Genomic DNA, 130,659 nt, shown 5'->3' with positions numbered 1-130,659 from the left:
GACAACTGTGTTGATATATTAGAAAATCTTGAACCCCCAGATTCTCCTGTACCCTCTGGACCTGCACAAGTGACCCACTTGTTCCTGCTTAAAGATGGCACTCCGATGCATGACTGAACCTTGCCACACACCTTGCTTTAAGCCAATGCAAAGTCCTTTGAGTTGCAAGACAACATGCATACTCCTCAAGGAGATGTTCTCCACTTCCCTTCGGGCCTCCAGACCAACAACGAGGGCTACATCACAACATCACCCAACTGTGCTGGGCCCACTGAGGGAGGGAAGGGATTATAGCAAGAAGGAGCTACAGGACCTATACGTATACGCATATATACCAATACGTGCTGGCAGGGGCTGGGAGAATACATAAGGTACTAGATTCTGAGCATACTGGATCTAGGGGAGTGGGACATAGAGTTGGTTGGGGGACAGTTTATCAATATGGCAGCACTCTTCTGCAATGCAGATTTAGTGAAGTTAATGTGGCCCTTAGAAGCTTAGAGAAAGTGAAGTAAAAATGCCAGAATTGCTATGGCAAATGGTAGAAGAAGGATCAAAATCTTCAGAGATGCAGGCCTACTACAGTGGGTATTCTTTGTAAGACGGGGAAACCCACCATATGTTTGAGGCCATGGAGGACACACTGATGATCAGATCAATAAGAAAGGCAATGGTGAGAAGGTGCCAGACTGTCTTCTGCAAACTGGGGCTGCTGGTGGGAGATCCTGTTGCAGAACTGGGCTCTCTGACGGTAGGGGGAGATGAGAAGATCCCTAAACGGTAGAAGCCCGGTGGCGCTTAAATGCCAGAAGTAAAGCAGGGGCAATTTATCCTAAAGAGCAGCAAGGCTGAAGTGGCAGCCAAGGGGGCCTGACCTGAGAGCTATTAAAACAGTGACTTGCGCGTGATATCCCTGGGGTAAGACAAACAGGTAGTCAACAGGGGTCTTGCTCAATCCATGCAACCAAAAAAAAAAAAAAAAAAATCAAGAAGGCGTGATTAGGAGATTGAAAGCAGCCAACACAATGAAAAGCTAAACTCTTTTTCAATTTCCAGACCTGAGCCAGTTCTCAGACCCAGAGCCCACTGATCAAAGGAGAGGCTGAATCCCCAGGAGCAAGGCCCAACACCATGGCAGGTATAAATGGCAATGATTCCTTCGGTCTGCCCCCACACACTAAGGGCTATTTACCTAGGTGACCAGGAAAAGGGTAGTGTCCAGGCAGTTTGAGGACACAGGGTCCAAGTTGATACTGAAAACTGGAAACCTGAGACCCCATTGTGGCCCTCCGTTAGAGTAGGGGTGAGTGGGACCAGGTAGTGAATGGTCCTGGCCCAGGTCCAGCTCACACTTGGCCCCTGAGGTCCACACACTCACCCAGTGGTCATCGTCCTGGTCCCCACGGGTACAATTTGAAACGGACATACGCTAGGCTTGGCAGAAACCTTATTTTCATTCACTGGCCTGCAGAGCGAGAGGTGTCATAGCAGGGAAGGCCAGTGCGACCCTCACACTATTCCGCCACCAGATCCAAGATCGTCCCTCAATAAGTACACACCCACCCTGGGGGTGAGCAGCAGTGATTCACGCCTCCCTTACAGACCACAGGAGCAGGTTGCTGGTCTCCAACACGCCCCAACTTAGTCTGTCATTCTGGTCGCACAGGGACCCTGGAGGATGACGAAAGACTGCGGTAATCAGCTCTACAGAGTAGTGTGCTCAATTGCAGCCGCCGCGGCGTGTCTACTAGGGGCCACCCCAGCTGCGTAGCCCCAATCTCCGCCTGCCTCCTCACGTGGCGTTCTCCCTGTCTGTGTCTGTCTTCACACGGCCATCTTACAAGGCCCCCAGCCCTATTAGATCAGGGGCTTGCCCTATTCCAGCACGACCTCATCTTAACTAACCGCATCTGCAATGGCCCTATTTCCAAATAAGGTCACGTTCTGAGGTACTGGGGGTTAGAACTTGTAGATATAAATTTGGGGGGGGGGGCACAATTTAACCCCTAATGCTCAGCAAGGGTTGCATGACCACTCTTTCTCTGAAACCCCCTGGTAAAAAAGAACAGAAAGGAATTGTGTTTGGGGTGAAATGAGGTGTCAGAATGACGGGAAATCTAAAGCTGTTTCAGACACATCCGGATGGTAGTTTATTGGGGATCTGTAGAAAAGAAGGGCTCAAGCATGTTATTAGACACAAATTAGCCATTAAAACTGTTGGACGATTACAAGACACCTGCTAAAAAGGCATATTTTCAGAAGACATTATCGTCTAAATAAGTACCAGTGACTAGCACCGTACTTGAGCTTGTGGAAATAAAATATTTGATTTCAATGTTAGTTAAATCCAGAGGCGTGTAATCTGCATAGCAAAGAAATGTGTTCATTAGAATTTCCATCTGTGCTCTTCCTTCAACATCCACTTATGTCATGGAGATTTGCCCAGGGAACATTGACCTAGGAGTACATTTAGTATGATAATAGCTAACATTTATCAAGTGCTGATTTTGTACTGGCAGTTTCTAAAGAATTTTATCTGTGTGTTAATCCTCACAATAACTCTGTTATTGCCATTTTACAGATGAAGAAATTGAGGTACAGAAAGATTACACAGCTAGGAAGTGGCAGCATGAACAAAAGGAAAAAATAGAATGATTGGACTTCCTCAAAATTAAAACATTTTGTGCATCAAAGGACATTATCCAGAAAGTGAAGACAACATATGGAATGGGAGAAAATATTTTCAAATCATATATCTGATAAGGGGCTCATATCCAGAATATATAAAGAACCCTTACAGCCCAACCCAAAAAAGACAAGCCAATTTTTAAAATGGGCAAAGGACTTGAATAGACATTTCTCCAAAAAAGATATATAAATGGCCAAAGCATATGAAAAGACGCTCGATGTTATTAGTCATTAGGGAAATGCAAAGCAAAACTTCAATCAGCTACCACTTAACATTCACTGGGACGGCAATAATCCAAAAACCAGACAATTAAAGCTGTTGGTGAGGATGTGAAGAATTCTCTTTCACATTGCTGATGGGAATATAAAGTGGTGAAGCCACTGCACAGTTTTGGTACCTCAAAAAGTTAAACATAGAATTTCCATATGACCCAGCAACTTCACTCCTAGGTATATTCCCAAAAGAATAGAAAACAGGTATTCAAATCCTTGTATAGGGATTATCATAGCAGCACAATTCACAGTAATCTAAAGGTAGAAACAACCCAAATGTCCATCGACAGATGAACGGGTAAACACTTTGTGCTATATACATACAATCGAATATCATTCAGTCATAAAAAAGGAATGAAGTCCTGATACATGTTACCACATGGATGAACCATAAAACCACTGTACTAAATGAAAGAAGCCAGTCACAAAAGGGCACACACATACTGTATGATTTCATTTATATGAAGGATCTAGAATCGGCCAATCTATAGAAGCAGAAATCCATTGGGGGTTTCCCAGGGATAAGGGTAGAGGGGAATGGGCAGTAGCTGCTTAAAGGGCACAGGATTTTATTTGGGGGAGATTAAAAGGTCTTGGAACTGAACAGATGTAGTGATTTCACAATACTGTGAATGTAGTAAATGCCACTGGATTGTTCCATTTTACATGGTTGATGTTATATTATGTGAATTTCACCTCAATTAAGAAAAAGTTTTATTCTGCAAGCAATGGACATAGCAAAATGGTTTACAAGGGGAGAATGCCCCAACTTCTCACATTTATTGAGATTATTCTGGCTCGTTTGTGGAGAGTGGATGGTTGGTAATGGAGGAATGGCAAGAGTAGAAGAGACACTTAGGAGGCTACTACAATCACCCAGGTGACAGAAAATGGTGGCTTTGACTTTGGAGCCAAGGATGAAGCCATGGGAGGAAGAATCAACACAATTGTGTCGGGTGACAGAGGCGGCAAAGATGACTCCTGTTTTGAGGATGACAAACTAACCGTGCACCCTTTCATTCATTTACAAAGTGCAAGAGAAGAGCGGGATTGGGTGGGAGCTGTATGGTTAGGCTTAAGGCTGAGAGTCCAGTGGGACATTTGAGGGGAGGTGCCAATTAGGAAGCTGCACATACAGACTTGAAAGTTGTCAACCCTGATGGCTACTGAAGCCACGAGTGAGGATGAGACTGCTTAGGGAAAGGGTGTAGACTAAGAAGGAAAGAAGGCTTACAAGACAGTTCCAGGAACTACACATTTTAAGGTTAAATAGACTAGGAGGAGCAGGCAGAGGATACTAAGATGCACACACACACACACACACACACACACACACACACACACACAAATAGCAGAGAGGCAGGAGAGCCCAATTGGGGAGTCAAAGGAAGAGAATGTTTTGAGAAGAGTGAAGTGGGCAGTTGTGTTGAGCGCTTCTGAGAAGTGAAGTGTCCACTGCATTTAGAAACACTGGGTAATTGTCAACCTTTCCACGGAAGGGTGGGGTGAAAGCCAGAGTCATTAAGTGGAAGTGTGGGAGCTGCTATTTCTTCAGTCTCTTGACTTCCAGTTCACTGCAGGCTTGTCCTAGATTCTGTCCTCTAACTTGTTACTCTTCATACCTCATTTCTTCCCTGGGTGGCTTTCTCCACATCTCACCCTCTTCTTAACAGATAGCAGACCCTCCTCCCAGATTGGACATGGATGCTAAGGGCAATTTTGTCTCTGGCCCAAGGGCTTGGTTGCCCAGGGAGCACAGTCAATTTTATCTTCCCCTCCTTAGTGCTAGGGCAAAGAGCACCATTCACACAAAGCCCCCATCAATAGTGTGCTAGTAAATGTTTCACAGCCAGCTTTCTGCCGGAGGGGGGCCTGATCTGTAGTATTGGCCAACTTCGGTGGTGTAAAGACTCCCAACACAGCAAGTTTCAAGCTACTCTGAGGTCACTGAACTTGGAGAAAGAAAGAAATGCACGGAATCAGCAATTAAGGGCTGGCACAAAATGGCTCCAGCACACTGCTGCCTCTCTTCCTACCTTCAAGCTTCTGCCTGGAAACTGGTTGTCTTTTTCTTTCTAATCCACTTCCTCCAGAATTTATCAGTTTGGCCTAAGAAGAATGCTTGGCACAAAGGAGCTACTCAATAAGTATTTGTTGAATGAATGAAAGAATGAATGAGCCAGGTGTGGTGGCTCATGCCTGTAATCCCAGGACTTCGGGAGGCTGAGGTGGGAGGATCACTTGAGGCCAGGAGTTTGAGCCCAGCCTGGGCAACACAGTGAGACCCAATCTCTAAAAAAATAAATTAAGAAATTAGGTGGGCACAGTGGTGGTGCATGCCTATAGTCCCAGCTACATGGGAGGCTGAGGCAGGAGGATCACTTGAGCCCAGGAGTTCAAGGATGCAGTGAGATATGATCTAGCCCCTGCACTCCAGCCTGGGTGACAGAGCAAGATCTTATGTAAAAAAAAAAAAAAAAGGTAAAATCATTGTTTCTTGCTTTACTAACCATGTGTGTACAGCAGGGGGCAAATGGTACTCGCTGAAAAAAAAAATAGTTTATTGAAAGGTACTCTAGGCATAGAAAGGGCCCTAAACTTGAAGTCAGAAAACTGAGGTTCAAGACCTGGTTCTGTCCCATATTTATCTCACTTAGGGATGTCCCTTAGTGGCTCTGGACTTCTTTTGGGTCATCTGTAAAATGAGGCTAATAAGAACCTGCGTCACACATAGGGTTGTTGCGAGGATCACATAAAATAATATAAAGTAAAAATTCTATGGTGTATCACTGCACAGCAGCATCAGAAATCCATAAAAGCTGTGAATCAGTTTGTAAGGACATTCATCAGAAAGCAAAGTTAATAAACATAACTACAGACTCAGTGTAGCGACCACAGGCAGTGAGTCAGACAGATGTGGGTTTGAAAATAGTCTCCACCATTTATTGGCTCTGTGACCTGAGGAAACCACATCAGTGAAATGGAGATAATAATACCTACTTCAGAGGGGTTTTTTGGTAAGAATTACAATTAGATAGTATATCAGTCAAAGTAGGCTATTAATAGATTATGTCACAGTCACAAATAGCCCTTAAATCTCAGTGACTTCAAACAACAAAGGTTTATTGTTTATTTCCCCACTCATAACACATGTTCACTGTGGTCACTGCAGGTCACCTTTGGTGGGGGACGGATCTACCCTGCATTATTCCAGGATCCGGGTGGACACAGCACCCACAATCTGGAACCTTCCAGCTCCCTAGGTTGAGGAGAAAAGCCCTCTGGCAGGTCAGATACCAGCATGGAAGTGACACACATCATTGCCGTATACAGCTCACTGGCCAAAATTAGTCACGTAACCCCACTTAACTGAACGTTGGCCAAGAACTACAGTCTTGCCTCATGCCTGGAAGATTGACAGCCAGAAATGTTGGGTGGACAGCACAATGCCTACCCCAAATGGCACACATGCTAACCCTTGGCACAAACCACCTACTCAAATGTTGCCCCCTGCCCCCGCCTTCTAGGTACGGAGGAATACATGAATTCAGCCAGTATGTCTGAAATTTATTTGATCAGCATATATAAGTAACTACTTAAAGTCCCTTTGCAGTTTTGTAAACATACAGAAGGGAGTTTAAAAATGGACCCCAGGGTTCCTTTAGAAAAAGAAATATATGTAATATATATATATTTTAATTTTAAATTTTTAAATTTTTCCTTTTTTTTCCCAATGCTAACATTTTGCACAAGAAAAAGAAATATATTTTATTTAACATAATGCTAATGAAAAAAAAAGCCATTTTGTTGTGGAAAATAGCCCCAGGGCCTTGGTGGCTGAGCTGAGAAAATGTGTTGAGCTAAACTACTGTACATATTAAAGAAAAAAAAAAGCATTCAAGTCTCTCGTGGCAGCCTAGGAAGCGTTCTAGAATAGAGATTCTGATGTTTAATTTGAAATAATTTGCCGTGGTATACAGCAATGTAACTCCACCCCCAAATCTTCAACAAAAACCTGCTATGAATTGAGTTAAGTCATGTTTGTTATTGGGGGAGTTACGGCAAAGTGTTTGTTGGGTTAATTCAGGGCAAAAAGAAGAGAAAGCTTCAAGCAAGATCAAAAATCTAGCCAAAACTATTGTGAGAAACATAAAGCCCTGGGAACCCTCCATTATTCTGTGGGAAAATGCTGAGTGTCCCAGCCCAGCATATGAGATATTTTTATTTCAATATTAAAGGAAAAAGTGACCCCACTCAAGTGAAGGAAATGGGATTTTTCTAGGCTGCTGCTGCTTTAAAAAAAAAATAGTATAGACCTGCAGGATGTAGATGGTTAGCATTTTTAAAATTACAATTGAAGCTGATTTCTTTGAGCAATGTCAGCTTCTTATTAAGCAAAATTCAGCACATAAAGTATGGTACCATACTGTAGCAAGTCAGGCATACGCCTCCCTGTCTCCCGGGCTGGCTGGGGCGGGAGCCAGTTCAGCCTGTGCGCTTTGATCCCCGGCTCCCCTCTGTCCTCCTGGAGAAGTTACTCAGTAACCCAAGGCCCCTCCAGGGCGTCCAAGCCAACAAGATGAAAGCGGGTTGATTTACCTCTACATGCCTCCTGTCAAACAGAAAATTACATTTTTTGAAATCCAAGTGGAACTTAGGGTCATAGCAAGCTTACGTGTGAAGAATGTGGGTGGTTTGGGTTGTTTATGGAACAAAACTGGGTTCTGTGAAGAGGCTGCAGTGAAATAAAGATTGATGGAGCTCTTCCTGACGTGGGTTTTATTTGGGGGCGGGGGTGGTGTCACTGAAAGTTTTTGTCACATGTCAGCTGTTAAAAACGTTTACCTGTGAAGAATTAAGAGGCTTTATTGAGAGTTAAAGGAGGCTTGTTAGTGGGAAATTCACCCCACAGACGCACGGCCAGAGGAGCCCAGTGGTTGGAAGTGGCTGCCCTTACTTCCTGGCCACAGCACCTTAGCCTCTTTAAGTATTTTTTCTTTGTTTTACTTTCAATAAGGAGGGCATTTTAGGCTTTTGAAAAAATTCTATATAATCCTTAAAGAAAAAAAAAATATTATCAATGGCCAAGAAAGTCTATCAGGGAGGAAATAAAATGGAGAGGAAAACAACCATAGGCTTCCTCATCAACTCTGGACAGGCAAGAAACATGGCAGTGCCAGGATGGGCCTTCTCCCTACCCATCTTCCACCTCAGGACGGAGAGAGGCAGCGACTGCCTCCAGCCCAGGGCAGGACGCTGTGGCCCTGAGGGAGAGCAGCTGTGGGCACAGCACCTGAGTGATGCTGCACATCCCTCCCACCCAGCCGCTCCCGTACCTAGGAGTGACTTGCAGGACACAGGTTGTCTGTTAGTCTGCTCACTAAATGCCAGAAGTTGGGCGAGTTCCTCAAATCCCCATGGGCCTCCGTTTCCTCAGCTATAAGACAGGCTGACAGAAACAGCCCCTAATCCCTTACCTAAGACGCCTGGGGCCAGATGAGTCTGGGAGTTTAGGGTTTTTCAGATCTGAGAAACCAAGAAGGTGCCCATGAGTATCTGCTCCACATGTTACGTGATACCCCCACGGCGGGGTCTGGAGCAGTACCCCACAACCAAATACACCGTGAGAGACACTGACGGCCTGAGAAGCTTCTACAGAGGAACTTGCATGTCCTTGTCCTCCACAGCTCTTCTTCCCACCCACTCCAACACACGACCTTAGCCCTCATCTCTCCTCCTCACTCCTCTTAATGAGATCCGAGTTGCCCAAACCATGACTGCTGACGGGCACGAAGAATTCCTTCCTCTGCCAAGAGCGACCCTCACCAACTATTCCTGAAACTTGCTGAGTTAGGGATGACCCCCCTGAAAAGGCCCTATTAAAGAAAAACCCTCCCTCCTTCCTCAAGATATTTGAGAACACTCTTTTCGGGGACTTCTCATGCTTGGCATTCTAGAATACAGGCTTACACTAGTGGTGCTCTGGTTCTTTTCTTCCACAACATTCATAATTCTCCAGTGAAACACAGGAGGACTCACAGTACATAGGATGCCTAAAAACCATAAAAGCCTCACTGAGGTAAGGTTTGCTGCCCATTGGCTTATGAAAACTTCCCATTTTCAGAGCTCTTTGGATTCTGGAAATGAGAATATGAGATTGAGGACCTGTAGCACTATCTTATAGGGTTGGTGTGACAATTAAATGAGTTAGTACCCAAAAGTATTAGAATAGGCCGGGCGCGGTGGCTCACGCCTGTAATCCTAGCTCTTGGGAGGCCGAGGCGGGCGGATTGCTCGAGGTCAGGAGTTCGAAACCAGCCTGAGCAAGAGTGAGACCCCGTCTCTACTATAAATAGAAAGAAATTAATTGGCCAACTAATATATATATATATACAAAAAATTAGCCAGGCATGGTGGCGAATGCCTATAGTCCCAGCTACATGGGAGGCTGAGGCAGGAGGATTGCTTGAGCCAGGAGTTTGAGGTTGCTGTGAGCTAGGCTGACGCCACGGCACTCACTCTAGCCTGGGCAATAAAGTGAGACTCTGTCTCAAAAAAAAAAAAAAAGTATTAGAATAGTGCTGGGCACACAAAAGCTTAATAAATATTTGCCACGGTGATCATGCTGAGAAGGTTATATAACTAATGAGCTATGACATTGGGCGCTCAGACCCACAGGTACACAGAGTGACGACAGCTTATGATGACACCATCAGAGAGGGCATCCTCTCATCTCTGCACCCTGAGACGATGGCAGGTGTGGGGAGCGAGGCCCCAGCCACACCTGCAACCTGAATGAAGCTGCCCATTCCCAGTGGAAACCCTGTACATCCTCTGCGGCTCCAAACAAAGGCTCTGAGTGCAGCCTGTCCATAGGGGGCTCTGGTTTCTCACTTATGAAATTACTTACTTTTGCACACAGCAGTTGTAACAGGACTGACCCCATAACCTGAAGTACAGTCTGGAATTCTTCGGTTTCTTATTGAAAGTAGGAGGGTACAAAGATGGAGAGAATATTGTTCTTTTGATAGCAGTATAGGGGTGGAGAGTGATATGCTCTTTGATTGTACTCCACGTTACACAAACTGTAGAAGTAAACATAGCCAAAAGACATCTTAAATATGACCCATGAGTTAATCACCCATGTATTCATTAAACAGTCAGGCACTGTTCAATGCCCTGGGGATTTGGGGACAAACAAAACAGGCAAGGTCCTTCTCCCATGGAGATTCCATTTTAGTGAAGGGGTGGACAAATAACTAAGAAATATAATTGTAGTGAGTGGAAGGAAGAAAATAAAACAGCATAATGGAAGGGGGAGTGGCTAGAAGTGAGCATTTTCCATGGGGTAGTCAGGGAGGGGCTCTGTGTAGTGATCTCCAACAGTTGAGAAGGTTGGGAAGAAGCTGGCTTGTGAAGAGCTCAGAGAAGAAAGTTCTTGATGGAAAGATGAGCAAGTGTAAAGTCCCTGAGATGTTTGGGAGCAGCTGGGAGATATGTGTGGCTGGAGCTGGTGACCGAGTGGAGGAGGTGTGGGTGGGGAGACAGGCAGGGGCCGGCTCAGCCGGTGGGACGCCCCCAACCGCCATGTGTGGATAATAAGCGTAAGGAGTAGCCACTGGTGGATTTAAGCAAAGAAATGTGATCTCACTTATCATTATTTAAGGAAGATAAGAATTATTTTTATAGTGCGTTCTGATCTAAGATTGTTTACACACCCTTAATGGAATTTACAAGGCACAGCTTTTTCTTAATTCATCCTAGCTACTATACCTGGTATTCTAGTAGTCACCCAGGCCACTAGCAGTTCCTTGAGTCACAGCCTTCGAAATTAAATCATCTCCTGGTATGAAAACCTGTGACTTTTAGACATAATGAACATGGTGTAGTATGTATGGCCTTTTTTATTATGCAAGGACTCCTTACGTCAAATATATATTTATCAAACCCTGGTTTAAGTGATGATGCACATGGGAACATGAAGTTAGAGGTAGAGGTAGTCTATACAAGCCACATATCTTGACAATTCAACTCTGTCAGTACTTAGCTTTTATTTTCCTTCTCGCTTTTAGGAAACACTATTAACAGCCACATAGTAACACTTCCTATCCCCTGACACCTCCCTGTGTCATGCATCCACTTTTTTGATAGAAGATTTTGACACTGAGCCTAAGCCTGGAGGAGGCTGTAGACCAGCAACAAGGGGAACGTAAAGGTCAGCCACTCTCAACTCAGTCCAGGGGCTGCCAGTCTAAGCCCTCTGACCAAAGCCAACTTCTCACTCACCTCCAACACGTCACTACCTATTGGGCTAATGGTTTCCCTTTTTTTCCAATGAAAGCTTTACCTATATAGGCAGCTTCCGTTCGCCTGGGAGACAAAATGAGTCACATTACCAGTAACTCTGTGTTTATGCCCCTCATCTCCACTCATGACGGAGGGACCTTGAGCTCCCCTCCTACCACTGTGAGTGTCTCACAGATGAGCTCAACCTCCACTGCCTGCTGGGGCCACCTCTGCCCACACAGCTGCATGGGGGCCCTTCTTCTGTTGTCAGGGCCTTGAGTTGAGCCACTTTTCAGGGGCTGCCATTGCACCAGACACAGCAGATCTGTGTGCTGGCCCACAACCACCAGGCACCAAAGCTGGGCCTCGCTATTGCCAGACACTACTGCTGACATATGCACTTTCAGTTCTTGTGGTTGAGGGTTCTTTTTAGCCTCTCCTTCCTCTTCCATCATGTTCCACTTCTAGACTGAAGGCATGAGAACAGAGGAGGTTAGAAAACTGGACTAGAGATAAATACATTACTAAGTTGTAGATGTTCTTCTGTCTTCATATGCCCCCTCCTCTCTGAATACTAGAGCAAGGTAACAGTGCCAATCCCCTATGTCTGCCTTCCTTGCTTCCTGGCATCATGCCCTGTATTAATTCCCTCACCTTCAGTGACAGGATGTCATTCTGAGATTATGAAAATGTTTTAAGAAGACTGCAGTAGAGTCTTGACATGACTGCCATTCTAGCCAACAGCTTGGCTGCAACTATCAGGAAAGAGCTTAAGCCTGAGCCACTTAGCTAATACACACCTAGATGCTTTTTTTATTATTATTATTTTAGTGTATTATGGGGGTACAAGTGTTAAGGTTACATATATTGCCCATGCCCCCCCTCCCCACCCCCTTCCAGTAAGAGTTTCAAGCATGTCCATCCCCCAAACGTTGCACATCTTACTCGTTGTGGTTGTATGTACCCATCCCCTCCTCCCCCCCCCATCCTGACACCCAATAAATGTTATTCCTATATGTCCACTTAGGTGTTGATCTGTTAATACCAATTTGCTGGTGAGTACATGTGGTGCTTGTTTTTCCATTCTTGAGATACTTCACTTAGTAGAATGGGTTCCAGCTGTATCCAGGAATATACAAGAGGTGCTATATCACCATTGTTTCTTAAAGCTGAGTAGTACTCCATGGCATACATATACCACATTTTATTAATCCACTCATGAATTGATGGGCACTTGGGTTGTTTCCACAGCTTTGCAATTGTGAATTGTGCTGCTATAAACATTCGAGTGCAGGTGTCTTTTTCATACAGGTGACTTTTGATCTCTTGGGTAGATGCCCAGTAATGGAATTGCTGGATCAAATGGTAGATCTACTTGTATCGCTTTGAGGTATCCCTGTATTGCTTTCCACAGACGTTGAACTAGCTTGCAATCCCACTAGCAGTGTAGGAATGTTCCTCTCTCTCTGCATCCACTCTAGCATTTATTGTTTGGGGACTTTTTGATAAAGGCCATTCTCACTGGAGTTAAGTGATATCTCATTGTGGTTTTGATTTGCATTTCCCTGATGATTAGAGATGTTGAACATTTTTTCATATGTTTGTTGGCCATTCTTCTGTCTTCTTTTGAGAAGTTTCTGTTCATGTCCTTGGCCCATTTTTTGATAGGGTTGTTTGATTTTTTTCTGGCTGATTTTCCTGAGTTCTAAATAGATTCTAGTTATCAGCCCTTTATCAGATGCGTAGCTTGCAAAAATTTTCTCCATTCTTAAAAAAAAAAAAAAAAAAAAAAAAAAAAACTTGCTACATTACTTCTGCCATAAAAAAAAAAATTTTCTCCATTCTGTGGGTTGTCTGTTTGCTCTCTTGACAGTTTCTTTGGCTGTATAGAAGCTTTTTAATTTGATTGGGTCCCATTTGTTTATTTTTGTTGCTGTTGTAATTGCCTTTGGGGTCTTCTTCATAAATTCTTTGCCTAGGCCAATGTCTAGAAGAGTATTTCCAACATTTTCCTCTAGAATTCTAATAGTTTCACACCTAATGTTCAAGTCTGTTACCCAGCATGAGTTGATTTTTGTGAGAACACACCTAGATTCTTGACCCAAAGAAATGGTGAAATAGTACATGTTTGTTGCTTAAACCACTAGGTTTGGGGGTAAGTTGTTAAGGAGCAACGCAAACATACACACAAAAAAGTATACAAATCAAGTGTAAAGCTCAAAGATTGTTCTTCTAAGATGAACACAACCTGTACAAACACTGCCTAGCTCAAGAAATGAACATTGCCAAGAGCCCAAAGCTTCCTTCATGTTCCCTTCCAGTCATTGCCCCCCAAAAGGAACTGTTATTTTCATGTTTATCACATTAGAATGACTCATCTCCTTTTGATTTTATATAAGCAGAGTCATATGTGTGTTGTGTCTGGCTTCTCTTGCTCAACATTACATTTGTGTGATTCATCCATGTTGCTTCATGTAGCAGCATTCATGGCTGTAATATTCTGCCGTATGAATATGCCACAATTTTTTTTTCATTCTACTATTGATGGACATTTGGGGGCTATTACAGATAACACTGCTATGAACATTTTTATACACATCTTTTGGTCAGTATATATAAGTATTTCAGCTGGGTATACACTAAGGGGTGGAATTTCTGGGTCACAGGTTTAACAGACACTGCCAGTCAGTTTCCACCATGGCTGAACCAGCTCACATTTTCACCAGGAGTATATGAAGGTTCCCACTGTTCCACACTCTCCACCAACACCTGGGTTTTAGCTATTCTGGTGGCTACATAGTCATATCACACTGTGATTTTAATTTGCATCTTACAAATGATCATAATGTTGACCACCTCCCAATAAACCATACACACTCCAGAACTCCTTATGGGAAGGGGCTTTGTCAGTCCTGCACTGCAGGTTGACTTCTCTGCCCAATCCTGTTTCCACCCCTTTTCTTTCACAGGTGTTTATGTACAGATAAGATCCTTGACTTATGATGGGGTTATATCCCAATAAACCTATCATAATTTGAAAATAGCTAATCATAAGTTGAAAATAAGTCAAAAATACACTTAATATAGCCTACCTTAAATGTGCTCAGAATATTTACATTAGTCTACAGTTGGGAAAAACCACCCAACATAAAGCCTATTTTATAATAAAGTAGCTTATATCTCATGTAATTTATTAAATATGAAAGTGAAAAACAGAATGGGTGTATAGGTACTTGAAGTATAGTTTCTAATGAACGCATATTGCTTTTGCACCATGATAAAATTGAACCATTGTAAGTCAGAGACCATCCATATTTTGCAGTCCAAACTCTATGTTAGTGTCTGCTTCTGAAGAATCCAACCTGTAACAAATTTTCTGTTCATACCAGGGTTCCTACAACCGTCTTATTGTCATTCATAGCATTTTTAACCTATGAACTTTTGTCAATGTACACATTTGTTTTTCATGACACTGGAAGGTAGCAAAATCAATCTAAGTCCTATAAATAGTATTATTTGACAAGTTTGTTAAAATTTTGTTTTAAAGCTTTAAGTTATATTTTGTTTACACGTTTCTTAGTAATATTATAGTATGTTTGATATTTATAGGGCAAGTTCCCCCTGACTGTTTTTCTTTTATAAAAATTTCTTGGCTATTCTTATGCAATGACAATTCCAAATAAATTTCAAAATGAGCTCATCAATTTCCATTAAAAAATTCTGTAGGGATTTTGGTTGGAATTCACAAAAATAGTAGACTAACTTGGGGAATAGATGTCTCTATAAAATTCTATCTTATTATCCCAAAATAAGGCATGTCCTTATTTATGTTCTTCCTTTGTTCCTTTTGTGAACTATATCTTTTTCATTATATTTTCTCATACTTTATTGCTAGTGTATAGGAAAGCTACTGGTTTTTATGTTTATCTGCATCTAGCCACCTTATGGAATTCTCTTATTTAGTCTTTAAGTCTAACAGTCTTTCAATTAATTCACTTAAATTTTCTAGTCGTATCATAAGTATATATTAATAAAACAGCTTTTTTCTACTTTTCAGATATTTGTACTTCTTTTTCTGATTTTATTCTGTAGTATGATCTTTCTAATATATGCATTTCTATGGCTTCCCAAAGTCAAAATCTCTTCTCAGCAAGACACCCTACCCAGCTGAACATGCCCCTCTTCCCTGACTGGTTCTCCACACTCTCTTCAACCTACAGCTGCTTTTCCCAACACAGTATGTCTCCTTGCCTATGTCCCTTCTATTTCCTCTGTGTAAAACTCCTCCTCCATCAAAAATTACCTGTGGGATACAATGTATACTATTCTGGTGATGTGTGCACTAAAAGCCCTTATTTCACTGCTTTACAATTTATCCATGTACCAAAAACTACTTGTATCCCCTAAATCTATTGAAATTAAAAAAAAAATAATAAAGAGAAAAAAACCCAAAATTCTTCCCCTCTTTCTCTCTCTCTCCCACCCTCTCATTGTCTGCCAAACTTCTACATAATTCTTCAGGTTTCAACTCAAGAATTACATCTGATATGCAGCTGTACTTCGAGGCAGGCCTCTGTTCCTTCTTCCATGCACTCTTGCCATGTATGGCCTGCCACACTGTACTAATGACATTTAATTATAATTTTTCTGTTTGCATATTGGTGAATTAATTAGACAGAAATTTTCCTTAAGGGCAGAGACAATGCCTATTAATATTTTGTTTCTCAGCATGTATCATACTCCCCAGGGCTTGGTCAACACTCAGCGCACACTGGTTAAATGTATAAATTTAACGCACAAATGCATAAGTAATGGAAATGTTGGCATCTCTCCTTCATAGGCAAAGTGGAGAGATATTTTGTCATAGGCACTCTTTCATTTGTGTTTTTAAAATTACTATGGTGATGATGGGAAAGGCTGGCCTTGTTTTAGTGCAAATTCTAATTTAAACATTTTCTTCTGACCCACAGATAACTTTATTTGCCTGTTTAATATTACTTGCACATTGAAATACTGGGAAGACTACTTTTCTAAAGCTTAGCTAATGTGGTTTTGATTAAACAAATCTAATCCAAAAGATATCGATAGGTCTTTTAAACTTAACAAATACTATTAAACATTTGGAAAACACGTCTTCTAGATTAAGAATTGTTCCCTAAATGCCTGGAAAATAATTTTTAGCCAAATGTAAACGTACATAAAACTCAGGGTAGTCAACAAAAGAGCAGGTTTTCATTACTACTTTTTAAATTTTGGGAACATTTGATTAAAGTAAAGGGAGATGAGAAAAACTATAGAGGAAAAGACATCTGCTTAATGAAAAATTATATATACATATACACACATACATACATATGTATGTATTTTTCTCCCTCAAAGCTGGAGTGGGCTATGAAAATGTCCTCAATAGTTGCTTGGGGAAGAATTCCCAGACATTTTATAAAGTTATTTTTTCAGGATGCTTTTCCCCCCACAGAGGCCACAATGAAAAGTATTCAGTCTCAAAAAGAGATTGAAAGAAGCAATCTATAGATTTTTAGAATAAAATATAGGAACAGAAATAGAACACAAGTTGACAATTATTAATATGTAGGTAACAATTACTGAGTATTTACTATGTTCCAGGCATTATGCTGGATATGTTAAATGCATGATCTCATTTACTTCCCATGAAAATGCAATGAGGTAGGAGCTATTATTATTTTGCTCCACTTTAATGATGAGGAAAGTGTGGTTCAGTACCATCCTATCTAAGGTCATGCTTAAGTGGCCGACTCTGAAGCTAGCTCTCTTCCCCCCCCCCCCACTTTACTAGCCATCTACTATTTGAAGCATGTATACCATACAAAGCAGAAGGTTTTTATTATTTAAAGACTAAAGCCTGAGCAATTGCGGACAGCCTGAGGACCCTCTGCACTTGGTACAACTGTTCTGGTGCAATTCATTTTGTCAACAACATGTAATGGGTGTCTGCTAGATGCCTGGCACTGTGCTTGATGCTGGGATGCAGAAATGACAAAGCCACTACTCCTGACCTAGAAGGAACTACAGCTGGTGGCAACCTAGACAAATAAACAAGGGCAATACCATGTGAAAGCAGGAGCCTGCAGGGTGGGCTCTTCACCAGGATTGAATTCACACATAAGGAGAAGAGAATTATTTCACGATGGCCCTGTGAGAGATACAGGTCAGTGCAGGCTGTTCAAATAGAAACACAGGTCAGGATGAGAAGCAATGGAATCTGGAATGATTACCTGAGCCGCTGCTGGCTAAGAGCTTCCCTAATATCCCTATGAGGACGGTTTGATAAGAAAAAGCTGACATGCCCCATTCTTATGCTTAAGTATCTCGATTCAGTTATCTTCACTTCCTGTTGTTGATTTTATACAGCTCTATGTGCAAAGAATTTCACCAGATATTATTCATTAAGTCAGGAAGTCATTCAATAAATATTTATTAAGTGCCCATTCTGTGCACTGGGGATGTGGAGGTGGGCAAGATGGACAACATTCCTGCTCTCCTGGAACTTCCCTTTTAGCAAGAGAGACAATTAACAAGCAGCTAAATAAATAAACACTGTTATTTACAGAGTATAATTATTGCTGTGAAAGAAATAAACAGGGTTGTCTGATGAAGAGTAATTGGGGAAGGCCTCTTAGGAAGGGTGGTCTAGGAGGCACCTGCAAAGAGTGACAGATGGGTGAGATCCGGATGGGAGTGAGGCAGTCATGCCAGCAGCAGAGAGAAGAGGAGCATATTGGGCACAGGGGACAGCAAGTGCAAAGACAGACACTGTGGTGGGCTGCTTAAAGCTAGAGGGTTTGTAGACCTCATTCTCATGCTCCGATGTGTGAGACCAAGTTCTAGGCGCCTGTTTTGTAATGTAAAGGAGCCTATTGTTATTTTGTATGCCAACAATAAAAGGTGTGGCAATGAATAAAAAAATACTTTTTTCATTCTCTTGCTAGAAAATTTGTATTCTGAAACTTACAAAAGGCTTATATTTTGCATGGTAATGGAAAAATACAATGTAGAGCTAGAGGAGGCATCAATAGCATCTAATCTAACTCCTCATTTTAGATAAGAAAATTGAGGCCCAAAAGTGAGATAAAAGTCCCATGATAACATGATGTGATAGTGGCAGTCCTGAGATTAGAACTCCGGTTTGAAATTATGTGTGTCCTTTCCTGAACAGGTTAAGGATGAAATATTTAATATTTGTAACTGGCAGGGACCCAAAGTATTTGTGTTAAGTATTTGTTTTGAAAGTGACGAACCTATTTTTCCATCTAGCTTGAAGCTCTTCCAAATTCAGTTGTTAAAAAGCAAACTAACTTTGATTCAGAGCTGTTCACGTGCCTCTTAACCTGAAGGTGGAAGTGTGTGTGACATCGTTTGGCCACCAGAGGGAACTGAAGACTCCTATTCTGAGAAGATGATCTTGTTTCTATTATCTAACCCACGTTCTCACAGGGGAGCCCGAGAAGTTGGCTGGATACGAGGAGGCTGGGTTTTACACATGCAGCAGAGGCGGACTTCGGCTCACACAGCTGTTGCCTACACCTGCTCACATGACTGTCCCAAAGCAGTTGAGTGAAATTATCTCACCTCTGTTAAGCAATGTAGCTCAGAGCACCAGGTGTCCGCCAGAGCCAGATTTACAAGTTGACAACTCCTGTACAACCACCACTGTGCAATCTTCATAGCAACAATTAAAGTGAGAATTTGAGGCCAAGCCAAAAAGATCTCGCTCGGAAAAGATGTGACCAAAGCTTAAAATTATAAAGAATGTAGGCCAGGCAGGTGCCACGAGTTTATTTACCGGTTCCCAGGATAGCAGCATGAGGGAGCACTCCTTAAAGAGATCTTAGAAGAAGCAAAAGAAATGCCCATTACATGAGGCAGGGAAGGTCAGCGAAGGCAATAAATTCATGAAACCACTGACCTCAGGTCTGATGACTTAACAGGTCCTGGACCTTCAAGCTCGAATTCGTGCATGGTATACTGCTAGCAGACTAATGACCTCTTAGTGTCTGAGAGACTCCTGGGGTAGTCAGTTTATAAGGTCTTGAGCTTTGGGACTCCTGCCAAACTTCACTATTGGGAAACTTGCTGCTCTCTGGTGCCGAGTGAGTCCAACAGAAAAGAGGCGCATAAATTGAAAATGCAGCATTTCCTCTCAGATGCTAGATATCCATATCCAAAGGTATTAAAAGAAGGGGGTTGTGTGTGCGTGTAAAGAAGTTGGTCTTTTCCTGGCAGTATGACTTAGGCAAGTTGCTTAAATTTCTTCAGCCCTGCGTTTTCCATCTGTCAAAACGAAATAAACATCCCATTTAGGACATATCAACAATGCTTGAAGGGGAGGGGCGGAGCGATTAGAAGGCGGGTAAACAAATCGCGTCGCCCACTGGTTGTCCGACAGCAGAGGGCCCGCCCCCTCCACCCTGCTTAGCTCTGATTGGCCCTCCCGGCAGGGGCGGGACCGGGCGCGCAGGGCTAACCCCGCGCCCCGCAGGTCGCCGGGCCGGGACTCCAGCTGAGACGCCGCCATGGCCGCGCGCGCCCGCGGGTCCGTGCGCGCCTTGCTCGCCGCGCTGCTGGCGCCGGCGCTATTGTCGCTGCTCGTGTCGCCCGCGCGGGGTCGCGGCGGCCGGGGTCACGGGGACTGGGACCCGGTCAGGGTGCCGCCGCTGCCGCCCCGCGAGGACGCGGCGCGCGTGGCCCGCTTCGTGACGAACCTCTGCGACTGGGGCGTGCTGGCCACCGTGTCCTCGCTGGAGGCGGTGCGCGGCCAGCCCTTCGCCGACGTCCTGTCCCTCAGCGACGGGCCCCCCGGCGCGGGCAGCGGCGAGCCCTACTTCTACCTGAGCCCGCTGCAGCTCACCGCGAACAACCTGCAGGTGAGCGGGAAGGCCGCGCGGCTTCCGGCCCCGGTGGCCGTGTGGGCACCGCGGCGCTCGCGGCCCTGCGGCCCGGCCACGGGCGGGGCGGCCGGAGAGTGGACCTGTCGATTCTGACCAAAATTCTGTCCGGGAAGTAGAGTGTGGCTCCTAGAGATAAGAATTTGAACCCGGCTCGAACGACTGCCTCTTCTGTCCCTCGCTGGCACGGTGGGCATCGCAGCATCCCGAAGGTTGGGCAACTGAGTACCAGGAATTCCGCATACGCCTCGCCACTGGGCGACGCTCTTGGGGTGAATTAATCGCTAGTGCCGGTAGGACTTCTCATCCCCGAGTCGTCCAGAGTCGGTCTGGGGCGCACTGTCTCCATTAACCAAGTTCTTGTTGTTAAAGGTTTTGCAGAGTATAGAAATGGTTGGGTCATTAAGCACTTTGCATACCTGACTTTGGAATTTCCCTTTCTTACCCTCCCTCTGAGTTAAGAATTTTCCCTTCAGCAGCAAGAAGCTAATATACAACATCGTGGACGACTACAATGATGACTGCAGTCTTTTTAGGCCTCCACATGGACATTGGCTTCCTTAATGTGGAGCAGAACTGATTGAAGATCTGTCTCGTCCTCATCCATTGCCCATCTTCTGGGGCAGGGCCAAGCTTACAACTCTGGTGGACCTCTGCTGTCCCAAGGATGGGGTCACAGACACACAGCTTAGGAGGCTGGAGCCATACAGTGCAGGAATGCAGCCTGGTTTGGTGGAGGGTCTTTTTGACAAAGATCTCAGATTTGAGGTCAACTGGGAAAGTACAACATTGTTGATTAAGATTGGACATAAGAAACTGATGTTTGATTAAGCACTTTCTGTGTGCCAGGCCAAACTTCACTTTCCATTCATCGTCTCATCTAATAATTATTTGAAGTAGATATTATTATCCCCATTCTGCAGATGAAGAACTTGAGGCTTAGATAGGTTAAGTAACTTGTCCAAAGCTAGTGACCTAACCTTAGTTTCATTTCAGGCCCATCTGCCTTCAAACCACAGGTCAGACTGGTGGCCTGTGAGCTGAATATGTCCCATAGACCAGTTTTCTTTGGCTCACACAGAGTTCTGTCTTTAGTAAATCCGAATGAGTTACCAACTTTTTTTTTTTTTTTTTTGAGACAGAGTCTCGCTTTGTTGTCCAGGCTAGAGTGAGTGCCGTGGCGTCAGCCTAGCTCACAGCAACCTCAAACTCCTGGGCTCGAGTGATCCTTCTGCCTCAGCCTCCCGAGTAGCTGGGACTACAGGCATGCGCCACTATGCCCGGCTAATTTTATATATATATATCAGTTGGCCAATTAATTTCTTTCTATTTATAGTAGAGACGGGGTCTCACTCTTGCTCAGGCTGGTTTTGAACTCCTGACCTTGAGCAATCCTCCCGCCTTGGCCTCCCAAGAGCTAGGATTACAGGCGTGAGCCACAGCGCCCGGCCGTGTTACCAACTTTTAAATTGAGATTTTTACTTAAAAATCTAAATTTCTACCTTCTCTTGAAAAATTGGAAGGTCTAGCAACACTGAGGACCTACATTTTCTGAGCTGCAGAAGCAGCTGCCCTCTTTTAGCTAAGGCACATATATACCTCAGTTCACCATTTTCTTATTCCCAGCCCACTCCATTCCTTTAGGCATATGCTCAAAACAAACTCATTCCACTCCATCAGTGATGCTCAACTTTGGCTGCAAATCAGTCACCTAGGAAGACTGATTAAAATGCAGTGCCAAGATATTTTATTAAAAACACATTTTTTTTGCCGATTTGGTTTCTCACGCCTGTAATCCTGCACTCTGGGAGGCCGAGGCAGGAGGATTGTTCGAGATCAGGAGTTTGAGACCAGCCTGAGCAAGAGCGAGACCCTGTCTCTACTAAAAATAGAAAGAAATTAATTGGCCAACTAAAAATATGTAGAAAAAATTAGCCGAGCATGGTGGCACATGCCTGTAGTCCCAGCTATTCGGGAGGCTGAGGCAGGAGGAACCCTTGAGCCCAGGAGTTTGAGGTTGCTGTGAGCTAGGCTGACACTACGGTACTCTAGCCTGGGCAACAGAGTGAGACTCTGTCTCAACAAAACAAAAAAACAACCACATTTTTTCCCTAAAACAACACCCACTCCCCCTCCCCCACAACAAAACCTCTCCCTGGTGATTCTAATGGGGGAAGAGGGAGATTGAGCTATACGTGATCATATTTAAATTTTCGAGGAGACTAGGGAGCTGCTGGTATTATCCCTCATGTGTAAAATGCCTGTCCTATCTAACCTGTCTCTAAGAGACAGGATGTAAGCTTCAGATGTACTTGGCCACATTTCTTTTGTATGTTTTTTTCTTGGTGGCATTTTTGTATAGTAAATGTTTCTAGAAAGATGTTGCTGATGTTAGCTGGTAATGGTACCCGATTGGGCTGCAGAGCCAGTGAATCAGAAATGAAATCTTGGTACTGTGCAGTTATGGGGGGGGAGGTGAAAAAGAAATGAAATATTGGGGTTTGCTTCTTGGCCTCCTTTCCTTCTTGGCACTCTTCTCTTGTGATATGACCCTCTCTTCTCTGATCACTCTTGGTTTTTTTCTCTGACCCACTAAAATGAGTGTCCTCCAAATTCAGTTTCTTACCTTTCTGTTCTCAGTATGATCCTTAGAAGATCATATATACTCTCATTCACTTCATTCCCAGTTGTTAAGATTCACTTCCAAATTTATGTCCTTTTCTGACTTCTTCAAAGTTCTGTATTGCTAACTGCTTGCTGTTCATTTTTACTTCATTAGTTTACCACCACCTCAAATTCAGCATGTTTAAATCCAGTCCTTTATCTTCCTCTTGAAATCAGCATTTCTGTTAATAGTATGATTGTTTTCTCAGTAAACATATTTGGAATTCTCACTCCCTCCCCAAATATGTCATTTCCCAAGTCCTGACAATTTTCTGTTGTTTTCTTTGTTTGTGTCCCTGTCCCTTCCTTTTTATTCCTGCCATACCATCCTAAAGCTTATCTCTTCTTGCCTTAAAGTAACTCTTTAATAGTCTTCCTATCTGCCCTGTCCACCCTGACCACCAGATTTATGGTAACAAAATACCTCTCAAAATGTCTCAGCATTGCCCTCTGGCCTTTAACAACATCCTCTGCCCATAGCTGCCTAAGAATCACTTGGGGTGTTTGTTTAAAATGCAGATACCTGGGTCTGGAGTAGAGGCCAAGAATCAGCATTTTAACAAGCTCTCCAGGCAGATGGTTCTTGGAAAGCACTCCCAAACGCTGGCCTACAAAATACAATCTGGACTCCGTAGCTTGGATTTGAGCCACCCCAAACCCACTTGCTCTGAAAGTCTCTCTTTCTAGCAAATTGGGTTTCTCCATCCTCTCCATCATGTCTGAGGCACTCTCAGTTCTGTGGTTTTTGCAGTCATCACTCCTGCCTTTAATATGCCCTCCCACTTCTATCCTCACTTTGAATATAAGGTACCCTATAGTTTCTCCATCACACCAGGCTATGCTGATGTCTCCTTATGTTGAACTTCGAATGCACTTTATTGTTCATTTGCAGTTAGTTATGTACTGCCTTCTGACTACTTCTCTATCTTTTGCATTAAGTTTTGTTTATGTTTGGCTTTTCAACCATATTATAAACTCACAAGTTCGAAACCAGCCTGAGCAAGGGCGAGATCCCGTCTCTACTATAAATAGAAAGAAATTAATTGGACAACTAATATATATAGAAAAAAAAATTAGCCGGGCATGGTGGTGCATGCCCGTAGTCTCAGCTACTCAGGAGGCTGAGGCAGGAGATTGCTTGAGCCCAGGAGATTGAGATTGCTGTGAGGTAGGCTGCCGCCATGGCACTCACTCTAGCCTGGGCAACAAAATGAGACTCTGTCTCAAAAAATAAATAAATAAACAAACAAACAAACTTACAGAGGAGAGAGACCTTATCTGAGCATACTGTGTTTCTTTTTTTGGTCTCCTGTAGTGCATTGCTGTCTAATAGTTTCTAAACAGCAAATATTTGGCTAAATGATTTCAAGGAGATCTCTTTATTACTCACTGTTTTGATGGATCACTATGAAACGGCAAAATTCTCCACAGAACATTTAGAGCTTAAAGAGTCTGAAATGTGCAAATTCTGCTGTAATCTGTCAACAGTGCCTTTTATGAAGCTGATTTCTGAATAAGAATTAAGAATTTTGCTTACTTCACTTTGAATCTGGGATAAAACTTCTCTTGTTGCTAAAGCAGGAATGAACAACTTCTCCAAGTTTTGAAATCACATGACAATTTCTGCTAGCCTAAGATAAACCAACCAGCATGATTCAGCTACTTTCTTGTTTAACTAGTTGAGCAACTGTGGTACTTTTATGCAATGGTTTTGTATTAGAGTTTAACTCTTTAGATCTTTCAATCAAGGCTATAGACCAGCCTCGAATTTGGGTAGTGTAATTATTAATATAATCCCTCCAAGGAATATGTAACAAATTCAGGGTTTAAGGAAAAATGTGCTGAAATAATTCTTACTGAGTCAGTTAATTTTAAATATGACTCCTCCCCCACCTTTTGGGTGTGGGAGCGTCAGGATCAGTCTCTACGCAAGTGGTATTTTTCCCCTGAGTGGATGATGATGTTTTACAATTCACTGTTTCATGGAAGACTGGTTGAGCTCTAGCAACATTATGTATGCAACTTGTGCAACTTGAGAAATTTATTACCTCTCCAGAAACCGTATTTCACATGAGAGGGTCTTCATTTTCTCTCTACAGGAGAATCCACATGCCACGCTGACCATGTCTTTGGCACAGACTGACTTCTGCAGGAAACATGGATTTGATCCTCAGAGTCCCCTTTGTGCTCACATAATAATGTCAGGAACTGTGACCAAGGTAAATAGATGTCCTACACGAAGAGAGATGGTTTTAGATGAGCATCGTCTTATTAACAATGAAAGGAGAGATCTTTTGAGAATAAGGATTTATGATCGAGATGCACAGTTAGAAGATGTTCTGTGAAGTCATTCTGTGAAAATTAAAGGTTTTAGTCAGTTGCTTTAATGTAGGTGCTCAATATGATAGTTATGAGGCAAAGGAATGATTTTCTGAAGCCGAACAGATGTAACAACTATCAAGCTCCTATATAAAATTATTCTTGCTAAGGAACATCTGCTTGACCAAAGCTCACTACTCCATCATGTTTTACATTGTACAATATTTCCTATGTCTGGGCTTCCTGTCTCATATTTTCACAGTGCTGTAGAGCAGAGAGAGCATATTAAGTAGACCAATAAGAGGAATATCTGTTACTAAAAACTGGAAGTGAATTTAGTTTAGAATGAGTGCTGAGGGAAGAGGTTAAATGAAATTGCAGGAAGGGCAGTGAGCAGGTGCCGTGAGCACTGATCTGATTGCCAAGCCAGCAGATTTGCTTTTTGACCTTGTCAATCACAAATGCCTCAGACAAGTCTTATTAATGGCCTGGAAGTTGTGTATGGATGCAACTCTGTAGTTGAGTCTCCTTCACTGGGAGGAGCAAGGGGGAGGAATGCAAAGGCTCTTGAGTTCCATTGACTTCTTTTATCCTTCATGAACACTCATCTATATCTTTAACATGTGCATACTATGGGATAAATATGCTAATGTTACACGTCTTAACAGTAACATGTTATAGTACCTTGTGCAAGTTACTCTGGTAGCTCACAATTACTGTTTAGCAATGAACATTTGTACTCCTGATGGTTTCCCACTATATTATATCTGTTATTACCAACATTTGTACTCTTTATTGTTCTCTGCATTCTTCAAGTTTATTTTTTCTTGATTCCTTAAGTTTAAGATCAGGATTTACAACTAAGTAAACTGTTAGGATTTATAGAATGCTAGAATCACATATTCTTAAGAAATGAGAGAACAAAATGTTATTGCTATGAGAATGTTTATTTCACATATATCTTTTAGGTGAATGAGACAGAAACGGACTTTGCAAAGAATTCATTATTCACTCGACACCCTGAAATGAAAACCTGGCCTTCCAGCCATAACTGGTTCTTTGCCAAGTTGAATATAACCAATATCTGGGTGCTGGACTTCTTTGGTGGACCAAAAATAGTGACACCAGAAGAATATTACAATGTCACATTTCAGTAAGTAGTTGCACATCTTTCACCTTTCTAATATTGAAGCCCTTAGAGTGGTCCTCGGCCTTCTAAGGCAAGAGGGGTTTAACCATTTCATGTGCCACGATTCCTTTGGAAGGCTGATAAAGCAAATAACTGCTTCTCAAAATCATGTTTTTAAGTTCATAAAATACTTAGGATTGCAAAGGAATCCAACTATATTGAAATACATTATAAAAATATTTTTAAATGTGTGGTATAATATGTTTCACTAATTAACATACTGTACTTTCAAAATAGTGAGGACTGAAGTTTAAGACATCTGCAACAACTGTAGCATGACATGAAAGTATATGTGATTTCTATACTTCTGTTGGAGACAGATACACTAACCACTTTGGTTTATTGCCTACATTTACCATTGAAGGGAATGATAGGCTGGGTGTGGTGGCTCAGGCCTGTAATCTTAGCACTCTGGGAGGCCAAGGCGGGTGAATTGCTTGAGATCAGGAGTTCAAGACCAGCGTGAGCAAGAGGGAGACCGGTCTCTACTAAAAATAGAAAAAATTAGCTGGGTGTGGTGGTTTGTGCCTGTAGTCCCAGCTACTGAGGCAGGAGGATTGCCCGAACCCAGGAGTTTGAGGTTGCTGTGAGCTAGGCTGACGCCACGGCACTGTACCCCAGGCAACAGAGCAAGATTCTGTCTAAAAGAAGGAAATGATAAATTTCAGTTAGAGCATAATGAAAATGGAAAAAAAATTTCCAACAAAGATCACAGACCCCTTGACTCTGGCTACAGGCTGAGACTCCGTTTCGGGCTGTGTTTGCTGGGCCCTGGACAGAGCCCACTAGGACCGGGAAGGCATTTTCTCACGAGAATCAGACTTGGGTGCTTCTGGCCCGTGAGTGTCCCACAGCCAAGTCTGAGCAAGGGACCCTCTCCCGTCAGCTCCCAGTACTGAGAGTGCCTGGGGCGATGTGTGGTTTCTGCCACCAGGAGGTGAGGGCTTGCAAGAGAAGAGCCTGAGACAGAAGAGGCTGTGGGAGAGAATGAAGGAGAAGCAGAGTCTGAAGCTGGAAAGGGGCAGGGAAGAAGGTGTGATCAGGTTCTTTGGAATAAGGTCAAGGTTCAGATGAAGGACTACAAGGGACTGGTTCTTTCCCCAGGTGCCAGGGAATTTTGCTGAGGAGGTGATAACAACAACAATAATAACAATAGCAGCTAGTGTTTTTGAGCCTTTATTACTGGCTGGGTGCTATAGTGGTTGCTTTAAGTGCATTAACTCCTGGAATCCTCCCCGCAACTCTGTGAGTTGTAGGTACTGTTCTTCCTTCTTTGTGAAATGGAATGCTCATGCACAGAGAAGTAAGAAACTTGCCTCAAATCTCACAGCCAGGAAGTGATGGTGCTGGGATTCAAACCCCCAGCATTCTTGCTCCGCAGCCGTCACTTCACTTCCAACCGTGGTACTGTACTGCCCCTCTGGCCACTGCACTAGTAGTTGGCAGGGCCCCTAATCCAGTGTGATTTATAATGCACTTTCTGCTTGTAATGACTGCCTGCTGTTCGGGGAGATTAGGGTGATGATACAGAAGTAGACTTGTAGGTTGTAGCCCATTTGGGGGCTTAAATTCTTAGCATTTGTTTAATCTATGTGTAATTCTATTGTGGAATAGTTCCATGTTGAGCTTCTGGGTTCTTTTTTTTTTTTTTTTTAATTTTTTAAGATCCCAGACAGGGCCTAGGACATTGCATGGCACAGAGCAGGGAGCAGGTGTTTGGGAATGACTGGCTGATTATTTGAGACAAAGACTCTCACACTCTTTGTTGGAATAAAGATTCCAACAGTCCTGGCGATTATTTTGCTGCCATGCATGCGGGAGAGGAGACATGGGCCGTTGATCCTCTCCTGGGCTGGTAAACACATCTTACTTTACAGGAATTTAGAGGTAGCAATTACAACATTATTCCCAGGCAACAAATTATCAAGGGAGGATGACAGCGAGAATGCCCAGCCTGCTCTTTGAAGTTCAAGTTTACTTTCACAGGACCTAATCTCTGAAATGCATTTATTTTTGTATAAATAACATGCCCAAGGGCAGTGCATGCTTTAGTCACAAAATAAAACTGTTTTTCCATAAGTCTTCATGTTGAATAAGTGAGTAAAATACTTCTGAGGTTCTCACCTTATTATGCAGAGAATGAGCACTTTTCTGCAGCACAGAGATAAGACAACATTTTCCCCTGTCCTGAGGGGAAGACCAAAGACTAGAGCAGGGTGTCAGCCCTTCTGAGGCAGTGCAGCAGACTCGGGGAATGGGCAGTGTCTGAGAGCTGCCCTGCCTGACCAGGTGCTGCTGACTATTCATTGTCCATTTCAGAGTCTGGGAATGGGACCCCGCTTCCCACCCACCTGGTTTGCCACCAGAACTAGTTAGTAGTCCAGGGAGTGTACAGTAATATCTGTCAGGCCAGAACCTGCATATTCTTGGGATACTGCTCACAGGGACCTCACAGGCATTCTGGAGCTTCTCTAAATTTGTAGCCACCTTGCTTGGCTTGCCCAGATCAGTTTTGGGAAATATTATTTCTCCAAATACTGTAAAGCCCTCTGCATCTGAAATCTGTTTTGCTCAGATGAAGGCTACCACTAGCTAGAGCTAATATGGAGCCTGACTGAACGTGGCTTGCCTCATTGGACTGTTGGGCCAAGACCCCATGAGCATATTTGCAAACAGAGTGGAAGGGTTAATGTGTGCGCAGAGTATTTGCTGGCATCCGTGAGTAGGCGGTTCTCCTAAGTATAAGCATCACCTCCTATCACTATTGTCTGAGCAGCAGCCTGGTTGCACTAGGCCTCATTTTATCACCTCTGGTGCATCCAGACATTTCCTAGCAAAGACAGAGGTCATGAAAGGTCATTGATTATCAGCTTGCCCAGTCTTGTTACCTAGATATGGATTTCCAGATTGGCGGTGGCTAAGGCTGCACCGGAAGGTGGGACAGGTTTACCTCCCGGCTGCACTTGGTTTCATCAGGCCCTGGCTCAGCACTGCTCTTTTGCCGTAATGTTGGGGACCCCTTCTGTTCTCAATGTTTTTTGTCCATTAAATCTTCAGATTTTCTTAAATGAGATAAGAACAGCAGCCACATCCCAGCAGCATTTACTAAAGCGTGTCAGAATCATACTTGGAGAGCAGGGGTGCTTGCTAAAATGAGGATTCGTAGGCCCTACTCTAAACCCATTGAGACCAGAACCCAGGAATCTGCATTTTAATAGACTCAGGCAATTGTTAGTACACTAAAGTGGCTGAAATTAACTCAAAATCTTAAACTTTTAGATTAGAAGTTTCTCTAGTCCTTCCCTAGAATGAATTAACTTTTAAGATTTGTCAACCCAGTTTAATGAAATAATTCTTCCTCTCTCTTCTTCTTTCTAGGTGAAGCAGAATATGGCGAATTTAACCACGTGTGAAGTTCCTTAGGAGGCTCATGCACACTCACAGGGCTTACTGTTTCTCTGGAAAGTTTCCCAGGATATTAGTTTTCCGTCACATGCTGGTTTGCTTGTTTGCCTGCTTGTTTGCCAAATAGAGTTGGACTGGATTTCTTGAGAGAGGTGGTTGCTAGATTTTTTTTTTCATATTTTGAAGCCATTTATGTAGAGGAATGACTTTCACTACAATTAAAGAAGTTTTGTTCCATCAATTCCAAATATGTTTCCAATGGTGCTCCTTAAAGAGGAGCAAGCACCAGATTTAGGTTGCCCCTTGGCGTTGGAAGGTGCTGGAGCCTGTGTTCTTTATTCCCGGAAGCCATGGACGGTGCTGGGAGTGGACGGCGCTCACCACCGCTGCCCCAGAGCACCTGAGCTGGTGAGGAGGGGCTGGTTCCTGCGATGGTGGCGTGCCTGGATAAATCTTGCCACAACCAGCAAGCGGTACGAAACAGTACAGCTTCCTACTCAGGTCCATTTATGTCTGACAGTCCTGGGTAGAATTGATCTGGCACAGGACAAAACTATTTTTTATAAAGAACTTTTTAAAAGACTTTTTACATTCTAAAATGATACTTACTTAGAACAAAAGAAGTTCATAAGATTTTCCTAAATTTCACATAAATGGAGACTGTATAATCAAAACACACACATATTATTTTGGAGGGATTACAAAAGAAAGAGAAGGGAGTTTTGTGTGTTTCTGTTATTCTTTTATAATCAACTTTAACTCAGGCATGGACCAGCTTCAGCGAGGGACAAAATCTGTCTCCCAAACCACTCTTCATAGCTTTTTAAATACTGGTACTCCCAGCAGCGACCTAAGCCTTCCGCAGCTGCTCTGAATCTCTAAATAGCTCCTACCGCTGCTGTGACCCAAACCAGGTCATCAAAGGGAAGAGAACGTGGCATTTAAAAAATCACATTTCTTTGGAAGAGAAGACATTATTTAATTTTACTACCCATACACATGATTTTAGAAGATGACATCAAATTCCTTTTAATGAAGTATGTCAGGAATCAAGCCACTGAATTCTTAAAAGGTAAAGAGAAAAGTTAAACATGAGTCATTATGTTTGAAAATACAAAATGAACTGAAATCAAGCAGACAGCTTCTGTTTAAGAAAAATGATTTATACTAAACTTAGTCAAATAGATTTCTTATTCAAAGCATAAATAATTAAAAGCATTATTTTAATGAAATGTGTTGGATTTGTTTTCATAAACATAGATGTTAATATTTGTGATACTTTTTTTTGTACACCATTGAGAACCTTTAGTGTTATTATTTTAACATGCTCTTGAATCAGTGACTGGCTATTCCAAAAATTGAAGTGACTAATACTGCTCTTTCCCATTGGCAAAAAAGCTGATTGTGTCCTAACATTTGGGGGATGGCTTAATAGAATCCAGCCTTTGTCACAGGTTCTGCCTCAGGGCTTCAGGTGCCAGTGTACCTCATGAAAGAATTAGGTTGAGGGCAACTATTAGGTCATTAAATATGAAGTGTCTGATTTCAAATCAAAAGATTATTATAAGTCAAACAAGAACTAGTACAATTAATCAAAGTATGCTCCTAAACTGTGGACAGTTTTGCCATCTTAACGGTAGGTTGTTTATGCCAGCAGCAAAGAAGCCTGGAGAGTAAGTTCAACAAAATTACAAAAGGCGTTTTCCACAGCTTGTTGAGAATTGAATATTTTCCTTGCAAGAAGTGGTCCAAAGTCTGGAAGAAGTGGTAGTCAGTTAGTGCAAGGTCTGGTGAATATGGTGGATGACAAGAGTTTCCAAGTCCAGCCTCTATAGTTTGAACAACGTTGTTTTCTGTGACATGTAGTCTTGGAAGAGGATTAACCTGTCTCTGTTGACCAGTCTCAGCTGCTTAATCACAAGCATCCTCATCATTTTGTCCAAATGGTTGCAGTAGACATCTGCTGTAATAGATTGACCAGTTTTCATGAAGTTATAGTGGCTAATACCAGTGCTTGACCACCAAATAGACACCATTAGCTTTTTTTTTTTGACGAATATTTGGTTTTGGACTGTTTTGGCATTTCATCTGTATCCAAGCATTGTGCTGAATGCTAGCTATTGTCAAAAAGAATGCATTTTCCATCACACATAACAATATGGTATAGAAATTGTCTGCCTTTATGCTGTGACAGCAAAGAAAGTCAAGCTTCAAGGTGATTTCTCCTCTGACATTCATTTAATTCACGCGGTACTCAGCTATCCAGCTTCTTTACCTTGCGAATTTGTTTCAAATGGTCTGATATTGTTGGAACAGTAACTTCAAACCTTGCTGCTAATTTATGCATAGACTGAAATGGATTTGCTTCCGCTATAGCTTTCAGCTTGTCATTATCCACCTTGGTCTCAGGTCATCCACATGGCTCACTTTCAAAATCAAAATCACCAGAATGGAACTCCTCAAACCGTCAACGTACTGTGTGTTCATTAGCTACATTCTTCCCAAACGCTTTATTGATATTTTGAGCGGTCAGCACTGTCTTGGTTCCATGACGGAATTCATGTTTAAAAAGAACACGAATTTTTTACTTATCCATGGTTTCACAAAAGTTGCTCTAAAAAAAAAAATCTGAAAGATAATCACAAGCCAAAATATGCATTTTGAAAGAATGAGGATGTTTCTTCACAATAGGAAAAAAAACCAAAAACTGTCGAAGTGAAACGTCAGAGATAGCAAGTATCAAACTTAGTACTTAAGGGAATCAGACATTTCATACTTCATAACCTAATATCGGGTTTCCTGCCTTTTCCCACTTATTGTGAGTTTTGTCTTCAGCATTTGGAACCATATAAAAAAACATCTATATTCAGATAAGATGTAATATCCGGAGTAAAGTCAACCAGTTTTTCATAGCATGTGTTGCACATTCCTTAATAATTAAATGTGCAGGCTTCGTCTCTGTTGCATTCTGATTGGCCACAAGAGGGCACTGTAGACTTGCACTTAGCGTGCAAAGCTAATTGCACAGTGGAGCTAATTGAGCCCATAACAGGCTGGGATGGGGTGGGTGGCCTTGATAACACTAGCGTAAAAGCAGCCCAGCAGGGGCAGGAGAAACAGAGGCCTAGTCTCATGCTGCTGCTGATAGGTTTTCATGCATTTATCACTCCCCCCACACTATGTGCTTCCCATCAGAAGCACATTCTAGTTCTGTTCTAGTCCCTCTGCACCCTGTCCTGCTGCAGAGACTAGAGCCCTGGCCTTAACCAGATAGGAGAAGAGTGTCTTAGACTTGGGTGGGGTAGGGGTTGGCCTTGGCCCAGAGAGCAAGGCAGACCTTGATCAAGGAAAAAAATAGAAAGAGGGAATGCCCCTAGAGCCTGAAGCTACAGAGCCCAGATGGCCGCATTTGGCAGATTTTGTCTTGGCCATGGATCTGTGCTCAACTGGTCAAGGCCTTTTTCTTTACCAAGCATGGCCAGTAATAAATTACTGTGTCTTCTAGTCCAGGTTCAAAGTCCTTGGGAATGTGGTGGAGTGGAAAAGAATCCTTTATGAAATGAGATAAGGGTCAATGAAATAAATGCACAAATATTCTCTTGGGATCGTTAATGTCGTTCCCTTCTTAGTACTACTCAGACTGAAGATCACAAGGTAATTGAAGAGGAGACCATTATACTTTCCTATAATGGAGCATGTTTTTCAGTTGTAGTACTGAGGAAATAGCTCTACTTTGTGTAATGTTGGTTGGTCAATATTTCTTAGGGGAATTCCAAACTGTCACTTCAAAACTAGGTGTTCTATTAATATAAATTTTCATTAGAGAAGACAATTATGAACTTAATTCCCCCAAGCTGCAAGCTTCCCCAACAAGGAACAGAGCTTTCCCTACTAAACTTGTCATGTGGCTGAGAATAGTCCTTTTGGGAATTAAGGGGGAGTATAAATAAAATGTCAATCTTTTACACTTTTTTTCTTTAGTATTTATTGTAAGACATATTTGTGTCAAAAATATGAAAAATAGGCTGGGCTCGGTGGCTCACGCCTGTAATCCTAGCACTCTGGGAGGCCGAGGCGGGTGGATTGCTCAAGGTCAGGAGTTCAAAACCAGCCTGAGCAAGAGCGAGACCCCGTCTCTACTATAAATAGAAAGAAATTAATTGGCCAACTGATATATATATAAAAAAAATTAGCCGGGCATGGTGGCTCATGCCTGTAGTCCCAGCTACTCGGGAGGCTGAGGCAGAAGGATCGCTCGAGCCCAGGAGTTTGAGGTTGCTGTGAGCTAGGCTGACGCCACGGCACTCACTCTAGCCTGGACAACAAAGCGAGACTCTGTCTCAAAAAAAAAAAAATATGAAAAATAAAACATTTGAAATTCATAATCTCACCAGTCGGCGTGGCTGCTCATATTTTGGTGTGTATTCTTCCAATCTTTGCTCCCATGAAATGTTTAAACATAATCAAGATCATGCTGTTTATTGATTGTGTATCACTTTATCATAAGCTTTTTTCCTAGAAACCATTCACAAGGGTGGCTTAGAATGGCTGCAGGATATTTCATCAGATCAATATACCTAGGCTACAAAATAATGGTCTGTATTGGGACTCTGTTGCTAGTGACAGAAACTCAAGTGAAAGTAGTTCATTGATCTTAAAATATTCCTTCAGAACTTGGTCTTCATTTCCTGGCTTCTCTTTCTGCTGTGCTGGTTTTAATTGCAGCCAGTAATCTTAGATCAAAGAGGATGCATTCTTCCTAGCCAGGCCCTAGATATTCCTGAACAACCACTATCTGGGAATGGGGTGCCCTCCCTGGCAGAGCCTGGATCATGTGTTCTCTCCTGGAGTTGGGGGTTCAGCTCAGCATCCTCAGAATCCCAGAGAATGGGAGAATTTTGAAGAGGGACTTGGAAAAGAGCAGTTATGTTAACTGAAGTATTCTGAGCAGGCAAAAATGAAGGGCTATTACCACTTTCCCCTTTAGGTTACTTTCAGTTTTTTTCCCTGTTATAAGAGAAAGATCTTTATGCATAAAGTATTTTCTATATTTCTGTTTATTTGCTTAGAATAAGCAAATAATATTCCATTAGTGGAATTCCCAAGCCAAAAGCTATTAGTACATGTTATAAATTGCTGGGGGTTTTTTTGTTTTTGTTTTTGTTTTTAGACAGATTCTCACTCTGTTGCCTGGGCTAGAGTGCCATGGTGTCACCCTAGCTCACAGCAACCTCAAACTCCTGGGCTCAAATGATCCTCCTGTTTCAGCCTCCCGAGTAGCTGGGACTACAGGCATGTGCCACCGTGCCCCGGTAAATTTTTCTATTTTTAGTTGTTTGGCTAATTTGTTTCTATTTTTAGTAGAGATGGGATCTTGCTCTTGCTCAGGCTAGTCTCGAACTCCTGAGCTCAAGCAATCCTCTCGCCTCGGCCTCCCAAAGTGCTAGGATTATAGGTGTGGGCCACTGCGCCCGGCCTATAAATTGCTTTTAAGAAAGTACATCAATTACTATGTCTAGTATTTGCTTTAAAATATTCTAACAAAAAAAAGTGTTGGGATTACATGACATGACACTGGCAAAGGTTAACTGTTGAAGCTGGGTGATGTGTACCCAGAGACTCATTTTGCTATTATTCCCTTCCCTTTTGTACATGTATGAAAATTATGTAATAAAAAGATTTCTAAACTGAATTGGAAAAAATAAAGAATTGGGAATCTAGAAAAGTTAAGTGACTTTCCCAAAGCCACCCAATTGTGGTCTCTAGGTAATTCCAGTGCCATTTCTTCCACTCCACACTAAACTGGCACGTGGTCATAGTGGTGGTGTTTGAGACACAGATTGTGCGCGTGCAAGGCCCTCAACACCAAGGCAGGAACCCAGAGCTAATGCGTATGTGGGGGTGGGGTGGGGGGCTAGATAACAAGCTTGATTTGGGCGATTCAGGAATTCAATAGAGATTTCCTGTATTATACAATTGCTGTTGTCAGTAACATTTTGGAAAATACATAAACTAATCCAAAGCTGGGGAAAAACAAGAATTTATAATCAATTAACAGTCCTGCAAGCAATGTATGAAAGTCCTCACTTAGCGTGCTGAACTTGATAGGTAAAAACAGTGTTGTGGGCCGGGTGCGGTGGCTCTCGCCTGTAATCCTAACACTCTGGGAGGCCGAGGCCGGCTGGTTGCTCTCAAGGTCAGGAGTTTGAGACCAGCCTGAGCAAGAGTGAGACCCCATCTCTACTAAAAAATAGAAATAAATTAATTGGCCAACTAAAAATATATAGAAAAAATTAGCCGGGCATGGTGGCGCATGCCTGTGGTCCCAGCTACTTGGGAGGCTGAGGCAGAAGGATTGCTTGAGCCCAGGAGTTTGAGGTTGCTGTGAGCTAGGCTGATGCCACAGCACTCACTCTAGCCTGGGCAACACAGACTCTGTCTCAAAAAAAAAAAAAATAGTGTTGTGTTATTTTAATTGTGTTATTTCTCTTTTAGGTTACTGATAACATTGAACATTAAAAATTTTATGAACTGTTGGTTTTTCCTCTTACGAACTGTCAGTTTGCATTCTTTGCCCATTTATCTTTTGGGAATCATTTTTTAAAAACTGGTCTTGGTGAACTCTCTATATATTAAGTCTATGAAACCACTTAGTTATTAAATTTACTGCTAATGCTCAGCTTGCTTTCCTTTTATTTTGTTTAAGATTTAGAGATTTTCAATTTCTATAGAAAAATTTGACCTAATCTAATATTTTCCCTTGACTTCTTTAATTTCTTTTAAATGTTGTAAGTTCTTTTCCTATGAGAGATTAGATGAATATCAATTCAGATTTTCTTCCATTTTTATGATTTAATTTTTTTATACTTAACTCTTTAATCCATTTAGAATGCATTTTTGTGTATAACATTCATCACTTTTTTTGGTGACAAACCAAAATGACACTTAGATCTTACAGTCTAGATGTGAACCCAAACCTAAGCATAGTTCTCTCTGCAATAGGGGTGAAAGTTGAGTTAGCTCCATCGTATTGGCAGGCATTTGACCCATCTGCTGGACGGTCTATCCTGGAGACACTCGGCACCCCTCAGCTTGGGCTCTAGGGACTGGGGTTGGCAAAGAAGCGTGGCTCTAATAATATCCTCATGACATTGGAGGTTGTCTAATACACACTCCTTAGCTAGATTCGCAAGTCTCCCCACGATTAAACCTTAACTGGCTTTCTCAACATTACCTGCCATTCCTCAGAGTATATCCAATGCCACAACCTATCTGAGTTGGTCTTGCCCCAAACTTTTCCCTGTGGACTTTTCTGCTTTTGTGAGCACTCCTCCCTCCGCCAGCCATCTCCCCACCTCCTCACGCCCCTCATTTTCCAGCAGTGTGTAGTCCTTCGAAGGCACCGTCTGTGTCTGATTGTCCCATCTACCACTAAGGCCCCAACGACCAAGTCTCAATACCCCATTACGTGTAATAGCCCGTCACTGAAAGTTTAGCATATGTTTTGCTTGCAGACCTTCTACTTAAAAGTATAATGAATGTAGTGGGAGATGCAGGCTGAATCTCTAACTTGGTGTTGTGACTGAGAATAAAGTCATTTATTTCAATGAACGCATATTTCACCCCAAGCTTGGCAAGTTTCAGTGAGACTTTGCTTGGCAGCCCAGACATCAGACTCCGTTAAGGAGCAAAATCCCGCGTTGCAGGCTTGGATGCGGTGTCTGTCTCGTGGGTACACTGAGCCGCTGTGCTGCAGATGGTCCATGAGGAAGCAAAGGATTTTGAAGTGAGTTAATTATCATATCTTTGATTTTCACATTTGGGAGACCATGTCTACATCTTTCCATTCCCAAAACCTGGTGTATAGATGCTGTTGGAAAATGTTTGATGCACGAGGGCAGAGCAGCTTGATCGAGGCACGGTCTCCTTTCTTTACAGCTCCTCTGAGAAGGGAGATTTAGTGCCCTCTACACATGCCCAGAGTCAGTCAACACACTCTCATTTGCTTACCAAGAGTCATCCGTTAGAGGTCTGTGTGCCTTGGATTCATCTTTGTCTTAGTTTACTCAGGCTGCCATAACAACATACCATAGATGGGGGCTGAAGCAACAGAAATTTATTTCTCACAGTCTACAGGCTAGAATTCCTAGATCGGGGTGTCAGCATGATGGGGTTCAGGAGAGGGCTTGGTTACCTTCTCGCCATGTCCTTTCATGGCAGAGAGAGAGAGAGAGAGAGAGAGAGAGAGAGAGAGAGAGAGAGAGAGAGATCTTCTTCTTTTCATAAGGCCACAGTCCTATTGGATTAGAACCCCAACATATGACCTTGCCTAACCTTAATTCCCTCCTAAAGACCCTGTCTTCAGATACAGTCACCTTGGGCATTAGGGCTTCAACATATGCATTTGGGAGACACAATTCAGTCCATAGCAATTGTGTTTGGAAGAAAATAAATGATCAGGCTTAGTCCTCTTTGTTCACCCCTCCTTTGATAACTCTCGGGCCCACCCACACAAGGGGATTCATCCTCAACGGTTCCGAGTCCATTCTTGCCCTAGACCGTGGTCTTCACGGCATGCTGGTGTAGGTTATGTCCTGCACAAAGGCACCCGCCGAGGGGTAGGTAGGAGCTGAAACCCAGCTCATGCTCATGTCTGTAGTGAGCGGCATCACCCAAAGGGGGCATCTTTTCTAAAATCACAACGGCACGCTGCCTGGTTTTTGGACCATTTCTTACTCTAGGTGCTTTTGCTTCCTATGCATGGAACCCTAGAGGAGGCAAAAAGGAGCATGAACAGAGCTCGAGGGAGCCCTGGGCTGTGCAGAAGGAAAGGCACTGCCGGGTCCCACTGGTGGAAGGCAGCACAGCCGAGGCTAGGAGCAGGGCTCGGCCGTGAGGGTACCGGGTACACCTAGTCGTGCACCTGCTGCATGTGGCCCTGGGCAACTGGCTCCACTTCTCTGAGCCTTAGGCCTCATCTGTAAAGCAGGGGCAACACCTCACAGGACGGAGTGCAGATTAGCAAAAATGTGCGCACATAGCTCAGCACAGCGCCTGACAGTGATGATCACTGTGATCATTAAGGCCAATGAAAGAGGAACCCTCAAGCCCTGGTGGCCCTCATAGCACCTTCTCTTCTAGACTTTGGAAGGCATCCTTGAAGGACAACAGAGTTAGTGTCAAAATCAAGCCCACTGGCTCTGCAAAGGGGCTGTGTCCCTGCAAACTCTAGTTCCACCCCTGGCTAGCTGTTTAAATCTTGGACAAGTTGCTTCCTCTGGATGTGCTGCAAGGTTTTCCTAAGTAAAACAGAGGATAATAATAGCACCTGCGCCCTGCTCCAGTTTGTAGAAAAAAATTAAGTTAATAATAGAAGCACATGGAACACTATCTGATATATCAAGCACTCAAAAAATACTAGTCACCTTTCTTTCTTTTGCTTCAAATGTCAATTAGTAGCTATAGGTTTAGTTTTCACAAAAATAAAAGTTACGATTTGTCTAATCACTTAATTTTGTAAAATATGTTGTACATGGTATTTTAGCTAACCCTTGCAACAAGCCCAAGAGATAAGTGGGGCGCACATTATTTTTCTTATCTCCTGGAGGGGGCTGGATTCCCTAGTGGTTAGCTTGGGCGTGTACACAGTTCCGTGTGAGACCCGCTCCTTAAATCTGGCTCTGTCTCCAAGAATCCAGTGGCCCTTCAGCTACTTGGTGACACGTGGGTCCTTTGAATGTCTTGCCACTTGTTTTGAAAGGGTGTGGCATGGAAATGGCAAGTGCCGTGTGCTAGAACACGCCAGCTTTCGTGGGTAGCACACTGACATCCTCTGGGACGAGGCAGTGAGCTCTGAAGCCCAGCTCAAAACCAGCTCAACCACTTAGCTGAGTGGGCTCAGGCAAACGCCCCTCAAGAGGTTCCCCTCTGTAATTTGGGGATGATGCCTACGACGAACAGCGGTCATTAGTGCGATTTGGGATCCATCAGGGTGTGGAACGGCCAGAGGTGTTGCATGGATGAGCTGGCTAGCTTGCAGAGGAGCAAAGAAGCAGCTGTTTCCTCGGTAATAATGCCGGGGAAGGTTGCCCCTGTCATGTGCGCACGTGGACGTCCTCCTCCCTCACCGCGTGGGGAGCAGAGTGCGGTGAGATGCTCTCTGCCAGTCTGCAGTAAGATTTCCTGACGAAAGGTCAGGGCACCAGGCCAGGAGCAGGAAAGCCCTGGAGAGTGCAGTTCGACAAAACAGCCACTGGAGGTCCCTGTGGAGCCGCATTGAACGGCCAGCTGGACGCCTCTGCCCTGGATGGAGAGTCCGGTTTAATCCTCCCATGCTGGGCCACTCCAGCTGCACCGCTGGAGCCGGGGCCCCTCTTTGTCCTGACAACCACTCTTCCTTCCCCTTGAGCTGGTGGCCATCCTCAGGGGCCCTCGCTTAATGCTGGTGCTCACGGGCTCCTGATCTGCAGTTCCGGGAGGTGGGTCCTCCTGGGGCTTGTTGCCGAGGCACGAGGACACAGGCCTGTCTGGGCGGGTGCCCAGGGGCCAGGCTGGCCTGGGCGGCCAGGACTTCCAAGAGCAGCGGCCTCCACCGTGGGAAAGCTCTGGCGACCCTCTTTTTCCTTCCCGTTTGGAAATGACAGAAATGCGATGTGCACCAGGTCAGAGCATCTCCACACGGTCAGCCGGTGCAGGCTGGACCCGCCGCGGGAGCCTGGGCGCGGGCCAGCGCTGTGCCCCTCCCTTGTGAGCGCGGCAGGCCAGCAGGGAGCTGTGGCATCACAGTGCCCGGGACGTGCCCGGAGGCAGCACACAGCACAGCCGTGTGCCTCACCCGGGAAAGGTAACGGTGGTGAAGCTGAAAGGGAAGGGGACATTGGCAAGGTGGAATTATACTTACATACAAACTTAAATATACTTAAATATAATTTCTGGCTAGAGGGCACCTTGTGGGGGACACCTAGCTCAGCACCTTCATCTTATAGCCGAGGACACCGCGGGCCAGAGAGGGAAGGTGATTTGGTCAGGGTCACACAGCACGAGAAGGACAAAGGTCTTTCCACACTAAGGGGAAAACCATCTGGTAGAGTCAGAGCTGGGGATTAAAAAAAAAAAATAAAAAAGCCATCATGGCACAGCTGAGGAACTTGTTAAGAACATGGGTGCTTAGCGTGTTGTTGTAAGCTAGTCCCTCAGACGCCTGGGGGCTCACTGTTTGGAGCGAGCTCGCTTCGGAGGATGACGTTGTGTTTGATCAGGTGCCGGGAGCTGGCTCTGTAAGGGTTCTGAGGCGAAACCCGTCACCTCCAACAGTCCCAAGAAGGAGACCTGTCTGTGCCTGAGCAATTCGAGGCAGATGCGTTACCTCCCGAGCTAGCGTTCAGGAACTTTAGGGGGATTGAAAAGAGGAAGCACACGGGTCCCTGCTCTGGGGACGCGGGGCTTCCCTGCCCTCCCTGTGGGGGGGCTTGTCCATGCCACCCCATCACCAGCTCCTCCCCACCTTTCCCTTCCCCAAGAGTCGGCAAGCCCATCCCTATTCCAGGTTCCCATCTTTCCTAGAGAGATTTTGTCCAGGGCATCTGCCGCCAAACATGTAACAGCCCCCTGGAGTTGACAGTGCTCATCCCGGGCAGACTGTGCTTACCACGTGACCTGAATGAACGGTGTGATAGGAATTAACATTTCCCAACACCTTCCATAGTACGTGCTCGGCACGTGCCATATGTCATTTTATTCGTTCCTCCAGTAGTCCAATGAAGGGAGCATTTTTAGCCAATGTGGAACAAAGGGTTTCAGACATTTATTAACTTGCTCGAAAACATACAGCCAGCTAGAAAATGGAATTTGGAATTTGAACCTGGGTCTGCCTGTCCTAAATCTCGTGTTCTCCCACTGCTATGGAGCAGCACCAGGCAAACTTGAGTTCTACTCCGGTTTTGGCCACTTACCGGCTTTGTGACCTTGGGCAAATTAACTAATTTTCAGGTTCCTTTACTAGAACATGGAAACTATACAATATTGACAACCTTAGTGAGTCAGCAAGATTAAAATGATAGTATATGTGAGAATGACACAAATGTAAGGCACCGCCATTAAAACAGAAAAGGTTCTTTTTCCAGTGGGAAGTATTTGGCTCTCAACAGCAATATTTAGTAGGTTCATTCATCTCATCCCTTGATAGTGTCTCTTTAATCTTATCCACGTGCCCAGGTTGCTATTTTGTCATCTTTTTAAACTTTTATATCTTTTTACAATCTTTTACTTTTTTTTTTTCTTTTCTTAGAGATGGGGGTCTCACTTTGTCACCCAGGCTGGAGTGCAGTGGCATAATAATGGCTCACTGCAGTCTCGATCTCCTGGGCTCAAGGGGTCCTTCCGCCTCGGCCTCCCGAGTTACTGGGATTGCAGACTTGAGCCACTGCTCCTGGCCTTTACTATCATTTATTTTTTTCTGGTGTGTTTGGACATTAGGCGTGCCTTTCTTCCTTAATATCTCACTAAAGAACCAAAATTTTGTGGCTTAATATTTTAAAGGACAATTAGTTTTTTTGAGGGGGAGCGTCCATTAGATAAATGCCCTACCACAGTGGAGCTGGGCCACTTGTGAAGTTTGCAAACGTGTCTTTAATGGTATTCTCAGCATCTGTGACATCCGAGAACATTTTGGTTGCAAGTTACAGGATCAAAGTCAAATAACTGAAGAAAAAAGTTGTTGGCTCATGAGATGGAAAGCCCACGGGGCAGACTTGGGCAAGGCGAGGTTCTCAGTGACTCAGTAAGTGTTGTCCCTGTGTGTGTGCATCTCTTGCTCAGCTCCTCTCTGTGCTGGCTTCGTTCCCAGGCAAGCTTCCTCCATCTGGTGAAAAAGATGGATACCGGGCATGCCTGATCTTCAGAGAGAACAAGGAAGTAGCAACTTTTCCAATAGCATTTCTGTGGGAGACAGGATCCTAGGATGGCCTCCAGGTTTCCCACACGTTGTGTCTGTGCCCTGTGTAATCTCCTTGAATGTGGGAGGACCCCGTGCATATGATGAGCTATCGCTCCTGTGCTTATGTGGTGTTAGGTGGCAAAGGGAGAGACTGTCCTCAGTGAGCCTGACCTAACCAGGCAAGTCCTTTAAAAGCAGAATTTTCTCCAGCCTGTTGCAGAAGAGTAAGCCAGAGAGAGGCACTCTGGTTGGCCCGGAAGAAAGCAAACGTGTTGACGTTGTGAACTTCCTATGGGGGCCACCTGGCAAGGAACCGCAGGTGTTCTCTAGGATATAAGAGTAGCCCTTGGCCAATAGTTAGCAGGAAAACAAGGACCTCACATTTATAATTGTAAGGAAACAAATTTTTCTAACAACCAGTGGAAGAGGACCCTGAGCCTCAGATGAACCTAAGTACCTGAGCAGAGAACCCGGGTATGCTGTTTTTGGACTTCTGCCCTGTCTTACTACTGTGAGATTATAACTTTGTGTTGTTTTAAGCCACTAATTTTGTGATAGTTTATTATGCAGCAACATAAAACTAATACAACTTCTGAAAACCCCAACCTGTTTGTTATTAATAGCATCCTTTGGTTGCAAGCAACAGAAACTAACTCTGGATAACTTAAGCAAAAAGTAAATTTGCTGGAAGAGTTTTTATATTAGCCACAAAAGATGAGCAGCTCCTAGGAGGCATCCGAGCGGAAGAAACAGACAGGGGTTATCTTCAGGTCTTATTTTACTCTTGTAAGATTTAAATTCTGGGGAGAAAGCAGCTGATATTGACTTTATCTAACAGCCTCATCAAAACTATAGCCAATGGAGGATCGTTGGCTTTTCAAAGCAAAATTGTCTCTGTTGCTAGAAGATACGGGTATTAATGCTGGGCCTGCAGATACATGTGTGCATTGATGTGCTCTTACCCACGTCAGTTACAATGACCAGGAGGATGGAGGACTCTGACTGACCAGGGCTGGTCACGTGACCATCCCTGGGAGCAGTGGGGCTGCAGGTTGGCCCCACCTGTCCCGCGTGCTCTGGCCAGGATTAATATGGATGGAGGGGAAGGAAGGGATGCCGGGCATAAAAAATATGTTATATCTACTGTAGCATCCCCTTTACCCGGAATCAGAGCACCCCAGATGCAGCCACTCTGACACTAGCTAATTCTATGATCCTCAGCAAGTCATTTTACCTTTCTGGGTCTCGGTTCTCTCATTTGCAAAATAAGGGCTAAGATTAGATGACTTCCAACCCCTATCTAACTGGACAACAGTCTACGACTCAATATTAAATGTTTTACACCAAGGCATAAAGAACTGATAAGGCTTTATATATTTCTCAAGGGCATTTGCTTCTGAATGGAAAGAAAGGGTTTCAGTCAATGGTGTTTTAAAAGACATTTAAATAAACCCTGGAAAAGGGTTCAGGAGTGTGCTGGTGGGGTAGGAGTGAACCCTTACGTATAGTGCTTGCTCTCACCATGGGCAATTTCAAGCCACCAGTGGTTTAACAACCAGCTTGAAGAATTCCTGAAAATCGAATAGCTGAAATTGAAATGGGCTGATACGAGCCGGCTTCAGCACGCCACTAACTTCAGCTAATAGAATGACTCTCGTGGTGTGTGCTGCAGGGTATTAGTGAGTGAGCAGAGAAGGGGTGCTTTGGGGACGGGAAATCCTTCCTGGTGCCACTGAAACCACGTGGTACGGGCAGTCATACCGTGGGCCACACGCAAAGTCAGCCGAGTTCAGCTCAGATAAAGTCTGGCAGGTACTGGTATCTAAGTTTCCTCAGCCTCTCGTCCCCCAGCCAGTGGGGGCTCCTTCTGGCTCTGCCCCCCCTCCAGCTTTGGTGACACAGGAGAGAGTCACGGGACCCGCGGAGTCAGAGCCGTGAGATGTGGGTCTGTGTGGAGGAGGCAGCAGGCAGCCTCGCTTGGCCCAAATGCAGCATCCTGGAAGGCAGGTACCTGGGACAGTCACCAAGGGGCACCAGGCCCTCCCCTTTAACCCACCCTCTCACCCCTCTTTATCCCAGTAGTGGGGGTCATGGTCCTCGTTCATTCAGTAAATATCGACAGTGCCCTTTCTATGTACCAGGCACGGCATTCAGCTCTGGGCATTCAAGTTGCCCATGGCGTGGTCTCTAAACCCAGAGGTTCAGTTTCCCAGAAGAGAGTTAAGTTTTGTTGTCCTCTGCTCTCTGCCCAATCTGGCTTTTGTGCCAGGAATTCATTGTCCTCTCTCTTTCTCTCTCTCTCTCTCTCTCTCTCTCTCTCTCTCTCTCTCTCTCTCTCTCTCTCTTTCCTCCTTTCTCCTATTAAATACCGACTATGTATGGACACTGTGGATTACAAAATGAAGAAGACCCCATCCACAGCTTGGAGTTCCATCGTGTAAACATCTCTGTAAACAAATAACCAAGGCAGAAAAGTGACAAATGCTTTTTAAAGACGCACTACGGGGCATGCAACGGACATGGCCAATGGAGTCAGTGGGTGTGGGCAGGCTTCGCGCCGAGGGGATATTTGTGCCACGTCTGAAAACAAGTCCAGGTGGAGAAAAGGAAGCAAAGGGATTCTTGTGAGCCGAGGCCTGGAGTCACAAGTGAGGGGCCAGTACACAGGGCATGCCTGGGGAGTCTCCCCACCAGGCGTTCTGCGAGGATCCCGCAGGGCACGGCAGCTCCTGCAGCTCCCGGGGAAGAAGGGTTGTTGGGGAGCAGCCTGCGGGGCCTGTGCCTTCCCAACAGGACGGGGGTGGGGGGGTGGGGTGTTTCCCATCAGAGGGGCCTAGAGCTCTGGAAAGCTCGAAAAGCAGAAGCCCATCTCTTCTGTCTCTGACAACCAGGAGCCTGGGACCTGTCGCCCGGAAAGGGCTGTCGCAGAGAAAGAACTCGGAAAACCGGAGGCGGCAAGGGCCCCCAGGAGCAGGGGGTTCCGGGAGGAGGCAGAGCCCGCTCCCCTCAGGGCAGCCTCCATCTAGTTGTAGGCAAAGCTCCTCCCCCCCCAAATTTTGATCAACCCAAAGAGGACAGAGGGGGGTTTATTGGCTCCTGTTACTGAAAGGCAGGCAAGAGGGCAACGGGAACGTGCTTCCCTGTCCCGTCTCTGGGCTCTGCTTTCCTCTGCGTTGGCTTCATCCCGTAGGGCTTTCCAATGTGGAAAGTAGATACCCCCCGCCCCGGCTCCAGGCTTGCATTGCCTCCGCAGGGACCATGCTCCGTGGAGTTCCAGCAAGAGTCTTGCAAAGGGCTCTCGCTGGCCCTCCCTGAGCCAGTCTTCGTGGACAGCAGGATGCGATGCTCACGCACCCTCACCTGGAGCCCACTGCTGGGATAAAGCCCGCTCACACCCCTGCACCAAGGTTTAGGGGAGATGTGGTCCTCGCCAAGGGAAATGAGGTTGCAGCTTCCTAAAAAGAGGGAGGAAAGAGATACCGGACAAGTCGAAATAAATATTCCAAATTACTTATTCGAAGGGTTAGGAGACTGCACTTACCCCACATGCTGCTATGCCTTCCTTGGCCCCTCGCTTTGCACTGTCTCTGCAGCTTTAGCCATTTGATGTCCACCAGTTCAGCCCTGGTCCTGAGCCCCGAGCCCACCCCATGCCTGGTCTTGACACTGTCTTTATGCTGCCCACTTCCCTAGTGGCCCCGCAGTGCCAGGGGCTCTTTTCCCTTTCCCAGCTGAAGCTCCATTCACTGGTTCCGGATTCCCTTGGCTGTGCTCTTCCCAACAGCTGGGGCATCTTCCTACTCAGTGCCGGACTTGCTGCCATCTGAGATAGTATCATCCATCCACTCACCCGCCCAGCTGCCCGACCACCCATCCATTCATCTATCTACCCCCACTGCCCATCAGTCGGGAGCCAGGGGTTCAATCGTGAGGAAGATGCAGGTCTGTCCCATAAGGAGCTCATAGCTGCTGATCATCATGTTCTGTGGCTGCTTCTCAGCTCCTGCCCCAGCCTGTGTCCTCCTCTGCAAAGCTTGGGCCTCACGCTCGCTGCCAGCCCCAGCCCAGTGCACACAGCAGGGTAAGGGCGGCTGTAGTAGACAGTCATTGTATTCTATTATATACGCCCAGAATCCTTTCCCTTCCTTTCTTCTAGTACAAATGATTCCGCTGGGGGCTGTTAATCACAGTGTCCCAGCTCCAATCTTGTCTTGTCCCCCTGGAAACAATGGTTGACCAAAGAAGTGAGCGTTTGACCTAAGATGCGCCGAATAGAGCATTTCCTGAGATTGGTGTGGGCACAGCGAGTGTTCCAGGTATCTGTTGGTGTGCTGCAATCCCCCCAAAACTTAGTGGCTTAGAACAACCGCCATTGTAGTTGTCCATGGTTCTGTGCTCAGCAGCCTAGGCTGGGCTCAGGTAGGCAGTGAGTCTGGTCTCACCTGGGGTTACTCGTGGAGCTGGGTCCTCTGGGGGCTCCTCGGGGGCTGGAGAGGGTGAGGTGGCCTTACTTGTCTGGAAGTTAGCGCTGGCTGTCAGCTGGGCCACGTGTCTCCGGCAGGCTAACGCGGGCTTCTTCACGTGGAGGGCGTCCATAGCAGCAAGAAGGCAAAGCCGCCATGTGCAAATGCTGCATGCCTTTGAGAGTTTTTGCTTTTGCTTTGTTTTGTTTTAAGGTGGGAGAAATATAACATGCACGTATACTTACAGGAACGGTTCAGTTCGGAAGAAACTATTGACATGCAGGAGAGAAAAGAGAGAACGTCTACAGCAATGTCCTTGAGAAGCGAGAGGGGGTGGAAGCCCGTGGGGAGATTGATAGCAATCTGATAGGCAAAGGAATATATTCATTGTAATTTTAATTTTGATTTTTCCTAATATGACTGATGTTGGTTTTTTTTTTTTTTTTAATTTAAAAGTGTTTGTTACTTTCTTTTCCATGATCTTTCTGTTCAGGTTCTTTGGTTATTTTTCTAATGTTGTTTTAGATTTCCACCAGCTTGAAAATTTCCTGAGGGTGAGGATCCTTTGTTTACTTTATTCATGTCTTCAGCATATAGGATAGTGCCTAGCACGCGGCAGGCACTCAAAAGTTATTCGCTGTAATTGAATGACGTTTAGATGCCCTTTGTCACAGTGCTACCAGTACCTTCTCTTAGTTTGTGGTTTGATTTTGAAATCTGTTACAACAGATTAGTTTAGATTTTATAGAATTTTATATAAATAGAATCACTCAGAATGTACTCTTTTTGCCAAGCTTCCTTCACTCAGCATAATGATTTTGGGACTCAAACATTTTATTGTGTATAACAGTAGTTTATGCCTTTTTATTGTTGAATATTATTGCATTGAATGGATATACCAAATTTGTTTATCCATTCGTTTGTTGATAAACATTTGGGTAGTTTCCAGTTTTTGAGTATTATAAATAAAGCTGTTTGAACACTTACGTACAAATCTTTGTATAAACATATGTTTCCTTTTCTCTTGAGTAGAGAAGTACCTAAGAGTGGAATGGCTGGATCATATGGTGGGTATATGTACCCTTTTAGGAAACTGCTAAACTGTTTTGCAAAGTGGTGATACCATTTCACATTCCTGCTGTCACTGTGTGAGGGTCCCTGTCCCTCCACATCCCAGGCGACACTTGATGTGGCCGCTTGTTTAATTTTAGCCATACTAATAGGTGTATAATGCTGTCTTGTGGTTCTAATTTGCTTCTGTTTAATTATTCATGATGTTTAGTATCTTTTCTTGTGGTTATTGGCCACTCATTTATCTTTTGGGGGGAATTGTCTATTCAAATCTTGTTGATGAATAAATGTATCTTACTTTTTTTTTTTTTCTTTTTATTTTTTTTTGAGACAGAGTCTCGCTTTGTTGCCCAGGCTAGAGTGAGTGCCATGGCGTCAGCCTAGCTCACAGCAACCTCAAACTCCTGGGCTCAAGCAATCCTCCTGCCTCAGCCTCCAGAGTAGCTGGGATTACAGGCATGCGCCACCATGCGCGGCTGATTTTTTCTATATATATTAGTTGGCCAAGTAATTTCTTTCTATTTATAGTAGAGACGGGGTCTTGCTCTTGCTCAGGCTGGTTTTGAACTCCTGACCTTGAGCAATCCTCCCGCCTCGGCCTCCCAGAGTGTTAGGATTATAGGCATGAGCCACTGCGCCCGGCCTTAGTTTTTCTTATTGAATTGATGTATCTTACTTTTGAGTTAAAAGAGTTCTTTACATATATCCTCTGATATATGTGTTTCTCTGATATATGTGTTTGCAAATAATTTCTCCTAGTCTAATTTTTTATTTTTTTTTTCATTTTTCTAATGGAGTCTTTCAATGGACAAAAGTTTTTAATTTTGCTGAAGTCTAGTTTATCAGTTTTTTCTTTTATGGTTTATGCTTTTTGGGTTCTATCACAAATATTTTTCTCCTATGTTTCATTCCAGGAATTTTATGGTTTTAGGTTTCACATTTAGGTCTATGGCCCATTTTTAGATAATTTTTGTATACGGTGTGAAATAAGGGTCACTGTTTATTTTTTTCCATACAGATATCCAGTTGGTCTAGCACCATTTATTGAAAAAAACTATCTTTCCCTGCTGAATTTTTCTTGTACCTTTTCTTGTACCTTGGAAAACCAATTGACCATATATGTTTAAGTCTATAATATCATAACTACTATATGGCAATAACACTACTTTGTAATGTTTGATATCTGGCAGAATTAAATTACTCTCCTTACTCTTTTGTTTTAGCATTATGTTTGTATCCAGATATAATTTGTATAACAAAAAATTTACCATTTTAAAGTATATACTTCATTGGTTTTTAGTATATTCACTATGCTGTACGCTATCACCACTATTGAAATTTAAAACATTTTCAGCATTCCCCCAAAAACCCTCATACCTGTTAGCAGTTAGTACCAATTCCCCACTCTCCCCTTCCCCTGGCAACCAGGAATCTACTTTCCATCTCTATGGATTTGCCTATTCTGGACATTTCAAATTAATGGACTCATACGATATGTGGTCTTTTGTGTCTGACTTCTCAGCATAATGTTTTCAAGGTTCATCTACATTGTAGTATGTGACAGTCCTGCATTCCTTTTACAGCCAAATCGTATCCCATTGTTTGGAGTTACCGCATTTGTGGATCCATCCCTCAGTTGTAGTCCTCTGAATTGTTTCCAGCTTGGGGCTATTATTAATAATGCTGCTATGAGCATTCATGTTCTAGTTTTTGTGTGAACATATATTTTCAATTCTCTTGAGTATGTTTCTCTTGAGAAGTAGAATTTCTGGGTCACATGGTAACCCTATGTTTAACTTTTTGAGGAACTGCTGAAGTGCTTCTCACAGGGGACTCACCATTTTACATTTTTGCTAGCAATGTACAATTTCTCCACATCCTCACCAACACTTATGCTGTCTATCTTTTTTATTTTGCCATCCTAGAGGGTGTGAAGTAGTATCTCCCTGTGGTTTTGATTTGCATTCCCCTAATGACTAAGGATGTTGAGTGAGTGTCTTTTCGTGTGCTTATTGGCCATTTGTATAACTTCTTTCGAGAAAAGTCTATTTAAATCTTTGGTCAATTTTTAATTGTTTTTAAATTATTGAATTGTAGGGGTTATTTATATATTTTGAATACTAGAGTCTTATCAGTGTGTGATTTGCAAATATCTTCTTTCATTCTGTGGGTTGTCTTTTCATTTTCTTGATAGTGTCCTTTGATGTACAAAAATTTTTAATTTTGCTGGGCACAGTGGCACATGTCTGTAGTTGTGGCTACTCGGGAGGCTGAGGCAGGAGGATCACTTGAGCCCAGGAATTCTGGGCCATAGTGCTCTATGCTGATCTATATGGTGACCTCCCAGGAGGGGGCCACCAGGTTGCCCAAGGAGAGATGAACCAGCCCAGGTTGGAAACGGAGCAGGTTCAAAAAGTTTTTAATTTCAGTGAAGTCCAGTTTATCAATTTTGTCCTTGATTGCTTGTGCTTTTGGTTTCCTGGACATTCTTGTACATTCATTTTTTTCATGTAAACTTTGGAATCAGATTGTCTTGTTCTTAAACTTTTGTTGGTTATTTTCAATGAGATAGATTGATTAATTTAGGTAGAATTGTGGTGTTCATAAGAGGGAGCTTTCTATCAAAGAAGAATATGCCTTTCCGTTTATACAAATTATTTCTATGTTCTTTAGGAGTGTTTTAAAGCTTGTTTCATACATATCTCTTTCAACTTTTTTTTTTTTTTGAGACAGAGTCTCACTCTGATGCCTGAGCTAGAGTGCTGTGGCGTCAGCCTAGCTCACAGCAACCTCAAACTCCTGGGCTCAAGAGATCCTCCTGCCTCAGCCTTCCAAGTAGTTGGGACTACAGGCATGTATCACCATGTCCGGCTAACTTTTTCTACTTTTAGTAGAGACAGGGTCTCTATTCCTCAGGCTGGTCTTGAACTCCTCTTTCACCCTCTGGCTGGGTATGTCACTCAGCCTCTTGCTTTCTGTCCTTGCAACAAATACTATTTCACTGGCCTGAAGGGAGCACGGAGGCCCAGTCTTCCATGGAGTTTTGCCCTCTTGTGGCCCGAGGGTCCGTGTCTAGTGATCCTCTTCAAGTGATCCTCCCGCCTCTCAGCCTCCTAGAGTGCTAGGATGAGAGGCGTTAGCCACCACACCCAGCCTTCTTACAACTTTTTATTAAGTTTACTTCTAGATTTTCATCCTTTTTTATCATTATAAATTACCCCAATGTTTAAATGTTGACAAGTAACAAATATGTTTAAAATACTATATGAACTATAGTATTTCAAGCTATTTTATGGTCCAAACTCAGGCCAAGTTCAGATCTGCCACCTCAGATCTACTCCAGCTCTGCTTTATAGAAAAAGAAACTAAAGTCTAAGGGTGGGCGTGGTGGCTCACGCCTGTAATCCTGGCACTCTGGGAGGCTAAGGCGAGTGGATTGCTCAAGGTCAGGAGTTCGAAACCAGCCTGAGCAAGAGCGAGACCCCGTCTCTACTCAAAATAGAAAGAAATTAATTGGCCAACTAATATATATAGAAAAAATCAGCCGGGCATGGTGGCGCATGCCTGTAGTCCCAGCTACTTGGGAGGCTGAGGCAGGAGGATCGCTTGAGCCCAGGAGTTTGAGGTTGCTGTGAGCTAGGCTGACGCCACGGCACTCACTCTAGCCTGGGCAACAAAGTGAGACTCTGTCTCAAAAAGAAGAAAAAAAAAAAAAAAAGAAAGAAACTGAAGTCTAGAGATGTTGAGTGATTTACTCAAGGACACCCAGCAAATAGATGGTAGTTAGAGATGTCGTTAAAGCCTGACTCTGAATCCAGAATGCTGTCATTTTACCAACCTCTATAAAATACCTGACAGTCCAGGTAAATGGCGAATGATGTTCTTGCCTGTGTTGGAGACCTGTATTTGCCCAGAAACTGACTTCACCTTTCAGGATAGAAATTAGACAAGAATATAGTAAAAAAAAAAAAAAAAAAAAAAAAAAAAAAAAAGGAACATTAAAACAATGGTGAAATGAGAGAAAAAGCAGAATTCAGACAGACAGACCAATGCACACACACACACACCCCAACCCTCAACCCTCCGGAGCTTCCTGCCTTGTGAACCGAAAGGGGGAGTGCGAGCTTCTCAGCCCTGCGGGCAGGTGCTCCACTTCCTGAGGAGGCAGTGGCGGAACAAAGCCAGAAGAGACCCCTTTTCTCTTCGTCGTCCTCCCAGCCATGGCTGCCTCGGCCTCTACCTCCCAGCCCCGTCCTGGGAGAAAGGACGAGATGAAGTGGAAGGTGCTTGTCATCGTGGCCATCCTGCAGGCACAGTTCCCGACTACAGGTAGGGCCGGTGTGTGGCTGGTGGTGGGGAACTTCTAGAAACTCTTTGTGAATGTGTAAGGGGGGGGGGAGTGGAGGGACGGCGAGGAGCTGGGGTCTCCTCCGAATCCCGTCCCCCCCAAATCAAGCGGCTGCGGAGCTGGGCGGAGTCAGGCCCGAGCGGGCACCTGCCCCTTCGCAGCCTCGGTTCACAGCCAGCTGCTCCAGGTATTGATTTTTCCAGGGATAACAAGGAAAGAGAAAAAGTCTGTGTAGCGGAAGGACGAGGAGGGAGGAAGGAAGCAGGAGAGCAACTGAGGCAGGCCAGGGACAGAGAGACAGAGAGGGAGTGTGGGACGGAAGCTGGGTGGGACTGGAAGTGTCAGCCAGGCCATTTTCCTGCTGCGACGTTCCTCTAGACTCTGTGCCCTCTTTCACCCTCTGGCTGGCTCCGTCCCTCAGCCTCTGGCTTTCTGCCCTTGCCAACAAAGACTATTTCACTGGCCTGAAGGGAGCACCGAGGCCCAGTCTTCCATGGAGACTTTGCCCCCTCGTGGCCCCAGCGTACGTCCGTGTCTAGGCTCAGCCCTGTCATGGCTGCCCCCGTGCCCCGGCCAAGGGCTGCCCTGTGCCGCAGCCGTCCAGGGTGTGGTGACTCACCCGCCACCTCCCCTCAGGCAGCTCTCTCTGAGCCAGAAAGCTGCCTCGCCGCCGGCAGACCGACCGTAGAGGGCAGATGAGAGGATGTGCCTTGTTAAGTCTCCGCCATGAGCAACAGCCAGCCACCGAGAGAGCTTACTCCTCACCCCATTCCCCTGAGCCTCGGGAGCCTGGCTTCTCTGCGAGCCTCTGGCTTCCGGCGTGTTGTGTAGCCCGGGTAGTGAGGAAGACGACAAGTGAGAAGAAGACAAAAATGGACCGCTCGGCAGGCATGTGGCATTTTTACAAGAAACGGGACAAGCTGTATTGGGATGTGAAGAAACAGGGAAGGCAGTCACAAACAATGTCCCCCCTCCGCTCGGCAGCTCGCCTGTGGGAGAGTGGGGGCTTGTTCAGTGACGACGTCGGGAGGGCAGGAGAGACCACGGCGGGCGCCGCCCTGGCCAGCACCTCGGGGGTTCGAAGGGCTGTGTAATCGCAGGGCTCACTGCAAGATCACAGCTCTCTTCTCAGAAAGGCCTGGCGGGTGTGAGTCACACGGTGCTGTGGGCACCAGAGCGAGCTCGGAGCAGTCCGTCCTCGTGTGCAGGGACAGGAGGGTCCCTGACAGCCTGGGGACTCGGTGATTTCAGGGGGAAAGAGCTGAGGGCAAGAGCACTTCAGACGCTGGGCTTGGGGCCTGGGACCCTGCCCCGGGGAGGCCGTTTCACCTTTCAGGGCCTCCACCTGCAGTCTCCTCACTGGTCGTTTGTTTATCGGGCTTTGGGGCGAAGTGGAGTCAGAGAAAATGAAAGGCTGCTTGGGTGGTGGTGGCTGCCAAGCGTGGTAAGCAAAACCCCACCCAGCGGACAAGATGGGGCCATGGCCTGTTTCCACAAACAGGGACGGGCAGAAAAGACTTTGCGGTGACCGGATTGTCATTCGCCAGTGCTCCTTACTTTGCCCTGTGGAGATTGACATTTTAGCTATTTTTACACAACGCTATGAACATTTTCAACATATCCTAGCCCAGAAACAGTATGCAGTAAGGCCAGGGGCCCCCAGAGAGGCCCCCAGGCCGAGGGCCACGATGGCGCTCACGTCCCCTGGCGGAAAGGCTGCTGACAGAATTCGAGTGAAGGTGTTCTCTCTTGTCTTGCTCAGTGAAGTGACCCGTCTCCTAAACCCTTTAAAACGTCTATTTTCCACTGAGCATTTTTCCATTTGCATTTCTTTGGAAATGCCCAGATCCTTACGATGGGTGAGGCCCTGGTCTGTCCACAGGAGCAGCCTCCCTGAATGGCAGTCTGCCAAGACGGCCGGCTGAGGCCAGGAGCAGCTAAGATGGCGCCAGGTGGCACGGGTACACTTTTGCCTGCAGACCCCTCAGCTCCTCAGTGCCGCTAACGCTCTGTCCCACGGTAGCCAAGAATGTGCCACTAATGCTCTGTCCCACGGTGGCCGAGAATGTGCCTGGTGGTCCAGTGAGGAGATCGATGCAGCTCTGACATGTGGGCTCAGGAAACGCAAGACCCCCAGGGTTGTTAGTGGCCCTGCTTTTCGGTAGGCAGCTGGACGTGGTGCAAAGAGTCAATCACAGATGGAATCCCAGCACGGTCACTTCCTATCTGTGCAACCTTAGGCGAGTTACTTAACTCCTCTGGGCCTTAGTTTTCTCCCCTCTAAAGAAAGGCCCCTGATACCGTTCTTGCAGAGATATGAGGATGAGAAGTGATTGCAATGTGTCCAAGGCATAGTAGACAGCCAATAAATGGAAGCTGTATTTATTATTACCATTATTACATCTTCGACTATCTTCTTATTCTCAAAACCCGGAACAGGAGACAGAAACCTATGGCTGAGATTCTTAATCTGCTCTCGATTGTGTTGTAAGGCAGCAGTGGGCATTTTCTCCGTCTGTGAAATCAAGTCATCCCCCTTCTGATTTCTGGGCACCCCCAGCCCCGCACAGAAATGCAGCAGTGATCCCAGTGGTAGGACCAAAGCTTCATCTGGTCATAAGATATCCATTAAAGCACCATTTTAATTTTTTAAAAACACTTACTCTGCAGGGGGGTATTCTCCCAAAGTGAAAACATATCTGAGAAATATATATTATAATAATATAAATAGTCAAGGGGGAGGAGGAAGTTAGAAACAAAACCCACCTGGTCATCTTTGGTTGGGGCGGCCATGCACATTCGGAAGCCAGGTGGTTGGTGTGGGTGCGCAGTGACTGGGCATCTAAATGCAAACCCCTGGAGGCCCAAATCTTTGCTAAAACTTCTTGGAGGGGAACTGGAGGCAAGCTTTGAAGTGATGCAGTACAAGTGTTTCATCGATGGCGTTTTCACCGTCGCTTTGTCTTGACCTCCAATGGCCTGGCTCTGCTCGTCCAAATGGCTACTTGATTTCCCTACCTTGGCGTTTCTCAGACTTGCTGCCCAGAGACCATGTCTGCAGCTGCCTGGCACCCTCCAGAAATAGTCCTGGGAAGCATTGGCCTAGGTGAATAACCACTGCTATCTTCATTTAAAAATTCTTTGTGTTTTTGCTTTCATTCTTTAAAAAATTTTAAAATTTTTATTGGACATACACTTTTACTTCCTAAAGTCACCCAGCACTGTGTCTTGTGTTTTATTTAAAAGGATCCAGGCACCATGAGGGAACTCTCCTGGATTAGAGTTATCCAAATGTGCACTTTTGGAATCCTGTTTCTCCTGAGCCGTATTTATCTATGAGTCAGCTAATTGATTTAATAAATACCTGCAATAGTTCAAAATAAATTTCTTACCTCTGCTTGGGCAAAGGCTAGTTCTTATTAACTCTAAAGCGATGGTGTTAGTCAATTTGAACAACATTCAGGCAATTTGGTTAAAAAAATAATAATAATTAAACCAGTCATTTGACCTGTTATTTGAAACAAAATAATCACTTTAGTCACTGCATGGACATTATATGTCTTCCAACCTAAAAAAAAAAATGACTCCAAGTTCCTTGGGGAAAAAGACACCCCTGTCTTGCTCACAGCTGTACCCCTGCACTTAGCACAGTACCTGAGCAGAGTCAATGTGCATAAATATCAATAAGTGTATGTTGAATGAATTAAAAGGTGGGTGAATGAAGGAAATCTAGATGTTTCCATATAATTAAACTAACTTTAATGATTTATTTGGGGAGTATATTGAATTAATATTATTTGGACCTTCTCTCTAGAGAATTTAGCATGAAATAACATACTTTAAAACAAAAAACAGAAATTAAACTGCAGACAGGACACTTTGAGTGAATAGAATGATTCTAAATGAGTTGCAAGAATGATTTAAGATATAATCCTGCCATTATTAAAATTTCCTGGTTAGACCATATGAAATTTCCACTCTTAATTGTTTTATACCTACAAAAGATATAATTTCATATGATCCAGCTAACATTATATCTATAAATAAGTAAATATCTTCCTTTTTCTGATTTGGCTTTACTACTGGGGAAAAGCAGAAAATAAGGAAGGCTTTCATTGTTGGAGATCGTTAATTAATGAACTGATAAACTAGTGGAAGGCCCCAAGGAGAAAAAGAGTTTGTGGATTATAGCATAAATCACAGTATTCAATCGCCCAGTTTCCTCAAAATATGTAAAGGAAAAAGTGGAATATCTAACTGGTTTAGTCTGATTTGATCTAGGTCACTAAATAAATATTTCAGGTAGCTATCATTTCTTTCTTCTCTTAATTTGAAGTATTTTAATAAAAATATCATAAAATCATTGAAAGAAGTTAAAATTTTGTTAAAATCCATAACAAGCCAGCCTGATAACCTTTTATTTTCACTTATTTATATTCCATTCCAACATTTTTTATAAATGCATAATATCTTTAGATAGTTATCATAAAAAACAGTTTCATGTGCTTTTTTTTCTTACTATTTTATTATAAGCATGTTTTTTCCTGCTTACCCTCTGTGGTAGTTTTTAATTGCTATGTAAACTTTCATAGAGGATATGCATCACATTTTCTTCAGTGTCTCTTATTTTGGGACATGCTGGGCGTATTTCTAATTTTTGTCATTATAGCTGATCCTGCAGGAAATTCTTTACGTATATATCTTTCGTTACCTCCTCGGGCAAACCCAGGACTGACGATTAAAAGAACAGGTTACAGGGAGAAGAGCATGCCGCAGGATACTCTAGACTTCTGTTGAAAACAATCCCATCGAGGAAGGGACGTGTTTTTCTGTCTCTCTGTTACCACCTGCAAGGGGTGTGTGGAGCAGGCGGTGTGGTGGAGGGAGAGGGGAGCCTGTGCGGCCAGAAAGCTCTGCCCTGAGCCCCGGTTCCTCATGGCCCTCCCTGTCTCGAGCCGCCCACCTCAGAGCCCCGTTCTTCCTCTGTGAGATGGCGGCTGTGGTGTCGGCCTCGGGCGGCGTGCTGTGGAGCCGAGACACTATGTGGAAGTGCCTCCATGCAAACAGCGCTTGGAAGGCCACAGCCGTTAGCACTCGTGCCTCAGTTTCCCACTCTGTAAAACAGAATATCATTTCCCCAGTGCAATGAAGGAGGGACCACCAGACTAACATGCTCGCTTTTTCTTCCTCCCTCACTAAATCTCAGTGTGAACTTGCACCGCCGAAATGCCTCTCAACGTTTTAGTTTCCTCATCTGGGAGGCGAGAATTGATGAGAGGGTTGAACATCCCTTTTAGCCGCAAGGCGAACTGTGTGTGGTCTTGGAATTGGAAAGTTTTTAAGAACATTTAACTACCTAGCCCCCCCACACCTACCCTACCCCACGGGGATTGGCTCTCGGAATTCAGAACCTAAACTGCCTTCTTCCCTGCTGCTCCCAACACTTTTTTGCATCTGGACTCCCACCTTACCACAATATTTTTTAACTAGCTAGTGGGAGCCTCCTGTGAAAAATCCAAGATCAAAGTCCGGCATTTTCTGGCCCGTCCCTCACGCATGTGCGTGGGCTGCAGATTTATTGGGGGCCCCACGGGGACTTCTGTTGGTGAGAACTGACTGGACGAGAAAGCAAATTGCTGCCTGAAGCAGCCCAATTGCAGTGGTGGAAATGTTCGGAGTTTTCGCTGTCCTCTTTGCTTGCCCGTTATGATTTGTGCTACTCAGCAACTACATTTCAGGCTCAAGGAGAAGGAAATAAATAGAAAGCATCAGGACAAGGACAGGCAGGGCCCTTGCCCAGTCGAGACTGCCATTCTCGGGCTTTTATTTTGCAAGATGCCTCCTGACCCCTTCGCTTATGGGATCCTCAAGATGGCAAGTAGCAGAAAAAGCACGAGGAATCTCTTCTTATACACGAAGAGCATGAGACTCAGAGGTTTGGTGACTTGCCTAAGAGTAGAACCAGGCCCCAAACACGGTTTCTCTGAGCCCCAGTTTGGGGCACGCACTCTTGGATGCCTGATCGGCCACCCCATCAGATCTTCATCATACGCCCGATGACTGAATTCTGAAGCAGGCCTTCAAAGGTATTCCCCTTAGTAAGCACTTACTGCTATTTTCCTCTCAGTTGTTTGGGTAAGAAATAATTATTTTGATGCTGAATATCCTCATTTCACATATATTTTTTTCTGCTGAGTAGGAAACATTGGGTTGTTAATGTAGAACTAGGGTTTTCTCTGACATATTACGGTTAGGAACTTACATTTTCTTCAGACCTGGTAAATATGTATTTTCCATTTTACTCTTAATAAATATCCCTGTTTTGGAGCATTTCTTGAGAGAGATGGGCCCCACTCTGTAGTTCAGTCCATTCTTACGTGTGCAGGTATACCTTCTCACCCTGACTTGTGTGTAGGTACAAATAAAAATGTAAATTAAATCACATTAAAGAGGCTCTGGCCCTAAATAATTTGCCAGTGATGAATCTGTTGGAGAAGAATGTATCCTTATATGGTGTGGAAAGTTACGTGTGTATGAGATTTTCTAAAAGAATAGCATACTGTCACACACAGGCTCTGAGTTGCAGTTTGGTTTTTCACTAAGTCCTCCAGGAGTGGGAGAGTTGCCTTTGAGTGACAAATGTCTATCATCAGTTTGCAATTGTTTATGTCAAATTTTAGCCGTGGGTCCACTCACATCTGCCTAGGCTGGGCTCGGGGAGTGCAAACCTTGTGCTATTGACTGGAGCAAAGCAAACCCCGATGAGAAGGCTGATGCCCAGAGCAAAATGCAAGCAGCATTACAGAGCCCAGTATGCCATACCTGTGACTCTTAGTGTGGCCATCCCCAGAGCCGACTGGGAGGAGGGCTGGAGAGAGGGGAAGTTCAGGAGCTTCAGCAGGACATTTTTGGTGGGCTGTAGATGCTGTTGCCTTTGCCAGACCATGGAGGTGGGAAAGGGGGCTCGGGGTGTAAACCCCACACCACCATTTAGGATTAAGCCAAGCCCCACTCCTCTCCTTCTCTGCATCTCACCAGTTCCCCACTATGTAAATGTACTGGCTCTAAGCTATAATGTGAATCACAGCCCCGAGTTAGGTCTGCTCTTTTGCCATCTAGGCTGGTGGTGATGATGAGAGTTGGAGGGAAGAGGTGTAACAAGGGAAAGGGCAGAATAGACAGGCTGGGGGAAGGGCGTGGAGGAGGCTGACTGGCCAGCACAGCCTGCAGCAGAGAGACGACAGCTGAGCCAGGTGAGTCCATCACAGCAATGGCCTGAGCCCAAGTGCTATGGGTTGCGGGTTGGTGTGCGTGCTGGCAACATGCGTGGCTGCGTGTGCTACCCGGTGTGTGTTCTGATGGGGTGTAGGTGAATGTGCCCCAGTGTGCATGTGCTGGTGTGTGTGCTGCTGCGTGTTTGTGTGTGTGTTCTAGTGCGTGCCTATGCAGGTATGTGTGTGGTACATGTACATGCTCGCCTATATGCTGACGGATGTGTGCCTGTGTCTGCAGGTATGTGTTTTTGTGTGCAGCAATGAGCGGTTTTATGCATATGGTGTGTGTATTTAATTGGAGTTTGGTGGCAGCAGGATAGCTCCATAGAAAGAAGGGTATGTTGCTTGAGCTCAGAGCTTGCAATCTGGGTAGGTGAACAGACATCACTGAGCATATTCCAGGGATTCTATGGAGAAGGGGGACAAGAAAACATCTGTCCAAACTGGACTGTCTAGGATCATGGAGAGGTGGGAGCAGCTTCATGGCTGTGTAGACTTCGCAGGTTGGTCTGGCCTGAGTCCCCTGAGCGTTCTCCCGTCTCCCGAGTATGCCTTGTGTCATTCCTTCTTTGCGCCTTCCTTCTTCCCAATTCCCCCGACTTTGATGCAGACTCTATACTACCCTCACGTGTGGAAACCTTCTCCACGCCTTAATGCTAAGCTCAGATGTGTGGGGATCTCACCAGCCCACCGCTGACATGGTTAGTAGCATTAAAGTGACAAAAGAAGGTGGAAAATTGTTGTTCTCAGAACTCAGGGTTAAAAAACAACAACAACACAAATGGTTCCCTAGGGTGAGCCTTTCCTGGGGTGGAGGCCCAGTGCCCAAATAGCTTCAGGGACACTTTCCTGTTAGCAAAAAATCTTACCAGCTCCCCAAATTCTCACTAGTTCTTCCCACATTGTCCGCCCTATGTGTTTTGGCTGGAATAGTCCAGATGAATTTGATGCTTTTCTTTCTTCCTGTCCTTAGAATAGACTGGCAAGCAATCCAATAAGCTCCTGGTGACCTACTTTGGCCATCAAGTTAGTTGCTATAACCTATAGACCAATAGTTATTTTTAATACCTGATTATTTCAACCATCTGGCCAGCCACTCAACACTGAGTAAATATTTACCAACTCCCTCTCCTGTGCCTCAAGTCAAACAAACAGTCCTGTAGATGGTTGGAACCAACCAGTCCATTGACAAGGCCTGCGTCTCGGAGGTGGACGTTGAGTGATTGAGAGCCCATAAGTAAAAGAAAGCTTCTCTTGTCCCGGAAATCATGTTCTCGAGTTTTGCAAAAAAAGTCTGCACTTGCCTTCAGGCTCACTTCTTTATGGTCTGGTCTAATTGTCATCATTTTGTGGTCCTGTGCTAATTTCCGTGCTGAGTTTAATAGCAAAAGAAGCGTATTTTGGGAGTTACCACCCAGGACAGTTTTGAGTTAGGCTAGAGAGCGTCTGAAACTCTCTTTTGATTTCTTCAGAGTAGAGAGAAATCTTTGTCTTTTCTCCCACTTAACTATCAATGCTTCAAAGCCCGGACCTATATAAAATACACAAATGCTTTCTGGACAAAATGAATCTTGTCCGTTTTCTTTGGGTTTCGGTGGGAACAATAAAGATCGAACTACAAAAGGTTGGCAAAGAGGATTATTCTTTTTCTTTCTATTAAGCATAGAGGCTTCAAAAGAACAGCTCAGAAAGTCAAATAATTGTATCCACCACTGCTCACCCATCCATCTCCCCGCTGACCTGGCCTGTGAAATCCCTTTTAAAAACTTGGCTAGCTCTCACCTGACCATTGCAAATGCTGTATTGTTAAATGTTCCCATCTATAATTCCATGAGGGAGGCTGCTATAAAGCAAACTCCTTCCGTTTCAATGGAGCATCTCATCAGGGAATAGCTCTTTGGGGTGGGAGTCGTGGGGTGCCTCTAATTTTCAAAGCTTTGTGATCTCACGTTGGAGAGAGAGAGCTACTTGGAAACCAGAAATGGCCTGTGAATAGAGTTACAGCCACAAGTTCTTGCAATTCAAAGGGGCCAGTGGGGGTTGGGGGTAGACATGGAAGGGAAGATTTAGGGAGCAGTTTTTGATCTTCATGACAATTTCTTGATGTTGTTGGTTTGGAAAACACATGGTTAGTTTCTAGCTATGCCTCTAAACACAAAGTCTCAGACTGGAAGCCGACCTAATTCCTGGTTTGGTTTCAGACCATATGTATCTTCCTCAGAAAATTCCCTCGGCCATTTTGAAGAGCATAAAATGGCGTCTATATGCCAAGGGATAAAGGGAGGACTTGCTATTTAGAGGCTTTTAAATTTGAAGTTTAACATGTTCTAACAGGATTCAAGCCTGAGTCATTTCAATAAGAAAAGAAATCTAATCGGCCAATCGTCTAAAATTCAGTGTTGAATCATGACCAAAGGAAAACAATATTGAGATGCTGGGGCTTCTCTGTGGGGTCATTAAAGAGGCCTGGTTTGCTTGGGTTCTGGATGTTTTCCCTGCATTGTCCCTTCAAAGCTGTGATCTTTCTCCACCAAATTTGACCCTGGGTCATCACCTTGCTCTGCCATTACCTCTATTCCTTCTTTTTGAAGGTTAAAAAAATCCTTTCTGAGGGACTATAAATAAGTCATAGTTAATGGGACTCTGAATTTTTATAAATTTGAAATAATGTGATATAAAAATTAAAAAGGTATCCGTTTATGTGTAATTTTCAAAATAATGACACTCTAATTTTACATTTATTTCTATGAGACATTAATCAGAATTTTGCAAAGTCTTTAGGAATGTACCGCTCATGTAAAGTATAACTACCTTGTTGTCAGAAGTGACTCTCGGTAATGTCATCATCGGGCAGGGATGGAGCTTAGGGACGCTGCCACTGGCTTTTACCTTCAGTGATAAGAGTAGTAGACAGCACCTCTCTGGCAAGATTTTCTGTGATCAGAGTGGGGCTGGGCCAATATGTCAGAATCACAGCATATTTGAGATGAAAATGATCACAGACACCTTCAAGTTCCACTTCTGGATTTTGCCAGGGTAGAAACCATGGCCCAGGAGATCAAGAAACCAGCCAAACAGAGCGAGAAACTGCCACATGGTAAGCAAGTGGCAGAGTCAGCACTTGAACCTAGGACTTCTGATTCTTGTCCTAGCCCTCTGTCCTCTGGGCCACCCAGCTGCCCTGTTGAAAGTAAATGGTGCTTCTGGAGGTGGCCATTTGGGTCTCAGGTGTGTGTGACGAGGCCCCATGTTGGAATGGCAACCACAAAAGAGCTGCAGGTGGCTGGTTCCTGTTGACTCAACCTGCCTGCCCATGAGGACCTACTGGTGGCAGACCTGCCACCTCCTCTGGCCAGAGGAGGGCCTTCAATTGTTTCAGGGGTTGAAAAAGGCACTGGGTCATCCCTACAGTGCAGAACTTCTCCCTGCCCCCCAAGACAGCTATCGACCCTGCTGAAGAGCCTCCCTTGGTCTCCTCCTGCTTCAGCAGTTACAGGCCAAGTGGCCAATGTCCTTAGATTTTTTGCCCCGTAGTGCCATAGGCCCTGATCTGCCTGCCTACAGAGCGACGGGCTACCAGAGGGGCGAGGGGCGGCCCTTGTGCCTTGCCTCACAGAGCTGCTCGCTTGTGGCCTTCTGGAGAAGATGAAGGCGGCAACCACCCCCAGAATCCTTCCAGGAACAAGGCAGGCGCGTGGTCAGGCAGAAAGAAAGTTATAAACACACGCACACCTGCAGACACACATAAGTGAATGTAGCCAGAGTGCTTTATGTTTATATAGTTGTTCAGTCAGTTTAATGAGTGAGTCAGTACCCCAACTACCTTGCCTTGTTAATATATCTAGGCTCAGAAAATGTCTTGTGATACGTAAGCTATACCTCAACAAAGCAGTTTTTTATAAAAATAAATTGTCAGCCACACACAAGGGGACCTTCACTCACCAGGGGAGGCCCTTGGAAAGTTTTGTGCAAGAAAATATTATAGTGAAATTTAAATCTACTTAGGAGAATGTTATTTAAAGAAAAGCTATAGTAAATTCTTTAGTATTATGAGAACTTGTTCTCTGATTTAGTTGTTTTCATGAGTGTGATTTTTCATGTGTTGCATTTCTGTAGAATTGGCAGATATATTACATTTTTATAAAGAGAGACATGCCCAGATTCTCCTGTAGTTGTTTACCAGTGAATGAGATCCCTAAGGGGAGGCAGGATGGGTCTGTAAGTGTTGGAAGAGTTTCCCTTAAGGACTTTCTATAAAGCCCATTCTAAGTAGGATTTCTACCTTCCTGCCCTGGTGGCCCATTAATAATAAGGAGGCACAGAAAAAGGCCTCTTTGGGCTGATAAATCAATGGGATCTCTGATTCTCTGCTGAGACTATCCAGGACCACAGTGGCCACAAGGATGGTGACCCTCCGATCCTAGGCTCTGGCAGCCAAACTCGCCTCTAATAGCCTCTAATAGGGTGTCCTGTCAGGCTAAGCTAGTTGGGGACACAAGACTAAAACCACTTAGAGAAAAACAAGTAACTTTCCTATTAGTGAAGAGGGCGTGTTGTCATAATACATTTCATTGTCAGAAATATCATCAGAGACAGAAATAAAATACTGAGTACAGCCGTGCGTGACTTAATTCTAAATGTATTTTCTGAGCAAGCACTGTCATACGCCAGGTGCCGCCGGTGATCAGTCACAGCTGCTGCTCTTAAAGAACTCACGTTTCTGGAGGAGAAGCATAAGCCTGACTGGCAAAGTGATGCAAGGGCCAGTGACAGGCCACACTTGTCAGGAGGGGCTCATGTCATGTGTTGGTTACACGTGTTAGATCAACTAATCCTGTGGCACTTTTATATGATGCGCCCATTTTACAGGTGGGAACTGAGCCCCAGAGGTGCATGGCTGGCAGGAACAGATTGGCCTTTGGCCCCAGGCAGCCTGGGTCCACCATGGGCCTTTTGGTGGGGGGTGTACACGGCACCCTAAGAGCCCAGAAGTAGGGGCCTGCCTGGTACCTGGTCTGTCTGATATTTGCCATAGACTTTGAGGGGGGAGTGGAGGTTTATTTGCCACGTGGGGAAAGGAGTTAGAAAGGGCAGGTCTGGTGGCGGGAACAGGATGTGTTCTCCCAGGAGATCAGGAAACACCAGCTGGGGCTGTCTGTCACCCCTACGCCCTCCCTGAACGTCATGGCCCACCCTCAGGCTGGGTCTGGGATGAAGAGGCTGGGGCACCTCCCACCGGTGGCCCTCGGCAGGCTGACACAGAGGCCACCCCTCTTCCGGGCCAGCTCCTGACCCGCCTCTGTGGGGCCTGCTCCCAGGAGGACCTGTCACCACCCTTCTCCCGAGGAGCTGGCCCCTAAAGAGCTTGTTCACTGAAGTTCCTGTCAAAGGCACTGTTTCCCTGCCTTCTGCGAGATGTTCATACTGTGCTGCAAAGAGAGGGAGCGCACATGTTGGAATCTCTACTAAGCTCGCTGCAGAAGGGTTTCGTTTGTTGTAGTTGAACTGCAGGGCTTTGCTAAAGCTTCTGTCTGCAAATGTGCGTCACTCAGTCCCGGGGGACGGGAGGGAGCTGCGGTGACACGATACGTGCAGACCGATTTGTCCCCATTTGGCATTTGGCGTTTCAGGGAACACCTGCTAAGTGGCTGGAGGAACTCAGTGCCAGGGCTCTCCCACAGGGGGTTCTCAGGAGGCCGGGCTGCAGGAGTAAAGAGAAGCATGGAGGGGAGGTAGGATTTAATGCAAAGAGAAGGAGAGGAAGACGCCCAGGAAGGGGAAACTGTGTGACGAGGGGCAGGGCCACAGCCTGAGGACAAATGCCTAGGCGAGGGCCTCCTAAGCTCTGTTCCTTTTGGACGCCCCCACCCACAGGAGCAGACGCAGCTGCTGCCCCTTGTGTGGCAACGCTGAGGTGCCTGCTCGACATTTTCCCAGAATTCGCTGGCATGGAGCTCCAGTTGTTGCCAGTGGCAGCTAGCTTGCCATGCTCCCCTTACCGACTCCCTTCCCTCTTGTGCCTCGCCCCTCTACTGCATCAGTTTCCTAGGGCCGCTGTGATGAAGTACCACAGACTGGGTGGCTTAAAAAACAGACATTTATTATCTCATAGTTCTGGAGGCTAATTCTTAAAATTTCTTTGTAGAGATGGGGTCTCACTATGTTGCCCAGGCTGGTCTTGAACTCCTGGCCTCAAGTGACACTCGACACTCCCACTTTGGCCTCCCAAAGTGCTGGGATTATAGGCGTGAGCCACCACGCCCGGCTAAGACACCCTTTTCAAAATGGTCCCTTGGAGGTACAGAGAGGTTTTGAAATTCCCCTAGCACCATGTAGGAAGTCCCTTGAAAAAAATCCTGATTGGAGTTAGCATTGCAATTTTTTTACTTAAACACAAGAATATGCTTCTCAACTTCTCCTAAGACTATCTGGAGATGCCGTTGCTATGGCAGCTCAATTTGTTTGTTTTGAATGCTGATTGCCCCCACGGTGCTGTGGCTTGACAGGGAAGGGAAGGGCGTGCTCCTGTTCGCAGGGGGCTGTGGCATCAGGCATGTGAGGGCAAGGACGCTCCCCATGCACTGCACGGACATTCTTTTCCAGCCCGGTTTGTCTCTCAGGCCCCTGCTGAAGTGCCCGGCACGGATGCAGATTGTGGGGCTGCTGAGCCTGCTCTGCCCCCTCCTGCCCCGTGGAAGGTGGAATAAATGCGTGTGGGAAGGGAAGGTGCCTCCCACCGGGAGCACCGGGGTTGCCCTTTAGAAAAACATCGCCAGCACATTCTGCAGTCTCGAAATGAATCCGAGCGAGCAGCAGGGCTGTTCTGGTTTCACACAGTCTGCCTGCCTCAGGCCCCCTCTTCCCTGTTCCAGCTCTGACACCTCCATCCCACGGCGCTATGGTCTGACCTGGCAGAGGGACCCTGGCAGGGGGAGAAGCCACGGTGGCAGCTGTGGCCGGCCCCACCTGCCTTCTGCGTGGTCTCCTTGGCTGGCGAGGGAAGAACAAACGAGGTTGTTTTTCCAGGTCACAGCTGCCGGGGCTTCCACCTGTGGTTCCAGTTCAGTTCTGTGTCAAGAAGTGCCTCAGACGAGCTCTCCCTGGGAGGAGAAGGCAGGGACCGGCCGTTGTTCTCTGTAGCTTTCCGTAGTCGGTGAATGTCTGGGAGGCTGGATTAGGGTTCAGCCCTGACTTGCAAGGCAAGACTGTGCGAGTGTGTTTTCGTTAAGAGGAAGTTTTAGTTCTGGCGAGACCTGCTTGTTTACAAAACAGATGTATAGGCCAGGACTAGAGATGACGTTGGTTTTCTCTGCCATTGCAGGAAGATGGGGAGTTTGTGTGTGTGTGAGAGAGAGAGGATTAGGAGGCAGCAAAGGAACAGGAAGATGTATTAAAAGCATATTCTTGGGAAAGAATACATACTTCCGTGACTCCTTTCCTTTTTTCGTTAGCAAGCGGCGCCTCTGGTGAGCTTTGGCCGTGGGCGTGGGGGTGTGAGGGGAGGATGCATTGACTGGGAGTGACACTACTTTTATTCCACTGCTACATGGACCCTGCAGCTGCAGGAGCCATGGCCGGGTTCTCGTGCTTAGCCAGGATCCCAGCTAAGGCCCAGCCGATTGGGGAGAAAGGACCTGTAGAGTGAAGAGGTTCGGTCTTCATTTATCCCAGAGTCCTTCCCCTGTTGCCAACTTTGCTATTTACCTTGAACTTCCATCTCTAATGACATTGATCACTACTTAAGCACATCTGGTGTTTTCACATGCTGTCCCCTCCATAGCTCATTCACTCCCACGACAACCCCGTGAGGTCAGCATTGGTACCCCATTTTACAGGTGAGAACATCTACATGACTAAGAGATCCGTCTTGGCACTTATGGCTGGTAAGTGGTGCAGCCCAGGTTTGGACCCCAAGTCCCTTGCCAGGGTCTTCACTGTGTGGAGTTCCACCCATAAGACAGCTGCAGAGAGAGGTGCCATTAGAGGACGGGCTTATGGTCCTTCGTGTTGAGGCTGGACCTGAGTCTGTCCTCCAGGTGAGGGAGGCCACACTTCTCCCCATAAGGTCGTCGGACAGACTGCCTCAGCCCCTCCCTAGGGCACAGTGACCGCCGCCAAGCCACCTGCAGCCAGCATCTCCTGCCAGCACCATTTGCCCAGGCCCCTCCCACCAATGTGTGGTGACTGGGGTGGATGCCATTGCCGGGGGCTGCATGCAACACTTCCTGGATGCTCTGAACAGGGTCTGGGGGCCGTTGGTCCTGGGAAAGACCTGTCCTCTGGCCACGTGCCCTCCCTAGGGCTAGCCAATCATGGTTAACGTGTAATGTAGTCTGTCTCTCATGTGGGGAAGACTGTTTCCCAGACTCTTTTCCATCCTTCTTGGCATTGCTTATCCCTCCCCGCCCCCAGCTTTGAAGCCTTTGCAGCCCAAGCCAGGCTGCAGTAATACCTGCCTCCATGGAGCTCCTGACATAGTCGTTATCTGCCCCACCCGGCTGATGGTTAAGAGCATGGGTTCAGGGCCACGCATACGACCTTCAGTACCTTTTAGCTGCATGCCTTGGGGCACTCTGGATCTGAGCCTCCTCATCTCTATAATATGGATAATATTATCTCCCTCAAAGTGTTTGTGTGTGTGTGTGTGTGTGTGTGTGTGTGTGTGTGTGTGACAAACAAGCTTTAAAATGCATGAAAAGTATTAATACCGGGCTTGGCGCCCAGCACCCGAGCACTCAAGACACGCTGGCTAGTAAGATTGTCGTACTGTGTTATTGTTGCGTGCTGACCCATGTCATCTTTCAACTTTTGTGTTATTAACTTTTCATGTAGCCACACTTTGCCTTTTCAGCCGAAGGATTCTTGAGGACCCCGATATTTATTTGTGTCCCCAATACAACTGAAGTATTTACCATTAGACTCCCTCAAATGATAAGCCTGTGGCTAAGCAGTGGTCAGCACAATCTCCAAAGGATCAGAGAGTAAAAATTTTAGGCTTTACAGGCCGTACGGTTTCTATCACAACTACCCAACTCTGTTGGTGTAGTGCAAAAGCAGCTACAGACAATATGTAAACAAACGGGCATGGAGCTGTTCCAATAAAACTTTATTTATAAAAAACAGGCAGCCCCCTGTATTTGGCCTGGGGACTGTATTTTGCCAAGCCCTGGAGATCAGAAGTTAGATGGCTGGGTCCAAATTTACCTCCTCCGCTTCATACTTCCAGTTTTCTGTCTCTGCATGACAGGAGGCCCATCAGTAAGCATCTGCCCACTTCCGCCTGTTCCTACCCCACAGCACCAGGGAGACACCCGAGGTCCCTCCTCAGGCAGCCACACAGCTGGGGTGGGTAGTTGGCCTCAGTGAGCAGATAGCACAGAGGCCAAGCTTAAAACCAAACATGACAGACATCTGTTGAGTGTTGATAGCCCTCTCGCTGAAGTGGCATGGAAATCCAAATGTGATTCAGCTGGCCTGCATGATAAAAGCATTTGTTATTATTCTCCGGTTTGCTCTGCTCGTGGAGAGTTTAGTCATAGGGGTTTCTATTCTCAGGAACTCACAGCACATCACAAGACACAGTTCATTTGTCCTCAGAATAATTCTGTTCATGAGGAGGTGCGGAGGGCAGTTATGAGAAACCGGGTGTGTTAGGATTGCCGAGAGCACTTTGAGATCATCAGATAAAAGCTAATAAACAACACATACGTGTACGGGCCACCTCTCTAATTTATACTAGAAGTTCTGGCTGTAATCAAAGAATGGCATATTCTGTTTTAAACTTTTTTATAACCTTTGACGTTTTGTTGATTTTAGAAGTAAAAATCCAGCATCCTGTTAAGGCATGATGAAAATGGACTAGAATTAAAGAGCAATATGAGTCTGGATAGAAGTGGCAAGAATTATTGTAGGATGTAAAGCAATGGGTAATGTCTAGAATTCATTGCTTGGAAAATGAAAAGCTGCGACATAAATGTTGTCTCCCTAATCATCCTAAGCATGCTCATTTTAATGGGATATGCTGTCCTCTTAGAAGCAATAGTTTTTCCTTTGGGTCATGAGTAAAATAACTTGGGTTCAATGTTTCCATTTCATGATATAAAGCATATTTCTCCAGTGCAGCATAAGAAATAGAATAGCACCCAGGAGAAGCTTTACATAGGCAACAATAACGTGGGGAAATCTAATAAAGATAACCCCATGCAGGAGAGACCCTCTGTGTGTGATTATCATCGGGTGAGCAGTTAGATCGCACTTTGTGGTTTTGCCAAGTGCTTTTACGTAACTGACTGCATGAAGAATCCACAGCGCCGTGGGAGGTGTGGGTATAGCCCCCTTTTACTGATGGAGGACTAGAGCTTAGAGAAGGTAAGCGATTTGCTCAAACTGCTTATCCGTAGAGTTGGAATTTGAATTCCACACTTCTGGATCCAGATCCCAGCTCTCCCTCTGCACAGTTACATGTGGGCAGGTTATGCACATGTGACCCAGAGAAATGGGGTACAAGGGCCTGAGTATGAGTAAACCTTTTAAGAAGGAATACCCTGCACTAAAATTTGTTACCAGAGCTTCCATTATTACACATACTTTTCATTTTCTGTTTGTTTTCCTTTTAGAGGTTAAATTTTCCATTCCTGATTTTAACCCAAAGCAAGGCTAAGTAAATTCCAGGGGCCACTCTTTAAAAAGGCAAACTGGAAAAAATACACAATGCCCACTGTCTCGCCTAACAGGATGTGGACACTCTCAGTCATGGCTAAATCTGTACAGTTTAACCCTAACAGCAATTTCCCAGAAATAAAACAGCTACTTTTTCTGATCTTCGGTAGTCGGCAGTGGGGTCAAGTCCCTCTTGATTAAACGCTTGGAGCAGGGTGTCTCAGCCTCTGCACCGTGACATTTGTGGCTGGATAATCCCTTGCTGGGGGGCTGTCCTCTGCCCTGTAGGGTGTCAGCAGCGTCCTTGGCCTCTACTCACCGATGCCAGCAGCACCCCTCAAGTTGTGACAGCCCAAAATGTCTTTAGACGCCGTCAAATGTCTCCTGGGGACAAAAACTACCCCTGGTTGAAAACCGGTGGATCGGAGCCATCATTTTTGTCGGTCAATCACTCAGTGATGCTTAGGCCATGATGGACAGTTCAGGCCGACTTCCTTTCGGTCATTAAATTGACCTGCAGGCTGGCAGGGGGTCCGTTCGTAAGCCCCGTCCTCAACATTAGCTGCAGTGATGGCCTCTGGGTGCCACGTGAGCACGGCTTTTGGAATGATTCTTCCCAAGGGGGACAGCCATAAACCATGGAAAGCCACCACTTGACTTTTGGTGTCCCCAGTTTGCAAGTGCCTTCTCATGTCTTCCATCTGCATTTCCGTCTAGATGGTGGGGTTGAGGAAGGTCAGTTTTGGCAGAAAGTGGGGAAGACGTAGATGTATGAAGCAATCAGACCTAAATTAAAATTTTGGCTTTATCACTGCCGAGCTGTGTGCCCTTAGACAAGTTCCTTGACCTCTCTGAAACTGTCTTCTTCTTTATAAAATGAAGATAACTTGACCTACCTTGAAAGGTTGTTGAGAAATGAAAGACAATGCATACAAAGGGCCCAGATGAAGCTAGGCACATAGTAGCACAGCATGATTGACCAAACAGACAGGTAGAGAGGCCAAATGGTGTGCCTGAGCTGCCTCCGTGGGGAAGGCCGGTGGCCACATCTGTCTGTGGCTGACCTCAAGGGCCTAATGACCCCAGAAGCGTGTGCTCATCTCCAGGGCCCTTGAGGCCTTCCCCACCTGGCCTCACCCCAGTGTTCCTCTGGCTCTTGAGGGACCCCAAGCATTTTAGAGCAGAAGGTTGGGAAAACGTGGGTTCATGTAGAAAGACGCCAGGGCACTGTGGGTGTTAGCACTGGTCTGACCTGGGGTGTGAAAAACAAGCAAGTTCCCTGAGCCACAGAGCGACGGAAATGTGAACAGGTGGGCAGCCTGGTCCGAGTGGTGCAGCAGAAGCCGTGCCTGTGGCCAGCACCGGAGAACAACCAGGCTAAGGGACAGGAGACCGAGAGACTAAGCGAGGGCACCGTGGCCCATCTGCAGCAGGGGCTGTAGCCCGCACCAACGAGAAAGGGCCAGACCCTCAGACAACTTTGGCCAGGGCAGCTCAAGGTCAAGCCATGAAGGAGGCTTTTTTGGCCTCTTCTGTCTTCGCCCTGGGGCATCACGGAATCTGTGCTTGGTAGAGAACCTTGGAGATCCCCTTCCCCTCAACTGTTTCTCACTGGCCTGAGAAAGGAGGTCGCAGAATGGCAAAGCCGGTGGCTGAGCTGGAAAGACGCTGTCGGTGGAATTCAGGTCTTGGGTGGGGCTGAGTGCTCCTCAAAGAGGGAGTTCCGAGTTTGTTCCCGTAGAGAGTCTGTGATTCTAGATCTGCCACCCGGGACTGACTATCAGCCTGGTGCTCTCTCTGCTGGGCTAGGCGGCCTCTCTCATTCTACGTCTTATTTTAACTCCTCCTGTTTCCAAATCAAATACCAACAACAGTGACAACAACGGTTTGTGTCCTTAGTTATCTAATGCTGCCCCTAAAAGTAGTAATTTACCACTGAGAAAGGCTTCTGGGCCTCATTTTACTAAGGAAAACAAGAACTAAGCAAAAGAGGACCTGGAAGTCAGCAATTCCACTGCATCCTATCTAGAATGAATGGACCTCATTTTCTGCTTTTAGAACCTAAAACACATGCACTTTAAAAGATGATATTTATCATATTTTACAAGGTCAAAGCATATTTACTGCAGAAAACTTAGAAAAGAGAGAAAAGAACAAAGAGGAAAAAAAATCATTTTAAAAAATATTACCCCTGAAGACTCATTAGTATGTGTGTGACTATCCTTCTAGGCTTGGCTATGTGCATTTAATTTTGTGACTGTTCTTTTCACATAACAATAAATCGTGGCCATCTTTCCCTGTCATAAAATATGTCTCTACGTATATTTTAGTGCCTATAGAATGCCATAATTTATTTCGCCACTGCTTTTTGTTGGACATTTAGATGGCTTCTCATTTTGATGCATTATGAACAGTGTTGCTACGGACATTCCCGTGCGTGTGTCTGTGCCCACATTCGTGGTTATTTCCTTGCAATGCACTCCTGGCAGTAGAGTTGCTGTGTCTCCCCTCCCCGTCCACGGCTCTGCTCCCCGGGGCCTGCCTCTGCTGCCTTCGTGGGCCCAAATTTTGCATCTTCCGTCTCCGCTGTGAATATTCCTAAACTCCAGGCTATCGATGTCATCAGCCTGTCTCCATCCGATGGAGCTCTCGTGTGTGACATGCTGCACGTCACACCCCCAGCCTGCTGTCCAACAGACAGAGCTGATGACCATTTAGGCACAGTCCTCGAACTTCTAACCACCTCGGTCCTTCTTTAGCCTTCCTGTCTTGCCTAGCAGTGTCCTGGCTGGGTCCCTTCTTCCTCCCAGCCCTTGCCCACCTCTCGGCCCCACCCAGGAGGCCCAGCTTGTCCGTTGGCCTTGCTGATTTCTGTCCTAGCCCAGCCCATCTGAGATCCAGCTGCTTCTTGTAGGTTCTTCCTTCCCATGGTAGAGTCAGACCCTCCATGGGATGGAGCAGGCTTCAAGGCCAGAAACATGCAAAACCTTATCATTGCTTCAGGACTTGGCAGAAACTGCTATTGCTTTGGAGCAGACCTTTGCCCAGGCAGGTTCAAGTGCCGACCCAAAGCTCGGGGCAGTCACAGGGCCCTAGCGATTCTAGCAGACCCAGGCTATGTGCAGCCGTCAGCTAGCTGGGGGTAACCTCAAGGTCATCTAGTCCAAGCTCTTTGGTGGGTGGAGATCCAGCCTTCTGGGAACTCTTCTGTGATGAGCAACTCACTACCTGACCACCTCCGGCTTCATTCCACAATTCTCGCCATGCAAAGTGAACAAACACACAAAAACCACCACTAATGCCATTCAATCACTTATTTATTCAACAGATTATTTATTGGGTATCTCCTATATGCCAGAAACAGTTCTAGGTGCTTTGGAAGCAACTGTGAACAAACTGAACAGCGACAACAAAATCAAATCCCAGACCCCACAGAGCTAAAACGTTAAAGATAGAGACAGGCATTAGACAAGGTAAATAAATAAAAGTATGTAGATAGTTGTGATAAGGGCTAAGAGGAAAAAACAACACGGGGTGGTGGCAGGGGGGATACAATCTTAGGTAGGGCAGGCAGGGGTGTCCTTGCTGAGGAGGCATGATTCCAGTCGAGCCCGGCGGGCACTGGGGGGTGGGAAGTGAGTGAGCAAGCCACGCGGGAACCTGGGAGAAGGCCGAGGGACAGCGGTGCAGGCTGCCGTGTTCCTGCAACTGCAGAGAGGCGGCATGAGTGAGGGGAAGGCCGGGAGGACACCAGGTCAGAGATACTGAGATCTGGGGCCTCTGGGGGAAAGTGACAATGATGCATGGGCTTGACGGACATTTTACTCTAAGTGAGATGGACGTCAAGGATTTGGGCAGGAAAGAGACACGGCGTGAAGTGGTAGCAGGGTCATTCTTGCAGCTGGGCTGGGAATGTGCCGAGGGGAGGAAAGGCAGAAGTGAGCATGACTTAGTGGTGTTAGCTCAGAAAATACTTGTTGAGCTCCTGTGTGCCAAGCACTGTGTTCTCGGTCAGGATAAAACTGGAGCATGCTCTCTCCTCTCTGGTAGACCAGTGTGACAACTACCCCTGCCTCTGTCGTTTAACGAGCACTTACCCAGTGCCAAGCTCTGGGCTGAGCACACCCTGCAATAATAAATCCATTATTGCATTTTTTTCCTCTCAATAGCCCATAAGGTAACAACCCCATGGTATCCCCATTTTATAGATGGAAAAACTGAGGCCAAGAGAAGTTATGTAACATATCCTAGAGCACACAGCTAGTAAGTAGTCAACTAGGATTTAAACACAGGACTCTCTCACCCCAAAGCCTGGAATACTAACCACTGGGTTGTTGGAAACTTTTTCTTACGCCAGACTTTGAAAGTTCCTCTAAGACAGTATAAGTCATCTACTGAAATCTTTCAAGTGGCCACCTGGGCCACCACCCTGCCCTCCTTGGGATCTGCTTCCCCTCCCGTGTGAATGGAGGGTCCAGGACCGCTCCTGGGACACGAGATCCAAGTGGGACGAGAACCAAGTCAGCCCCACCACGGCAGGTCATCTGGGCTCTCTGGGCCCCAGACTTCTTTGCTATAGAATAAGGCCCTGGGCTTGGTCTCTAACCTCCTTCCAGCTCTGAAAGCCACCGATGAGTCCGTGATCCAATGTACTCATTACCTCATCTTTGGGTTTCAATGAGACCTTCATGGTCTTTTTTTTAATAAATAATTGTTTAATTATTTTGAGACAGAGTCTCAACTCTGTTGCCCGGGCTAGAGTGCCGTGGCGTCAGCCTAGCTCACAGCAACCTCAAACTCCTGGGCTCAAACGATCTTCTTGCCTCAGCCTCCCGAGTAGCTGGGACTACAGGCATGCGCCACCATGCCCGGCTACTTTTTTCTATATATTTTAGTTGGCCAATTAATTTTCTTTCTATTTATCGTAGAGACAAGGTCTTGATCTTGCTCAGGCTGGTTTCGAACTCCTGACCTTGAGCGATCCTCCCTCCTCGGCCTCCCAGAGTGCTAGGATTATAGGCGTGAGCCAGCGTACCCGGCCAATTTTTTAATCTAGCAAAAATTTAAGTAATCCCATATTGTGGTGGAGACAAACTTCAGAGATTAGTTCATACAAGTTACTAAATCGAGAAACACAACAACTCTCAGGGAGAAAAAAATTCACAATCTGGAGTTGCTATAATATGTTTTCTAAAATGTCCAATATCCAACAAAATAATTATGAGACTGCAAAGAAATAAGAAAGTGTAACCTATACTCAGCGAAAAGAGGAGTCAACCAAAACTGTCCCTCAGCGCTCCTCTTTGTTTATTTTAGCAAACAGAGACTTCAGAGGCTTTTACCAACGGCGGCACACAGAAAAGGAACTACATGTGAAGAATTGAAGTGTGATGCCAGGGGCTCAACAAATAGAGAGTATCAATAGAGAAATTCAAATTGTAACCAAAAAGCAAATAGAAACTCTAGAATTAAAAAGTAAAATAACTGAAAGAAAAAATTCACCAGAAGAGAAAGAACTTCCTGCTCTTTAATAAACATTTCTCTGTACCCAGGACTTACAGGAGATACAAAATGCAAAGCAAAGCACCTGCCCTCTGAGAAACATGATTCATCTTTTTTGGATACTTGTGACAATCCAATGACATGGGCAGTGTGAAGCCACAGTGGAAAGTAAAACTAGGAAAACGACGCAGGAAGACCCCATGGCTCTGAATGGGGCTGCTCTCTAGTTGCACCTGCCCACCCGTTCTTATCGGACCCTCACAGCGGCCCGGGGAGGTCGTCAGGGAGAGGAAATCACCTCCATATCACACATGGGAACACGGCAGCCCAGTGACCTGTGTGATTTCCACACCAGTGTAGTGTAGCCTCCATATTTATTGACCCCAAATCCTCTGCCAACCCAACACAGTCTCTAGAACATTCCGATTACCTGGTCATTCTTTGTTTAGGAGAACACCTGACCCTTTCAGAAAAGAGGAAATAAATCCGTAATCTGTTGGCAGAGGTTTTGCTGAACTTGGCCCTGGGCATTCCACCTTGGCTGGACTATTTATGCAGATGGCAAACCACTCTTGGGAAGTCATGTTTTGTTTACTAGCCACCTCCGCCCCCCACCCCTCCGTCCTCTACAAATCACTCCTGACCCAGTTATCCCTCTGCGGCTCCTGCTTTCCTTACAGCTCTGGGGGCTCAGCCCAGACCACCCTAGCATAGCCCCATACTCTGCCCTCACCTTGCAGCCTTGGGGGCCCCCACAGCTGAGCCCTGGAAAGAAAGGTCCAGGGTCCCTGAGGCTGCACCTGCAGACAGAACAGATTCTGCAAAAGTAAGAGCATCTCAGTGTCACAGGTCTCTGGCGGGGTTCTGCTGATCCTGTGCCTGGTATTTACCAAGCACCAGGGTAAGTGCTTGGTAAATACTTCCTAGTATTAGTATCTAGTAGTTAATGGTTCTAGATACGTAAGACTAGCAGACACCCACCTATGGAAAAGACCTCTAGCATAAGAAGAATCTTGAAATTAAGAAGCCAACTTCTGGTTCTGGGCTCTGCCTCTAACTAGCTGAGGGGCCTTGGGCACATTGCTTGGTGCCTCTGGTCCTGTTTTCTTCCGTACATTATGGAAGGTTTAGACAGAGATGATCGGTAAGGTCCCTTCTAGCCAGACTGCCAAGGTTCAAATCCCAGCTCTGCCACATTCCAGCTGTGTGGTGTTGGAGGAGCTACTTTACTTCTCCTAAGCCTCAGCATTCCCATCTGTAAAATGGGCACAGTAACATCTATCTCACATGGCTTTTGTGAGGATCCAAAGATGCAACACACGTTAGCCCTCCACACAGGGCCTGGCACAGGGACAGCGCCCAGCTAAGTAACTGTTTCTAATATGCTGATGCTTATTCTGTGGAGCAGAAAGGGGACGGATGGAGAAGGAAAGGGGGAGATAGAAAGAGAGGAGAACAGTGAAGGGAAAAGGGGCAAAATAGGGAGTGAAGAAAGGCAGGAAAAATACGAAGGTGGCAACTGGAATTATTCTCACCCACTGGAAAGTAGAATGACAAGTATGGACTCCTCCTCTCCCTCTCTGCGCCCCCCAACTCCATGCTCCGCCCCGCCCCCCACGGGCATGTCCCTCAGGGCTGACAGGCCTGGGGGGCAGGAAGGTGCCTGCTCAGCCTCCCCCCCCCACACACCCACCAGCAGAGTGATCCCTTTGGGCCATGAGAGGTTTCCCGCCTCCCACTGGGGCGACTGTCAGCTCAGGAAGGAGGTTTTGGGGATGAAGTGTCCCCCACCTGGAGGGAGCTAACTTGGGCTGGGGAGGTTGTTTATGATTTGGAGCCGAGGACAGCAGCCTCTGCGATGTGACCCAAGAGGAAAATTCCCCTCCCTGCTAGGTAAGAGGCTTCACAGAAGCTCACCTGCCTGTTGTTTTCTTTCTGTCTTTGTTTTCCTTTGTGCACACATCAGCTTCTACGTTTCACGCTGTTGCCTCCCTTTATCTCTGAAAGCAGCAGGAGATGTTGGACTCAGAAGAATGGGGAACAGCCAAGGGGGCAGAGGGGACAGGTGGAGGCCCAGGGTCTCCCCAGCCACTTCCTGCCTCAGTGTTGAGCCTTTCTGTGCTGAAGAGGCCCAGCGCCAACCCTTGCCTGCCCCTCCTGTCTCCCCCGGTCCTTCACCACGGTGACATGCAGATGTACTGGAACTCTGACGGGACAGTCTTATGCCTGAGGCAATTTTTATAGTATAGACTTCCACTCCCTCCAGCTTTGTGTGTGTGTGGTAAAAATACTCATAACATAGACTTTACCATCTTAACCATTTTTAAGTGTACAGTTGAGTGGTATTAAGGGCATTCACATTGTTGTGCAACCATCGCCACCCCCCCCCTAGAGTTCTTTTCATCTTGCGAAACTGAAACTCTGTACCCATGAAACCATAACCCCCCGTCCTCCCTCCCCTGCCCTTGGCAACCACCATTCTACTTTCTGTCTCTATGATTTTGACCGCTTTAAGTGCCTCATACAAGTGGAATCATACCATATTTGTCCTTCTGTGACTGCCTTACTTCACTCAGTATCATGTCCTCCAGGTTCATCCGTGTTGTAGCATGTGTCAGAATTTCCTCCCTCTTGAAGGCTGAATAATATTCCACCGTGTGTGTATAACACATTCTGTTTATCCATTCATCCGTCCGTGGACATTTGGGTCGCTTTCATCTTTTGGCTGCTGTGAATAATGCCGCTATCAACAAGAGTGTATAAACATCTCTTAGAGAAACTATTTTCAGTTATGTTTAATGCCCAGAAGTAGAGTTGCTGGGTCGTACGACAGTTCTATTTGAAATTTCCCGAGGACCCCTCCCACTGTTTTCCACAACGGCTGCGCTATTTTACATTCCCGCCAACAGAGCCCAGCGGTCCAGTTTCTCCACATCCTCACCAACATTTGTTATTTTCTGTTTTTTTTTTTTTTGGCAGTGACCATTCGAATGGGTGTGAGGTGATCTAAATTTGTTAAGAAGGAAGAAATGCCAAAACTAGGATGTTAAAAATTATAAATACAGAATAAAATATGCTACTTTATGTTATTTGTACTTTTTAGAGACAGGGTCTCCCTCTGTCGCCCAGGCTACAGTGCAGTGGCGAGATCATAGCTCACCGTGGCCTCGAACTCCCGGGCTCGAGGCATCCTCCCGCCTCAGCCTTCCAAAGTGCTGGGATTATAGGCCTGAGCCACCACGCTGGCCAAATGTACTACTTTAAATGTGACAGATTAACAAACTCGTGATTTTAACACACACATAACAATATTGTAAGTGTCATTCGTGAGTGTTTCTGAAGGTAACGTCCAAAGAAGGGAAGGTAGACAGAGAGGAGATAGAATGAAAGAAGAAAAATGAGGCAGGATTCTGGAGGAAGGTCTGGAATAATTCTTTTTTTTGAGACAGAGTCTCGCTTTGTTGCCCAGGCTAGAGCGAGTGCCGTGGCGTCAGCCCAGCTCACAGCAACCTCAATCTCCTGGGCTCAAGCCATCCTCCTGCCTCAGCCTCCCGAGTAGCTAGGACTACAGGCATGCACCACCATGCCCGGCTAATTGTTTCTATGTATTTTTAGTTGGCCAATTAATTTCTTTCTATTTATAGTAGAGACGGGGTCTCGCTCTTGCTCAGGCTGGTTTCGAACTCCTGACCTCGAGCAATCCGCCTGCCTCGGCCTCCCAGAGTGCTAGGATGATAGGCCTGAGCCACAGCGCTGACCTGGAATAATTCTTTTAGAAATGCAAGGCTAGGCCGGTTGGCTTTTCTTATGTGCCTGAGTCCTCCCACCAGAGGCCCTGTCTGTATGTACTGGCTTGGGGTCACTGCTTGCTTCCGCAGTGAGTCTCCGTGCTGGGAGGGACAGGACGCAAAGTCGAACAAGCCACAGCTCCCTGCTTGGGCCAGAAGGTCAACAAAAGGGGTGGGCTGGGGGGCTCGGCAGCCTGACTGGCCCTGCCTCCTGGGGCCAAGAGGCCGTCTCCCTCCCTGCGCCCAGGTGGCCCGACAGACACCTCGGTGACACCTCCACGCAGGCACAACAGGTCAGAGGCCGAACGGGGTGGCCTTCAATCTTGGGTTTTCATGCATTTTTAAAACCGCTTTTGAAGGAGCAAATGCATCACGGGTCTTTCATTTCAGGGAGACCGCCTGTGAGAAAGGGGGAGGGGGGCTTGCAGAGGGGGAGGGGGCTGCCCTGGGCTCTGTCTAACAAAGCCGCATTGAGAACCAACCCGTCTGTGAGCCAGTCGCATCACAATTTTACAGATCTCAGAAAAGGAGACCCGAGTCCCCGTGCTGGGTCACTCCGGGTTTGTGTCCAACCCGTCGTCTCCAACACCCTGTTTTTCTGGGCAAACACGGGGTCTAGGTGAACAGCAGTATTTTGCTTCTCTTATGACCGAATAGAGTCAGACTTCCATGGAATTCCACTAGCAAACCGGATGAATAGAACGAAATGAAACAGGGCCCACTAAATAGGCGAGTGCATTGCCGGTGGCTCAATGGGAGTGTCACCTGCTCACAAAGCAGGCAGGAAATCTTTAATTAACCCTGTTTCCAGACACAAAAGACCTCAATAACATTTCATCCTCTTTGAATAAATATTTTCAAAGGAGGTGATGTGGGAACCCTTTTATTTTTGCTATTGGAGTGCTAATTTAACACCACATATATTTTAAACTATCACATAAGGACACAAAATCTCCACCTATAAACACAGGGCATGGGAGGAAAATCCTTCTAGGAACTCTCCTTCATCTCCTTCATTTTTATTCCGCGGTGACACGTCCCTCTTGGGAGAATCCGGCCCCGGATTTTTATTAGTCTTTTGTAGGCTGTCTGGTATTAAAAACCTCACAAATCCATTGTGTGCTTCTCATTGCTGCCTTTCAAGTTGCTTGGCCACAAGGTGTGGACTAATGAAACACGTGGCAGGGGGGCAGTTGCCCCGGGCCCTCTCAGAGGAGGCAGCCGGCCATCCTTCAGGAAAACCCTGGCTTGCAGACCCCTCCCCGCGCCCACTCACCCCCGCTCCCAGGAGCTCTTGTTCAGAGCTGCTCCAACTGCAAGACCATACTCATGTACATGGCATGAAAACACGCATGCACATGCAGGAAGGAAATATTTGTTTTGCTCCATCAGAGAAGGTCTGTCTATTTTTTCAGAGATTTCTCAATATTACCGCTGTGTCAACTGGCAAATATTCTCTGCTTGACCAAAATTTAGGCAGGCTTTGCAACCTTCTCCTAGTCCCATCTGTGTACTTCCCTTGTAAAATCCAGTGTTAGTAAGGAGCTCTGTAAGTCAGTTTTAGCAAGAACCGCCACCGTCAATATCTGCTCACCCTCAGTTCCTCGTCACCCTCCAGGTGAGGTCTGGTCACCCTGGCCTGTCTTCAGTAAAAATTCCATCAGTTCCGTATAGCCAGAGCTCCCTCACCTGTGTTGTTTCCTCTTAGTACTTTTCTGCCCACTGACCCTCACCTTGCTCCTTGGCTACTAGTGCCCACTTGCCCACGCCGTATTTGGAATTTAGCCTAATCTCTCTTCCCCACTGCAAGACCCCGTTGCAATGGTCTTTACACCTATCACGACAGTCCTGAATAAAGACTCCCTTACCATGCCTTAGCAAGTATCAATGAATAATTTTTCTCCAACATATCTTAGCAGTAACATTATTTTTAAAATGTTGTTACAACATGTGACACTAATCTCATAGCCGTAGCATGATTTCTACTTCCCAACGTGTTCTTGTAATATTATCATTATCTCATTTGCACCTGGTCAGACAACCCTTGAAAGAGTGATTGGCATTTCCATTTGGCAGATGGGGAAACTGAGGTTCTGGGAGGCTGAGTGAGTTCCTCCAGGGCACACAGCTAGAAAGTAGCCTTGTGGGACTAGGACCCACATCTTAGAACTGCTAGGCTGCTGCTCAGTCCGTTTGGCCATGTTGCCTTGTCGTGAAAGATACTGGACAGAGCATTATTGGGGAATAGGGGGTCGGGCCACCTCACAGAGTGAGATCAGGGCTTGCTTGGGTTGGGACATCCAATATGGCTATTTATCGGAGCCCTGCATGGGGGCACCAGGCTGAGGCTGCCAGTGGGTGCTGGGACCTGCCTGTGCCTGCTCCCTGGCAGTGTGGGTCCAGGTACCCGACTGGAGGAAGGGGCCTCCACTGGCCTGGGCCTCCCCTCTGAGGAGCTGCCTTTGTCTAATTCACACAAAGGCATCAGAGCTGCTGGCAGTGGCTGGCAGTATGGTCAGAGCTCTTTCACTGGGTGGTTGGGGCGGGTGGGGGATGTTCTGTGCTGACCCCTCAGCAGGCAGCAAGTCCCACTAGCCAGAGAGAAAGGACGAGGTAGCAGAGACTGGCCTCTGTCTGCAGCACGGGAAACAGATCTGACGGCCCTTGGCGGGCCTGCCGGGCCCGAGGGGCGCTAGACAGGAGCTGACCCTAAGGACGTCTGGACTCTAGTCCCCGTTCTGCCACTGACCCCCTTTCCATTTTATCTTCAGTTTAAGAAGTATTTTCACATAAGCAATCTCTGCTGATCCGCGCAGCAGCCCTCTGGAGCTGTCCCATCCCCGTTTTGCTCTGACGCTCAGAGAGGTTAAGTGACTTGTCACTTGTCAGTTCACTTGCACTTCTGCCTCCGGGGCCGGGGCACTGTGTCCCCTGAGTTGCTTCTCACTAGCCACGGTGATTCAGGCAGGTCCTCTGTCCCTCCTGAATTTCTCATTTGAAAATTGAGGGGGTGGGTGCAAGAACCAAACCAGCTTTTTGATCTTGCTGTGATGAAAACATGTTTTCTTTCCACTGACTTTTCCATGTCGCTCATTTCTTCGGCCTGACAATGCCCCTTCTCTTGCTCTGTCTTGGGAGTAGCAGGGCCGAAGCCACTGCCCCTCAAGCTTGGTGGCCTGTCCTTGCAGGGGTCAGAGGGCAGTGTGGATGGGGGGAAGCTCTGGAAGTTTCGGAAGTTTGGAAGTTGTCCCACAATGAATCTTATTTCTTCCCCTACCCCAACCTTCCAATTATTTTGTTGTTGTCGTTGTTAATAACCTAGTTGTTCAATCTTCCGGTGGGCTCCATGGCTTCTTTCCTCCACTCCCACCCTCCCCTGCTGATCTCTTAGGGCTCAGCCAGAAGGAATCAGAGAGCAAAATCCTTATTGTTTGTGATGGGAAACAGTTAAGAAGGACCACCCCCACCAAAAGGGTCTGGTGGGATTTGGGGCTGGAGACAGGTGACACAGGGATTCCTGATCCTGGGGTCTTTCAAGTTCCCTCACCCCTGCCCTGGCTTTAGCCTCCAGGGCCAGGACGGGGGGGGGGGGCAGCGTGCAGATACAAAGAGAGGCCAGCTGCCTAATCTCAGGGAGCTCCCGGCATTTCAGGAGAGGCGGGTGCAGAACAGATCATTTCCTTGGGTCTCCCCCAATCCATGCCCCAGACTGAGTTTCTGCTGCTGCCGCCCACACCCCAGCCAAAGGTGGGGGCTTCCCCTCCCAAAACTGAACCTCAGCCTCTCTGTTTCGTCCTTCTCCTGAGATGCTGGGTGGTCGAGCAGTCCCATTCTTTCATTTATTCAGCAAACATCCACTGAGCACCCCAGGCCCACTACCAGGCGACAGTGAGTGGGACACGCGGGGTCTGTCTGCCCTTTGATGGGCTGAGTTTGATGCTCTTCCCAAAAGCTTCATTTCCATTTCAAAATGTCCCTTTTAGATGTTCAGACAGACTCACAGGTGGGGCGAGTGCAAGCTGTGACTGCAGGAAGGCCCCAGCCCCTGTGCAGCCACCCCTCCCAGCTGTGAGCCTGGGGACTGCGAACTTCAGGAGAGGGCCAGCATTTGGCCTGGCTGTTATTTCCTGGGTTCCACCAGCCTGAGGTTTTCACCTCGGGGCCGTCTGGTGGCAGAGCTACGGGGAAAGAGCCCCTCTGTGAGCAGCCAAAGACCAGGCGGTCCCTGCGACACTCAGCCTCCTGAAAAGCCAAAAAGGGAACAGTTATCCTACCTGGTCTCACCTCCAAGTGAACATCTAAAAGCCCTTCCCAAACTCTAGATCATTCTACTAGATCCTGTGATGTAAGCTGGGGGCGGCAGCTGGGAAGGGGCAGGTACCCCCAGCACCACCCTTGGGCTGCTGACCAGCACCTGGGGCCATCCGCAGGTGGCCCGGGAGCTCAGGCAGGGCCGCCAGCCCTTCAGCAGCCAGACCCTTGCTTGCCTCTGTTTTCCTAAAGTGACAAAGGGGGTGGGAGAGTACATGTAGGGCCAGGCTCTCAGAGTGCTCCTGCCAGAGTGCTCCAGACAGCTCCCTGTTCTCCAGGACCTCGCTGGCCTCTGAGCTCCCTGACGGGGAGGGGACACACAGGGGCTTCAGAGAATCTGGAGAAGCCCAGCTTTCCCTGTAACTAAGGTGCAGCTTTAAGGAGCCTCCAAGACCACAGGCAGCCTGCGGGGAAGGGGAGACAACGAAGGGAGGGAAGAGGGGCGGGGCGGGCAGGAGGTGGCTGACTACTGGATGGAGCAGACACAGTCTCCAAAAGACGACTTACCCACCGAGAAACAAGAAAGAAACGCAGGGAGCGCTCGGCCTCTGCCTGTGCGGAGCGAGGAGTGACGTCTGGGAGGGCTGTGGCTGCAGCCTGCGCTCCGGAGGTGTGGTCTCACCTCCCATCCCGCATTCTCCACTCTGCCCCTGGCCCGGCCACCACTCAGGCCCCTAGCCTGACCCCCTCGGGGCTCCAGTGGCGGCAGAGCGATGGGACACTTCCGTGGACAAACTGGGCAGCCTCTGCTCAGGGAGCCTTCGCTACCACCGTGCTGGCCGAGTGGGCAAACCGCTACTCACGTTCCTTAGGAAGTGGCTAAGGTGATTCTGTGCTGGGGACAGAGGAGAAGCAGCACCTCTTCTTGGACTCAGCACATACCCTGAGTTCAGAGCCGAGGAGCATGGCTGCAGGGTGCTGAGCAGATGTAAAATACTTTCATTGTCATTTTTATCCTCATCACTGGGCACATTGTGCCTCCTCCCAGAGCAGGTGCTACACTGCAGGTGACATAGGCCTTGCCACCTCACAGAACGGCCCCTCTACCTACTAGCTGTGTGACCTTGGGCAGGTAACTTAGTCTCTCTGAGCCTCTGTCTCCTCATCTGTGAAATGGGGAGAATCTGACCTATCTCCCTGAGCCGGCTGGGAGGATTCAATGAGATAAACAATTATAACCAGTGCTGGGAGCATAAGCAATAGTAATAAATACCAGCTCCCTCATGGGAAAGCTAGCACGAATTTTTTAAAGGCTATTAGGATCTTCAAGATTGGCAGGAAAGCAGGGTGGGGGGACTGGTTACTTTTAGGGTCCAGGCACCGAATCCCTGAGAGGGGCCCTGCCTTTCTTCATGGCCACTATAATGTATAAGCTAAAGGTACCAGATGTTGGTCATCTTGTTGGCAGCACAGTTCATAGGATGACGATGAGATTAGGCATCCCAGAAAGGGCTGAAACCACCCCCACCTGCCCTTCCCAGGGCGGGGCCAGCTGAAGGCCCCTGTACCAGGAGAGGAGACACAGAGCCCCTTGGACACGTGTCTCTTAAAATCACTCTCTGGTCCTCCACGGTGCTTGGAGGCCCCTGGGGCTGCTGCTTTTCCGGCTGGGTTGCCCTTGCTGTGGAGTCCCAGTTCCCCGCTGGGCCAGGTCAGCACCCGGCCCCAGCCTGCAGGGGCTTCGCTTCTGGAGAGGAGAGAGGGATGTGGGCTGATGGGGGAGAGTATATACCAACCCACGGGGCAGAAATGTGTTTGGGAGACACCCAGAGAGGAGAGAAGCTCACTCGACCCCACCCACGCGGAGGGGAGGTGAGATTCAAAACAAACCCAGGCTGAACCCGACAGAAGGTGCCAGGACTCTCAGGCAGCCTCGTGGTTGTCGGTGGGGAAGAACCACCTTCTTTCTCGGTCGTTAGCACCTGCCAGAGCTCAGCATCTAGTGAGAATCTATAGGCCTGGTGGCTTGGGGTTCTGAAAGCTTACTGAGCAAGAGAGGAGATGTCCTCTGGATCCCTTCACTCAAGAGTGGCCGGGGACGGTGCTGTCCCCAGTGGGACAGGGTGGGTTCATGGTCATCCTCAGGCCAGAGAACTTTCACAGGACCTGGGGAAGGCCTCTAACTCCTGCTCAGTTCAGAGGGTTGAGCCTCCTTCTGAGTCGTCCAGATGGGCAAAGAATAGGTCCCCAGGAAGTCTTGGCTGAGAGGCGGCCAACGAGCTTCTTCCTAAACCCCTGGTGATCACTACTGGACTGCATCACGCACTTGCTGCGTCTATCCTCAAGAAAATTGTGGTTTAGAAAAGAAATAAGGCATTTCTCACAAAACGATCAGAGCAGTCATTCTGAATTTTGCTTTCAACCTCAAGCCACATCGTGGATGGCCCCAAAATGTGCGCTCCCCACGAGCTTGCTAACGTGCCACCCTCTCCTGCTCCCAGCTTTCTCCCCTGAGTCAATAAAGCTTTGGGGAAGCAAATGAGAGAAAATGATTTTAATGTAAGTACAGCTTTGACTCCTCTTTAGATTGTTTAGTAGAAGTAAGTTATTTCCAAGGTTTAGTATTCTGATTGCTATAAACAACAATTTTCTTTCAACACCTCCTAGGGATATTGGTTGAAAATCAATATACACAGTAGGACCTCAGTCTAGGACAATACTATGATTGTGCTATATGTCAGCCTTGTTGACTTAAAGAATCACGTAAATCTTACATGTGAAAACAGGCTGTAGGTTAGTGTTTTTTCACATCACAAATGCTCCCGAGAATGCAAACTAAAAGCCAAGAAGTTGCAGCCAATCATAAATGAATTACTTGTAACTAAATTTCAAAAGAGAAATTCTAAAAAGACTTTCAAATCTTTTTTATAGCAAAATAACTACCTAGTTTATGTGGAATGGGCATGCATTTTCACATTTAGTTTAAAGCAGGATGAGCGGAAGAGTTAAAAGGTTCAAAATGTCCTGCTTTAAAACTATGCTCTAAAACATGTCTCTATTTTCTTTAAGATCACCTGAAAAGGATATTCCGCAGTCACTTTTGTTTACATGCTTCATAATCTGAGGTTTCAGGTTTAAGAAGTTGCAGGCTAAACTGTTGGAGCTGGAAGAGCTCTGTGTTATCTCCTTGGCTTATTGATTAGGGAGGGAGCTCCGGGTATTGTGGGGGGCACTGTGGGGGAGAGGGGACAGTCCTGAAAGCTGAATCTCAGTAGCGTCACAGCTGCCACAGCTTTTCTTGGTATATTAAAGACTCTAGTGTGGGCTCATCTCAACTTCTTTTCCAGCTAATTACTCTATTTCATTTGTTGTTATTTTATTTTACTTTTTTAGAGACAGAGTCTCACTTTGTTGCCTGGGCTAGAGTGCCGTGGCGTCAGCCTAGCTCACAGCAACCTCAAACTCCTGGGCTTAAGCGATCCTCCTGCCTCAGCCTCCCGAGTAGCTGGGACTACAGGCATGCGCCACCATGCCCGGCTAATTTTTTCTATATATTTTTCATTGTCCAGCTAATTTCTTTCTATTTTTTTTTTTTAGTAGAGATGGGGGTCTCGCTCTTGCTCAGGCTGGTCTTGAACTCCTAAACTCGAGTGAGCCTCCCACCTCAGCCTCCCAGAGTGCTAGTATTATAGGCGTGAGCCATGGTGCCCGGCCTATTTCATTTATTTTTTATTCCACTTTCTAAGGCGTTTCCCATTTTCATGACCCCCGCAAGACCTCTGCAGCTCTCTAAACCAAACACCAAATGCTCAGAGAAGAGTGAGAAAACCGTGTTTCTTTCACGCCAGGGTGGGGTTGTGTCTTCGCTGACAGATGGCCTTCAACTCTGGGTCTGTCTTCCCAGACCCTCTGGATGTCTGCCCCATCAGTTCTTGGCTTATGGTGCAACAAGGGCATCGGACCATGCGCCGTGGCCATTGAGCCACCGTCTTCTGGCCGGGCTGTTTTTGGATTCTGTGTACTCCCTCATCACCAAGCTAGACGTTTTTGTTTGGGGGAATAAAAAGAGAAGTAGAAAATCTGGCCCCACGGTCCTGAAGCTCGCGTGGGCGAGGCATGAAGCAGTAAGGAATGCACTCGTGCTGAATTATTCGTACAGGTGGAGAACTGGCATTTGCAGGAGGAGCTCAGTGCCCCTGGAGTGGAGGAGGCGACCTTGACCGCTGGGTAGAACAGGGATTGGCAGGAGGGAGGCTCTTTCAGGTGAGGGATCAGCGGCAGTCCGGCCGGGCGGGAGAGGGCAGGTGTCAGTGAGTTCCCAGCGATGTGGGCCTGGCTGGACGGAAGAGATGTAGAATGTACGGTGACCAGAATATGAGGCCCTGAAGCCACATGGTGGGGAGGGGGGAGGCCTGCAATGTGATGCAACAGCAACCCTAAGGCCCTGGGTGGTTTTTGAGCAGGGGGAGGCATGGCCACCACTGGGCCGTAGTGTGCATCGGATCGAGGCAGATGTGTCAACCATGTAATTGCCACCGTCGTCGTGTGGTCACAGAATCATGGTCATGGAAACTAGATCAGCAGGTTTATGGGGGCCTTCGAGCTAATCTAGGCTGACCTCTTTTCCTTTTGATTTTTTTTTTTTTTAGTTTAGTTTTCACTTCTCGTTAATCCTACCCCTCCTCCTTCTTAAAGTAATACACATTTAATTTAGAAAATTCTTAAAGTACGGAAAAGAATACAGAAACAAACAAACTCTATCCACCCATCTCCCCAGAGTAATCACGATTGCCAATGTCACCTGTTGCCTTCCCGTCTTTCTTTTCATGCACGAGTCTCTACATGGTTGGGATTAAAGAGTGCAAATACCCCAACTGGCCATTAGCTAGATGAGTTCGAATAATTTTAGTAACAGGGTGGTTTAGAACCCTTTTAGTAACTAGGATCTCAGTACACTTTTAGGTACATTATTACCTTTTTAAATAAAGATCACATTAAAAATGTTTTTCTATTTATGAAGTTAATATGTGCTTATCTAGAAAATATCCAATATTAAAAACTTTATACCACCCATGATCCTATTGTCCAGAAATTACCTCTGTTAATATTTTGTGGCATTTTCTTCTAGTATTCTTCCAAGATAATGTGCATTTTAAAAACCAAATTGGAATCACGTCATATACAGTTTGGACCTTGCTGCTTTCATTCAACAGATTATAGACGTTTCCATTTCAACCTAATATTTATTGAGTGCTTAGCATGGACCAGGCTAGTCGAAGCATTTTACACATATTATTTGAGCCTCACAACAACCTTCTGGGAGAAGTGCAATTTTTTTTATTTTTTTATTTTTTTGAGACAGAGTCTCGCTTTGCTGCCCAGGCTAGAGTGAGTGCCGTGGCATCAGCCTAGCTCACAGCAACCTCAAACTCCTGGGCTCAGGCAATCCTCCTGCCTCAGCCTCCCGAGTAGCTAGGACTACAGACATGTGCCACCACGCCCGGCTAATTTTTTCTATATATATATTAGTTGACCAATTAATTTCTTTCTATTTATAGTAGAGACGGAGTCTTGCTCTTGCTCAGGCTGGTTTTGAACTCCTGACCTTGAGCAATCCACCCGCCTCAGCCTCCCAGAGTGCTAGGATTACAGGCGTGAGCCACCGCGCCCGGCCAAAGTGCAATTTTTTATGTCCCCTTCACAAATAAGGTAACAGAGGCACAGAAGGTGGGATCTGGAGCCCAACAGTCTGACTCCGGAGCGGTGTTCCCATCCACCTCCTGCGCCTCTCACTGGTCCTTCATGATGCTTCCTTCCGCCAGTCTGAACTCTGCTCTGTCGGGCCTGGTTCCTCACTTGGAGTCCTCCACCACACACACACACACACACACACACACACACACACACACACGTTTCCATGAGACAGCCTTTCAAATACGAAGGCACCTTTGAAGTCCCCATGGCTTTTCTAGGCCTAGCATCCTCATCCCAGCCATTCTTCACAGCCCCCTTTGCCAGGCTGGTGGCATCTGGCCTGCTGGCCTCAGAGCAGGAGGGGAGACCTAGGCTGCCCATGGGGTTGGTGGCAGGGCCAGCAGCTGCCCCAGCAGCACCAGATGGCTTCCACGTTTTGCTTCCTTTCTTTTAAAACAGGGTCTCTCTCTGTTACCCAGGTAGAGTGAGTGCAGTGGCGTCATCATAGCTGACAGCAACCTCAAACTCCTGGGCTCAAGTGATCCTCCTGCCTCAGCCTCCCCAGTAGCCGAGACTACAGGCACCTGCTGTGATCCCCCTGGCTAATTTTTCTATTTTTAGTAGAGATGGGGTCTCGATTTTGCTCAGGATGGTCTTGAACTTCTGATGTCAAGCAATTCTCCCACCTCAGCCTCCCAAGTAACTGGGGCTACAGGCGTGTACCATCACACCCGGCTAATTTTTCTATTTTCTGGTGGAGATGGGGTCTCACTCTTGCTCAGTCTGGTTTCCAAGTTTTGTGCCAGGATGTCCTGAGAAGTTATCAGAAGTCTCCAAGACTTCAGAGCCCGGCTGCAGGAGTCTGAGCCGGCGGGAGGGATCAGCAGGAAAGGGATCTCCCGGCGGATGCCGGAGCCGCACAAACAGCACATCCAGTGGCGGCCATCTTCCGTCTCCAGCTCTGTCTGAGGAAAAGACAGGTGGCTTTGCCCGCCTTTCTTCTGGCTCTGACCACTTGAGGTTGGGATCAGGGCGGGCTCCAGGTAAAACCGCCAAGGTCACGGACATTGTCCTTAACACCTTCCTCCCTTGTGGTGTCTCCCGGCCCAGCCACTCCTATTTTCTCAGGGTCCTGACAGAGGAGGGGGAGTAAGCTGATAGATTCATATTAAGGCATTCGTGGTGGGCAGAAATTAACGTTTTCGCCTTCTCAGTGTGACTTCCATTTTAACAATGACCTCTTGGAGACCAAAATGCCTCTACCTAAAGGCATTTTCAGCAGGAGGAACTTCCTGTCCTTCAGATTACAGTAGTGCGGCCAGCAGGCTCTTCCACCTACCTACGATAAGGACAAACACTCCAAACTTGCCCTTTACACCTTTGTGCCTTAACGTCCGCATTTGTGAGATGAGGACAATCATAGTACATGCCATAGAGGCCTTTATGAGAATTAAACAGAATAGTTCATATAAAGCTCTTAGAATGAAACCTGGAACACAGCAAACCTTCAATATGCGTTCAATATTATTCTTACTGTGAATTGTTTTAATTACAGAGAAGATGCACAGGTATTATGCCATCTTATCCTTACAACAACACTGTGAATTAAGAATGATGGACCCATTTTTTAAAAGAAAGGAAACTAAAAGATGACGTAGGCAGCTAAATGAGACCTGACACAGCCCAGAGCCCCGGGAAAGGACCATTCTGTCTGCCTGGCAGGGTTGAGGGAGAGCCTGCCGCGGACCAGCCTGGGCCTGCTGCTCCAGGGGGTATCAGAGAGCCCAGGACTCACCTCGGGAAGCTCGCTGAGATCTCAGGGAAGGCAACAGCAGCCTGGAAAAGGGCTCTGTTTCAACCCATAATGTTGTAGTGGCCATTGACGCTTCGCTTGTGCCCAACGCCGTCTCTTCTGAAGGGAAACCAGGACGACTTTCTGGGACAACGCTTTCCGTTTCAAACATATGTAAAAGTAGAGAAAATAATATAATGAACTGCTGTACATATTTTAGTGTGTTTCTCCAAAAGATAAGGATTCTTTTTTTTAATATATTATAATACCGTTATCCCGCTTACATAATCTATAATAATTCCTTAATATCACCAAATATCTAGTCGGTGTTCAAATAATTTCTCCAACCATCTCTTTATCTTTTCTTTTTTTTTTACTTTAAAGTTTGTTTGCTTCAGCTGGTTTGCATGTTTCTGCGTCTCTTTTATATCTAGAATTTCCTTCCCTCCACCTCCCCACCCCCCTTTGTTTCCTTAAGCTGTGTTGGTTGAGGAAGCCAGGATGTTTGTCCCATAGAACTTCCCACAGTCTGGATTTTGCTGGTCGCGTCCCTGTGCGGTCATTTAACATGTTCCTCTGCCACCTGTATTTTTTATAAACTAGCAGTCGGGTCTGGAGGCGTACTTGGATTCGGGTTTGCCATCACAGCAAAGATACTGCAAGGTGGTTGGCGTCCTGTCCTCAGGAGCTGCATGATGTCCCATGTTTTCGTTTTCTTTTGGTGATGCTAAAAGCTATTGCTAATCATTGCCTAGAGCCTCTATTGTGTTAGGGGGTTATCTCTTTTTCATTTATTTGCTGGAATATTTCTATAGAGAGAAACTTCCCCTTGCCAACTATTATGTTACCCCAATAAATACCCAGGATAAATGCTTCATTCCTTCTCGTTATATGCAGTGATTTGTTGTTTATAGATGAAAAGATACAATGCCTGTGATTTGATTCCACATAATTCAGAAGAGAGGGCACTGGGCCTAGAAGAGCAAGAAGAGCTGTATATCAAAGTTTCATTGTCCTATTCTACTTCTGCATATGTTTGATAATTTTATAATTAAAGTGGCTTTTTCTCAGTAAAATATTAAGTAACGATTCAGTCCTCTAGCATCCTCCAAAGGTGAGCAATGAGTCTGTTGGTCAGTTGGCTTTAGGGTTGTGATGAATGCATGGATTTAAACATATTTAAGTGTTTTAATCTATTGCCGTTCTTTTTCTTATTGATGCTTTTTTTTCTTCTTTTTTTTTTTTTTTTTGGTCTCATTTTGCATCCCAGGCTGGAGTTCAGTGGCCTGATCATAGCTCACATTGGCCTTGAACTCTTGGGCTCAAGCGATCGTCCCATCTCAATCTCCTGAATACCTGGGACTTTCGGCTGCACCACAACACCTGGCTAATTTTTTAAAAAATTTTTGTAGAGACGAGGTCTCACTATGTTGCTCAGTCTAGTCTCAAACTCCAGACCTCAAACAATCCTCCTGCCTCGGCCTCCCAAAGTGCTGGGATTATAGGTATGAGGCACCTCGTCTAGCCTATTGATACTTAAATTGTTACATCATTGGTCAGCGGGAGCCTCTTCAAGCTGCCTCTCAAATTCTTTTTTTTTTTTTTTTTTTTTGAGACGAGGTCTTGCTCTGTCACCCAGGCTGGAGTGCAGTGATCATAGCTCACTATAATCTCTGTAATCTGGATCTCCTGGGTTTAATCGATCTTCTCACTTCTTCCTCCCAAAGCACTGGATTACAGGCACGAGCCACTGTGCCTAGGCCCGGCTTCTTCCTGAAACAAGCCCAGCAGTCTTCGATGGAATCCATGCTTTCAGTATGACAAAGTGGCCCGTTCGTGCTGGGCATTTCCTATGCAGAAAATGGAAAACCAAGGCAGGGCTCCTGTCTTTTGCTGAAGGCCTGACTCTCATCATCTCCGCCTGTTTTCTCATCATTCCCCACTGTTTTCTAAAAAGATCTCTTTCAGGCTCCCGTTAGGCTCTGTGGCCAGGAGCAGAACCTTCCTCCCCAGGCACCAGGCAAGTGTGCCTCCCTCTACCCCACCCCCGTTTCACTCCCACCCCCTCCGAGCAGGTGTCTCGGTGGTGCGTTGACTGTGCTGGTGGGTGGGTGGAAGGGAAAAGAGATTACAATCTGACTTTAAAGGCTCAGGCAGTAACTTGCTTGAGGTCGGCTCCCCCTCCCCAGCCCCACCTCCAGCCGCCCAGCCATGGGAGAAGGAAAGGGGGCAGTGAGAGTGTTCGGTATCTCTACCTATCTATCATTAGGCAGGTTTATCTTGCAAAGTAGATCAAAGAGAAATTTTTAGGAAGGAGGCAGTGGGGTGTCTCTGGTTCACATAGCTTTATCTAATCTTCTAGGGCGGGGGAGGTGGAGGGTGTGCAGAGCAGGCAGAGCCCCCCTGAGACACGTATGAGATGAAACAGGGCCTGGAAGACCAAGGGGAGCAGGCCAAGGCCAGCCTTTACCCGTGTGAGGTGCCACCAGGATGTCCAAGAGCAGAGCTAGCTAATGTGTGGGTCAGTGTGACAAGGAGGCTGGTGACCAGTAAAAGACCCAATGAAGGAGTGAGGGGCTGCCCTTTGAAGCAGGGGGTTCCCCTTCACGGTGAGAGCACCCCAAAGTCTGGAAGGTCTTAGGACTGTTTAGGAAGGGGGTGCCCCTAAACAGGCTGGACACACACCGTCATCTTGCAGAACACTTGGCTTAAAGAGAAAGCATGCGACAGAGCAGAAGAGACCAGGACTCACAGTTCCGTGTGAACTTGGTCTGGTGGGTTCTTTCCCATGTTCCACAGTGGGGATAATAACCTCGTCTCACTCTCAGGGCTGTTGCGGGGGTTGAGGGAGTGGGGGAGCTGAGAAGCCCCGTGAGGCTCTGGGTGTGAGCACGGCTAAGTGGCCCCGTGAGCACGGAGAGTCTGCCACTGGGCAGGAGGCAATCACGCTTGTTTTCAAAGTAATGTCCAGGTCGCAGCTGCCCTCAGCTGCAGGGTGTTGGATGACAGAAAGGCCCAGAGTGGAGGAGACGACGGCAGGTGAGGGCGGGAGAAGCCAAGCTCACCCCTGGGCAGGGGACGGAGAACCACTCGGAGGCCCGAATAGGGGGTTTGAATATGAAACCACCGCTTTGCAAGGGAAGGCCTCAGAACAGACCTCGCTGTGAGACTGCCGGTGTGCTTGTGCGTGCACGCGTGTGTAAAATTTAGAGAAATTTAGAGAAAACAAGTGGCAGCAAGCACCTCAGGTGTAGGCATCCTCTAGGCCTGAGCTGCAGATTGTTGGTGTGGGCTGGAAGTAAAAGCTGTCAGGCCAGAGAAGCAGGCAGGCCACCAGGAGGGCCAGAGCTAGAGCCGACAGACGGATTCTGCACCCTCCTTCATGCTGGCCGCAGAGGTGTGGACACAAAGAACCCTCTCTAGGACAGAGAGGTCACTAGGCCATGAGGCCACCAAGCCAAGTAGCCACTCGTGGCATGGGAGAGGGCATGATCAGACCTGAGACGGGGTAGCCGTCACGCTCAAGGACATACACGCATTGAAAGCATTTCCAACAAATGCCTCTGCCCACTTTGATTTAACTTCTTTAAAGAAAACTGTGATAAATTAAATACAAAACCTAGAAGAGGACCCAATTTTAACAGCGGCAAAATCCTCATAAAAGTGTTATGATGACACCTTCCCTAACACAGCTATAACCTAGTATGAAACAGCAATCCTGGCTTTGGTGTTACTGCCCCTTGAAAAAAAATCCACAATTTTCCCTTCTTAATTTTAATGCATTGAAATAGGTAAAGTCAACTTTGCTAGACTTGCTTTCCTCCGTGTGCACGCCGTGTGTGCAAGCGTGTACAGGCACGCACACTTGGCAATAGATATGATTCTGCCAACCCGGGCTGCTAATATTTTTGAGTGTGTTTTTTTCACAATGCCATTGAAAATCGTACCCCCAAGAAAATATAAGTGAATATATATTTGATCTCAAAATGAGGATGGGTTTTCTAAGCATATGAGTAAAAGCAAAAATTTGAAAACTTAAGTTTCAATTTCTATGTGTCAAAGACAGCAAATGAAAGGTAGATGGCAGAGTGGGAAAATATTCACAATATATGCCCTGGGAAAAGGGCGAATATCTTAGAAATTGCTTCGTAAGAAGGCACATCACAAGAAAAATAAGCAAAAGTTATCACCACACAATTCATAACACGAGAAATACACCAGGCAAAGAAAACACAGGAAAAAAAATGCTCAATATTACTAATAATCGAAGAAATACAAATTTTAAAATGAGTTTCTGTTTTTTGCTTACTGAGTAGATCGTATTGTTTGGTTTGCTGTTTATCTGTTTAATGATAATACCCAGTGTGGTGAGAATACAATGAACTAGAGTCTCTTAGAAACTGCTGAGTATAAATTGGCCCTGTCTTTCTGGAAAGTAATTCAGCCCTAAGTTTAATGAGTCTAAAAAATACTTTTTTCCTTTTGGCCACATATTTCCACATGCCTTAATTTTTTCTTAAAAAATACCCAGAGCAATAAAACTATGTTCAAGAATGTTCATTGCAGCACCATAATACTCAAAATCAACAATAATCTATGTTTCTAACAACAAGGGGGTAGCTAAGGAATTATATATAGCAATACAGCAAAGTAGTAAAAAATAAGTAGTGCTAAGAAAAGACAGACAAATACCCTAAGGATACTATTTCAATTTTGAAAAAGAAATGCATTAGAATAAACACTGGAAGAAAACATAGTAACATGTTAACAGAGATTACGTTTGAGTGGTAGGTTTGTGGGTAATTTTTATTTTCTTTTTCATACTTTTCTGCATTTTTAAAATTTTTCTACAATTAACATTTTCACTCTCGTAAGCCAAAAAGTCATATAGAAAATTTGAAACGTATTTCCACGCATTTTTGAATTGAGAAACGAAATTCTTCCTAACGTCGCCCAATGACCCCAGAAAGAGCAGGTGTGGTGGGGGTGAAATAAGGAGTTCTGCTCGGGACAAGGTAAAGCTGAGTGGCCCATTAGACATCCGAGTGATGTTCAAATCTGGGTTCCCCGGGGAGAACAGGGGCTGCAAACATAATGTTGGGGCCAACAGTATACAGGTGGTGTTTTACAGCCCTGAGAATGAATACATGAAATCACAAAAGCAGTGAGTTTAGGAGATTAGAGAAGAGGTCCAAGGCCTTGACTTTCTTCAAGACATCTGGAGAGACCAAGGAGACTGTGCTCAGTGCCCACAGGGTGCCATGGTGGGCGCTCGGTAAACAATTCTGCAGTGACTAAAGGAACAAGCAAATGATCTCCACGGATTCATTTTTTTTGAAAACTCAGATCATTTGCCTGAACACTTTCCTTTATCTCTCCCTCTCATTTCAGGCCCAATTCTTAAAAAAAAAAAGAAAAGGAAAAAAAGCAGGATGTAGGGGGAGGCATTGTTCTTGAAAATAAAAACAAAAACGTGTTTGGATAACAGAAAATGCCAAACGATCAGAAAGTGCTGATTCAATGTGACTGTCTTAATGAGCATGTTAAGCAAGAACCACTTTGCCGTGCGCTGGGAGGTAACCCAGTGCGGGATTTTCTTCTCCAGTGAACCCCCTTGACTACATGTTTCACTGGATCTCACCGCTAAGTATCAAATAGGTCTCCATCTTCCAATCCAACCCATTAGTCCCGTGGGCCCTTGGGTTAGACCTGGCACATTTGGACTGTTCAAATGGACTCGGGCTCACAAACGTATAAATCTTTCTCGCCAAACTTTAAAGAAAAAGGTTTATTTCAAAACAAGATCACATCTTTTTTAGCTGTAGGAACTCCTGTTTTTGATTGCTTCTCTGTTTGGGAATACAGCTTCCTTTCCCGCTTGGAAGGAAAGAGAACACTTTACTTTTCGATTTCCTTCATTCAAAACGGATCAGCTAGGTGGAGAAGCACCTCTGTCTAGAAGGGACTGACTGGGAACAGAGATTTTAGTCACTGCAGATTTGTTGGTTGCAATGTAGCTGAAGGCAGGGCTGGCAGGGAAAGTGGAAAAAGAAAAGTGAGGTTCCTTAGCCTCGGTTTCTCCTTACTGGGAGCAAGGTATCGAGGGTGGAAATATCAGCCCTTGCCCAGGGCTGGGGTGGGTCCCTGGACGTGCGTGAGGGAAGAGGCCCGAACACAGTGCCTGCTGGGTTACCGGGAGGCTGACTTTGAACAGTCTTCACATTAGGCTGATTGATGGACTCTCCGTGTCCGGGAGAGGTGTTTTGGCTCCATGTCAGAGCTCCCATCATCAGAAAGGCCTGAGCTACGAGAGGTTTGAAAAATGGTTCGGATGAAAAAATGGACTCTGCTCAATAATAAATTATAACGATGCTTTGTATTTATAGAGCATCCTTCAACTGAGGAAGCTCTAAGTTCTTTATGGATATTAACTCACCTTTCTCGCAATAGAGAAAAGAGAATTTTGTCAATTCAATATTTTCGTAACCTTTTTTTTTTCTTTTATTGAGGGAGGAGGATAGCTATTACAGAGACGTTTCCTTGTATTAATTTGGAAGCAATAAATCTTCCTTTTTTTTTTTTTTTACTGAAAATCTTTTCTTATTGGATATCACCTAAGGAATTAAAAATGAATAGCGATGGCGAAAATGTATGTGTATGTGCGTTTATATGTCGGTGTGGGTGTAGTATCTTCATAAATATTTAATTTTTATGGTCTAAACCTTCTCCCTCAGTTTTCATGAGCTAGAATTTATTAGCTACTGAACAGTAGAGCTATTATTATTTGCTTTTGTGCCTAAATGATTTAAAAGTCAATTATGAATTGGCTAAGGGGATTGGAGAACTGCGGGTGTAATATGCCTCCCCGCTTCTATTTGTTACCAGTGTCTGGAATGAGGAAGTGTCTGCGATGGGAAATGGCCCACAGAAGTACCATACGGATATTAAAGTGACCAGACAGAGGCCCTAGGTCACTGGGATAGGAGCCGCTCTGCTGGGTTTCTCGTGGGTGGGTGAGGGGGCTGGGGAGGGGCTGGCGGGGGGGGGGGGTGTGTGCGGGCAGACAAATAAATCTGAGAATAAAGCAGAACGAAGGACTGTCCAAAACAATGACTTAAACCCAGCAAGCCCAAGAGGGGGCTGCTCTTCCAACCAGCCCCCAACACTTAGGCTGTGCTCAGCGTTGACCCCGCTCCAGGGTCCCCCGGGAGGGAGCGTAAACATTTTCTGCGTTTGCTATTTGCCGTCGAAGTGCCCGTCTTCCGAGTCACTGAGGCAAAGCAGCAGGCCGGAAGGTGGTAATAACCCGATACAAAGGAAATATCTGTCGAGCAGAAAACCCCCCTATAGAATTCATGTCTTTTGAACATTCCAAGTAGGAGATGGGGGTTTTCAGGTGGGAAAGGAAGGTGGGAAAATGACCAGGCACAGTTCACCCACCAGGACCTGCACTCGGTCTTTTCGACTCTGCGTTTGCCTGAAGGGCTGTTGAAAAGCAGACTTAATGCGAGCCTGGAAATTAGCCGGGAGCAAAGGGCAGATCTTTGTTAACAAGCTTGGAGCCAATGATAAATTTTAAAAGTGCACCGCAGCGAGCATAAATCGAGGGTTGCCTCCTGGTCGTGGTGTGGAAGCTGGAAAGGATAAAGTACTTCTGGAACAAGAGCCAGGCCTTCCTCTGCCTCCCGAGCTAACTAGCTGATCAGGGTGCCCCAGCCTGCAGCACTCATGCTGCCGGGTCATTACTTACTTGATTACTTAACAGTCCCCACCTCTGAAAATGGAAATTGCTGTGTGCATACGTTACACACACACATAGGCATATATATGTATATGAATATATGTTCATGCATGTACCTGTTTATGTATGTGCCTATATATGCCCACACATACATGCATGTGCTTTCGGTCATAAGTGAAACTGGATTAAACTTTGTTTTCAATATTTGGGTGACTCCAAACTGAGAGGAAAAATTGGGGAGGAAAAACCAGGCAGGGCAATACTTATTCTGTAGATTATCTCTAAATGGAAATTTCCCCATCAACATTAGTTCCCCATTCTAATACTAAAAATAATCTAATGTGGTACAATATAAAAAGGGACTTAAATTTAATACACAAAACAGTCTAGCAGCCTGGGTCAGTCTAAAGACAAACATTTTTTTTTTCTAAAGACTATCAGTTAACTCTGGCAAATAGTCAGAAAACTGTGCAAGGGGGAGAGATTCTTCTGTTTATTCGTTTGCTTGATTTTAAGCGCCATCATTGGTACTGATAACGAGATCTGTACTGAGCCACAAACTCCAAAGCTGCAACCTGAGCCCCCACCCCCACCCCCGGCCATGAAGTTAATTAAGTCTGAGTCTTGGGCTCCACAGCCAGTTGATGCCCGAATAAATCTACTGTGTTGTCAGCAGGCTGAACCAGAAGAGCAGAGCCCCAACAAGGAATTTCTATGCAGTAAATATCACTTAAATCCCTCTCAAAGTTGGAGCTGGTGTCAAAGTCCAAAAAAGCAATATTCCCTGGCAACTGCTTTCAAGAGTGTGTGTGTGTGTCTGGCCATGTATCATCTGAACACTCAAATTAGCAGAGGAGAAAGATAGTGAGTTAATATCACCCAGCTGACTGCTCCAAGAACTGCTTTAACTGTAGCCGGAGAAATATGGAGAAGACATGGCCAATCATCAATGACCTCCAAATGACTAGATGCTCAGAACTTTCTGGCAGCCTGGGCTAGATAAATAATTCCTGCTGCTGTGAAATAAATAAATTCCCCCAAATATTTCAGGGAAACCAATTCTTTCACTTCTCAGTCACTGAGCCTCAAGGAGCTAGAGAAACACTACAGGTGAAGAAAAAAGGAAATCCATGAGCGACTTTCTATCTCACTGATCTCCAGTTTATAAGGGCTGGCCACCCCAGGGAGGTTGGCCTGACAGGGTGGGGAGGGGCGTTCTTCCAAATTCTCGTAAACACATGATTCTGGGTCTGGACAAATCCCTGAAAGGGAGGGAAGGTAGGGAGGGAGGGAAGAAAGAGAAGGAGGGAGGAAGGAAGGAAGGAAAAGGAAAGAAATATGGGGAGAGTGAGGATGGAAGGGAGAAGAGAAAAGCAAGAGGCAGTGAAAATAAAAAGGAAATCAATGAAAAATGTGGAGAGAGACGGAATAGCACCATGTAGTGCTCCAAAGTGTGCCTGTTGTACAGAGCTGCAAAGCTCTGCACAAACATTGCAGATAAATATTGAAAGTCTGAAGTCTTTTCAGTAACTGTACTTCTAATATTCTTTCCCTTTGCTTCTTTTCTACTTTAATGCAAAATATTTGCCTTTAAACAGAAAGATTGAAGTTTCAGGTCAGTGCTGTCACCCTCCACGGGCAGGTGTTTTGGAACCAGGACAAGTGCAGGCAAAATTCTTCTTTTTGTCCCCCTCTCCTTCCACTCACCCTGCTTGCCTAGCTTTTGCTTTTAGAAAACAGGTGGGAGCTGAGAAACAGAAAAATAGGTTTGGGGAGCTCAAGGAATTTGGGCCCCTAACGGCTTTAGGAGCCTGCACCCCCAATCCAAAGCAGAAGGTAGCCAGTCCTGAGCCTCAAAGAAACTTCTCCCCAAAGAATTTCCCAAGGGGCCCATTTCTGAGATTCTTTGTGCAAGAAATCCCTAGAGATGTTCAGAATTGGAACTAAATCCATCCTCCCCTGAAGAAAAAAACGGGGGGTTTTAGGAACACATCACACAGCAGGGAGGCAGCCTCTGTATTTGGAGCTAAGTGTCTGGGGGAAACAAATAAGTTGCCTTTAATATCGCACAAGCTGGGGATGCAAGAAGACTGTGTCTTCGTGCTGGGCTCCATTGCAATCCCAAGGCGATTTTAGTGGCATTTGCTTGGGGGAAATTATAAGCTTATTATTGCCATTTATAAATTAGGTTTCTCAAAGGAAGGGAACTTAACGGTTTTATTACTGTCCACTGAAAAGACAATTGCTACTGGCCACAATTGGCACATTCTGTAGAAAAAAACAAGCACAACCAAACATAGGAGACATTCTACTACAGGGGTTTCTTTTTGAGGCAGTTATTAAAGGCATGTGTCTTATTAGTTGGTGTCAGGATTTCTGGAGGTGTTTTGTTGTCTCAGGTAATGAGAAGGCCATTTCCAGGGCTGTGTGCTTCTGAAGTCAGCAAATGAAACATTAAAACAAACAGACCTCCTTTTCTTTTACACCGTTTCCCTGACTGTCTCTATACATTTGTAAGACACAGTACTCACAGAAAAAGGAAATTCATTAGCCATATGAATCCCTGATTTAAATTCAGGCAATAGGTTAATATTCTTAATTTAATAGTTTTAGGGAATGAATCTGTGTAGATTCAGATCAAAATCTAGCCAATCATTTCAATATGTTCTATTTTTTTAATGTACAAAAGTTTGATTTTGTTCCACAAAATCATGATTCTTTGAATTTGATGTCCAACTAATAAATTAGCACAATTCAGTTCAAGTTCCCACTAAATTGGAGGCTGAAATCCAGGATCAAGAGAAAAGAGATGCAAGTTATAAACCTGGACTCTAAATATCCCAGCAGACTAACTCCATGAAACCATCTTTTATTTTTTGTGAATAAGTGTATGTGTGTTAGCTTCCCTCTCCCTTTCTCCTTTTAAAAAAAGAAATGATGACTTTTTCAGGTCTCTGCTTCCAGATTTGAAGGGCTTTAGGTATTTGAAGTCAGATGGGAGGCAGGAATGAGCGCTACTAATTGGGTGCATCCTGGTGTGCTAATATAAAGAGCGGCCAATGCAATCGTGGCTTTCTGAGTTTGCTGTCTGTACCTGGCCGGTCTAGGGATTACGAAAGGCTTGCTGGCCCCAGGCCGTAGGTCACACGCTGCAGACTTCACTGCAGTTCCCTGGGTGATTCCTGCACCAGAGCAGATAGTGTAACCTGCTATGCTAAACAGCCAAGAGAAGCTCATGCTCAGTGGCCACGCAAAGCCGCACACAGACACCGGGAAGGGCTGCCAGGACGGCCGGGGGACTGCCTGTCCTCCAGAGGGAGCTGGATGAAGCAAAAGGAGCAGTCCCCAAATTCTTAGGGCTAGGGTTGCCGGGCAACCTGTCGCCCAAGACTATCCCCCAAGGGGACAGGCAATGAGGCCACCTCGGGAAGGGAGCATTTGGCGAAAGAAGCAGGTGCAGATGACAGAGGAAAAAAAATAAGGCTGGTAGGAGAGAATGCGGGAGAAAAAAGCAAGGAGACAACTGAGAGAGAAACTGAAGGGAAGGAGTGCATCAGCCTGAAGACAGGATGACAGGGGAGGGACAGAGGGAGGAGGGCTGGAGGGCTTCAGCCTTACAGGCAGGCAGGGAGACTTCTCCAGGGAACAGGAGAATCAGTCTGGCCCCCTTTAACTGGCTCGTCCCATTCTTCTGACATTATAGAGAGAATTCTGGGGCGGGTGGTGGGGGGAGGGCCCGGAGGCCTCTATTGTAAATGGTCTGGAGCAGAGACTGCCCTTTGAAGGACCCTGTCACACCTCTCCCAGCGTGGGCTCAGCCCCCGCCAAGGAACATTTCTCCTCCTTTTCTTGTTGAGCCACTTACTTCTGAGAGCAGGGCAGGGCCCTGTGCAGCCCCTCTTCTCTGGGCTCTTGTGTAGTAGACACAGTGGTTTGCACACATGCAGAGACGCCCAGGTCCCCAGTCTGGGTTGTGCCTTCCGTGTTGAGGGCAGCCACAGAAGGCGCAGATCTGCCAGCATGCCTGCCCACAGCTGAGGCCTTGTTTCCTGACCCACACTGGCCCGGCCGCATCACTGGGCTCCCCGTCTGGCACCACAGGTCCCCGGCTGCATTTTGGAAAGGGTCCTAGAGCTGCTGACCCATGACCCCAGAGCGACACCAAACCCCAACCTGGTTTTTGTCCTGGAGTGTGAACAAAGAAGGTCAAGCCAGGAGTGGGTCCGTGAGACGGTGTGCTCACATCAGCCTTCTGAGCCTCAAGAGAGCCAGGCAGGGAGAGGGCCTGGGCTCCATGCGGGCTGGGCAGCAGCCAGCCTGTGACAACGACCAAGTCCTGTGTAGCTTTTACCATGCTAAATGTTCGGTTTTCTTCCTGTGAGCTTCTCATACTCTGTGAACTGGTCAGAACCAACCTTTAATCCAGCATCCCATCAGCCACCGCCCCCCCCTCCTGCTGGGACCTGCATGAAAAATGCAGAGTAATTTAGATATTCATTGACAGAGAGTTTATCTCAGGTGGGGGTGGCGGGTGAGGGGATGGAGGTTAATACAAGGCGTCAAAAATGTACTTTGACTGCTCTCTCTTATTTCAAAATTATATATTCTTATATCTTGTAGAACTTGGAAAATAAGGGAAGGCATAAAGAAAATTTAAAAATTTAAGCATCACCCATGCTTTCACAAACCAGAGATGAAACCACCGGTAACATTTTGCAGTATTTTCTTCCAGTCTCTTGTTTATGGTGATATCCGTATCTCCAGCTGTCCTCGTGTAATGCAAACCCAGATTTACAAGCAAGTAGAGGTAGCTCTAGGGTGCTGCAAGCGTGTCCACTGGCTCTGCCAGCGGATCTCATCGATCCGGGCCAGTCCAGGTGAAACGTCCTGAGGACCCAAATTATGGGGCAACTCAGAGAGCAAGAGAAGCGGGGCATGCCCGGGGCTTGTCACCACCACCGGGTAGCCCACCCGGAGCAGGGGGCGGGCCCAGGCTGGGTTTGGAAGCCCCACGGTGAGCGCCCTCCCTTGGGAGAGAGCTGCGAGCGCCCAGCCCACGAGGTGGCAGCCCAGCAGGCTGGCTCTCAGCCCGCGACCGCCCACGCCCCCGCGCGTCCCCGCGGCAGCTGCAGGCGCGCTGGCTTTGTGGGGCCTTTGATCCGCGCCAAGTACGTCACGGGCGAGCGCTGGCGGGGCGTGGGCTGGGCACACCGAGCGAGGGTTGCCGAGCTGACAAGCACACCTCCAGGAAAGCCTCTGCCCTGGCTGGGTTTCAGCACGGCCGCCCAGACTGCAGGCCAGCCCCACCGTCCCGCAGATGGTGTGACTGTGAGATGCACCTGCCCTGTCCCCGTGCCCTGTCCCCGTGCCCTGTCCCCGTGCCCTGTCCCCGGCGCTCCCAGCCTAGACTCAGGAGCGGGACCAGGCAGGTGCCCGGCGCGGGGGAGGGGAGGAGCTGAGTCTCTCTCCTGCATCTTGCCCCACGCGGGGGCGGATCTTTCTGAAGTGCGCCTATATTTCTCTTCCACATCTGAGACACAAAGCGTTTACTCATATTTCTTCTTGTCAAACTTTTCGGGGTGATTCAGGGAGGGAGGGTTGAAGACACAGGAATGATGGCAGGCAGCCCACTCTGGGTTGAGCCCCAGAGACAAGAATGCCCAGAAACCCACTTGACTTTATCATTTATTAATTCATTAAACCCGTATAGGCACCTACTGCACGCTGGCTAGCTAGAGATTGAAGAGTCAAAGAAGAATAAAATATGTCGAAGCCCTTATGGAGTTACTTCTCGATTTTTAAGGGGTACAGACCTGTCATCAAATAATTAGTGGAAAATGTGCCAAGAACTAGAGTGTCTGAAAAGTCAGAAATACCACCATTAACCTATTTTTTAAACAGGATTTTAGCTACATTTTCAAATAATATGCTCAATATGTTTTTCTTCAAACTTCTCATACCTTTCCAGGAAGTACCTCTAAATTTAAAGCAATGAGTCCCATTGTTAATGTTAGAAAAAGTGCAAGAAATACATTACAAAGTGTCCAAAAAAACTGGAAACGCAGAGAAGTAGTGTATTTCTTGTGCCTTTATAAAAGATTAACAATTGGAATCATTTCTTTACATTTAGGGTTACTTCACTTGAAAAAGTATCTGAAGGTTGAAGAACAACATATCAAAATATTATTTGAAAATGTAACTAACATTCTGTTTAACAATAAATTTTACTCTATGACTCTTGACTTTTAGGTCACCTGTAGAATAGAAACAGGTGTCTGTTTAAGGGAAATGAGTTCTATCTGAAAGTACCACAGAAGTTTTCTCAAAGAAAGTAACATTTGAGCCAAGCCTTGGAAGATTAAAAGTTTGTCAAACTGAAAAATTTAATGGTAGGATGAGTTGAGCACAGTCATATTCTAAGCAGTTGCCTGGCCCTGCCACAAGGCCAGCAGCCCCTTTCAGATGAACCTCAGGCCTGTTCTTTGTTCAGGCATTAGCAGGTTGCTGAGCTGGGTGGCCTTCCTGCCCCAGCAGGGCCTGTGCCTCAGTCGAACACAGGGCAAGGGGCCTGCTCACAGCCTGAGGTCTGACCCATGAGAAAGACCCATGAGAAAGGGCCCTGCCAGCTTTCTTCCCTGCAGGGTATTGTCGCATCCCAGTCCCACTCACTCAAGCCCACATCAGGGCCAGCTACGTGGGGACAACCAGGAAGGGAAAGGGCACGTATGGGAATGTGACACTTTGTCATGAGTGCTCATTAGGAAGACCAAACTAGTTTTTCTCCTGATGACTAGCTTATCGCTGGATCCCTGAGCAGGGCACAGTTGGAAGGACCCATAGAAATTATGATATTAACCCCTTTATTTAGAGGCAAAGACACCAGGGGTGAAGTAACTTCCGTAAGGTCACACACTTTGAGTGATAGCATTGGCCTAGGCTCTTGTAAAAATGGTCCCTTGGGTCTCTTCCGACTCATAGTTTCTTTGTAATGTAAGGAGCCAAATTCATTCATTTAATGGCATTAATGGCCACTAATCAGTCAATCAATCTCTCAATCATCCAGGCAATTATGTAATTCCTGAATCTCTGTGATGCCTACAACTGGCCTTCCTTCAGAGGCAGAAACAAAAAAACTAGGAACCATGGTGTTTGCCCTGGAGCAGCCTGCAATCTAGATGAGTCGCAAAGAACCCTTTTGACACAATGAGGGTAGCAGATAAAGTGTTCTTTGCACTTAAAAACAATGAATGCAATTGAAGTTGGCAGGGGGCTGGAGCCCTGGGAAACAGAAGCTTTAGGGGAAAGTGAAAGCTGAGAAAGGCTTGGAAGGGACGAATAGAGAGAAAGGGAGAGGGCATATCTGCATGGGGAGCTCTGGGCAATATTTAGGGAAACTCAAAAGGTGTGTCATGGACAGACAAGAGTGTGCGCCCTCCTAAACACACAGGCTCACTGGCTTCAACCTCAGCAATGCTCTCCTTCCGGGCTTGGTAGGTGATTTGGCTCCTCCTCCACACGGGATAAATCAGGGAAGGATAGACGAGGCAAGATTCCAGCTCCATCTCGGGCGCAACATTGCTTTGTTCTTTTCTCCTCTGCTGGTCATTCTGATCTGTTTGGGAATTAAACTTGTTCTCTTTGGCCAACTATCCCTACCAGGGGGACCAAGCATGCTGTGGAGTCCCAGGCCCCCATCCCATTCCCACCCAGCCCTGAGCAAGCCACTCACAGTCCCCAAAGTGCCCAGAGCAGCTTGTGGCACAGCGCCAGGAGCAAAAGCGCGGCTGAGATCATGTTGATGCGGCATGGGACCCCCACCCCAGCTTCTGCCCCTAGGCAGGCTGATACTTCGCCCTACTCTCAGAATCTTCCAAGACTCAGCAAGCGCGGGGGCTCCCAGGGCAGGCACCAGCATCCACCAAGCTGGTCCCGAGAATGACTGGATGGGAAGAAAGCAGGGCCAGAAGGAGAAAAAGAAATTCCAGGACTGTTCTCATATTAGTATATTTTTAAACAAGGTAGATCTTCAGGTAGCCGTGTTGGCTACGGCATGCTGTCCACATGGGATCACACATTAACATGACAAAATTTGGGGAATGAACACAAGATGGCCCTGTATCATCGAAGTTAGGGCTCACTCAGGTGTTTATCCGACACAAGAGAGTACGTGGTGCTAACCCCTGCTGAGCTGCTGTGTCTACAACAGAGCCTTGGGGCTGCCTCCCTCAGGAGCAGCCTGTTTGCAAACGCTCAGGTTCAGCTGGACACATTCATAGAACCTTCCAGATCCATGCAACCCAGAAAGTAGTGGTCCCCAAAGAGTAGTGTACATGAGAACATGGGGGGACATGCTGAAAAGCAGATTCCCTGGCCAGCCTTCAGAGACTGATTCAGCTGCTCTGGGGTGACTGAAACACCCCTGAGGACCTGGGTCTGCTACAAGCCAAGAGGAGCAAAGAAACCCCTCTTCACCCTGGAACTGCCGTTTTCTGTCTCAACCACCTTTCTCTGTCTTTCTCAAATTTGCAAAATTCTCTGCATCTGTAGTTTTCCTAAGTACCCTGTCATGCAACCTGGTTAGCTCAAGTCAGAGAAAACCATATAAAGTTAACAGTTACTGTCACCTCGGCCACTTCCCTCCCCTACCTGGTGGCCCTCCACTCCTGCAGTTGGGTGGGAGACAACACAGGCAGAGCCGGTGTGAATTCCTGGCACTCCACACACAAGTGGCCCCTGAGTGGGAGGGAAATGAAATCCGGTGCTCCCCACTCGCTGGAGACGTGCGCCAGGAAAGCCCTGAAACTTCTGCTCGCAGAGTCTGAAACCAAAGCAGCTGTTGATTCTGAGAGTGGCAGGTCTGACGACATTTGGAGTCCCCCCGTGTGAGAACAGAGAGACCCCTCGCGCTTCCTCCCGGCTCTCTGACGAAGGGGGAGGAGTGCTGGGCCGGGGAGGCCCAGGCGTGCAGGCTTGCGTCTTTCTGGGGCCCGCACAGCTGTGCGGCTGTAACCGCGCGTGCGGCCGCACGGTGCGCGGCGCCGGGCGAGCCGGAACGAGACCTTGTCCCAGCCACTGTCCCCACCCCAGGCAGGCCCCAGGGACCGGCGCTTTCCCTGCCACTCAGGGGCGGCCCTGGAGCAGTGCTCCCGGACGTCTGGGAAGCAGCCCCTCGGCCCGGCGCCCGAGCCGGCCACACATCCACGCCGCCCCTGCGCGCTCCCAGCGCCGGCCGGCTGCTCTGCGCAGGGGCTGGAGGCGGTGCGGTCGGGGGCAGGGACCGCAGGTGGGGGCGGGCGCCAGGGCGTGTGAGCACTGCGGATGGCAGATCCCCGGCGATAACCCAGGCCCTGGATGGCAGAGCCCACAGGAAACCTCGAGCGAGGAGACGGCAGCGGGCCGGGGCGGGGCTGCCGCTCGCGGTAACCGCACGCGCCGTGGCGGGACGGCGGGACGGCGCGTGGGGCCCGCCCGGCCGCGCGGCGCAAGGGCCACGAGTCCTGCTCCTTCGCGGGGCGCGGGTCTCTCCGCCCTCCCGAGGAGGCCTGCCCTTCACGAACTTCGTTCGCGCCTTTGGGGCCGCGGTCCGGCACACCCGGGCTCTGGGCGCGGGAGCGCCTGGGCGGGACAGACTTTGGACGTGGGGACCGCGGGGGACTAAGCGCGAGCGCCGCTTCGGAGACACGCGTGTCTCTTCAGCACCGGAGGGCATCTGTGTCGGTTTTCAAATCGAAATGGCATTTCCTCTCCCAGCTTCCCGGACGCTTGGGGCAGCGGGAAGCTGCTCCAGCCGGGGGCGCCCCTGTGCCTTGTGCCCAGAGAACAGTCGGTTCCAGAGGGGGCGTGAGGGGCGAGGGCTGCAGAACAAACCCCCGTGGGCCCCGGTGGGCTGTCCAGGCAGCCTCAACTCCCCAGGCGCAGAGACCTGCTGGACCTCTAGGGTCCCCAACTCCCAGCTTGGGGTGTGGACTGTCCGCGGCCACCCCGCAGCGGTAGCGCAGCGTGTGCAAAAACCAAAAGCTTCATTCCTGCAGCATTGCATAATAATAGCAATAATGATCATGCTATTACCATGCATGTCACAGTTTTTTTTTCCTTTTATTTCATCATATTATGGGGGTACACATATTGTTAGGGTTACATATATTGCCCCTGCCACCCCTCCCCCTCCACGTGCCAGAGCTTCAAGCGCGTCCAATCCCCAGGTGGTTCGCAAGGCCCCCATTATGTAAGTATACACCCTTCTCCTCCTCCCACAGTTTTTGTATTCATACGCGAATGTAATCTTATCCCCCAAATACCATTATTGTGAAATGTTCCGTATAACTGAGGTATTCCAAACCCTAGCAAGTACCACCAGAACTGTACTGAGCCACAGCCCAGTTCAAGGTGCTTGGCTGGGTGGGCCAGCTTCTGTTCCTCTACCTTCTGCCCCTCTGCGAACTTCACCGCACACGCTTCTTTGATTTAAGGATTCACATTATTTGTTTTTGTTTTGGTCGTTTAATATTATGAATGTGATATACTTTCATAGTTAGAGTTTCAAGCAGCACAAAAAGATGCAAAGTGGAAAATAAGTAAAGTTCTCCCAACCTCCCCCTCCCCTGGCTCCTCTGCAGAAGTAACCACTGTGGATAACTTGTGTGTAGCAGTCCAGATATACATGCATTTAAAAAATTTTTTTTAATTGTGGTAAAAATACATAACAAATTTTATCATTTTCACCATTTTTAAGTGTAATTCAATGGTATGGAGTACATTCCTGATGTCATGCAACCATCACCACTATCCATTTCCAGAAGTTTTTCATCATTCCAAACAGAAATTCCATCCGGGTACATTTTTTTTTTTTGAGACAGAGTCTTGCTTTGTTGCCTAGGCTAGAGTGAGTGCCCTGGCGTCAGCCTAGCTCACAGCAACCTCAAACTCCTGGGCTCAAGCGATCCTTCTGTCTCAGCCTCCCAAGTAGCTGGGACTACAGGCATGAGCCACCATGCCCGGCTAATTTTTTCTGTATATATTAGTTGGCCAATTAGTTTCTTTCTATTTATAGTAGAGACGGGTCTCACTCTTGCTCAGGCTGGTTTCGAACTCCCGACCTCGAGCGATCCGCCCGCCTCGGCCTCCCAGAGAGCTAGGATTACAGGCGTGAGCCACCGTGCCCGGCCCATCCACGTACATTTTTATGTGTATGTAGGTATACAGGCCCAGCGTGGTGGCTCACACACGTAATCCTAGCATTTTGAGAGGCTGAGGTAGGAGGATCGTTTGAGACCAGGAGTTCTAGAGCAGCCTGAGCAGCATAGCACGACCCCATTGCTGTAAAAAATAGAAAAATTAGCTGGGTGTCGTGACACACACTTGTAGTTCCATCTTCTGGGGAGGCTGAGGCAGGTGGATTAGTTGAGCCCAGGAGTCTGTGAGTGCACCACTGTACTCCAGCCTGGGTGACAGAACAAGACCCTGTCTCAAAAAAAGAAAAAAGAAAAAATATATATACATATATAGCCTACATTTTTTTTTCATACACAAACATTATACATGCCATTCCAGAGCTTGCCTTTTTTACCCTAGAGCTGGACTACAGGTGTGTGCCACCACACTTGGCTAATTTTTAAAAATTTTTTGTAGAGATGCAGGTCTTATTATGTTACTCAGGCTGATCTTGAACTCTTGGCCTCAAGAGATCCTCCTGCCTCAGCCTCCCAAAGTGCTAGGATTACAGGCATGAGCCACTGTGCCTATCCTTGCCTCTTTTTTTTTCTTAAGCCTAATTATCTTATAAATCTTTCCATAGCAGCATGTACAGTGTGTGGTTTTTTTAACTGCTATATAGGAATATGCCAAAACTTATCAGGTTTGTTTTCAGGTTTTGTTTGTTTGCTTTTGCTTCTGTAGATAACAACACAATGAACATTTTTGTACCTATATCTCTGGGTCCTATGAGAGTTTATCTGTTGAATAAATTAAATTCTCAGGGAAATGGCAAAGTCCTGCCTGGAATTTTGACATAAGGGGGTTTGATCTAAAGTAGATTTCTTTTAAATGGTGCTGATGTTCAAAAGCAAAATATGAGGGCTGTGTGGGAAGGAACAAAGGCCTGGCAAGATCTGGCCTGTCACGTGGGCCCTGCCACGTGAGCCAGTCTGACTGCAGGAGCGTCACCCCGCCTCTCTGACCTTCAGTCTCTTCATCTGAGCAAATAAAGTGGAGCAAATAAGATCTGCCCAGCTTACCTCATTCAATTGTTGTTAGGATCAAATGAAACAAAAAATAGAAAAGGGTTTTGTAAACAAAGTGTAGAGTAAATGTTTGGTATGATGATGATTGTTGTAGCATCAGTCCCTGGAGTGGGCCGGGGAAAACCACATGTCCAAGCTGGCATCAAGAGGTGAGAGTGCTCGGCTCTCTCTGTCTCTGTGTATGTATATCTGTGTATATATCTACGTGTGTGTGCATTTATCATACATATATATCGCTCTTTCTGTGTGTATATACACACACGCATACATATAAGTATACATTGTTCTATGTATGTGTATGTATGCATATGTACACAAATGTACATGTGTGTCTCATACTATGTGCCTTGTACATAGCAAGTGCTATCTGCTAGCCCAAGAGACTTGTCCTCTGGCCTTGGGGGGTTGCTGGTGGAATGAGTGGAGCGAACTGAAATAAGAAACCTCACCAAGGGAGGTCACTTGCCCGTCCTTGTCTTACTCCCAGAGTGTGGCTGCAGGCATTGCCCCCTCCCTAGTGTTTCCTTAACAAGCTGTGTCCCTCTCTCGCGCCCACCTCCCTGCTCAGCTGCAGGGCCGTGTCTGTGTCTTTCGCCTCCACCCTCACCGTCTAGCACAATGCCGGGAACTTTCTCGTAATGACAGTGGTCACCACGTGTTTTGAGCAGCCACCATGTGTCAGGTACTAGCTTACATGCTACGTGCCCCCTCCTCACAACTACTGGGAAGTTGGGAATGACGGTGGCTATTTTCAGAGAATGAGATTTTCCAGGGCTGCCATGATAGAGTACTACAGACTGGGTGGCCGACACATCAAAAGTTAATTTTCTCACAGTTCTCGAGGCTAGAAGTCTGAGATATAGGTGTCTGCAGGGGCGGTTTCCCCTGAGGCTCCTCTGCTTGGCTTGGAGACGGCCTGTGTCTTCCCATCATCTTCCCTCTGTGCTCGTCAATGTCCCATTCTCCTCTTCTTAAAAGGACACCAGTCATATTGGATTAGGGCCCAACCCAATGACCTTATTTTTAACTTAATTTCTTCTTTAAAGACCTTATCTCCAAATACAAGTCACATTCTTAGGTACTGGGGGTTAGGGCTTCAACAGAAGAATTTTAGGAGGACACAATTCAGTCCATAACTTACGAGTGATCACTTAGTGATCAATACGTGTTAATGAATGATGCAAGAACAAAAGAATGAATGGATTTACGTGCCTTAAGTAGAAATAGAACCACTTCCTGGGTGGAAACCCTAGCTCGGTTTCTGGGGCAAGGGCAGGGGGAGATGGAGATCACTACGTTGAGGTGAGCACAGGGCAGGTGGCAGCCTCATAGCACGGTCTGGGTTTCGGGTTTCGGGCCTGTCCTGCAGCTGGCCAGGGTGTCTCCAGCTTGCCAAGGGGCCCAAGGTAACTGTCAACCTCCTCTTGTTCCAATTGGCTTTAATTTTTTCTTTGCAATTTTATTAACACTTTTGAAATTTAAAAAATAGCATGTACTTGTAAAAAGAGAAAGCACTGCAATTGCTCCCCATCTCCTTCAGAGTGAAAGCCCCTGGCCAAGGAGGTTCTACCTAATGCCCCATGCTCTTGTCGCCCTCCAACCTGGTCTTCTAGCACCACCCCCCCATTCATGCCACCCTGGCCACACCCGCCTCCTTGCTGTGCAGATGAGCCAGGTGTGGGTCTACCACAGGGCCTGGCACCTGCTGCTTCTCTGCCAGGAAGGCCCTTGCTCTACATAGCCTCATAGTGGAGACTTTCCCAAACCACCGTGAAAAATAGGATCCCTCTCTTTGGAATTTTATACTTTCATCTCCTTGACCAGTAGTGAGATTGAGTGTCTTTTTGTATGTTTATAAGCAATTTGTTGTCCTCCTCTGAGAATTGCCTAGTTATATCTTTTGCTGATTTCTCTCTTGGACTGTTGGTCTTAGCTTTCGTTTTTCAAAGATTATCGATTGAATTCTAAATCTGTAAAGGGCTTTAGAAACGAGGCTGTTCATCACAGAACTATTTACAATGGTGAAAAACTGGAAACGAATGACCATCAATGGGGAATGGTTAAGTAGATAGTGGAAGGATTATTAGGCAACCATTAAAAATGATATTCAATAAAACCATGAAGTAACATGAAATATGAACATATGAAATAACTAACATGAAATGTTAAATTATAATACTAACTGAAAAACACAAGTTTCTTCAGGGAAAAATTTTCATATAAAATGATTCAATTTATAAATAACAAATACTTTAGAAGGCAATCTGCCAACATATTAATAGTGGCTATGATTGAAAGTGGTATTATGAGTGATTTTGACTTTTTTTCCCTACTTTTCTGTACTTTTATAGTGAGTTGATTTACTCGAAAATAAGAAGAAAAATGATCACAGAGTAATGCATGAACTATAACAACTTTAATGGAAATAAAAATATAATACAAGAAGAGAAACATTTGTCCATGACCTTGCTACTCCTTAGAAATCACAGTCCCTTTCTTCCCTCTTCTTTTGGAACTCTTGTCTGTGGGAATATATGATTTGTAGGTAATTGTGACCAAACAAAACATGAATGTTTGAAATCCAGCACTGAGGAGGGGGTTGGGGAGGCTCTGGCAAGTGAAAGTGAGTAGCAAGACATTACATGCTGCCAGTGAATGAGGTAGAGCTGCTCTGCAGGTCAACGTGATCAGGGTGTCTCCAGATAGGTCATCTGCTATGGGCACTGGCCAGCGTGGGTCCTGCCCTCACATTTGGTAGCAGGCCATTTCTATCTGTCAACCCCCCACGCTTTTCAGCTCCCTGTCCCTCAAAGAAAGAAGGCCAAGTGTAGAGTCCGGATATCACCTGCTGTAAAGGTTCCAGCCTCAGAGAAGGAAGGAGTTCACAGCCCTGCGCGGACTCCTCCCCCAGCCCTGAGGACCAGCAAGTCGTCCAAGGGCAGTACCAAGTGGTGGTTAAGACCTGGACAATGGATCCAGACATGCCTGGGTTCGACCCTGGCTCTAGAGCTTAGGCATGTTAGTAACCTCTCTGTGCCTCAGTTTCCCCAGCTGTGAAGTCAGAGTCACGGTGAAGAGTGAATGGAAAAACTCACATGTGGTTCCTGGCCCAGAATAAATCTTCAACTAGTGGCTATAACTATTACTCTGTGTGTCTAGCCTGTGTCTTTCCTGCTGCAGTGAAAGTTAGTTGCTCAACGAAAGGGAGCAGCCCCCTGAGGGGGAGGTCTGGTGCCCCTGGGGCTGTGGACAATGGGTTGGCATCACGCCCAGCATCCTGCCTGACACAGGCCCCCCATAGCTGCTGGCACTGTCTTCTTGAGGACACGTGACTTCCTGTTTTCTAAATTCTTAGCCTGCAGTGTCATCGCCAGTTGTATCTGAGCCTGGGGGCAGGACCCTGGGCTCAAGGTTGGAGATGCAAAGGGAGGACAGTCAGGGGACTTGGAAGCTGCCCACTCCCACCTGGATCGTGGGCTACTGTGATTAATGTTGATTCCATTTGCTCCTACAAACTGAGCACCAGGTACCAAACCCATCCCAGTGAAGTGTCTCACACCCTGGGAGGTAGCTACAATGACGCCAGGATCACACAGTAACCGATCAAGACTTGGACTCGGGTTGGTGCCTTCACAGGGTTTGTTCTTACCTGCGGTGCTACAGTGCTTCCTATTAAAGTGGAGACAAGCTGGACGGGGGATTGGAAGGCTACCCTGTAGAAATTGGAGGATTCGTGCAGTTTGTGCTTCTGAAGGCAGAAGTAGCATCAAAATTATTTTTTAAAGACTGAAAATTAGGGCTCTCCACCCGTGATTTGTGGGTGGCGAGCCCCCTGTTACCCGAGGTATTCGAGCAGAGGCCAAAGTTACCTACTAGAGAAGAAATTCCTGCAAAAGGTGGGCAGCTCTGGATGAGGGGACTCCCGGAGGCACTGGGATAGCGCAGAGAGAGCAGGGGCTTCGCATCAGACGCACTCAGGAAATTTCTAGCTGTGCGATCTATTGGAGCCTCAATTTCCTTGTCTGCAAAGTTGATAACATTTCTGCCCTTAGCATACTAGGTTGTTCTGAGGGTTAGAGCAGATGAGGAAAGGGCGGAGAGTTCTCTCAACTGTAGGCTGACTGCAGATGGAAGTCACGTCATTATCACCTTGTGGAGTGAGGAGTCTGGACTGTCCACACACCACTGAGCTCCCACCTACTGTGTGCCGGGCACTCTCTACATGTCCTAATCTGATTTTATCCTCACACAGCCCTGAAGGCTGGGTACCCGCTTCCTGAGCTGGGGGACCTGGCCAGGTTCTGTCCCCAGCCCTGGCAAGAAGAGGCGGGAGGACCTGTCCACTCCTGCTGCTGCTTGAGCGGCTCAGCACGGCCGCTGTGCCGGCCACCTCCCCTCACACTTCATTGCGCCCGCCGTGCACCGCCCCCCTGGGAAGTCGCTCTTATTAAACCCCTTTTTGCAGGTGCGGGACTGAAGCTGTCTCAGAACACTAGGCCGGTAAGAGGCAGGTTCCAAATTTGAATCTTCGAGTCTTTCTGACTCGAGGTCTATGTTCTTTCCTCTTCTCAAGCGGCCTGTGATGTGCGAGGTGAGGAGGGGAAACGAGTAAGCGAAACCAAAAGGCACCCTCTGCGCTTCACAGAGCCCGTTGGTGGGGGGAACTCCAGGATGTGAAACAGTCCCAAGCTGCTGGGACCCAGTGTCAAAGGCAGGCAGACAGCAAGGGGCTGTGAGCTCAGAGGTGGGTGAGAACTCTGGGTCCTGTGCCCACAGGTCAGGTCACCTAAGGCAGAGGGCTAAGGAAAGTGCCTGGAGTCAGGAGACCCAGTAACCCCAACCAGTTTTGTGTCTAACCTGCAGGTGTCCTTTGGTGGAGTTGCTTCCTCCAGTCTCAGTTTATCAACCTATGTATTGGGTCCAATAAAAGCCCCCTACTTACCTCTCATGGAAATCAAACCTGATCAGGCACAGGGATTTCAAAAGTACAAACTGGGGTTCAAAGAAGACGCACCCTTACTAGTCGGATGTGAGGGCGTCCAGCGGCCGCCAGCTCCTCAGCAGGATTTGCTGGGGGTGAGGCTGGCTGGAGGCGCAGATGGGCACCGCTGTGTTTGCAGCTTCGGGCTGTGGAAGAACCAGGTTGATTAAGACCTAATAATCCTATTCACAGAAGTTGACAATCTGGCTCAGAGACAGACAATACAATGCAAATAAATGTCACTGGGAGAAATCAGATTGTATAAGGATGGGTGACTCCTCCAGGCTGCCTGCCGGGGCCTCAGAATCTTCCTCTTTACTGGTCAGTGCCGTGAAACTTCCCACACTCGGCTTTTATGCAGATGGCGAAAGGCTGTGTAGAGATATCTAGGCTCTCTGTCACTAACTAGACTCATAACATTTTTAGATGCAACGAACCACATGGCTAGATACCTTGTGATCAGCTCTGGCTGCCCCCAGAGCCTGCTCTGGGTGTCACCTGTGGTCCATTCCGGGTGTCCTGCTACAGGGCAGGAAGGCGCCAGCTTATGTGCACGTTGCTTAAAGTAAAAATCGGTCACAGTAGCTAACATAATGGAGCACATATCCTTATGGGGTTCTTCACCCTACAAAAATTATCTTATCTAATCCTCACCCCATAAGAGTTAATCATCTTTAATTCTGTAAAACTGTCTGCTGCTCCAGGGAAGCCCCTGTACCCTGTGTGTGACCTTAAGCCCGTGAGGGCAGGGACTCAGAAGACCCTACCCAAACATTAGACACCGTCGTCTTTATAGAAGAAATAGAAGCCCTGTCATTTACAAAAACACCCACCAGTGCATGATCTCATTTGATTCTCACCACAACCCTAAGGTGCATAGGATTACCCTCCTCTTCATCTCATAGAGATGAAGGAACTAAGGCCCAGAGAGGGGAGTTGACTTGTCCAAGACCACACAGCTAGTAAGTGGCAGGGGAAGTACTAAACCCATCTGCACCAATCCTGGGCTCTTTCTATTCCAACAGCCCCTGGCACAGAGCAGATGCCCAGTGAATATTCAATCAGTTATGTCATTGAATCGGGTCCTGCGCTGCGGCATGGAACTTTCTGGGCCTTCCTCAGGCCCATCCCTCCCAACGCAGGACTGAGGGGAGGCAAGGTCCTGCCCGGGGAGTGCGCTGGGCTTCCTCGTATGTTCTCCTCTGCCCAGCCACACACACACTCTTGTCATTGGTCATAAACTCATGCTGCTCTTAAAAAAGAAAGAAAACCTGTCCCTACTGCTTATCTCCAGGGAGGCGCCCGATTCCCCTGCCCCCCACCACGCTGACTCTGCACAACACGAAGAAATATTTCTTCTTATTTGTGCTAAATTTACTGCCCAGTAATTTTTCTGTTCTCATTTTCTGCGACAGGCAGCTGAGTGATTTTCTCCCGGCTTTTTTTTTTTTCCTGAGTCTCAACCAGCCCCGTAAATCGCCACTGCCATTTCCTCTCCAGTCCTAAAAGGAAAAATCACCCCAGCTTTGGTGGCCTACAAGGGGGGCTGGCTTGTCTCCCAGAGGCCTTGAGACCCTACCTTGGGTCATCGGGGACTTGCAGCCCTGCTTCAGGGCCGGAGGGCAGGCACACCTCCCTCACTGGCCACCTCTGCCTCATTGCTGGAACTCAGCCCCGAAAAGCCCCATGGCATCAAATGATTGTCCTTGGCGCGCCCCTCACTCTGACATCCGGGGTGGAGAAGAGGCAAACGTGCAGAAGAGGCAGCCACTGGTCTTGAGTGCTGGTGGCCTAGATGCAGGGGCCACTCAGCGTCCTGCTGAGTTATGTTTGGAGGGTGCTTGGTGGGATGCAGGCTCTGGCACCCACATCACCTGGCTGAGTTTTCCCTAGGGCCCAGGTGTGGAGGGGAGGGTGCAGCTAGCAAGGGGGTCCTGGAAGAGGAACCAGCTCAAAACAGCAGAGAGGGAGGTGTGTTCAAGGAAGAATGGAGTGTAAAAGACAGGACCAAGGGGGACAGGGTGGCAGAAAGGTGTGGCCCTTTTTCAGGCCGGGGCTGGCAAGGCAGAGCCCTGACACGGGTGGACGGCAGTTTGGACTCTCCTCCAGTGGCCGGGTCACCGGTGGTCTCTGAGCAGGGTCTGCGGGAAGTTTGCGGAGAGATCAGCTGCCTGGGGCCAGGAGAGTTCCTGAATTGGGGTTGGAGTCCAAGGCTTGGGGACAGAGGGACTCAGGGTGGTGTGGGTGGGGACGCAGGGGCAGCCTTGAATCACCTGTTTCCGTAGCTTGTGGGGGCATCCAAGGGAAAGGCTCGGCTCACACGGAAGGGTAGACAGGGCGGGACTGGGAGGAGGGACAAGGGTTGGAGACACCTCCGGGGCTCAGTCCTGGGCTGCCTCGTGCTTTCTGTGTGCTCTCAACCTGAAGTCCCCGGTGCCTCAGTTTCCCTGTGTTGCCAGTAGGAGGATCTGACAGTGATTACACTTCAGGCAGTGTCTGGCACAGAGCAAACACTGATGAAAGGCAACGGTTTTCAATGTTTAACAGAAAAGGCAGCTGAAAGAGGGTAAATAACTTGCGTCAAGTCACACAGCTGGCAAGCCTATGACAGCACTCAAGCCATACAACGTCCACTCCTCTGCCCTGGCACAGGCCCGCAGGCGGCCACCAGGGGGCGCCCTGGCCCCGGGAGACACCGACGCTGGCCGAGCTGCCTTGGAGCCTCTGCTCTCCTGGTGGCCAGGCAGGGGAGGAGCAAGATTGATATTAAACCCCTGTTTTACAGATTGAGTTGCTGCACACCTCCCTAGTAGGAAATACAGTCAAGACTAAAATCTGCACCTCCTCGCTCACAGTGCAGTGATCTTTCGAATAAAAATGCTTTTATTTAACCGGAATATTTGCTGTACCCGGTTCCCCAACCCATTTTACCCCAATGCCAAGGCCTGGGCCAACTAAATGTGCGTTAACTACAGTTTGACAAAGGTTAAAATGGCCGTAGGGGTTAGGAGCCCCCTGGAAATTTGGGGTGGGAGAGAATAAACAGGGGGGAACTCCGAGCTGCATTTTGTAGGATGCATTCAATTTTAACAGAGGGCAGGGCTGCAGGGAGAGAAAAGGGAGGGAACAATGCATGCAAAAGCTCCGTGCTAACTGTCTGGGAGAGGAGCCAGATGAGACTGAGGCCACCAAGCAAGGACTGGTGGGCAGGGAGATGCCAGGCCCAGGAGGGGATGGGATCACCTCTGTGCCTTGCCCAGAGACCCTTTGGTGCTGGGGAGGGAAGCCAAGCACCAGACCCCACTGCCCGGTGTAGGACAGTGCCCGGCGCTGAGGAAGCAGAGAGTCTGGGGGGAAAGTTAACCCAAATTCTCACTGTCCTAATTACTAGTTAGATGGTACCGCCACGTCTCTGAGCCCCGCCCTTGCCAGCCCCCCAGGGCCCTGTTCTCTCCCTGTGGGAGGGCCTTAGGAGCTGCACACCCTAGTGCAGGTGGTGCCATTCATCCAGACCTGGGCATCTGCCCGAGGCTTCCAGAGTTCCCGGTTCACACAGGGGCTCACACGCAGCGGGGCTCCCATGCCCCTGGAGCACAGGGGCCCTGTGCACAGAGGTTAGGGGACAGCTTCACCTGCCCATCTCCTCTAGGCTCTGCGACCCCACCAGGTGCCATGTCTGCCTTGGGACAGGCTAGGTTTTTCTAGGAGCTAGTCGAGGTGGGAGGGAGGAAGGTTGTGATCAGGCTGAAGTATAGGGATTGGGTCTAGCCTCATTGTCATGATTCCTTTGGCCATCTTGGGGTGGTGGGGACATGTTCTTGTCACCCTGGGCCTGGCTGACCAGCTTTGTCTCTTCGTGCAGAGGCACAGAGCTTCGGCCTGCTGGATCCCAAACTCTGCTACCTGCTGGACGGAATCCTCTTCATCTACGGCGTGGTTATCACTGCTCTGTTCCTGAGAGCAAAGGTGGGTGCCCCAGGGCTCTGGGAGGAGGAAGCTCAGAGCGGCCTTGGTCTCAGAAAGTTGCAGGCTGGGGTGGTACCTGGGGCTTAGTATTCAGGGGCAAAGCAGGGACTGGCCAAGTATCGGGCAGGCTGAGGAGGCGATGGGGGTGCCTGCGTGGCTGAGCCTCACGGTCCGTGAGAGGGAGGCCGGGTGCGGGGAGTCTCGGTGAGGAGACGCACAAAGACGAGCCATCCCATCAGAGTGGCCCAGGATACTGCTGGCAAGAAAGGGGCTTACATGCAGGCAATTAAGAGCAGGGAAGTGGGGGACCTGTGGCCTTTTCCCAGGTCCTGCTGTTCAACTGCTCACGTGGGCCTTTCTCTTGAAACCTCAGTTTCCCCACCTGTAAATGGGAGAGTCAGCCCAGAGCACCGGTTTTCACCGGTGGCTTGCAGACCCCGCATTTCTTGGAGGGGCTGGGCATGGTGTGGACCGAGGGTGTGGGAGGGCTTAGGGGGAGGTTCCAGTTCCTGTCTTCCTTGAGCGACCCCCAGCCCATTTCTCTATTGAATTTTAAACTTCGGCATAAGATTTTATTTTAAAAACAGAATCTTACTGACTTTTTAAAGTTTAAAAACGCTGCCTACATGATTGCTAAGGTTGTTTCCAATACTCTGACTCTGTAAGACCTTGCAGCTTCTCTCTGCTGAGGCGGCGTGGACTGAACACAGCGGGGATGTGTAACCTTCGAGCCGATGCTCAGGGCACGAAGCGCGCGAGTCTCCCGGGCCCGGGTGTCGCCGGGCCACAGCAGAGGGCGGGGCGAGCGGTGCACAGAAAGTACCCTGCCCCCGGGGTCAAGATAGGAGGCAGGACCTCGTGCAGCTGCCGTCCTGGAGAGTCCCCGGGCTCCTGGGAGCGCGCGCGCGGCCGCGAGCCCTGCGCCTCTGCGCACGCGCAAGGGCGCTTGCCCGGACAGTCAGCTCCCGCCGGCCCGGGGCCCGCCTTGTGGATGCGCCTGTCCAGGGGGGCCAGAGAAAAGACAGTTGCGCTCAGAAAAGGGGCTGCCACGCCCCTGGCCGCTGCGAGGGCTCGGCCCTTGCGGGTGGAGCGGGAGCTGATTGCTGTCGAGGCCGGGAGCGGGGCTGTCCCGCGCGCGGGGCAGTAACGCTGTGCTCCCGTGTGTTCCAGTTCGGCAGGAGCGCGGCCGTCCCCGAGCACCTGCAGGGCCAGAACCAGCTCTACAACGTAAGTCAGCCTTTCCCGAGACCCGCGCGCGCGGGAGGCGGGGACGGTCCTCTCCCGGGACGCGGGGAGCACGCCGGCCGGAGTCCCCGTCGTGGGTCTGCGCCTCACCTATCAGCCCTCGACCTGGCGGCAACTTGTTTCAGCTCAGTTCTCTAACCCGCACAAATAGTGATTGTACCTGCCTGGTGGGGGTGCCCCGAGGATCCCTCGTGCTTCCCTGCACCACCTGCCACTAATGGGCCCCCCGGCCACCAGCAATGTGCCGAGGGCTGGAGGGCGGGGAAGGAATGTCTCAGAATCACCCCTGTGCAACGATGAGGCTGTGGCCGAATCCATGACCCTCTCTGAGCCTCAGCTGCTTTATTTGCTCTGTCGTTACTTCTCCCATTAGACTGACCCGCTTACAGTAAGAAAAGCACCTCGAGATCCCATCCACCGTTATGGTGATCCACCGTTACGGTGACCGGTGTTCTTTGAGACGCCCTCTGAGATGATGGTATCCGGGTGGACCGGTCACCACCCCCTCCTCAGTCCCTGCCCCTTTTGTGAGAGCCACCAGGGAGAGAGAAACCAGAGACACCAAACTCCCCTGTCCAGCTGGGCCCATCCTCTTGAGGTTCCTTTCCTGTGCCTGACATTGTCCTGTCTTTTTTAGGAGCTCAATCTAGGACGAAGAGAGGAGTACGACATTTTGGATAAGAGACGGGGCCAGGACCCTGAAATGGGAGGGAAGCAGGTAGGGAATGCACCCCACCCCCTGCCTCTGTGTGTTGCGTGTGTAGGGGTGGGGTGGGGGGATCGTCTCAGTACCTGCACACTCTGCAACCACACTCCACCCTAACCTGTGGGGCTGGGGCAAGAGGACAGGTGGAGACCCTCGGGCTGCAGTCCTCTCTTCCTACCTCCTTGGTTCCATTCAGGATCTTGAGGGCTTTCATGCCTGAAAATGGACCCCTCCTCACGTCTCAGCTCCACCCACCTTCCCTAAAAGTGCTCCTTGGCCACCCTGAGATGCACGCTGGTGGCACCATCTGCCCAAGGAGAACAGACCCGGTGCAGAAGGGGCCCAAGACCACTGGGCAGGGAGTTCTGGGTCCTGGGGACCCCTGCAGAGCATGGTCAGGGTATGGGCTCTGGGGCTCTTTCCCCCTGTGTTTTCCTATAGTAGTTTTACAGCTTCAAGACTGATGTTTAGTGGGCGGGTGTGGTGGCACACACCTGTAGTCCCAGCTACTTGGGAGGCTAGGCAGGAGGATCGCTTGAGCCCAGGAGTTTGAGGTTGCAGTGAGCTATGATGATGTCATTGTACTCCAGTCAGGGAAACAGAGCGAGATCCTGTCTCAAAAACAAAAACAAACAAAAAACTTATGTTTAAATCTTTATAATCAATTTTGAGCTGATTTTTATATATGGTATGAGATAAGCGTCCAATTTCATTCTCTTGCATATGTATATCCAGTTGTCTCAACACTATTTATTGAAGACTGTCCATTTCCCATTGCATATTCTTGGTACCTTTGTCAAAGATAAACTGACTGTAGGTAAGGAAATCTTTTCCTCTCTATTCTATTCCATTGGTCAATTTGTCTATTTTTATGCTTTTACCATTCTGTTTGAATTACTATTACTTTGTAGTATAGTTTGAAATCAGGTAGTGTGATGCCTCCAGCTTTGTTCTTTTTACTCATGATTGCCTTGCCTATTTTTTTTTTGGAAAGGTCCATATGAATTTGAGCATTTTTTCTATATCTATGAGAAATGACCTTGGAATTTTGATGGGGATTGCATTGAATCTATAGATTACTTTGGGTAGTATGGACATTTTAACAATATTAATTCTTCTAATTCATGAACATGGGATATCTTTCCATTTATTTGTGTCATCTTCAATTTCTTTCATTATATAGTTTTTGGTATACAGGTCTTTTATCTCTTTGGCTAAATTTATTCCTAAGTATTTTATTTATTTATTTATTTTTGTAGCTCTTATGAGATTGTTTTCTTGGTTTTTTTGAGAAAGTTTGTTGTAGAAAAATGCTACTGATTTTTGTGTGATTTTGCATACTGCAACTATATTGAATTCCTTTATCAGTTCTGAAAGTTTTTTTTTTTTTATGGAATTTTCAGGGATATCCATGTATAAGATCATGTCATCTGCAAACAGGGACAGTTTAACTTCTTTCTTTCTGATTTGGATACCTTTCTTTCCTTCTTCTGCCTAATTGATCTGGCTAAGACCTCCAGTACAATATTAAACAGAATTGGGGAGAGTGGGCATCCTTGTCTTGTTTTAGATTTTAGAAGAAAAGCTTTTAACTGTTCCCTGTTGAGTATATTAGCTGTGGTTTTGTCATCTATGACCTTTATTGTGTTGAAGTAACGATACATTCCTTCTAGGCTGGGCGCAGTGGCTCACGCCTGTAATCCTAGCACTCTGGGAGGCTGAGATGGGAGCATCCTTTGAGCTCAGGAGTTCGAGACCAGCCTGAGCAAGAGTGAGACCCCGTCTCTATTAAAAATAAAAAGAAATTAATTGTTCAACTAAAAATATATAGAAAAAATTAGCCAGGCATGGTGGCGCATGCCTGTAGTCCCAGCTACTCGGGAGGCTGAGGCAGGAGGATCGCTTGAGCCCAGGAGTTTGAGGTTACTGTGAGCTAGGCTGATGCCACAGTACTCTAGCTCAGGCAACAGAGTGAGACTCTGACTAAAAAAATAAATAAATAAATAAATACATTCCTTCTATACCTAATGTATGGAGAGTTTTTATCATGAAAGGATGTTGAATTTTGTCAAGTGCTTTTTCTGCATCTAGCGAAATGATAATATGATTTTTGTCATTCATTGTGTTAATGTGATATATCACATTTATTGATTTGTGTATGCGAAACCATCCTTGCACCCAGAGATAAATCTCACTTGATCATGGTAAATGATCCTTTTAAAGTGTCATTGAACTTGGTTTGTTAGGGTCCTCTTAAGAACAGGGCTCAGGGCCGGGCGCGGTGGCTCACGCCTGTAATCCTAGCCCTCTGGGAGGCCGAGGTGGGCGGATTGCTCGAGGTCAGGAGTTTGAAACCATCCTGAGCAAGAGCAAGACCCCGTCTTCACTATAAATAGAAATAAATTAATTGGCCAACTAATATATATAGAAAAAAATTAGCCGGGCATGGTGGCACATGCCTGTAGTCCCAGCTACTCGGGAGGCTGAGGCAGCAGGATTGCTTGAGCCCAGGAGATTGAGGTTGCTGTGAGCTAGGCTGACGCCATGGCACTCACTCTAGCCTGGGCAACAAAGTGAGACTCTGTCTCAAAAAAAAAAAAAAAAAAAAAAAAAAAAGAACAGGGCTCAGGACAAAGGCTGGGGCTGCCTCAGTTTAAGGGCAGTACTGTCTGATGCTGCCAGCGGCCCTCAATGTTTCTGGTCACACGTGTCCATTAGCCCCCGTCCAGGCCCTCTGAGCCCTGTGCATGTAACCAGGTGTGGGCCATGGAGTGCTGAGCCCTGTGCATGGAACCAGGTGTGGGCCATGGAGTGCTGCGGCCCGATGGTGGCCTGCTCAGGCTGGGCGCACAGGCAGGAGGGAGGCAGGGGCAGGCCTGGGGTGAGGATGGGGGCAGGGTGGGGTTCACTGCACTCTCCCGGCCTGGGTTCACCTTTTTTCGCCCTTAATTGCTTCCCCTTTGTCTTTCCTAGCAGAGGAAGAGGACTCCGCAGGAAGGCCTGTACAATGTGAGTAGGGGAGCTTTCGCATTTGACTTTGGGAAGTGGGAGGGAAGGGCTGAGGAGGGCTCTGGATGATGGCGTTTCTCCATACTCCGCCATCTTTGTCCAGCCCCTCCCTTCCCTGGGTCAAGCAATGTCTCACCTGTTTGCTGCCTGCAAAGTAGCACCTGCTTCTAGAACGGCCCCTTAGCTGAAAAGTGACAAGTTTCCCCCATTCCTTCCCTTCCCCCTAAGCCTGCTGCCGGCGTTCCCAGGTTGGTCAGCCTGGGGTGCAGGGGACACAGCGAGGTCAAGCTGGCAGGCCCCTCGGAGGGCCCCCTGGTCCCAAGTGCTGAGGTTCTGAGTGTCTCCTCTGATTGGAAGGTCAACCTCACCATCGTGGGCGTGAACTTGACCGTGGCTTTTGATCTGGGTCTGCCACGAGGGAGCCCCTGCAGGTGGTGGCCTGCTTTAAAGGGAGCCACCCCCGACCCTCCTGGGCAGAGGGGGGCTGCGTCCAGGCCCTGGTGTTGGTGTGTGAAGGGACAACCTGCTCAAATAAATGACTCTGGGGGCCCCAGGTGAGCCCTCGTGTTGTCCAGTACCTGAGTCTTTGTCTAGGACGCCCCATCCAGTCTTTTTGAGCCTTACCTGAGCTTCTTAGCTCGGGACAGAGGGCCGGCAGCTTAGAGGAGATTCCAAGGGGCTAAGGACGAGGAGGGTGGGCTAGAGCTGGTGTGGGCAGGGAAGTTTGCGTGAATTAGGTTTGGAGTCTTGATTGTGGGAGCTTCCTGCCAACTTGGGGATCCAGAGGCTCCCTCTTGCGGGCCCCACGGTCTGCTGCATTCGGTAGTAAAATCAGCGTCTCACGCCCTCTCCTTCCCCAGGCGCTGCAGAAAGACAAGATGGCAGAGGCCTACAGCGAGATTAGGGTAAAAGGCGAGGTAAGTGTGGCTCTTCCTTCATTCCCAAGGGGGTCCCTCATGGTCTTCCGACACCCCGCTGCAGCCCTGCTCCCCCCCCCCTTCATCCCACCTGCAGACGCCAGTGCGGCGGCCTACAGAGGCGGAGGTGATCCCAGCTCTCACCTGGGTGGACAGCGCCTAAGAAACTAAGGAAGGGCGGAGCCTCTTTCAGGATTGAAAACCAAATCTAGATTCTCTGATTGCCCAAGCTGTGCAAAATGAAACGTGGGGCCCCTTGTTCACAAATGATTAAGGATTTCAATATAGCGAGAGCGAAACATCGAACCCTTCTAAGCAGGGGCCCTGTGTGGTTTTATTTAATTCCCACAACAACCGGATGAGAAACACATGCCCTTTAAGGCAAAAGGAAGTTAAGTAACTTACAACCCAAGGTTACACAGCAAGGTTACACAGCAGGGGAGCCAGGATTTGAACCGACTCAGTGTCAGAGCTCCTAACTGCTCCTGATGGCATTGCCAGTCCCGGTGAGCGTGGGTGACTAGCCAGGGACGGGAAGAGCTGCAGGGAAGCACATTTATTCCAAGCAGTGAAACAAGGCAGCCAGACCCCGGGCGGCCAGATCCCAGGCATTTGACGTTTGTGAGGATCTGAACGGGGCAGAGCACAGCCGGGCGTCAGAGCCAGCCCTCGCAGAGGGGAAGGTCTGACGGGCCTGAGGACCCTTCCCTCCGGGGGCAGGGTGCTGCTGGGAGACACCTCTGGCTTTCTGGGGACCCTCAGGCAGAAACGCCACTGCTGACTGCCTGCCTGCCTTTGTAATCCTGTTCTCTTTCACTCCTGAAGAACCAGCGGCGAAGAGGCAAGGGGCACGACGTCCTGTACCAGGTACGAGCGGCTGTGCTCCTTCTGGTGGTGGCGTGGGGGGGGGGGGCGTCTGACAGGGGCAAGATCAAGGCTTCCCCTTTTTGTTTGCGGTGGCACCTGCTCTGGCCAACAGCTGGGCAGGGGAAGCGCAGGGCACCCACTCAGGCCGGTGGTGACCCCTCGACCAGTAAATCCCCAGAGCAGGGCTGGGACTCGGCCATTCCAGCACACTGCCTGGCTCCAGCCGGGGGTGGGGGGATGTGTGTGGCGGGGTGGCAGCCACCATGCCCTCTGCGCAGGGGTGCACAGTCTCCCCGAAGGTGCACCTGCAGGCAAAGGACGCACACAAGTGATTCCTGCCTCCTGGCCCACTGCCCCTGCCCTTGCAGAAACCCGGCACTGCCTGTATCCTTAGTAAGATGAGAGGGTGGGTGGGAAGATTGAAGAAAAAAGACAACTTCAGAAAGAAAATGTTATTGTAGTCAGGTGTCTGGTTTATGCAAATCAGTGCAAATGATTATGCAAAGTAAGCAGAGTCAACCTACTTCTGTAAAGCATGGTCCCCAGCGGCCCTCTCTCCCCGCCTGGCTCCCCCAGCTGCTCACAGCCCGCTCTTCTGACTCCAGGATGCCGAGCTTGGCTGAGTTCAGAGTGGTGCCAGAAGGGCCCCAGAAACGTGCCCGTGCGTGGCTGCTGTTGAGTCATGCCCTTCCTGGCCCCTGGACCAGGGGGAGAGGCGTTCCATTGAGGCTGGGACCAGCCTTGCCTGCCTGTGCCCTGACAAAGAACATACTGGATTAGCTGGGCCCGGGGAGGAGGTGCGCAGAGGAGGGCTGAGGCCAAGGAGCCCCCGCTCGCTACCTGTGCCAAGTCCAGGCCTCGTGTAGGCCTAGGTACCAGGGACAGCAGATTCTCTGGGCCGGGCCTGGCCCTCCCCCTGATTCCAGCTCCGTATTCAGGTGGGAGACCCTCCTTCCTCTCTGGTCCCACAGGAAGTTGGCGGGGCCCACGCGCTGGAGGGCAGGGCACTGGGGAAGCTGGGGAGAGGGGCGAGAATTTAGCTGGAAAGGAGTTGTCACAAGGCCACTCCTGGCAGCCCCATGTCTCCTGCAGCCCTCTTACCCTGGGCCCCCCGGCGGGGTGAGGCGGTTCTTCCTGGGCCGGGCGGGAGTCACACCTGCTGGGCGCTGGGTTGGCCCCTGCCCGGCAGCCTCCTGACCCACTCTTCTGATCTTTGTCCACAGGGGCTCAGCACGGCCACCAAGGACACCTATGACGCCCTCCACATGCAGGCCCTGCCCCCTCGCTAACAGGCCAGCCCTGCGGACGCCCAGACCGTGAGACACAGGATAGAGCATGTACAGCCCACTTCTCCCGCATTTCTCGGCCACCCAAGTATTCCTGTCTGTGACTAGGATGCCTTGGTCATATCTGATTCTAAGCCGTCACACCCCGAACCTCGTCCCTGGACTGTTTAGGGGAGTGTGCCCCCCGGTGACAGCCCTGGTCTGGGGCCTTCTGGTTTGCTGGTGACCAGGGGCAGAGCCCTCCCCCCGCGGCCCCGCGCGCCCCCTCTCGCGGCGGCGGTGCGGAGTCTGCGTTTTGTAAAGTCCCCGGCAGAGCCCCAGGCGCCGGCACTCGTCCCCGTGTCTGTATCGTTCCGCCAGTGTTTGAGTGGCTTTGCTCCTGCTGTAAATTTGGTTTCTGTTGTCTGCTTTCCCCTCCCTTCAAGGCCACTTGTAACGGGGCTGTGTCGCGCCTGCCTGGGGAAGGGCTGGGCACCGGGGTGGGGGCCTGGGCAGTGTGCCGGGGGGCGGCGTGGGGAAGGTAGGGGCAGGGAGAGGCAGGGAGGGTCAGCGGGGCCGCCCTCCCTCAGGCCTACACTCCGCATGCACACGCGTGTGCCGGGCGCCGCGGGACCGGACGGTGACAACACGGAGCCCGAGCTGTGCACAAAGTGGTGCGAAGAACAGCGTCATTACACAGGATGGACAGCGCGCGGGGGAGCAGAAGGAAGGGAGCACGGCCGCGTTCCTCCCCGGCTCCTGGCTCACCTCCGCGTGCCGGGAGCGAATGAGAAACCCGTCATCGCGAGGGAAGAGCCGGCACCCGGGACCTGTCGGGATCCCAGGGGACTCGGGCTCGGCGGGAAAAACCTCAGTCCGCGCAACCAGAACCTGGCTGTGTAATTAAAGGGCACATGACCACGGAAGGAAAACCCTCTCTGCTCTACCTGGTTTTAATTTAAACTGGCTTGCCTTACTATTTTGCATAATAAAGGCTTCAGTGGAAAAAAAAACGCTGCTTTAAGCTTTATTTTTCACAGCGGTCAAGCCTGTGCTGACAGTTTAGGAAATCAGCAGGTCGCCCTAGGAGGAGGGCGCTGCAGAGCTGCTGGATTCTGGGGGAGAACAGGACGGAGGGCGCAGGTGCACCGAGCGCCCAGCATGCTGCCTGGGGTGGCCACACGCCGTGCCAGGTGAGCGCGGCAGCCAGGCTGGGTGGCTTTGCCTCGGATAGCGAGAGCAGGGCTGGGGGACAGGATGTGCTGGGCTCCCCGGCCTTACAACAGCAGCGGGGAGGCCTCGAGAAGGGCGCCCAGCTTGAGGAGTGCAGGAGAACCAGCAGCAAGAGGCACCCATGAGCAGAGGGTGTCCCGGGTCACCCAGGCAGCTCATGCCACTGCGCAAAATGCATCAGTCCATAGGGTCTGGGGTAAAGGCAGAGGACAACAGAGCTCTTTTGGGTTAGTTTCTCTCATGAAAGGTGGCCCTGTCCCCAGCAGTACTTCCACTAACTACAGTGGCTATGTATAAGGCCCCAACGCATTAAGCATACCAATTAATAGTTAATAAAGATTTTTTTTTTCAAAATAGAAATCTAAGACCATGACTGTTAAAAGCACTTGAAAATTTGGAATTCCAACAGGAGCAATGCCTACCACTGCCAGGCACGTGTAACAATTCACAGGCAACTAAGCAGAGGAGGCATTTGATTTGCAACTAACTTGTCCTCGGAAAAATTCTGCTACTCACTGGGATTTTAAAACTGAAGTCTAACTCATCTGTTAGTGAAAGTGAGTGAGCCTCATATTAGGGCTGGCACTAGGCCTGGTTTCAAGGTCAGCTAAGTTACATACAGGCCGTGTGACCTGGATGGCTGCTCTCGTATTGAAAATAAGAGAGCCTGACCTAATTCTGTCAAGAATGTGTCTCAAGAGGCGAGGGGGGAAGCTGGCAGTGAGCTGCAGTGCTGGTGCTAACCTGGTGTGGGGCTGGTGTGGGGCATTTCAGGCTCTATGCGTGACAGCTGCGCAGACAACAAGCTGGGCAGAGCCGAGTGGACGGGCTTGCAGAAGCAGGACTGAGAAACCGAGTTCTTGAGAGAGTGAGGTACTGGATTCAAGGTGAGAGAGGCTACCCCTGAAATCTCCAGGATTCCTGACCTTCCTGAGGTCTGGCAGTGCCCTCTCCAAAGCATGAGTG

General features: G+C 47.4%; 2 protein-coding genes across 5 annotated transcripts; both read left to right on the top strand.

Moving 5' to 3' along the window:
- The first annotated feature begins 19,749 nt into the window (after nt 1-19,749).
- On the top strand, nt 19,750-30,980 carry CREG1 (cellular repressor of E1A stimulated genes 1). Of its 2 annotated transcripts, XM_012783867.2 has the most exons (4): nt 19,750-20,150; nt 24,935-25,054; nt 26,123-26,307; nt 29,722-30,980. In XM_012783867.2, exons 1-4 carry the CDS (start codon nt 19,800-19,802, stop codon nt 29,723-29,725), a joined length of 660 nt encoding a protein of 219 aa, XP_012639321.1. In that variant the 5' UTR covers nt 19,750-19,799; the 3' UTR covers nt 29,726-30,980. The 2 variants fall into 2 exon arrangements, with proteins under 2 accessions (XP_012639321.1, XP_075856475.1); XM_076000360.1 differs by lacking the exon at nt 29,722-30,980 and having other exon boundaries at nt 26,123-26,311.
- Nucleotides 30,981-52,309: 21,329 nt separating this feature from the next.
- Nucleotides 52,310-129,473, top strand: CD247 (CD247 molecule). 3 transcript variants are annotated; one of them, XM_076000359.1, is made up of 9 exons: nt 52,310-52,545; nt 120,348-120,451; nt 121,622-121,678; nt 122,334-122,414; nt 125,376-125,411; nt 126,272-126,328; nt 127,154-127,195; nt 128,419-128,504; nt 129,064-129,473. In XM_076000359.1, exons 1-8 carry the CDS (start codon nt 52,437-52,439, stop codon nt 128,482-128,484), a joined length of 552 nt encoding a protein of 183 aa, XP_075856474.1. In that variant the 5' UTR covers nt 52,310-52,436; the 3' UTR covers nt 128,485-128,504; nt 129,064-129,473. The 3 variants fall into 3 exon arrangements, with proteins under 3 accessions (XP_075856474.1, XP_012639319.1, XP_012639318.1); XM_012783865.3 differs by having other exon boundaries at nt 52,312-52,545; nt 125,379-125,411; nt 128,419-129,473; XM_012783864.3 differs by having other exon boundaries at nt 52,315-52,545; nt 128,419-129,473.
- Nucleotides 129,474-130,659: the final 1,186 nt, after the last annotated feature.

Source organism: Microcebus murinus, chromosome 2 (genome assembly GCF_040939455.1).
Source record: "Microcebus murinus isolate Inina chromosome 2, M.murinus_Inina_mat1.0, whole genome shotgun sequence".
NCBI lineage: Eukaryota > Metazoa > Chordata > Mammalia > Primates > Cheirogaleidae > Microcebus > Microcebus murinus.
This window is presented reverse-complemented; position numbering and strand designations above follow the sequence as displayed.

Bases quoted from the DNA above. Each gene is read 5' to 3' on its own strand.
- CREG1 (XM_012783867.2), top strand. From the start codon at position 19,800: ATGGCCGCGCGCGCCCGCGGGTCCGTGCGCGCCTTGCTCGCCGCGCTG. The intron at 20,151-24,934 runs GTGAGCGGGAAG...TTCTCTCTACAG, and splicing joins TCACCGCGAACAACCTGCAG to GAGAATCCACATGCCACGCT. The intron at 25,055-26,122 runs GTAAATAGATGT...TATATCTTTTAG, and splicing joins TGTCAGGAACTGTGACCAAG to GTGAATGAGACAGAAACGGA.
- CD247 (XM_076000359.1), top strand. From the start codon at position 52,437: ATGGCTGCCTCGGCCTCTACCTCCCAGCCCCGTCCTGGGAGAAAGGAC. The intron at 52,546-120,347 runs GTAGGGCCGGTG...CTCTTCGTGCAG, and splicing joins GGCACAGTTCCCGACTACAG to AGGCACAGAGCTTCGGCCTG. The intron at 127,196-128,418 runs GTACGAGCGGCT...CTTTGTCCACAG, and splicing joins GGCACGACGTCCTGTACCAG to GGGCTCAGCACGGCCACCAA.